This window comes from Zalophus californianus, chromosome 8 (genome assembly GCF_009762305.2).
Source record: "Zalophus californianus isolate mZalCal1 chromosome 8, mZalCal1.pri.v2, whole genome shotgun sequence".
In the NCBI taxonomy this organism is placed as follows: Eukaryota; Metazoa; Chordata; class Mammalia; order Carnivora; family Otariidae; genus Zalophus; species Zalophus californianus.
Window position 1 is genome coordinate 512724 of NC_045602.1, and position 144179 is coordinate 656902.

Below are 144179 nucleotides of genomic sequence, written 5' to 3' on the forward strand. Positions count from 1 at the left end.
GTCTCCGTTCACTCGGGTCAGATGCCAAGGCCACTGGCTCTCCGTGGTCCCTCTGCCTTCTTGGAGAAAAGAGTGCCGGCCTGGTGTTCTCAGAGCAGATCTGCCATGTGCTGAGCGATTACATGATTCACAGGCTTTTGCTGCATCTGGGTGACCCGCATGGAGTGGAGGCCAAATGTATTTTCATACCTTTAGAAATGGAAAACAGGGCTGGCTCACGATCATGTTCTTTGAGGCTGAAGACAACTGGATAAATTTCGGATAAATACTTAGGTGCTATGAATAATTCTGTAGACAAAATCAGCATAATTGAAAGCAGATATAGGCCGAGCACCGTGGCATTACCTTGCAGGCACCTCAACTTTTTCCCCTGAAGAGGGATGCCTTTGCCAAACCGTATGACAGCCGAAGCATGTTCCAACTCTCCCCCATGTTAGAAGCTCGTCCTTGTGTTCAGCAGTTTCCTGGCCCCACTGGACTTTTCTTCTGACTGTGGAATCACCTTGCTTAGAGCCCCCTCCACGGCAGATGTAGACTCCTTGCTGCGGACCGCAGAACGCTGCGGGCTTGGCTGGCTGGGGCAGTGCCGCCACAGACACCCCAGGTGTCTTGGGGGAACGTATCAGGACTCTGCCCGCGATGGCTAGCCGGCAGTTTGCCCACTTCTCACCCAGCGCACACAGCAAGCTGGGGGCAGATTGGGCCCCCTGTATACATGCTGGGCCACTCCATAATAGCCCTGTTCCTCCAACAACAGGAACACAAAAAAACATTGCTGTGTTTTCGCTGTAACCAAAACAAACAGTCTGTTGCTTCCAAAGTAGAGAAGAGCCTGTTTTGCACGAGAACAGCATGACACTTCATTTGGAACAGATAAAGGGGTCTGTGCTGCAGAGGAGGGGCTCACGTCGCGTTTTGCCGTTGCTGCCTCTTGCCCTTGGCCTCCTCCCTGCACAATGGCAACAGGACTGTGAGCCCCAGGGCGGTTTGAGCTCCTTATGAACAGGACGTGTTCACACATTCGTAACACGTTCGTAAAGCTTAATATTGTCTTCAAAAGGTTTTACCCTCGGGCACCTGGTCTCACAGAGAAGCAACTATCTTTTACTTCAAATTTCTGTCCCTTATTATCAGTTTGGTTCTGGGACCCTTATCTCCCTGCAGCCTGCCTGACGACTCCAGTCAGTGGATGGAGGCGAGCTCAGTGGGCCAAAGCCGTTCCTGACACAGCAGGCTTCTTCTTGTGACCAAGAACCATGGTGCAGACCTACCGTGCTTTTTATCCTGTGCGGGGTTCTAAGGAAGCCAAAGGACTCCAACCCACGGTCAACTGTGGATTTATGTCCACTTTTATGCCAAACTTCCATCTTTTGTGGACTTTGCCAACATCATATCGCTCAGCGAAATTTCAGTTTTCTCAGTGCTGAGGGGAAACGTGTGGTGTGTGGGAGTGGGCCCAGGAGGGAGCAGGAAGGTGTAAGTCTTACCAGAAATCTCTGCAGGCAGGTCTGGGGTGTGAGATCAAGCCAGAAACAGCCTGGATGCACTGGCCTTTTCAGGTCAAGCTGAGCCTTAGGGCTCTTGGGCCTCTGGACCTGGTCCCCAGGATCAGGCCAAGAACCATCTAATTGACCAGATTGTAATGAAGGAGGTCTTCAAGTTACAGCAGTTTGGAGCCTGTCTGTGATTTATTTTACAAAACAAATATCTCTTTCTCTCTGCAAGCCTGTGCCAAGAGTAAACAACTCTACTGTTTTAGAGACGGGACAACATATTTCAGAAAGCAGCTCATCAGCTTCCGAGACACAGGGACCCGACGTGCGGGTGTGGCCCTAGGGGACACCCTCTTTCCAGTTACTCAACACTGCTGATTATGACACAAAATCTTTTCTTGTTTGTTTTTGGTTGTGTGTTTTGTATTATTTGTATGTCTTTTTGCGAAGGATTCTCTTATTAAAATAGACATTCATTTTGAAGTGCAAACTCCTGATGTCTAAGTGCATCTTGAAGACAGTCTGGAAAGGCAGCAGGACTGATGGTCATGTCCTGAGAGCAAAATGCGCACCACGTGCTGGGTGCAGACTGCACAAGGAGGGGCGGCAGGAACCACCTGGCTGTCCAGGAGCTTAATTGATTGAGTGATCCAGTTAAGAAAAGAGGGCCTATGAGCACTGAGGACCCTCCAGGCATCCAGGATAAGAACATCCACAAATAGTGGCCCTGTGGGGTGTTCAGTGCTGGCAAGGCCCCAGGGGACTGAGCTCCTTGGGGAAGGCCCAGGCCTCACAGGTGGGCCCTTGAAGGTTGCTGGAACTCAGCAGGTGCAGGGGGAGGTAGGCTCTTCTGGACTAAGGGCAGTAGCCCCTGTCCTGGGGTTGCGGTGGCCGGGAGCTCCACACGAGAGTCTGGAGGGCGGCTGAAATCTGGTAGGCAATGTGGGTGTGTCCAAGGGAACTAGGGTCCAGGGTCAGGGTTTCTGTCCTGTGGGGGGACTGAAATGGCAATGGGTTCTTTTCAGAAAGAGCAGAGAGAACAGTTGCTTTTGGCTTGTTTGTTTTCACATTTTTGTTGGGGACTTGGCAGAAATACAGACAGAGCAATGAGCCTCACCAGGTCGGTGCCAGTGACCTGGGGGTGGGGGGCCAATTTTGTTTGTCTCAAAGAAGCATGTTGAGGCAGTGGGGCTGGTGACAGCAGGGCCCGCCATGGGTGTTGCGCATTCACAGTTCGCTGGAATGCAGAGCCGTCCGTGAGGCCCATTCCAGAAACGGCTCTGTATCAGACAGCCGGCCACCAGCGCCGTCGGCACCTACCGTGTTGACCAGGATGCGAGTGTGAAAATATCCCCGACGTTCTCCCCGGAAGCACCAGTGGGAAGAACACAGGCTGCAGCTGGAAGGTGTCGTCAGAGTGAAGACGGTGTAGGCGTGGACGCTTCAGGACCGGAGCGGGAGGCGGGGGCTGGCTAAACCGCCTGTGCAGCTGTGCCAGCTTCCATGCCTCGCTCCAAGGGAGGATGGAGTTGCCTTTGACGAGGGTTCGTGATGACCCACCTGGGCGCTGGCCCATGGGTCCCCCAGACGCCAGCAGGCTGCTCCTGGTGTTTCTGCCTTCATGTCTCTGATTTGGCTAATGGCCTGTGCTGGGAAAAAAAATGATAGGTTAAGAGCCTGAAAATGATCATTTGCTTTTACCTTAAAAAAATACGAGATACAGTGAAGTTGCTATTTATCTCAAGGTAAATATATGACACGTAGAAATCTGAGGCTCTCTTAAGTTCGACATTCATGAATTAGAGATGTCTATCTGACACATAGAGCCACACTTTCTGTTCTCCAAGTTTTCTCCAGTCAATAAATTTAAGGTTAAATAATATGACTTAGAGGTGTGAATATGCTTGCAATTTACTACCATCAACTCATTAATCACACAGTCTACAAAAAGCTTCCAGAAACGTCCAGAGGTAACATATTTGGCTACTCACAGGGAGTGTTGTTGGTACAACACTTTTTTTTTTTTTTAACTTTCTTTTAAATTCAAAATCAGTATTTCCAGGAATAAAAAGAGCTTAATTGATTGAGTGATCCAGTTAAGAAAAGAGGGCCTATGAGCACTGAGGACCCTCCAGGCATAAAAGATAGCGTGGGTGAGGGTCAGGAGGTGAGTTCCTCATGGGGGCAAAGAACAGAAGCAACCAGTAGTAATGACCTAAACAGCGAGGGGGCTGGCCCAGGACTGCTCACCTGCACTGGCCACTGAGCCACCCCTGCTATTCACTCAGCCATATCCCCACCACTGTCAGCTTCACAGAAGCAGCCCATGGGGCCATCTCACCCCTGAGGTCCTGGAGTTGCCCCGTAATTAATTGCTGTTCCAGTAAATGAAGTGCCAGGAAGAGGCACACAGGAACCACATTAGTCAGGATCTTGTAGGCCTTCATGAAGAAGTTTAGATTTTACCCTACAGGCAATGAGAAGCCAGTAGAGAAAGGGAACTCATAGCCAAATGAGACATAACAAAACCCTGAATGGGGGAATACACAGGTGTGCCAGAAGCCGAAGGAAGGGCCCTGCCAGGTGGCTGCCGCAAACCTCCTGACCAGGTGCTGGGGTCTAGACAGAAGCAGTGGGAATGAAATGAGAAAAGGCGTCAATTTGAGGTATGTTTCTTAGTATATAACTTTTGTTCAGTTACAGTTTACATAAGATGCAGAGATCCTGACTGTACCACCTTATGAGTTTTGACAATTATATTCACCTGTGCAGCAACTACCCAAAACAAGAGAAGAAACATCGTCACTTGCCTGCCCCTTTGCAAGATCACAAGAATTCTGGCCTCATAAATGAGTTGGGAAATATCCCTTCCTTCTCTATATTCTGAAAGTATTTGTGCAAGTTTGGATGATTGATACAATTCACCAGTAAGGCTATATGCCCTTGATGTTTTCTCCTGGGGAAGATTTTGAAGTATGTATTAAATTACTATACATATGCTTTCAGGTTATCCATGTCTCATCACATCAGTTTCGGTAAGCTATATTCTTCAACGAATTTGTCCGTTTCATTGAACTGGACAAATATATTTCCATAATGAAGTTCATAGCATTCCCATATCTTCCTTTGAATGTGTGTAGGGTCTGTAGTGATGTTCTGTCTTTCATTTCTGATATTGGTAATATGCATGTTCTCCTTTTTTGGGGGATTTGTATTAGTAGAGCATTATTAACTTTATGAAGTGTTTCAAAAAATTAACTTTTGACTGTTGATTTTCTCTGTTTTCAGTTCCACTGATTTTTTGCTTTTATTGTTACTATTTATTTTTTCTAATTATGCTAGTTTTAATTTGCTCTCCATTTAGTTTCTTAAAGCGGAAGCTTAGCTGATTGATTTTAAACCTTTTCTCTTATAATTATACATTTCCCTCCATTCACTGTTCTAGCTGAATCCCACATGCTTTCATATATTGGGTTTTTACAATAATTATCTTCCATATATTTCAAATTTCCTTTTCATTCATTAATTATTTAGAAGTATGTTTCAAGTTTCCAAATATTTTCAGATATCTTATTGTTAGTGATTTCTAATTTAATTCCACTTTAGTCAGAGTATATTCTCCTTATGTTTCAATTCTTTAAATTTACTGAAATTTCTTTATGGCTTAACATATGATCTATCTTGAAAAATGTTCATTTTCACTTGAAGACATATGTCTTTTGTAGTTAAGTGGAGTGTTCTACAAGTGAAAATTAAGTCAGATTTGTTAATAGTATCATTCAAGCCTTCTATGTTCTTACTGAATTTTTATCTATTTCTTCTATCAATAGCTGAGAAAAAATTGTCAAAATCTTTTAATACAGTTCGGGGAACTACCAATATCATCTTTTCATCTTTTTTAAAATAGATTTTCTTCTTCAGAACAGTTTTAGATTTACAGAAAAGTTGCAAAAATAGTACAGGCAGTTTCCATATATCCTGCACCCAGTTTCCTTCACTATTAATGTCTCCCATTAGGGTGGTACATTTGTTAAAATAATAAACCAATATTAATACATTCTTATTCACAAAAGCCCACAGTTTATTCAAATTACTTGGTTTTTACCTAATGTCCCTTTCCTGTCCAGGATCCCCATGTGGGACACCACATTCCATGTAGTCATCATGTCTCCTTGGGCTCCTCTTGAATGTGGCAACTTACCAGACTGTCCTGGTTTTTGATGATGTTGACAGTTTTGAGGAACACTGGTCAAGCAAGCATTGTGCGGGATACCCACAGCTGGAAATCATATGATTTTATGTTCATGATAAGACTGAGTTTGTGTGTTGGTGGGAAGAAGACCACAAAGGGAAAGGGAAAGGACCATTTTCAAAGGCATGTATTATCAACCCAACTTACCACCATTGATGCTGACCTGAGCACCTGACTAGGGAGAGTTGTCAGGTTTCTCCACCATAGATCCCCTTTCCAATCCATGCTCATTGGAAGGAAGTCACCATGCACATACTACACCTAAGGAAGGGTGTTATGCTCTCTTTCATTGAGATCATAGCATCTACATAAATTATTTAGAATTCTTCTGCATGGAAGATTTGTGCTCCTCACTATGTATTTATTCAGTCATTTACATAAGTATGAACTCATCAATATTTGCTTTATACTTTGTTATAATCCAATACTATAATCCAAAACTAATTTATTAATTTCTTACTCAAATTGTTCCAGCCTTGGCCATTGAACAGATGCCCACATACCCCTATCAATGTATTGCTGTTTTTTGCTTGTCACTGCTTTCCTTCTTGATACTACGTGATGGTCCAGGCTCATCTTGTACACTTCCTGATCTAGTCCTAGATCAGCCATTTCTTACCAGAGACCCCAAGTTTCATTTTGGAAAAAGGTGTTTGAAACAAGATCTGGGTGCTGGGTTTACAAGTTCCATCTAGGATGAAGATATGATGCTGATTTTATATTGAGCGGGTAAATACTAATCTGAAGATGAACTGATTACATTGGAGGAGTCATAAATAGTTATAAATTTCCAAGGAAGTTGAAAGAAATAAAATAAATTAATAAAAATAGAAAAACACCAAGTTAATGAGACCTGGAGAAACAGAAAACTAAGGAGGAGGGAAAGTGGCACTTTACTGAGCTTGCAAAATAAGATAGCACGAGTGGATAGGAGGTTGAGCCGAAGGTGAAGAGACAGGCACCCTAATTCTCTTTGGCTAAAGACCTTTGTCTTACAGTGTAAGTAATTAATATGCAATTTAACATCACGAGAATAGCCACATGCAGATGAGGTGGATCATGATGGAGGTGGAGGCTTGTCACACACCAGCTCGAGGGAGGTCCATGCAGGAGTCCGGGGCCCAACTCCACACCAACGCATGAAGCCATGAAGGTAAGGATGCGAGTTACCTGTCAACGGTGTGGCTGAGCTTTTCCACTTGGGAGCTTCTTGGGAGCTACTGACCAGCTGGATTGGTGGAGAGTTTTGTCATGGGCATGATAAGTAATAACTGCTTGTAGATCTGCAGAGCTTCCGGAGTTGCAAGCAAGCCCTGAGAAGCTGGTGATTGAATCAACAATTCATACTCCTACTTTTTTTTTTTTTGCAAAAAATATGTAATGAAAAAGGAATGATCTGAACCTTCATAGGGAATGAAGAAGCTAAGGTATTATTATATCTGATCATTTAAAATCTGTCACTGGGCCAAGAGAACTTTGGTGCTTCTTTTTGACATTGAGGTTCTGAATTTCTCACGTTCTTGAGAGAAGAAGCAGTGCTAGTAACACCAGATTGGCCAGGCTCTAAGAGCACCACACACACAAGCACTGTGTTTTTCATCTTATCTACACACAAGGTTATAAGACAGGTTGACAGTTTTAATAGTTCCACTTTACAAGTGAGAAAGTTGCAAGTTAAGGAGTTAAGAACAGAATCACAGAACGAGCTCAACACAGTCAACTCTGGAACCCCCACTTCCTGCTGCCACTCCACGTTCCCTCACACTGAGCGCGTGGTTGTATCCTGAACAGGCCAACAGGGACAGGGCACTTTGCCTCATCCTTTCCAGCACAAATCCATTGTTTATTTCCAGTTTCTAGCTTTTTCCATCACTCTAGCTCTGGGAGTAATTATAAAATTTAATTTTAAAAGAGACAGTCCTTGTCTCTCAGGTTCTAGGAAACTGATCATAAAAAAACAAACAAACAAAAAAAGCTGGCAGATAAGAAACATCTTCCTTTTTTTTTTTTACTTGACTATATAGCAATAATTTAAGAATACTGCACTTTGCAGTACTTTAATTTTCATTACTCTTGTTCTCTTTCCAAATTAAAAGGTAATTTTTCTGTAAATTCTTGACATGTGGTTTGTTGTGGACAAGACTCTGGGAGCTTCCGGGCTCACAATATCTGCTAATACTTCCCTTGGACACGTACTGTCCACATGCCTCAGCTGCGCTAACAAACTTTAGAAAGATGTCGCAAGTAGCCCCTCAGATCTTGAAGGGAATGCTGCTGGGGTCACGGGAGAACACGCATGAGGCCAAGTTGGAATCCCACTCCCCCCGAGCCCTGTGCCCTGCCCAACACAAATGCCTCATTGCAGCTGGTATCCATTGACGTGAATCTACTATGACATCAGCTGGAAGAGGAGTCCAGTTAGGTCTGACTTCCCCGTGGGAAGCCTGCAGCTCTGCCCACCTGCTGCTTAGTTAGAGCAGGGGAGGCTGTCAGGGCCCCCCGGGCCCACCAGCAGAAATGCAGAGCAGTCCCACCACGACCTGTCAGCGACCTGCAAAGGTTCAGAATAAATGAGAAGTCCCGTAGAAATACAATGTCAACAATTACCGAGCTTGAAATCTTCTCATGACACCGGATTCAACAATGGTTCCGCTCTGTTTCCTTGCTGTTCCCAGTCCAACACGGTCGCCTGCCCAAAAGGCGAGGGCCGGCTCTGGAGGGCAAAGCGGCAGCAAGTTCCACGCCCCACAGGCACTTCTCTTAAGGAAAGATTCCGTTCTCTTAATGAATGCAGAGATTTTCCTTATTTAAAATGTGACGAGACAGGAAACCAGCACTATAGGGCAGAGCAAATCTTGAGGACGGCAAAAAGTATCCCCTTTCCAGCAAGTGACACCTCCCCCTGACCCCGGCACATACGTCTCAGGGCTCGTTCCTGCCTTGTCTCCAAGACTGTTGCATCTTTTCAACGATTGATTCTTAAGCCTGAGAGGTAAGTGTTTTCCTGTTATTTTAGGGGGTACGCCAGGACGAGGCTCATGGAAGGCCCTGGGGCAGGAGGGCCCAGCTTAGGTAGGAAGGCTGCTGGTCTGGAAAGAGAAAGAAAGAAGGTCTTTTCAGACTGCCGTGGGGACTTGCACGTCTCATGATGGCCACAAGCCCAGCTGCTGGGCCGGAGGCACTTAGAGCATCGGGACACAGTGTTTCTCAGAATCTGGCTGTGGGCACTGCAGAATTCCAAGGACCGAGGGCATTTGCATGACCAGGATCAAGAAGAACAGAGAACTGGGAGGCAGGGGCCCAGCATCTGAGGGTAATTTGTCACTTGAGACAATTGCCAATAATGAGAAACTGGAAACCGTATTAGAGATTCCTAAAGTCTCAAAGGAGCAGAGGGGCAATAATTGGATTTCAGTTTCTGGAGCAGAGATACTGGTAAACAGCCAGAGCCTTTGGGAACCATCTTCAAATATCTGCACCTAGAAATGGAGAGAAAGCATAAGCAGCAGGAGGGGAATGGAGAGAGCCCCTAATTATTCAACCCCTGACTGTATGAAGGTGATCTATCATTAGACCAGGAGTATGTCAGAGGCAAATTTAAGTTATGAAAGAATTCTTCAGCCAGAACCTCACATTATGTCTAAGATTATTTATATAAAATGTCTGGCATTCATTCAAAAGCACCATGCACACAAGAAAAGTAAATGAAAACAAAAGTTGGACCCACAGGAGATGCAGGGATTGAGATTATCAGACACAGCTTTAACATGTGCAAAATTATACAAAAATGCAGGATTTTGGCACAAAAATTGGAATCTGTAAAATAAAATGAAAATCTTAGTGCTAAAAAGAAAATAACGTAAATTAAAAACTCAATGCATACATTTAACATACTGGTATTGTTGTTAATAATACCTATTATTAAGTATTTAATTTAATAGTTTAGACACAGTTAACAAGAGAGAATTCATGAGCATGACAACAGACAGAATAAAGGTGGATAAACAAACAAATGGTAGAAGTTAAATACGTGTGTAAATGGAATCAAAGAAGAGGAAGACACATAAAATGAGGAGGAAATGTTTAATGTAATGGCTTCGATTTTTTCTAAAACTTTTGAAATACACCGTCACCATGAGGCCCAGCGACCTCAAACAGGGTAAGGTGATGAAAACTACGTCTTAGCACAGCATGCTAAAAAAGCTGAAAACTGAACGAAAACCAACACCTTAAAAGTAGATAAATGAAAATACACATCACCTCCCAAGAAGCGAAAATATCGAGACCGGCAGAAGCAAGGGAAGGCAGAGGTCCACAGGAAGGCATCGTCAGAGTGCCAACGAGAAGTGGGGTTCTCTGCCCAGAGGAAGTGCCCTTCAAGAACACAAGTAAAATGGACTTCCAGGCAACAACAGGAAAAGCAGGAGAATGTGTCACAGCAAATTCACACTAAAATAAATACTAAAGAAAGTCCTTTATAAAAAGATTCTATTTATTTATTTGAGAGAGAGCGCAAACAGGGGGAGTGGCAGACAGAGGGAGAAGGAGGCTCCCGGCTGAGCAGGGAGCCCAACGCGGGGCTCAATCCCAGGTCCCTGAGAACATGACCTGAGCCGAAGGCAGATGCTTAACTGACTGAGCCACCCAGGTGCCCTGGATAATACACAATTCAAAATGTGTATCATGACAATAATATAATATCAAGAGATAAACAGCATAAATTTTCAGAATAACAAAAAGTAATGGGCACTCTTACAAAAAAAAAAAAACAACAAGAAATGACAGGTGTCCATGAGGATGTGGAGAAAGGGGACCCTCATGCACTGCTGGTGGGAATGCAAGCTGGTGAGGCCACACTGGAAAATAGTATGTAGGGTCCTCAAGAGTTAAAAATAAAACTACCACCTAATCCAGTGATCACCCTAGGAGGTATTTACCCAAAGGAATCAGTATCTCAGAGAGATCCCTGCATCCATATGTTCACTGCAGTGTCCTTCACAGCACCCAAGATAAAGAGACACCTGAGTGTCTATCAGTGGATACACGGATTTTAAAATTGTGGTCTATATGTTTGTGTATCTATAAAATGGATATATATAAATATAGATGTTAAATAGAAATATAGAAATATATTACATATAAATATATACAAATACACACACAATGGAATATTATTCAGCTATAAAAATGAAGGAACTCCTGCCATTTGCAACAACATGGATGAACCTTGAGTACATTATGCTCAGTGAAGTAAGTCAGACCCAGAAGCACAAGCACTATATGATTTCACTTATGTGTGGGATCTAAAACAGTTGAACTCATCGAACCCGAGAACAGATGCCTGGTACTGGGAGCGTGGTTGTAGACGGGGAGGGGTTGGCCAGAAGGCGTAAGGGTTCGGTTAGTACGAGAATAAGCTCTGGGGAGTTAACGGACAGCACGGTGTTACAGTCAGAGATAGCATATTACATCCTTGAAGTTTCCTGAGGGGTAGATTGTAAGCATTCACACCGCATCACAGCTGTTTTAAAAAGTTAACCGTGTGAGGAGAGCAGTGTGTATAGCTTGATTGCAGAGCCATTCCACAGCACAAATGTGGACCAAGCACCACATCACACACCTCAAATGCATACAATTTTTTCTCAGTTATACCTCAGTAAAACGGGGGGAAAAGCAAAAAATAGTAAAGGAACAGACAAATCCTCAGTTATACTGTTTGGTTTTTAAACGCAGCGCTCTCCGTGACTAATGGCAAAGGCAGAAAAGAAGTCAGCAAACCTGAGAGTCACACATCCTAAGAAAAACCCATGTACATCAGCACATTAACAGAATGAAGAAAATTATATCGACTGATGCAGGAAAAGTATTTGGCAAAATACAATGTGTATTCATCACTGATAACATCCACAAAGAAGATCTGCCAAACTGGGAATGAAAGGAAGCTTCCTCAGTCTGAAAAGGGTCATATGCGGAAAACCTACCATGAAGTCACAGTTCGCAAGAGAGTGTGAGCGTCTGAGGGTCTGCTACCACTCCTGGTATTTACAAGCCAGGGGAATAAACAAGATGACATAAAAGAGAAGACTAGGAAATCTACCTGTACACATAGACAACCTGGCTGTGTGAGTAGGAAGCCCCACAAACTGACCTCCTTGTCATATGGCTTATTTCCGACTGAAAGAAGCTCATTACTGCATCCTTGCGGAAGGGGGCGGACCTGGACTGCAGGTGTCGTCAGCCGTGGGACAAGGCCTGCAGGCCTCATGGGACGTGGAGGAGATGGGGCTGGTTCCTGGCTGCTGATGGGAGCCACCGAGCCTGGTCAGAGCCAGACCCTTGCTCTCCCTTGGATGGGAACGGGCTGCAGCCCCCTCAGCTACTAAGGGCAAAAATCATGCTTGACTTTAGAAGTTTGTGTGCCAAAATCATTGTGTTTATTACCATGATAATTCAAGCCCATAGAATTGAATTTCTGTGAGCAAATACAGTGTATATATTTTAGTCTGAAACAAAGGAACTTAGTTTTTGTAAATTGTTAGAGACTTCAAAAATTATAATCCATTTTTAACAGTATTATCAAGGGCAGTGACTCACTGCTCAGGCTGGGTCAGAAGCATTCTCTAAAGAAAAGCATATTTTTTTCTGCGTCTCATTTGCAAGGAGGCGGTGAGCTCTGCCCTCCAGCCCAGACGCCGCCAGCCTCCAAGGGCTGGGTTGAGGCGGCCCTGGAAGGGCAGTGTTACTCCTGGGGGAACAGGCCTGCCGTGTGCAGAGCAGACCAGCCGCATGCACACTGGTGTGCCCCAGCCTGTGACTGAGTCTCAGGCTCGTGCTTCGGCCTCCCTTCACGTTTTACCTAATGTTATCCCATTAAAATCAATAAAAAGTTCCCAACTTATGCCTGAAGTCGGTAAGTGAATCATGTCAGTGATTCACCGTGGCTCCTCACCCTGTTAATTCTGTTATGTCCGGCAGGAGTCATCCTTGAATATTGATGGAAACCCTTTCCAGGTCTGACACATTGTATTTGCTAAGATAAGGTCATTTATTTTTTCTAACACTTGACCTATGAAGTCTCTGCTCAGGGCTGTATTTGTGCTCAAGCTGATACACTAGGATTGATGGTTAGAGTTTCCTGCAGGTGTGGCTCACGTCCTGGGAAGTGGTGTTTGCCCATGAAAATATTGAAGACCCCGGCTTTGGAAAATCCGGGCCCCCAAACATCCCCGTGCCGTGGTGACAAGGGGATTAGTGTCCCCAAGCCTGTTGCCCTCTGTAATACAATGACAAAGCCACAGTGTCCAGAAACACTCTCGGAGGCTTTGATGTGAGGGAAGGGAGGGAGATCTAAGACTGTGGAGGTTACTATGTCAACCTGACTGGGCCGTGCTGCCCAGATATCGGGTCCAACATTATTGTGGGTGTGTCTGTGAAGGTGTTTGGGATAAGATTAACATTTAAATCAGTAGACTGAGAAAGCAGATTACCCTCCCCCATGTGGGCGGGCCTCATACAATCAGTCGAAGGCCTGACTAGAACAAAAGGCTAAGCCTTCCACAAGCCCGGAGGATTCCTCCTGGCAGATGGCCTTGAGCTGGGACATTGGCTTCTTTCCTGCCTTCAGTCTCAGACTGAAAAATGAGTTCTTCATGGGTCTCCAGTCAGCCAGCCTTTCGGCTTGAACTACACACTCAGCTCTCTCTGACCCAGCTCGCAGATCTGGGGACGCACCAGCCTCCATCACCACAGGAGCATTCCCTGTGATAACCCTCCCTCTCTCTCTGTACATATCCTACTGGTTCTGTGCACGTGGAGAGAAAAAGGGCGCTGTCAGGAGAGAGGGGAACAGTGGGGGTGGGGAGGATGCTGACCCTGGATGCACACAAGGCCTCACAGCTCTGGCCCGAACGCCCCTGGCACACTGAGAAAATGACGCTTACCAAGCACCCATGGTGTGGCCGTGCACCCTACAGGCTGAGGGGGCTTCAGAGACACCCACATAAGCCAGAAGTGTGCCACACTCAGAACAAGCAGCCTATAAACACATGTTTATTGTTAAAGAATCCTAGAAGCTTGTGGATTCCATAAGAGAAGTCTACATGAAATGATACCCAAATGACCGTTGGTGACAAAGAAACATGGTGTCACAGACGGAGCTTATCACTCAGTGTGGACAACTGCGGTCGAGGTGGCTGTGTGCCGAGTGTCGCTGTCGCATTCCAGAAGGTCACTCCAAAGCCCACGCAACTCAGCCTGTCCCAGCTGCAGCACCCACACTGTCTCAGTGCTGGGGAATGGAGCCCTCATTGAGATTATGGAAGCTGGGAACTGAATTCAAACCTATAGACAGGTGGGAAGTCGACATTGGCGCTTCCATTTGGATGCTTGATGGATTCAATTTGCAGAAAGGGTGAGTGTGGGGCAGAGGGAAATTTGGGGTTGATAAAAGCATTCTGGCTGTGGTTTGCGTCTCTTCACTCTGAGCCTCCCTGTGAGGCGGACCTGCAGGATGTAAGTGTGAGGAGGCGAGGGGGCGAGGGGGCGAGGAGCAGCTCAGGGTAGATGGTGATGAAGCATAAACACAAAGACCGGCACAAAGTCCCATCAGCTCTGCTTCACCGAGAGCATCGGTGGCCACGCGTGCAGAGAACAAGCGAGTTTGCAGACAGCCTGTTTGGGAATGGGGGGACAGCAGTACACACCATATTCCTCCCCAGGCCGTGGGGTCTTCCTGAGACCATGTGGGGGGCAGTGTCACACACTCCGGAGGGAACATGGGTTGATCCAGTGTCTTTCTTTTAAGATAGAGTAACATCTTCAACCTGAAAAAGTAATGGGAAGAGAGCTCATCAAACCACGTTGTGTGCTAACTTCATGTCTGAGTGGATCTTCAGCAGAAGAGACATGAGGTCCCATGCCTGCTTTAAAGAAAATGGTGAAGTTGTAAAATGTATTAATTTTGTCTTATTGGCTGAGAAATGAACAGATGCACTTTCTTTCCACTGTGGCTGCACTGAGCTCACAAAGAGTAAGAAATTGGATAATTTACATGATGCCCGGTGACCACATCCTCCCGGCCCGGTGACTGCAGCACATGCTTGTGAGTCAGTCTGATGTTCTGATCACACTGAGTCACCTGAGCCACGAGCATGCCGCCCTCCAGAGGCAATGCTCAGTAGACGTGACCCAAAAGGAAAGAAAGCTTGCCCAAGTTTCAATGAACGCAAGCGTTGCTAATGGCATGCTTCTGTCTACAGCTGCTGATGTCTGAGTTTGCAGAGATTTGTGGCTTTAATCCTGAGCCTAGAATGCTCTAACTTTCTCATCAAGACTGGTTAGTCATGAGCTACTGAGTAAGTTCAGTTACCAACTGTATGGCAGAGTATTTCCCCATCATTTTCTCCTAAGGTCATTTAGAAACCACCTCATTGAGGACAAAGACTCTCTGTGACGGCACTGTGCCCAAGTTTGTAGCACTGTTTAAGGGTTATGAATAAAGTAATGAGAGACTTGGGACAGGGTTCATGTTTTAATGGAGTGTCCAACTCAACCATTTATCAAAATTCTCTTCTCTAAGTTCTTATTCTGGTTAGGTAACCCACTTGTGACCAGTACATCTGATACAATTATTTACCGAGCACTTTACACGATCACATTTTATCAAACCCATGAAGTAGACATTATCGTCACAGTCAGTTGTAATTGATGAGCTGAGGGAGTACAGATGATTTTAATGCAACCAATGCAAACTACAATTTAGTAGAATGAAAGTTTTCTCTTTTTTCTTAATACTAATACATTTAATATTATGTTTAAATATGCTGTTAAAACAGCAATGAGATAACACTACATTCTTATCATAATGGCCAAAATCCAGCGCCCAGACAGCACTGATGCTGGCGAGGCCATGCAGCAGCAGGGAAGCTCTCTCGTCACTGGTGGGAATGCAAAGTGGTGCAGCCACCGTGGAAGAGAGTTTGGTGGTTTCTCACAAAAGTAAACATACTCTGACCAAGCAACCTAACCATCGCACTCCTTGGTATTCACGCAAGGGAGTTACAAAGTTATGTCCACACAAAAACCTGCACATGGATGTTTATACCAGCTTTATTTCTAATTGACAAAATTTGGAAGCAACCAACATGTCCTTCAGTAGGTGAATGAATATATCCAGACAACAGAATGTTATTTAGCACAAGAAAGAAATGACCTACCAAGCCATGCAAAGACATAGAAGGAATTTAAATGCATATGACTAAGTGAAAGAAATCAATGTGAAAAGGCTACATACTATGTGATTCCAACCATGTGATAGTCTGGAAAAAGCAAAACTAGGAAGACAGTAAAATGTTGGAGTAGCAGTGGTTGGGGAGGAGGAGAGAGATGAACAAGCGGGACACAGTTTTAGGCAATGAAAGTACTCATATGACACCATAAGGATAGACACTTTTCTTTTCACATTTGTCCGAAGTCATAGAATGTACAACACCAAGAGTGACGCCTAATGTAAACTATGGCCTTTGGTTGATTAAGATGTGTCCATGTAGGTCCATGGTGGGGGAGGCTGTGCATGTGTCAGGGATGGGGATTTTATAGGAAACCTCTGAACCTCCCCTTCAATTTTGCTGGGAACCTAAAACTGCTTTAAAAATTAAAATACTTTGGGGCGCCTGGGTGACTCAGCTGGTTAAGCGTCTGCCTTTGGCTCAGGTCATGATCCCAGGGTCCTGGGATCGAGCCCCGCATCAGGCTCCCTGCGTGGCTGGGAGTTCGCTTCTCCCTCTCCCTCTGCTGCTCCCCCCGCCCCCACTTGTAATCTCTCTCTCTCTCTCTCTGTCAAATAAATAAATAAATAAAATCTTTAAAAAAAATAAAATAAAATATTTCGAAAGTGGCTTGCTGTATGAGAAGAGATTATTTCACATAGGTACTACATGCTCATATTATATATATATATATATATACAGACACATACATACATATACATAGATGAATCAATCTGCAGGCTAAGAAGAGAACATTCCAGTATCCCTCATCCATGGTTGCCTGGGCCATACTCCTAACATCTGCTTAGAAAAAGAAAGAATGATCTATAGTTACTTTTTCCCTAAAAAATAAATCATAGCTCTCTTCAACTTTATTCCAGGGACTTGGATAAATGTTTTCAGATGCAAAAGTTAACCAAGTCCAGAACCATTGTTCTCGACTCTGTTGATTCATCATGGTGCCCATCACCCGCAACGCCCAGAGTGCATTTCTGTCACTCTCGTCAGTGTCACATCTGTTGATGTTGAGTCTCTAAATGGAGCTTCTCACATTGTCCTGACACCATTTTGTTCATTTACACATTGTTTGTACACATTGTTCGCATGCAGCTGGCCCCATTATTCATATGAGCCCAGCTGGCAAGGCAAAAATACACCAAAGCTATGTTGATAAGCTATTTATTCCCTACAGCCCTGGCTAGTGAGAAGCTAAAAAGAAATTAAAACATTACCTGAAGAGCCAACCATGGGCAAGAGGAGAGGTAGAAGGAAGTTGAGTCATGGCGGTCTGAGGACCCAAGGAAGACTTGTGCCTAAAGCACAGCAATTGAGGATGCAGAGCAATGTTCCTTCTTGATCTGATCCTCTAGACGTCACGATGCTGAGAAAGCTAAAATCCCAGAAGTTGCCAACACCTAGTGGAAGGCAGAAACCAGGGGGATTTGTGCCCACTCAGGAACTTCCCTCAGACCTCTCGCTCCTGAGGGCTTGGAGACACACCACCCTCTGGAAGATCTCAACAGAGTCAGTGACTCTCAGTTTCCCTTCTTTGGCTATTTGCCTATTTTGGCATCTTTGAAAAATGAACTTTCATGGTTGATACATTGATTGTTTTTGGTTTTGTTTTTTTTCACACTAACTTATTTCAATCAACAGGCACAATGCCAACTATAAAAGAGTCATCGCCAACGGGGACATCCCCTGCCATGGTCTTGCTGTCCTCCACAAGGCGCCACGCGGGTCTCATGGTTTCACAACCACAGTGGGACCTCAGTGGTCAGTTCTGATATCAGGAAGGAATTAAATTATGTGGGGTCTATCATATTTTTGCCTCAGGATGAGCGACATAAAGGGTTCCATTGAACAAGTAAGTCTCTGCTGCTAATAAGGCTTCTTTCTCTATTTCTTTCTTTTCCAATTTTTATTGTGAAAAAAATAAACGTAACATAAAATTGACTATCTTGATCATTTTTGGGTGTACGGTTCAGTTGTTGGGAACATGAACTGGTGCAGCCAGCATGGGAAACAATATGGAGTTTCCTCAAAAAACTAAAAATAGAACTATCCTATGATCCAGCAATTCTACTTCTGGGTTTACATCCAAAAGAAATAAAATTACTATCCTGAAGAGACACCTGTACCTTCACGTTCACTGCAGCGTTATTCATAGTCGCCAATTTATGATAACCACCTGCATGTGATGGATGAATGGATAAAGAAACTGTAAGATAGAGACATGTAGATACAATAAATATATACAATAGTCCATTATATATACAAATAATACAGTATACACTGGGATGTTATTCCCCTTTATATACATATGATTTTTTAAAAATTTTTTATTGTCATGTTAATCACCATACATTACATCATTAGTTTTTGATGTAGTGTTCCATGATTCATTGTTTGTGCATAAAACCCAGTGCTCCACGCAGAACGTGCCCTCTTTAATACCCATCACCAGGCCAACCCATCCCCCCACCCCCCCTCCCCTCTAGAACCCTCAGTTTGTTTTTCAGAGTCCATCGTCTTTCATGGTTCGTCTCCCCCTCTGATTTCCCCCGCTTCATTCTTCCCCTCCTGCTATCTTCTTTTTTTTTTCTTAACGTATATTGCATTATTTGTTTCAGAGGTACAGATCTGTGATTCAACAGTCTTGCACAATTCACAGCACTCACCATAGCACATACCCTCCCCAATGTCTATCACCCAGCCACCCCATCCCTGCCACACCCACCACTCCAGCAACCCTCAGTTTGTTTCCTGAGATTAAGAATTCCTCATATCAGTGAGGTCATATGATACATATACATATGATATTATTGGCCCTTAGAAATGAGGGCAATCATGCCATGTGCAACAACATAGTTGAGTCTGGAGGGCACTCTGTTCAGTGAGATGAAGTGGACACATGCGGACAAATGATGCATGATTCCACGTGCACGAGCCCATCTTTCCAATCTGCTCTTGGTGCAGTAAACACACCCCATGTTTGATGGGGACTGGAAAGAATGGATGTGCTGGATCTTTAAACTAAGTGTGCTTCTCCAGGTTTCTATCAAAGACAAGCACATGTTCAAATACATTAGTGTTCCAAAGCAGTGAGACCCCAGTGAGGTTTTTTCAAGCTGATCAATCCCCACCCGAATCCAGAGGATGCCTCCTTCCTGCCCTTCCTTCCCTTGGAGCCACGTCCCAGAACATGCTTCAGGGTGGTTTGTAGGTGAGCACATAGGTGAGTTTGGTCTCTCTTGCCACATCCATGAAGAGAGAGAACCGTGGGATTAAGATTATTTACTGACTGGCCTTTAATGTAAGACCCAAGGTCATTAGCTTAAAACCAAACAATTCCCCCTGGATTTTTTGGCAATCATAATGTAAACGCTGACCCTTCCTGGAGGAACCTCTCTCTCCCATTGGGAGGGGAAGGTAGATGCCTGTGCAGGCTGTGGGTGCCTTTTGGGAACCTCCATTCTCAGACAAGGTGTTGCACAGGCTTCAGTGCCTGGAAGGGTAGGTCCGGCTCCTTCCTGCTCTCTGCTCCACCCGTAGTCCAGAGCCCTGGAGCCTCAGCCTCACCTGACAACTGCCGCCATGAACAGCTGTGTCTGATTCCTCTGACCTTCAGCCTCTAGCAAATAACCTTCTCACCGCGGGGTGCCCTGGAAGGGTGGCTTTGCATGGCTGTGAAGTCTGCTCTGAAAGATGCTTACGCTGGCTACAAGCTGTCGAAGACTGCCGTCTCCCGTGAGCATGCGAGGGCCTTCTCCCACATGGAGCTGACCCTGCTCCGGGCCCCCGCGAGCTCTGGAAGAGGATCCAGGGCTGGGCTGGCCAATGGCCGGCCAACACCAGTGCTTGATACCCAGAACTTTTCTGTGTGGCGGGCTAGTTTCTCTGGCGGCTGTGACTGAGCTCACTATACTTCGTGTCCCCCCAGCTGAGAGACGAGTGATCTAGGGAGAAGCATCTGGATCTCAGGTGGGCACAGGCTGCTCCCGCCCAGCAGTCTCTGCAGCTGGGGCCTCGACCTTTTGCGCTGAGCCAGACCTTCATGGGCAGGGCTTGACCTTCATGCTCCTGTACTTGTTTTCCATCTTTCTTTTTGCCAGAATCGACCTACTTCACAGAAGGGGCTCCCTTGGAGCTGAGCGTCCCCAGCAGCATTTTGTTCTCAAACTCCTCCCTGACATTTGTCCCATCTACCTGCTTGCCGGTCTGCATTCCCATTTTTCCTTTAATTTTTCTGCAATAGATCTTCTACTTTCAACACATATATTTTTTTAAAGATTTTATTTATTTATTTGAAAGAGAGAGAATGAGAGAGAGAGAGAGAGCACATGAGGGGGGAGGGTCAGAGGGAGAAGTAGACTCCCCGCTGAGCAGGGACCCCCCCATGCGGGGCTCGATGCCAGGACCCTGAGATCATGACCTGAGCCGAAGGCAGTCGCTTAACCAACTGAGCCACCCAGGCGCCCCTCAACACATATATGTTTAAGTGTTATAGTCTTGTTTTTGTTTTTGTTGCTTTTTCTTTGCCTTGATATGTGTTCAAAAATGTAATATGCTAGTTTCTATGAATCTCTGGTGTTAACAAAAGTTCACCAAAGTGTCCCAAAGTGCACCATTCATCACATCACATCCTGTGGTTACCTAACAAACTGTCACACATTCAGAGGCTTAAAACAACACATATTACTCTCTCACAGGGTTAGGTGTCTAGATAAGACTGGGTCTTTTACCCTAGGGTTGTTATCAAGAAGTTGTGGAGGCCATGATGCAGAAGAATCCAGTCCCCTGCTCACACAGGGGCTGGCAGATCCATTCCTTGTGGCCCTATGCCCCAGGGCTGCAGCTGCTGGCTGCTTGCTCTATAGAAGAGCTTCTAGAAGTCAACTCGAGCTCCTGGCTAAGTGGGCATCACTTGTATGGTCCTCATTTCAGCAAGCCAACAAGGAGACTCTCTGGCTCCAGTCTGCTAAAATGGGGTCTCACAGAATGTCACCTAATCAAGGGGGTGACATCCATCTCCTTCACACCATTCTCTCTTGATTAGAAGCAAGTCCCAGCTTCTGCCCTCACTCGGGTATGGCCACTGGGAGGTAAAGATCTGGGGGTTCACCTTAGGATCTGTGATATTCATCAAAAGCTCCACAAACAACATTAAAATGAAAAATGTTTATACCATCTATTAAAATGTTTAGTACACTTAATGCACAAATTGCTTTAAAAAAATCAGTAACAACCAACACAATTACCAATAAAACATGCAGTGTTATATGGGTACTATTCTCATGAGAGGAAGGTGGGAGCATATTGGTGAAGAGCTCGTTCCAGCATCAGGATGCTCAGCTCAGCCTGCAGCAGCTGTAACCTGCAGGGAGTCATCTCATCCCTGGAAGAAGATCCGTGCCTGCATGTGTGAAAGGGCATAACAATCCGTCATTAAAGAGAAGTGAATTCATCTCTGTAGAGCAGATAGCACAATGCCTGGCCCATCGAGATCACTTGATGCATAATTAATTCTGTGGCTCCAAATGTCATGAAAGTCTAATAAGGTCATTTTTAGGCCCAGGGAGGACCAAAGCTCTCTCCCAAAATTCTAGGATTTCCTTGGGAGATTGTATATTTGTGTCATGTCTTACCAGCTTTCTGCTCCTTCTGAATTAGCTCAGATTTTGAGAATCTGGCTGAGGCGTACAGCTTATCTCCACTTTCTGGCACATCACCCACGCATGCACTCCCAAAGCATGGGACATGCTCCTGGACGATCCCATACCTGGGGATGCACCGGCCGGCCGCTTCTCCCCAGCCTCAAACCAGCACAGAGCCTCCCTCCCTGCTCAGAAACAAAAACAAATGCATCTCCTTGACTTAGGCTGAGCATTTTTCCTCCTGTTCTGAGTCCTGGCTCGAGCCAGATGATGGATGTCCTCCATTCCCAGAGGCTTGTGCGGTAATTTCTCCAACACAGGCACCACCACCATCATCATTATGTGAATACAATAACCATAGGAGTGTAAGAAAAGGCTTATTATCACTTGATGTTTAAAATTAAAAATTAAAACAATAGTATGTTCTTTCTTTTCCAGCCAAATTGGCAAAAATAAAAGAGAATGTCAGTCCCCTTGGCCAGTGAAGGGAAGGAAATGGGCACCATCCTGTGTGTCTATTGGTGGGATGTCCGAGATGAGGTTTTAGAAGGCCCATCTGAAAATGTGTACTAACAGTATTTAAAATATGTACAACACTCCCAGAAAATTTTTGCGAGGAAAAAAATATTTGAGAAGCAAGCAAATAGGTGTATTTAAGGATGATCTTTACAACAGTGTTTATAAAACTAAAAACAAAATACCTGGAAACAAAGAAACTCTCAGTAGAATAGCTAAATAATAAATTATGATAAATCCATACAGTAGAACTCTGTTAACGTCAAAAGTCATAACACATGGGCACGTAGGCTGCTGAGCACTGCATAGAGTGTGGTGGTGCTGGATCTCTCCAACACACACCTGAAACCGTGCAACACCACACTGGAATTAAAATAAAAATAATGATAATAATATAAAAAAAACCACAATACAGCCTGGCTTGGGAAATTGTGGGAAATATACTATTAAGTGAAAAATAAAGTTTGCAAAGGAGTAAATATAACTATATCTTACTTTTGAAAACTATAATGCATACAAATTGACAAAATCTGGAAGAACACACACCAAAATGTCAACAATTATTCCTGGTGATGAGATGTGGGTGATTTAAGTTTACTTTTGTTTCCTAAATTTTCTACACCGAACATAAATTGCTTTTACAAGAAGAAAAAGTATTTTTCCTTAAAAATATGAACACATGTTGCAGCATTGTGCACTAATTATAACATATTGTATCAATTTTTCTGACATTAGCACAAATATCAAAAAAATCTGAGTCTTCCCTGTAATGTCAGAGTTTTTTCCTCTTTTGTCTAAAAGAATAATAGAAAATACTTTTTAAGAGAGTCCCACATAATATTGACTTGCAACTTTCTTTCATATTTGAGTTTACGTTCAGAATATTCTATTTCTGCTGTGCCCCTAGGGACTTCAATTTATTTAACTGTTTTAATTGGAACTGGTTTGTAGTATCACCTCAACATCTCTGCCTACAATGCCCAGAGCTTGATGTTTGCAGGAAGCATCACTCCACCTGGCCTGGCTTTGCTCACTTGTGAGGGCTCTCTGCATGGGGATTCATTCATTTTCCTTCAATAACCATTTCTAGGACATTATCATGTCCAGATAATGTGGAAAGGGCTAATAGTGGTTCTCTCACTCAAGGATTTTAGACCCAGGAGAAGAAGATAAATAATCACACATTTTGTCATTGCAATTGATAGACAATTAGGAAGGGTAAAAGGGGTAAATCTGCCAGAAGCCGAGCCCGGGAAAGCAGGGAGTCCTGAGAGGTCCCTGGAACCCTAAGGCTGAGCAGGAGGCCCCAGGAGGGCCTCCAGCTCTGGAGACGAGAGGAGCAGCCCCTGGGGATGGGTGCTGGTTCCTCCTCATGACACTGTCCATCCCCTGTCCATCCCTCTGTGTGCAGAGACTCAGCCACCTGCCTTGGGGAGGCCACCACGAGCCGGTGATCTGGCTTGAGGCCCGCTGGGGTCCCACACACAGAAGACTGTGGCTCTCGCCCTCTCTCTGGCTCTGTCTCCTTTGTTAGAAATGGTCTTCTCTCCGTGCCAAGAAAACTAGAGTGTGTGGTTCTGGAAATAATCATCACCTCCGCTTTTAAGTCTGGCCTTTGTCAAGCCCAGTAAGGTTTGCTTTCATGAGAACTATTAGAGCTTTTGCGTTTGATGAATAATGGTTAGAAGAGTCACTTTTAAATGGAAGATGTTAAGGTTGCCTAATATTTACAAGTGGAGTTTTCCCTTAAGTTGTGGGTAGAATTTGTAAGGATTATGGATGTATTTTAGGGTTTTAGAATATTCTTCATTCTCCTAAAAGAAGGGGGGTTCAGCATCTCCTGTCCCCGCATGTCTGCGAGAGGCAGACAAGGCTGCATTGACCGCAGATGAACCCCGGAGGCTGGACGTCAATGTTGCAAAGGAAAGTGGACACTCCACCCTTTCACGTAACCTGCCAAATATTGATCCTAAATGTCTGCTTTTGCCCAGAATGCTGCTGACTTCAAAGGTTACTCGGGCCTGGTTCTGACACAGCGGGAGCTGACTAGGAACAGAAACTCCCTATAAATGCATCTAATCAGGTGCCTACATCAAAAAGTGTGCAAGAAACAAATGGATGCCACTCTCCTTTCTGTAACCTCAAGACTTCTCCTGATTCATGTTAAATTTTGCAATATATGCAGATCTGTAAAAAACTAAGTCTTCGTAAAACATTTGGTGAGATGTGGATTTCTTGCAAAATTACTTGAAAGGTTACCCAGATGAGGAAAGTCATTCAACTCCCTTGTGGGCTATTTTTGTTGTGTTTTGTTTATTTCCTTCTTGTGTATTTTCAAACTTATTTGGGGGAACTGATTGTATCTTGTATTCTCAGAATATTCCTGTGGGAAGTTCTTCACCCGCTAGCCTGGTCAATTGGGCATGAAGAAGCTTGGGTTTGTGTCATGATTATGACAGCAAACATCTCTAGCTGTGGTATCTGGTGGAAAGGGTATCGGTTGTGTCTAGTGGAGGGCCTGGCCACGTGGGTTCCGTGGCCAATAGAGCTGGTGGCTGGCACAACCCTGGGCATCCCGTGATTTCAGGGCTGGATGTCATGCCCCGTCGGCCCTCACCCTGCCATCAAGCCCAGTAAGGTTTGATTTTGGAAATTTATCAATTTCCAACAGCATCTTGACTGGAATAGTCCCGCTGAGAGCAACTGGGTCCATGGTTCCATGATAAGACTGATGAATAAGCTTACTTAGTAAACTGTTACTCCCACTATGGAGCTAGAAATAATAAAAAAATATAAAACCATAAATAAAAATATAAACAAATCCAATAGAGAAAAGAGAAACAAACTGCATTAGCTATGAGATAAAAATGATAAGCGTGCATTTTCAGTCTCCTGATACCATAAATTGTTTGAATAAAAAGCCCTAAGTTATAAACATGCCCGTTCCTGAAGTGTCATTCCTATATGATTTGCTTTAGTCCAAAGCAATTATGAAGAGGTTCAGCTGACCACCTCCAGATACAATTCCACCAAAGAAGACAGAGTTGGTCCTCTGAAGTTTTATAACTACGACTTCCTTCCTAAGTGCTCCTGGACACCCTTCCCAACACTGAGCGTCTTCCTCTGCACTCAAGGAACAGCTTCACTCACTCTGTTTTAGGATTTTGAATTTTGTTATAATTCAGCTTCCTGTCTCCATTTGTCTTTGAAATGGTGCAGAGGCCCCAAGTGAAAAAGGTAGGAAGTTAAGGACAAACCTAAACTCGGAGCCACCAGAGGGACATAACTAGTTCTTGGAGGATTGGGCTGGGGTCCACATGGTGAGACATAACCTCCCTCTGCATCCCTACCACTAGGAGTTCAGCTTCTCACCTGTTCTTCCCTAGTGAGGGACGTGTGTTCACCTAGCATCCCAGCCAAGTGAGTGTCCAGGGAGTGAGCTTGCTGGACTCAGAAAGAATTTGTCTGCAACGGCCCTCTCATTCACACAGCACCTTCCTAAGGACCCCGACTGTCTGACCGACATTTTCTTCCCTCAAAACCTCTGTTCTATTTAAAGTAAATGCTCATGCTTTCTGATGGCTGAGTAATATTCCATTGTATATATGGATCACATCTTTATCCATTCATCTGTTGAAGGACATCTCAGCTCCTTCCATGGTTTAGCTATTGTGGACATTGCTGCTATGAACACTGGGGTGCATATGGCCCTTCTTTTCACTACATTTGTGTCTTTGGGGTAAATACCCAGTAGTGCAATTGCTGGGTCATAGGGTAGCTCTATTTTTAACTTCCTGAGGAACCTCCACACTGTTTTCCAGCGTGACTGCCCCAGCTTGCATTCCCACCAACAGTGTAGGAGGGTTCCCCTTTCTCCACAAGCTCTCCAGCCATCAGAAAGGATGAATACCCACCATTTGCATCAACATGGATGGAACTGGAGGAGATGATGCTAAGTGAAGTAAGTCAAGCAGAGAAAGTCAATTATCATATGGTTTCACTTATCTGTGGAACATAAGGAATAGCAGGGAGGACATTAGGAGAAGGAAGGGAAAGATGAAGGGAGGGAAATCGGAGGGGGAGATGAACCATGAGACACTATGACTCCGAGAAACAAATTGAGGGTTCTAGAGGGAGGGGTGGGGGGATGGGTTAGCCCGGTGATGGGTATTAAAGAGGGCACGTACTGCATGGAGCACTGGGTGTTATATGAAACAATGAATCATGGAACACTACATCAAGAACTAATGATGTACTGTATGGTGACTAACATAACATAATGGTAAAAAATAAGAAAGTTAAAAAAATAAAGGTAAATGCTCTGGTTCTCTGGGAGGAAAATGAAGTATGAGCTCTATGAATTAACATAGTTGTTAGGGCTTGCTACCTCACAAGTCTATAAAGAAGCTATGACTATGTTCTATTGATTGGAGATCTATTTCACTGTTGCAAGTCCAGTGGCTACCTGCACAGTTGGGCGTGTGGCCTGGACAGACACAGAGTCTTCTCTTTACTAGGTTCGAGACTGTGCTAATGGAAAGCATTAAATGAAAATGCATATGAAATACATAAAGCAATGAAAATGCATAAAGCAAAAATGAGGATTGCCAAAATCAAGCTACTAATACTTCCAAACGAGGAGTTTTTGTCTTCCTCTTCCTTGAGGCCCAGGACAATCTTGCACCTGCAGAGTGTCAGAGCCCCACACCTTGGATCTCTGAGAGAGGCAGGGCCCCTCTCGTGCTGGAAACTTTGAGCATCACTGATCTGGAGGAAGCCAAAGGTGGGGCCGGTTCTGAGGAACTGCTGAGAGTGGTTAGCCTCTCTTTCTACACTTTCTAATTTGTGTGTTTTCTTTGAAAGATGCCAAGAATGACACAGCTGCATCCTCTTAACGCATTTATGTCCATGGAAATGAGAGGGCTTTCAAAGTTTAATTATGGAACTAGCTGCAGACACGTCTAAATAAGGGGAAATGAGTCTTCTAAAAAAGACCTTCATTAAAAGCTTGTACAAATGCAAAAATCATGTTCTTCAGACGCTGGAAGGCTTGGATCTGAGTCAGGCAGCAGCCTGGATGGTGCAGTCGGGACCCCAAGTATGGAGGTGGGCCTCGGCTCCTCAGCTTACTGGGCTCCCTAAGTTGGCGGCTAGCCTGGAGTCTGGGCTTCCACACAGACCAGCAGTGTGGACTCCTGGGTTCACCTCCCCGACCTGGTGCATAGTGTTGTAGGGCCCTCCTTCAAGCCTGAGTGGGAGGATTGAACAATAAGGTGGTTTCTAATGGCACTTGGTAGAGTTGCTATCACTCTAGGGGACATCAGTGTTTTTTTTTTTTTTTTTTTTTTAAGGGACGTCAGTGGTTTTGGTCCCTGGTTTCTCCCAGGAAAATGCTGCGCCCTGTCATCACTGCCCTGGGCAGAGGGGCCTGGCAGCTGTGCACACATGCCCCCCACCTCCCTCCTGACTGGAGGTTGCTCCAGGGGAACATAGGTCCTGTCACATATCCATAACCTGGGAACGTACTGCGAACACAAGGAAGTAAATTTTATCACAATAAAGGCAAATCAATAAACATGCATTTGCTCACCACGAAAGGTAACATCCTAAAATACTCTCTGCACATTGGGGAAAAGCTAACAGAACAACAGAAAGACAAACTTTCCCATGCACCAAAAGGTGTTCCTTCAGGGGAGGGAAAGGGGCAGATGGAGACACGGTCCCATAACCACCACATAGAGCAACACGGCCACACTGAGATTAAGGTATCATTATCAGTGGTAAGGGGCTCAATGTTCTCATTAAAAGAGGTTTAGATCAACTAACAGAGCAAAATCCAACACTATTTTCTATAAAAGAAACATGAGTAAAACAGAAGGTTTGAGAGGCGGTGAACTAAATGAAACACGGCAGGTGGCCTCACTACTTGGACCTTGGGTGTGGCAGGATTCTGAACCACAAGCATGAAGACACACAGACAGACACTTTCTGCTCTCATGGGTTCAGTCCTCAGGCCTCCAACGCAGTGATCCAGCTGAGCTACCCCACGCCAGACACTGCAGGGATGAGGGAAACACGCAGAAGCCACTTTCAGGGGATCCTTGAGACCAACGCTCTTTTCCAAATACTTAATTTTTCCCAGTGTTGATATTTGCACTGAGGATAAAGCTAAAGCAAAAGGAAAATCGGACTACAGGAAAAGGTGGGAGTGCAGGGCTGGCGCCTCCCTGCAAACGGGCAGCCTCACCCGGGGGCGGGGTGTCTTTCCTCTGTGGGGCCGGACTCTTAGGCAAACCCTCAGCCTCTTCGAGCAGTGAGCATGATCGGTTTTATACTGCAATCCCTGAGTGCGTGCTCTAGATAAAACATACAACAAAGGTACATTTTACATGCTCCCCTCCACCTGAGACCCAGCACGATGAGACCAACACCACGATGGAGCCCCCGCCAAACGCTCAGGGTTTATACTCTAAACACTTCTTTGCCGTCACTCTTGCTTGTCATTAACTTGTGTGATTTTAGCTTGATGCTGCTGAATCGGCTTACTTAGCACCACTTTGTCTTACTAAATGACAAATATCCCTAAGAGGACTGACATTTTTACGTAACCAAATGGCCCAAATTTAATCTTAATTTTGATTTAAACATTTGTGATTTATACTTCCCTCTACTTCCTGAGGTCAGAGATTTCATAGGGAATGAGTTTTGTTTTTGTTTAATTTTGGTAAGGTAGGATCCATGAAGGACCCTAGGTCACAACTGTGAACCTCTATAACATGTTGGTCCTTTTGGGGGAACTTCCACTCCAGCTACATGTCACAGCTTTATCGGAGGACTGTGATGAGAAGTAGGTGAGGGCAGACGCTGAGAACCCATCCTGTACTGCCCGCGATGGTCTCAGCAGGTGTCTCAGAGCAAGGGCAGTCCCAGCAGGAAAGCAGAGTGTCTGCTACCATGCCTTTAGCAAATTTTCTTCTCACCTAGGAATTTAAATAAATCAATCAATAAAGTCATGAGAAGCGAACAAGCTTAGGGGAACACAGAATTTCAGAAAATGTGAGCCAAGGGGACAGCGTGCGGAAGGGAAGACCGGGGCGGAGAGCTGTTAAGCAGGGATGCTCTGAATCCAAGAACGTCTCCCACAGGGCCCAGGAGCCAGTTTTAGGGAGTCTGTATTGTCTTCATCTGGTTATTAACTAGCTGAAAAGATGGTAATGAGCCCAGTGATGACGTTTCAGTAGGGTTGACATTCGGAGGGGATGACTAACCGCAGAAGGAACAGCAATGATATCAACGTTCAGGAAAAATATGAGCTAAATATAATTACTCAACTGTGAAATTACAAAGAACCTGGTAAAAAAGAACAGAGAAACTTGTTCTTAAGCAAATAGCTCTATTTAGCTTAAAATGAATTACTAATTTATCTTAAAAAGCTTGATCATCATCAAAGACTTGAGCATTTCTATTTGCAAAGGGAAACAAAACTAGCCCAATTTGCTTTCCATCCTGACCCAGAGGACACTGAGAACTGCAGTTGATTATCTTCTCTCAACGTCAGTGGTGTTGAGGCTGGACTGGCCCCTCTAGAGAGGCTCCCAGCATCTGGGTTTGAACATCGGCTGATGCAGGGCCTCCTGTGGGCCCGTCCCCAAGGACAGCACAGGATGCCGGAGCTGGGCTCTCCCCTGTGTGCGGCCGAGATCCACGGCATAGCTCTCTGCACTGACGAGCCCTGGGGTTCCAGCGTTGTTGCTAGTCGGGTCTCATTTTGCCCTCAGGGTTTCCTCATTTATGTGGTAAATTGACTGTATTATCATCATAGATCCATTTGCTAGGGTCAGAGCATGGGCCCTGGATGAAATCCCAGCTCCTCGGTGCGCAAGCCGGTCATCCCACCCACCTCTGTCATCTCCATCTCTGTAAAGGGGGCACAGTGGTGCCGGCCTGCAGGTTGCCGTGGGGATTATCGACCCTAAACCCCTGCAGTCCGCACCCCTGTACCACAAGTCCTGTGTAAATGTTTTCATCCCAAGAGCAGATGAGCCACACCTCGTCGTCCGAGTCTGCCCAGATCCCGGCGCCTCCTGTGGACACTGCCTGGCCCTGAGGGTCTGCTGGAGAATGCCAGGGCCGCCAGCACCCCGTCGGCTCTGACATGGAAGCAACAGGGGTGGCTGGTGCCAGGCTAATCAGCCTGCCCCTCGGTGGCATGACACATCAAGAGGGAAGCTCACTGTTCCCCAGGGAATGTTTGGTGACGGGATGTGTAGTTGTGCTGAGAGGAAGGGTCTCCCTGGGGACGCTGGTCAAGGCCAGGGAGGAGCAGCGTGAGATGGGTTTAACACCATAACACTCTTTCCTCTCCAGCAAATAAAACACGGTAACAATTATTCCGTCACTCATAACCAAAGAATCTTGACTTCAACACCCTATGGGACGGTATTTTCCAGGTTAGCAGAACAACACTCTCAGGATAATACAGTCTCCTAAGAATTGGTCGCTGGATAGCTTGGAAGTATTTGGGGACATTACTAGAAGCATTATAAGTTTTGTGGACACTCATTAAAGACTGGAGCAAGGATGTCGTAAATATTGTTCGCCAGGCCAGGCAAGACTTGGGCTTTCCAGTCATCCTCTGGCCGTGCTGCTTGAGAGAAGCCCGCCATGCATGGGGGTGGGAGGGCAGCGGGGACGGCCTCTTTGGGAAGCCAGACTTCCTCCCGAGTAGCAGACCGTGTTCTGCCGGCCGGGCCATGGGAGCCCCTGGACGCCATGGCTCTAGGGCTGTGGGTCCGGAGCACACAGTCCATTTCCCTTGTGTTCCCACTGCCCACTGCTTGTGCTTTGAGAAAGAACTGCTGTGTTTTACTGCAGAACATCCCAGACTTATGTAAACACACCACTGTGCATCCTCAACACACAACATACGCTCCGCTGATTATTTATGGTGTTTCCTCATATCCTTCCATACGCAGACATTTAGGTTCCCACGGCACAAACCAAAGGCCAGGAACAGGCACCCACACCAAGCACAGACTGCACAAATTTTTACAGTTGCAGGTCTTTTGTTTGGTGTCACAGTTAAGCAGGATCCTAAGTTATTCCGTCATTTCAGAGTGAGGAGTTGTACTGGGCACAAACAAAAGCTGTGTTTGATAAACAGTCAGCACAGCATACCACTGCTCGCTAAACGGCTCCAGCAAAATGTCTACAGAGCTCAGCAGGCTCGCTGGGAACATGGCGTCCATTCTCGGTTATTTTGATTTGTTAGGTAAGGCAGGCAGCAACTGCTTGGTCCTCGATGAATTGTTTCATCTTCCTGGAGCAGAGGGCAACGCGCTGGCTTTACATGGGAAGTGGGACTGCGACTGTAGCACGGTGGCTCTAGGAAGCCATGTCTGACTCATGAGTTGCCCTCAGGGGCCCTGCCGTGGCCGTGTGCCGAGCTGTGAGGGGCCTGGAGGCCCGTGGGCACTTGAGATGGACATGAATCAAGGCCTCTGTTCCTCCTGAGCGGCTCCCTTCTGAGTCATGTGTTTATTCGAGTGGTGAGCTGCGTTTACAAGGTCACCTTCTAATCCTGCCCTCACGGAGGCTCAGTCTCTGGGTTTCAGACAAAAGCGGGAAATAAGTTGAAGAGATCCATTAGGGTTGTGTAGCCATGTTACAGAATAAGGTAAATCTTGGGTTGTTGTATCTGATTCACTTATAGAAATGAGTCAACTCCTCTCTAAAGGTCATGTGATGTTAACTCAATAAAGAAGCACCATTAAATACACACAGGCATGTTTCTGATAACATAACACATTGTCAAATCAGTGCTGAGCCATAATTTAAAGTTAGAGATCACACTGTGTCCAGTTCTAGCAGCAAATGTTCAGATGTGGGAAGTACACCTTAGACATGACAAACGTATGTGCCATGTACCCATGCCACGCATGTGTGATGTACTCATGTCACATGTGTGCAATATACCCATGTCACACATGTGAGGTACCCATGTCACATGTGTGCAATATACTCATGTGTGATGTACTCATGTTATATATGTGCAATGTACACATGTCACACATGTGTGATGCACCCATGTCATGTATGTGTGAGGTACCCATGTCACGTGTGCGATGTACTCATGTGTGATGCACTCATGCCATGTATGTGCAATGTACACATGTCACATATGTGTGAGGTACCCATGTCACGTGTGTGCGATGTACTCATGTGGGATGTACTCAAGTCACATACATGTGATGTACCTGTGTCACATATGTGTGAGGTACTCATGTCACGTATGTGTGATGTACTCATGTCATGTGGTGGCATCACGGTCCTTTACACAGGAGGACCTGAGCTAGACATCTCATAGAGCTGCTGGGACACACGCCGCCCTGAAACCCACGTGTGTTCCCTCTGTGCCACTTCCAACAAGAAGTGGCCAGCTCTGGGGAAGACGTCTCCTTCCACAAGGGAGGGGATGAGGGGCTGCTGGTGTGGGACAAGCCTCCCGCCAACCACCCCCGTGGGCTCTCGCTGGAGCTGTTGTTGGTCAGCGTTCCAGCAACGCATTTCTCTTCCCAGGGGAAACCCTCCATGTCCTGGGACCCTAAGTGAGGCATCCTTCTCATGCTTCACGGCCCCAGAGTGATGAGTGGGCCATTGCTGGCGCAAGGCCACGCTGTGGGCTGGCAGGGCCGTGTCCTGACCTGGACCCCGCTGGGGGTGTGGTACCAGGAAGACAAGGCAACAGGCATGTCTGTGGCACCAAGGGTTGAGGCCTGTGGCGGAGAAGAAAGCCGCTGCAGGTGCACAATGGCAGCTTCCGGCTGTTTCTTCATTCACTTTTTAATTTTTTTAAAGATTTTATTACTTATTCATGAGAGACAGAGAGGCTGACGGAGAGGGAGAAGCAGGCTCCCCGCGGAGCAGGGAGTCCGATGCGGGGCTCGATCCCAGGACCCTGGGACCATGACCCGAGCCAAAGGCAGACGCTTAACCACTGAGACACCTGGGCGCCCCTCAGCTGTCTCTTCAGCCAAGAGGACTGTGGGCCCTGATGAGGAGCTTCTGAACAGCAGGAATCCCCAGTGATCAGGGCAAGGCGGAGTTCCACCGAGGACAGGGTTACCAGATCGCACCTGTCGCTGTTTGTCCCCTGCAGTGTCCCCAGGTGGGAGCAGCCCCCACTTTCCAGAAGAAAGAGGGCAGGTTCTGGTGCGTTCGGGCCTCACGTCCACAGACGGGCGGCCAGCGCGCTTTCTGCAATGCTCCAGGGCTCAGTCAACTCCTCACCGCTTGGATGGAAGAGTCAGCACCAAGGAGGTCCGAGGTCTGAGTTCTCAGAAAGACATGGATGCCTCCAGGGTTCTTGCCAATGGAGCAGCTGCAGCAGGGCCGCTGAGACTGCGATCGGCTGTGGCAGTTACCGCACCAGCGGTCTTCTCTTGGCCTGAGGAAAAAGGATGGGCTCTAGGATTAGGGCAACAGATCCACCACAAATCCGTAATAATTGGTTTTATTTGTTTATTTATTTTCATTTCATTTGGTGTCTTTACATATTATCACCACAAATCCCAAATAACACAGGAAATAGAATTGCATTTGTACAAAAGCACAGAGAACACTGGAAATTAAGTTTCCCCAGCACACTGGAGTATTAATTAAATTTAGTTATTTGCCAGCTAAATGTTGATTGTCTCTTGGTGATTAGAAAGACTAACGAGGGTGTCAGAGGACCCCGCCTCGGTGCAGCGGTAATGAGATCACAGCCTGGAGTCCCGAATGTGCTCCGAGACAGCAGAGGGGGCACTGCCGCTCGCCTTCAGCCCCCAACGAACCCATGTGTGCTCAGCGGGACCAGGAGGCCCTCGGGCACAGTGTGTCCACATTCTGTTCTTGCCTCCCACCTTCCCAGACTTCCCTTCCGGAAAGTTCCTCATTTCATTTTGACACCGGCACGCAGCAGACCCCTCAGACTAGGAGTGTGGAAAACCACTTCTTCCTGCTCTCACCCCACGCCCCGACATCCCCTTAGCATCCCTCTGCGGTCAGCTCAAGATCCCCCCACTGTCCTCCTGTCTCTGCGGCCGCTCAATACAGAGCCACTGTCCAGCCCGTGAGAGGTGCCACAGGTGCACCCTCTGCTCTGCACTGGGGGGCTCTCCCTCAATCAACAAAAGCGTAGTTAAGATCCTGCTGATTCCCGGTCTAAACGGCTCCGTTTGTTCTCCATGGTTCTTGTGGAAGAAAGCTGACGGTTTCCTCTTCCCACCTGACCCTGCAGGCCCTGTGCATCTGACCGTGTCCGCGTCCTCACCCATCTGGAGCCACCAGGCTGCCCACCGTGTGGGGCCACGCGGGCGCCCTCCCCCTGGGCACAGCGGTCTCTGCCCATGGGGTGGCTCACCCCATCCCGCCGTCCTCAGGCGGATGTCAGCTCATCAGAAGGGACTGTCTTGACCATCCCAGCCCGTGAGAGACCCTCGGGCATTTCTCGGGCTCACTGACCATTTTAGGTAGCTCTTGTCCCAACCAGCGGTGACCTTGTTCACACATGTGCTCCTTTATTGGAGTCCATGTGGCAATGCAGGCTTGTTTAGGAAAAAAGACAGTGAATTCTCATTCACCTCTGATTGCTTAGTGTGCAAGGAGGGCATTTATTTATTTAATACAAAATTACCCAAGCAAGAGGGCAGAGTGCAGGTGAGGACAGGGGACGCAGCCTGAGGCTGGTCTGACTGCTGCCGGAAGCATGTGGTCCAGGGGAGCTGAGCGAGGAAACGGGAAGAAACTGCTTCATTTTTCTTCATGGCTTTTATCGCCTGTATTTTCATCATGCACCATGTCATGTGTTCCCAGTGTCCATCTCCCCTTCTCCACTGGAATGAGGTCCATGCAGTGTGGACCTTCCTGGTTTGGGTCATCAATACTTACTAACTCAGAAAATACTGAATATTTGTCCAAAGAACACTGAGTAAGTTTTACCCTCTTCTATGCTTCCTTTTCTTCAAATGGAAACAGGTCCACGCTCCTATAAAGGTTATTTAATTCCAGTTGACTAACTTTGCTGGAGTTAAAACAAAAGGAGCTAGCAGTCTGCATTCTAGATATTCTATATATAGATACAGAGAGACATAATCATAGTGAACTTAACTCTAGTATTCTTCAATATAAAATTAACTAATCCTGATTAATGTAGAGGTATGGTTGTACGCGTTTCTTCATAGGTATCTACAAAACCTGGGTGTGTTTGAGCGTGGTACCTCTTCAGTACTGATTTTATGTTGCTGTAAATCACCTCACCCAGGCACAGCATTTAGGGTAATTATCAATTGCATTTTAAGTGACGTGATTAGGTGTAGGTGTAGGAGAGTAGGAGTGCTTTTTTTATGGGTGTGATTAACACAGACTTTTTTGCTTCCTTGAACCAATTTTTGTTTGTATGACCTGGAGCAAAGGATTTTAATAAAATATTACAGGAGAATCAGAATTTCAACATTGTCCAACCAAAATTCTATTTTTGTAAGTAAGGAAACTGAGGCTCACAAAGAAAAGTGACCTCCCAAGGAAAGAGTCATATAGAACATTTTAGACTTTAAGCAAGATATGCAGCCTTCCAATAAAATACCATTGAAACTGTCTCTAAAAATCTCATACCTGTGAGAATTAGAAATTATATATGTGAAAGCATTTCATAACTTGTCAACTGCTCTACCCTGACCACAGTGCATTGTTGGTTACGTTCTTCCCAACTCTGTCAGGAATGACAGGCATTGTACCTCTCTGAAGGCGTGCTTTTTCTGATCTTGCTATGATAAAGAATGTAATTTTTTTTGGCTTTCAGCCTGAAATGAGGGCAAGAGAACAGTGCTGGTGGGTGGTTGTCCTGTCCCTGATGCCTGTCACCACTTTGTCAGATTAGGAACCTTCTGACTTCAGCCAGGAAGCTGAATCAGCTGGCGGGCCCTGGAGAAATTAGAAGAGGAACCATCACCGTATATAGCACACCTTCCCCTTGGGGTTTCTCTTGGTGATATCTCATGTTTCAAAATTTGCCCATTTGTGTTAATTCTGCTTTCCTGACTCTCTGATAGGAAGTGCTGGTATCGAGCTCAGAAATAGAACACTGAAGATTGTGAAATGAAGCAAACGTTTTTGTATTTTCTATACAAAGCATGGAGTGTGGAAATGCTATGATTACAACTGGATTGTTAACTAAGATAACAGAGGTTTTATCCTTAAGTCGTCAATTCTTGATTGAAAGAATCTTGTGACATCTAACACTTCCTGTGAAGGCCGGGGAACATTTAGAAGGTAACCTCCACCAGCACCAAGTAAGAGAAGTTGTGGAGAGACCACACATGACCCCAGAGGAGTCCCGCATTGAGCTCTGAATCTGAAATACCAATGTGATGTACGCCTGTTTGAGGCATTGTTGTTTGTGAGTTTATCTCACTTACTTCCCACAGTCTCAGCTGATTTGCTGCAGTGAGAATGGGTGCTGCTCTGCTGACGATGGTCTGGGCTAGTCACATACTTTTTTCCTGAAAAGTAGAGTCTAGCAGAAAATGATATGCAGCACAGCCAATAATAATGCAGATCAAACATCCAAAACAGATACAGAATTCCAGATGGCAAGAGAAGAACACATAAAAGGGACAGATAACACTTGAATGTTCATCATCTGCTCTATTAGTTACCAGCACTTTCGTTGATGGGGCATTAAAAAGTAAATACCTAAAAGCTTCTTAAAGCCCTTCATTCACAAGCCCAGTGCAGTAAAGTTCATAAGCCCAGACTGTTCTCATGTGCACATCTGCAGAATGATCTGTGTCCAACTGAAAACTTTTCAAAGGAGTCTGTGTAGTATTTCTTTATAGCAGCGAAGACCAGAACAGTGAGTTATATTAACTCTGACTCGCTGGATGATTTAACCATACATTTTGTTTTGAATACTCATTGAAAGAATTTCATTATTGATCATGTTAATATTAATCATAGATTACCTTTGATGATCCTGTTAAATACAAGGATTTACTAAAAAATTCATGAACAAACAGAAAATTAGTATCTATAATATATAAAGATATTCTGCAAGTTAATAAGAAAAAGACAAAGTGGAAAAATGCAAAGTCTGATCTGGGAATTCTTAGGGGAAGAGTTGAATTATCGAAATAATGGTCAGCAAATGGCAGAGGGCTATGAGCCCAGGATACTCATTACCCACTGGGTCAGAGGAAGAATGCTCCACCTCCATCAAGGGGGCGGAGAGATGCTTTGTCTGTGAGTTCTGATGCAGTGAGTCTGGGAACTTGCATTTATGATGACCTCCATGGGTGATTCTAATGTGTGAACGGGATTGGGACTGGCTAACATACACCTGATAGAGCGCAACACTGATAATTTTGGAAATGTCAATAAAATGGATAATTTTGTGAAAAAATACAATTGGCCAAAATTCATTTAAATTTTAAGAAATCTTACTATATAAAGAGTCAATACAGAAAATTTTAAAATAATGAGCACTCTCAGTCATGGTTCTGGAATCAGAATGTTATGCCCATGAGTTCTTTCAAGATTTCGAGAATTTATATCGAGTCTATTCCAGTCTGTTCTGGCATAGAGAACTACCCAGTTCATCATAATAACCGACAAAAGCTTGTCAAAGAATCTTCACAGAGGACTCCATGGACCAGTCCCACCCTCCAACATACACGCAAGAATCCCAAACAGTGAAGCATTTTCTATGTCTAAGATGCATTTCTCAAATAAGGAGACTTAATATTAGGAAACTGAGTATCGTGCTTTATTGTTTCATTCAGTCAAGTGAGGGGATGTATTTGATTGAGTCCAAATAAAATAAAAATAAAGTCTTACACCCATTACTAACAAAAAGCTGTCTTAAACCAACTGTAGAAATGATATTAATGGGTGATCCCATTAATAAATATAAACAAGACCGTGATTCCAACAACCATAATTACCTTTAAAAAGGTGATTCTGGAAGTTCTGATCAATCTAATTAACACGAAATAGGTTTTTTTTGTTATATAACTCTTTCAAAATTATTTTTATGCAGTAGACATTCAATGAATATGCTAAATAAATGAACAACTGAAAAGATGAAAGAGTGCATATTTTAAATCAAGTTGCTCAGTGTCCAACCAGTGATCCAGCTGCACTTTGTGCTTCGAGTATGACAACGGCGAGGAGAGAGAGGGTGCTGGCTGTCCCCGAACGGGCTCTTCCTCCTGAGACTGACATGGCGGCCCAGGAAGCTCACTGGGGCCCTGCTGGGACTCCCGGCTGTTCTGTCTGGTGGAGGAGTCTGAGTCCCTGAAGTCAGAGAAAGCCGGGGCTTTACGTTGAGTTCCCACCAGGCTGCACCCACAGAGCCGTTCAGAAGGTCACAGACCCACATGCAGCTCTGAACCACCACCACTCTCCTCCGGGGCCCCGAGGGCCTGACCCCAAGGCTGTAGTGGGGGCGGGGGACGAGGGAACTGGGAAGGGGCCTCACCACGGCTACGCTTCAGAGCAGGTCACTGTCCTCTGTTGGACAGCAGGGCACCTTCTCTCTTGGGGCTGTTAGCAAGAGTTGCATCACTGGACCAAGTCAGCAGGAATAGAGAAAGAGATGATGGAGTATGTCATTTAAATTAGCCAACTTTGAAATGGTAAGATACAAATACATTCTTAACAAGTAATTTATGTGCAAATTAAAAAAATTCTAATCCCCCAAGTTTACAAAAACCATGTAATTTCAAAGCTGTTGGAATTTGTATATTGGGAACATTTTCACATATCAGAAAATATATATCCTATAGTCCACTTTTTTAATTACTGCAAAAGAGCGTAGGATAATTTGCAGTGTGACGTTCCTGGCAGGACTCCCAGGAAGAAGTGAAACATGAAGTTATAACTGAAGGGTGTCTTTTAGTGAAATATTTACCAATTATTTTATGCCTTAAAATAAAAGACTTTAAAACTTTAATAATGATTAATGCTTTAGTTTATAGCTAACTTGAAATTTCTATGAACTATGCCATATAGTGTATCCTTCATCTCTCACGTATATATTTCATATGTGTGTGTTTCATATATATGGTTATCTTGATCATATTTTGATATAGCTATGATCCAATGTCTCGATTCCCCTTGGCAATGAACTTCCCTAAGAAAAGTTTACCTCCCACTTATGCTTTTAAAACACTTTTATGAACAATTTACGACTTGCAGAATTGGTACAAAGTAATATTGCGATTCCTTTACACCAGTGGCGCTGTGTCACTTGACAAAAAACAGATGGTTTTCAACATACCCCCCTCTAGTTAAAAAAAAAAATTCCATAATAGTCAGGAAACAAATAATAATAATGATGAGCGGAAAAGAAAGCAACCAGTGAAAATTTCCTTTCACTGAATTTTGTATGTATAAGTAGGACACTAAATTCATTTTTTTCTTTTTTTTTAATTTTATTATGTTATGTTAGTCACCATACAATACGTCATTAGTTTTTGATGTGGTGATCCAGGATCCATTGTTTTCGTAAACACCCAGTGCTCCACGCAGTACGTGCCCTCTTTAATACCCAACACCGGGCTAAGCCATCCCCCACCTCCTCCCCTCTAAAAATTAAAAATAGAGCTACCCTATGACCCAGCAATTGCACTCCTGGGTATTTACCTCAAAGACACAGATGTAGTGAAAAGAAGGGCCATATGCACCCCGATGTTCATAGCAGCAATGTCCGCAATAGCCAAACTGTGGAAAGAGCCGAGATGCCCCTCAACAGATGAATGGATAAAGATGTGGTCCACATATACGATGGAATATTACTCAGCCATCAGAAAGGATGAATATCCAGTTTTTACATCAGCATGGATGGGACTGGAGGAGATTGTGCTAAGTAAATTCATTTTTAATTAAGAAATAATATGGAGCATAAGAGAACAAAGTAATGTGGGAAATGTTTCGTCCTGAGGTCGTGCTGGCCCTCCACAGTGGCAAGCCGCTACCCTGCAGGTGCGGTTCCGGAAGGCTGACCCGTGCGGACGACTGGGTCATGTCTACACTGTGGTTACAGCACCAGGCCATGTAGTCGAGGGCTGCCCGTCTTCCCACGGGGATGGAAAAGCACATTGCAGTCATTTTAATCTGGATTTTTTTTTAATGAAGCCACAGATATATGTGTCCATAGGAAACATCTTAAGCAGTAAGATGATTTTGGTCAAGATCTCTAAGCATCCCATTTCACAACAAATCCCAGAAATGGCAATGCTGTGTATGTCAACGTTTCTTGGAGATCAATTCAAGATGCTTTCCTGCATCTCCAGCGTTCATATACTTCTGCTAGTTCATCTTCGACAGAAAATACATCGACATTTCCTAATACAGACTGTGAAACTGCCTACATTGTTCGTCTCCTCATAAATTGGGGACAACAGCTGGGTGACTTTGCCTGAGCCAGTGCTTGGGAGCAGTGCCCATTTCCTGGAGGGTCTGCTGGAGGCACTGACCCGGCTGACCCATTTCCCGGACTCTTGTGCACTCACTCAGGACTGAACTCAGGGGTTTCCCTTGTCCGCCGTCACTGCCCGTTTCAGATCCACCGTGTAAATGCAATCACCCTGTAACTCAGGTGCTGGGGACACAAACCAGCTGCAGAAGGACCCCGAGCCCCAGAACACCGACGTGGTCTGGCGGGAGTTCTGTACCCGTACAGAGCTCTGTACCCGGGGGCAAGGGCTCGCCATGCTCCTGGAAGTTCTCTGACATAAATTCTTACTGTGTTCAAGGGCTATGAAAGTAGAAGTCCTACAAATGTGGGATTTGAAGCTACCCTGTAGGATCATTAAACCAAAGCAACTGTTCAGAACTGAGATCAATGAAGTATTTTTACTGGGTACAGTATATTGTCACTTAAATTATCTAGAATGCTTTAGAAAAGCAATTGCTTAGAGTGACTTTTATTATTGTTTGTATTTTTTAAGGTTTTATTTTTAAGTAATATCTACATCCAACGTGGGGCTACCCACGTGTGGGAACCCACAGCCCTGTAATCAAGAGGCGCAAGCTCCACCGACTAAGCCAGTCAGGCTCCCCTTACTACTGTTTTTAAATTCTCTACAGATGTCTCAGCCTTGTACCCACCACACAAGATAGAAGAGCGCATCAGAGATAACCGTGAACCCCAAAGTCAGCCCACCAGAGGCGACCACGGTTGCGGGCTGGCGCTTGCCTCTCTCATGCGTGGGGCTGTCCATGTTGTCACAGATGCATGAGCCCCGAAATAGCACCACAACTGACTGCACAGTGCGCAGAGCCTCTGGTGGTCTCATATTTGGTTCAGCGATGCCTACAAGATGGTCCCATGCTAACATGCAGTTGTAGGGGTTCATTCTGTTATAAACAAGTAGTTCCAGGAATGCTTATTTCCCTGCTATGTGCCAGCACAATTCAGGGGTAGGCAGGGTTGTGCACTCCTGAAATTACGATCTCCAGGAAGAGAAACCACCAATTATTAAACACAACATGTCCATTTATAACTGTACAAAAATATTTATACTGATATTTAAAGCCGCATTTATCATCAACCCATCTGAGATGCTTTCACTAAAAATAAATAACTAGCTCTGATTATTAGGAATGTAATTCCTATGATATCATAATTTTCAAATAAAATGCAGTAAAATTGCCTCACATATGAAGAAGTAGCAACTCCCGGACTCAGAAGTGACCAAAAAAAAGTTAGTCTAAAAGAGAGATGCCATGTATTGGAATAGCACTCCACTGAAATTAAGATGTACAGAAATACTAGTTAGAGAATAAACAAAAATAAAACGAGTACAAATTGGTAAAACTTGAAAAAGGAGAAAGCTATGTATTGCTTAGAAGAAAACTGCCGGCAAGGAACCACTTGCATATGAAAGCTGGTGAGCTGATTCAGGTCCATGGCTCACAGTGTTTACATGAAGAGTTTTTACATCTTTTGTTTTCTCAAAGAGTGGAGAACACATTTATTGTGGAAGAAGATGTAACCTATAAAGATGAGAAGGATCACACATTTTAACGTAGAGTAGGTGTCATTCGGATATCCAGTCTCCTTCCATGAAGAATTTATACCAGCAAATCTGTTGAAACAGTAGGTCCATGATCACTAAAACCAACTTAAAAAAAAAAAAATCCCTGATAATTTCTCCAAGTTAGGTAGCCTGTATTTTAAGGGGCTAGATTTTCTCACTTCTTCATTTTATAACTACAGAATGTGTGTGTGAGAGAGTGAGGGGTGAGTGGAGAGAGAGAGGGAGAGAGAACAAAAAAACACCCATTTGTTTAGGAGGAATGTGCTTGAAACAAATAGTTTTATTAGGAACAGAATTTGAAATTATAATAATTTGCTATCTTGAAATCTTGAAGAATTCAATTAAGATATCTTAGTTTCTTTAAGAAAGAATACTACCTAATAAGTAAGATATTATGACTCTCTGCAAAAGATATAATGCGATATATTTTTCCATTCTCCTGTAATGGTCACTGACATTTCCAGTGTTTCTCTTTTACAAATAATGTCGCCATAAAGATTATTGTATGTGACCTTGGGATGTGTGTGATGGACTCCTCAGGGTGCAGATGCAGGAGGAGAATTACTACATGTACACATCTTACACTGAATTGACGGTTTTTAAATGGCCACTGCAGGTGGTTGAGCCATTTACACTTCGCACATTCAGGCTTGAGATCTCATGTGACTTTAGATGTGGTATTTTGGGGCGTGTACATTTTTAATCACCTGATGAGTGCAAAATGGCATCTCATTGGATTTTCATTTGTACCACCTTGGTTACTGGTGTGGTTTCCCATATTTTTCAATATATTTATTGATCATTGGGGTTTTCTCTTCTGTGAACAGACTTTTTGTATGTTTTGCCCATTATATTGGGTTTTCAACATTTTTGTATTGTCGACTTTCTCCATTCTATAGAAGCTAATTCTTTATAGACCATATGAGTTCCCTACATCTTTCTAATATATACCCATAGTAGGAAAAGTTACCATACCATTTTTTTCCCAAAATTGTCTATTTACATAAATTTTTAAATAACATTTTCAAGGCCCATGTAAAGTCCTGTTGGGATTTTTTACTAGAACTACAGAGAACTTAGAGATTTATCAGGAAGCAGATGACATCTTTCTGATAATGAGTGTTCCTAACCATGAATATGGTATGTGGGTTAGTTGATTGTTCTTTAATTTTGTGGTAATTTTCCTCATCATATTCTCTTGGTTCTGCTGAGTAAACAATCATCTTCAAATAGTAAGAAAGTTTATTTTTTAGTCTTTATAGCTTTTTGTTATCTTTTGGTTTGCAGAATGCATTATCACTTGAAGTATGTTGTTGAGTAGAAGTGCTATTAGTGACCATCTCTGGCTGTCTTCTAAGTGTGACACTTATTCCATTTCCTGGTAAATAACCTTCATTAGTTTTATAAAATATTTAGTTCTTTTGGTTTCCTAAGAGTTATTTTTAAAAATCATAAATGGGTGCTTAATTTGCTCAAATGCTGGTTTTTTTTCTATATCTAGTAGGAAGATCATATGGCTTTTCTCTTTAGCTTGATAGCAATTTTCATTACATTAATATATTTGTAATATTTAAACCATCTACTCCTTTCTGGGATCTTCCTAAATTTGTCTTGATATGTTGTTTGTTTTGTTGTGTGTGTGTGTTGTGTCTACGTTTTGCTATAGATGATTTGAGTAACAGAATCAACAATCTTAATCTTACAGATATAAAAATCCACACCCAAGACTTGGGTATATTTTCCTCAAGCACATATGGAACATTCAAGAACTGACCATATATCAGGGTCATAAATGTACCAGATCATTTATGTACCAGGACATAAAACCAGTTGAGATCATTACAAAAAGTCGGTGTAAGACATAGAACTTTCCTGACTGGGGCGCCTGGGTAGCTCAGTCAGTTGAGGGTCTGCCTTCGGCTCAGGTCATGATCCTGGGGTCCTGGGATCAAGTCCCGCATCGGGCTCCTTGCTCAGCAGGGAGTCTGCCTCTCCCTCTCCCTCTGCCTCTGCTTCTCCCCCCACTTGTGCTGTCTCTCTCAAATAAATAAATAAAATCTTTTAACAAAGCATTAAAAAAAGAACTTTCCTGACCATGGCAACATTATTAGAAATAAAAAGTAAAATATTATTTTAACATACAATGGCATATGTTTATAAAGTAAATTAAATCCACATATCACTCACAAATGAAAAAAAAATACCAAAGAAAGTAGGAAATATGTACAGATGAATAACAAAAATACTACATATTAAAGTTTTTGAGATAGGTAAAGCAGTATATAGAGGACAATTTATGGCCATAGGTGCTCATAGTAGAGATAATTTTTTAAAGGCTGAGAAATAATAATTTAAGAATATAACTAAATGCTTATACCATTAAACTAATTAAAGGAATGGTTTAATCTACTTACAAAAATACTAACAGACTCAAAGATTTTATATGAATTACATCAATTCATCAAAGTAGGGATAATCCCAAACTTTTACAAACCACTTAGAGAATAAATGTTAAGAAATATTTTTTAAATGCCCTTTTTAAAATTTTTTGATGAGTCTCTTGTAAGTGAATTTGACTATCTGTATCATCTTTGTATTCAACTGAACAATCATTTGGATCTGGCCTTGCATGTTTCATCTGTGTGCACATGCTTTGATGAGAGACATATTTGCATGTACAACCAGGTTATCTCATGGTTTATATGACCCCAGGTATTGGTAGTATTTTATTTTCTACTTTTCTGACTGCTTTTGAATTGACTGATTCATTTCATATTTTTCCATTTTTGTAATTACAAAGTTATTTATTAACTTCCTATTTTTTTTTTTTTTTTAGTAACCATTACTGAAATGTTGACATGTGTCCAAACACTCTCTGAAAGTAGTAAGTCCTAAAGTGCTGTTTTGGTGGGAAATTGGTAAGTCCATTTTAGTAAGTTAGTACTAAGTACTAAGTACTAGTAAGTTTAGTAAGTTAGTAGTAAGAACTTACTAACTTATTGCAACAATTTGTTAATAGTATTATTTTATTATATTTTGTTTAATCTGCAGTTTACATAGTTAGACCTACTTTTTATTTTTGATATTGACAATTCTGAATTGGCATTTGTAGACCAGGCTCTGTAGAGATTTGTCAATATTAATAGTATTTTTATAGATCTATTCTTTGTCTTTAGGCTTTCTATTGTATGAGGTTTCTATTTCACTAATGACCCCTCTTACGTTGTTGATATTTTTCTAACTTCTTGAGATGATGACAATGTTCAGCCTTCCTTCTTTTCTAATATTTTACGTAACACTGCAATTGAGCCCGTATATGCCCCTGCTGGTCCCCCACGTTTGGCAGGTGGTGCTATCAGCACCGTGCACTGGCTGCAATGGGTCTCCCGTGCCCACAGTTCATTCTGATGCGGTGATAATTTGAAACACAGGTTGCCTTGTGCGGTCGTTGTCTCCCCCTAGTTCCCTTCCAATGCACTTAGATGTAGTCTACTTCCTGGGGTGCCTGGGCTACCCTTCACCCTCCTCTCCAACTTCACCTAAAGCCACACAGCCTCATGACTACAGCTCTGCCCTGGGATCCCCTGCTGGGAGTACCTCCTGCGTGGTCCTTCCCACGCTGGGCTTCCTTATTGTCACGGTTCCCACCCTGTCTCAAGGAACCTCCTTTCTTCTCAGCCTCTGCATCAAGACCGGTCTGTTTTCCACGGTGTTGTCACCATCAGAAGCTTCCTGTTTCATTGTTTGTTTCTTCCATTTAATTCTGCTCAGAGAGGAGGAAACCTTTTTTTTTTACTCATCTCTATTTCCAGCACTTAACTGCTTGAGAGGTGTTCAACCAGTGTTTGTTGACTGACTAAATGCATCAATGCAAAGGTGAGAACAGCGCAGGTGCGGAGAAATGTTCCTGAGCTGTCTGCTGGAGGCAGGGAGATGAGTGTCCTTGGACCACACCCTAATCCAGCCACAGTGCCCTTCAGAGCTTTCTTTTCCTACCCTGTGATCAGTGAGTTGGCTGATGGGACCTTTAAAAGGATGTTTGCCAGTCACATCACCACACGTGCAAAGTATCGCCAGAACTGGACATGTGCTCATTCCGCACCTGGGGTCTTCAGAGCACAGTGCAGGGCATTTCAGAGGCCTGTCTCTGAGCTGCAGGTGCTTTCATACTCACGTGCCCTGAGAATGTGGTGGAGGTGTGCCCCGAGGAAGCCACACGCAGTTCTGTGGGCACATCAGACCATGGGGATAGGTCTGGGAGGCCTGGGGGCATCGGGTGGGATGTAAGGCTGCCCGTCTCCAGGGACTGTTGGGGAACCATTTGGCTGGGTACACGGGGGCATGTCCATGCAGTTACTTATGTGTGTATGTATTTCTAACTTCTTCATTTTTTGCTTCAAAGACCAACTAGTTCACAAGTGAATCTTTCTCAGCCAAGATGCCCCACCAGCCTCCCTTACTGTATGACTCAAAGTTTGGGTCCTTGCTTGGCTGACTGCTATTCCTTTGACTGTAAATCAACTATAACTCTTCTAGGAGGGAGTGGAGAGAAAGTGAGGGGAGCTGTGGAGGAGGAGAGGGCAGGAAGGGATCCGGGGGGAGCAGGGTGCGAAAGCACGTGACCCCCCAACCCCTTCATCTGTGCTTCCTAGCCTGCAGTTAATTTTAAAGTCCAGTATTTTCCTGCTAAAATTGTCTCCCTCATTATAGTTCACACTGATATCCTCAAAGTATCTTAATTCTTTTCACTTATATTAATCCTTTTCTGTTGTATGTGATTTACCTCAAGACCGTGTTGCCCTACATGTTCCGAGTTTGGAGGCTTTCAGTTTGTTTGCACTGCGTTCTTAGAACTGAATCATATATTGAGCTACTTGCCTCTGGCTCAGTCAGTGTTATGTGAATGAGTCTGTTTTCTAGCAAATGAGCGTGTGAGGTTTGTACCAGCTTAATTCAGGACTAATGACAGCCTCTAGCCCGAGGGCCTGTGTTCACATCTGGGGCTGCAACCAGCTCGCCACCTCCTCCTGCGTTTCACCATCCTTCCTGGAATGGTCCGGTTCTGCTGGAATATATGAGATGGGAAGATAATAAGGTTTACCCTCCAGTTCACATTCATCACCACAAGAACACAATACACATTATACACCTCATTCTTTATAACAACTGCCAAGTACTGAGATTACCTGTTTAAATGTAAAGTACCATAAAACGTTAAAATTTTAAGTTGATTATGTCTGTATTACTAAGACTTTAAATCTGCTATCTTAAATATTTGTCATGGATGTAGTAAGGGTGCGATTGTAGGTAAACTGAACTTTAAAAACGCACTTTACAAACGTATATTATTGTATAATGACTAAAATTCTTTTTATACTATGAATTTGTTTTCTTTATTTTATGAACAGAAGGAGCTTTAACATCCTATTCTCAAATGAAATGTTTAGCTTACTACTTGAAGTGAGGATTTTAGCTGTAAGTGAATATATTAAGGAACTTAGAAATAATACCTCACATCTACCATTTGTGGCCTTCACACACTGTGTTACTTCTCTGTTGTGTTTTGCATAACGTGGGGTGCACTGTCATATGTACAAGTGTGTTTAACAATAGAAACAAAGAAAAATCACACTTTCTTTAACAGCCAGCACTAGTTTTAAAACTTCCAACTTTGTGGGTCATTTTCTAGTTAATGTTACGGCTGAGTTTCAAGGATCTCACTGATTTACAGACGAATTGTCTTCTCAGACTGGAGAGTCTGAGAAACACAGAAGGGCAGTCAAAGGAAATGTCACTGGTTTGGTAATGCTGGCAGCCTGGCTTTAACCTGGGGCACAACGTGATCCTGCTGCCCCTGGCCGCAGAGACACTTGGGTGCACACCCCCTTTCCTCTAGCTCATGATTTAGAAGCTAAGGAACAGGGCGAATGACCATTCCCATTGAGTGAGGACAAGGGGATGTTGGGGGACTTTGGGGAAACAAGGAGGACGGTGACCAAGGCAGACCGCCTGCGTGACCCTGGAGGCCTGGGCGGGTCTGGAAACTGGACTTTTCAAGGCTCCTGGGTGAGGGGAGTGCCGCCAGCAAGGACCACAGTGATGAGGGCTTCAGACCCAGGTCCCCATCCTCACGCTGATCTGTGGCAGCCGTGGCCCTTCCGGAAACACGGCCATGCTGTGGTCTCCTCTCTGAGGAGCTCGCGTCATGTCAGTCCTGCGGTGCCTGCAGGTTTGGCCTTCGTGGGGCCCCGCCACTTTGTGGGACCAGAAATCAAATCCAGCAGCTCTAACTGACCACTGGGTATTTCGTTCCTGTGTGGGAAGGTGGGCTCCAAAGTCTGGGAGCTCTCCCTTCCCAGTGGGAAGTTGCATCCTCTGGGAAGTCACGCACCAGGGGGCAGAGGAGGCTGCACTTCGCTGCTAAATGGGGCATGTCCAACGCAACCTCAGTCTCTTTCCATGAGAGACCCTGTTGGCTGCCATCTTTAGGAGACTTCTGACAGCAGGTGGGAAATTAGCTGAGCCTTGAGGCCACGCTAATTTTAGGTGCATCTAAGAGCAGGATATTTCATGTGGAGGAGGCTCTATGACCAAAATTTAAAGATGAGAAAGACCATGAAAGTGTTGTTTGGGATGTTGGCACCAACAAAAGTGGGAAGGTTGGGAATTGGCGACTTTGGGGAAGGAAGGAATAAACAGGCAGAGGAAGTGTGTGGTGGACTTGGAGCCAGCAGGGTAACGGAGTCACAGGGAACGGGATGGCCAGGGCACTGAGGGCATGGATGGGGAGAGGGTTTGCCCCGAACAGATGGAAGCTCAGGTCAGGCAGAATATCCAGAAAGAAAATAAAGGAGGGAATCAGGAAAGGCTTAAGCGTGCACCACAAGGAAATAAGGGAGTGCGGTTTGCATGGTGGGTTACACACAAGGGCAGGGACTGCCTTCGGTCACGGTCCCCTCTGGGGAGAAGTCACAAGGCCAGCCTTGCCAATTTTATCTGCAGAGAACCTACTTCCCGGGCGGCATGGCCCAGTGCCTAGAGCCGTTGTGCTCAGGTCCCTCTTCCACCAGGGTGGTCCCGCAGGTTTCCACTCTACAGACGTTCTCCCCATCTGGGGACTTCCCCAGCTCATCCGTGCTGGCTACAACTGGGGTCCCTTCACCTGCAGCAGACACAAGCCAAGGAGGACTCTGAAGTCACCAAATGTGGGAAGATACGCTAACGAACCACGCTACCAACTTCAAATTCCCCATGAGGGGATTTTAGGCAAACTTTGACACCTAAAGAAAAAGCAAATTTAAGATGAATAGAAAGAAATGCTGTTCTACATCATAGATGGTAAATCTATAGAATGCACCAATAGGAGCCCTTTGAAAAGCGAGTGTGTTCCCTTCAAGGGGTACATTTTAGAAACTTTCCAGATCTTTCAATTGAAGTAGTGACAGTGTCCACAAGTTTCTACAACGTGATCCCTGTGCTCTCATCAGGGTCACACTCTGGCCTGGAACACTTGCTAAGACCAGCAGTGGTGCAGACAACAAACATCTTTGTCAAGCAGCTTGAGACCCTGGTGAGCAGCAGCACCGGATTTGTGCCCAGAACCTGCAGACTCATCGAGGGTAATTTGTTAAAAGGAACCCTCTGGTGCCACCTGCTGCTCTAATTCGGCAGCGCTTTGTGGCTCTTGCTTCAGACGGAGGACGTGGCCTGCACAGGATGGACAAACGCTCAAGCACGTGCTGCATAATTACAGAGCGTGCTGCACGCATTAACTTGGTTCTTTCTTACACTCACCTGGAGGACAAATAGGAAACATAGAGTATTGTGGTGCCAAATAAGAAATCAAGTCCTGATTAGTAAGTAGGGAGAGACTTTACCCAAAAGTGTTCCTGCAGCAAGAGAAGACGGGCCCAATTACAAGGGGAGAGGGACCCAACCGTGAGGGGAGAGGGACCCAACCGTGAGCAGAGAGGGACCCAACCGTGAGCGGAGAGGGACCCAACCGTGAGCGGAGAGGGACCCAACCGTGAGGGGAGAGGGCCAACTATGACCATTTCCATCTGGGGCTCAGGAGGGCTCTTCCTTTCTGAGGAGGAGTAAACGGGTGTAAACAGGCTAGGAAGAGTGGTGCAGGTGGTGGTCCAACCTGATGGGCTGGAGGTTGGGTTTGAAAGAAATGTCTACTGTGGTAGCAGGCGTCAGGGAAAGGAAGCTTGCGTCAGAGCAGCCCCACACATCCTTAGTACTACTGTCTGAGCTATTAGAATGATCAGTACGTGTCAGAAAGCAAAACAGGCTCCATCATTCACCTAAGATTCACCCTTAATTCATTACAGAATGAGCGATTTCAGGAGATGATATCATGTTGTCTATCAGAGCTCCCAGGGGCAATCCTGGGATCTGCCTTTCATCTGCACCTCACTGGGCCCCAGGCATGAAAACCTCAGCAGCCTCCCGTGTGTCCCTGCAGTGGTGCCTCCCGATGGCCTCCATTCAACTCTGAGATTGCTCTTTCTCTACCTAACATGCAAGTATCTGCAATGTCCCTGGGGAAGTGTTCAGAAGCAAAAGGAAGCTCATTCCACTCCTCCTTCGGCTGTATTGTCTGAACCCACCTGCATCAAAAATAGTCATTTTTCAGGGAACTGGTTTCCTGGACTCTTTCACGTAGCCCTTTCCTCCCTCAACCACAGTGGGTCAGCCTTGAGATGAGGAGCCGCTTCTTGAGGCACAGGAGGGAAACCACAGGAAGTAGTGTGAGCACCAAAGAGTGTCTTGTGGGGGAGCAGATGAAACCACAAAGCATTTTCACATTCATTCCCTTATTTCTGCAGTTGGCACATGGGTACGGAGAGATGAGGAAGGAGAAGAGCCGTGTGCCCGGTGGCTGTAGACACAGTTCAGAATGTGGTCAAGGGCCCAAGACTGGCCACACCAGGAGACAGAAGCTAGAGCAGGGGGCAGCTTCTTCAAACCTGAGTAATGGATGCATACTTTATTTATTTATTTTAAAGATTTTATTTATTTATTTGTCAGAGAGAGAGAGAGCAAGCAGGGGGGGCAGCAGAGGGAGAAGCAGGCTCCCCGCTGAGCAATGACGTGGGCTTCAATTCCAGGACCCTGGGGTCATGACCTGAGCCAAAGGCAGACACTTAACCAATTGACTGAGCCACCCACGTGTCCCCAGATGCACACTTAAAATAGAAAGATCTCAGTTTGCCCAAATAAATGGACCCAAGTCCACTGAACTTAATTTGTGAACTATTGGCCTAAAAGACTAAAATTTTCTTTCACGCATTCTATCAATTACTAAGCCTTTCAAACTAGCACAGTGAAGTCAGAGATTATCGTGCAAATGGCATCACAGTTTGAAACATCTCACTGCAGACCTGGGCTTCTGCTACCCTTACACCCAACTTAACAGAGGCAGACCCAGATTTGGGGGGAGCGTTCCTAGCACACACTGCAGAGCTCTGAGGGGAAGAACAGGAGGCTGTGGACCGTAGGTGCCTCCAGGGCACTGTGAGGACCCCACACAGCAAGGGCCCCGAAGCCTCAGCAGTATCAACTCCAGGAAGAGCCGTCTCAGCCAGCGGGAGAGACGGCGCGGCCCGGCCACTAATACCCGCGACACTTCCACGCCAAATAGCTCGGTCTGGACTGAAGACATGTGAACCCGATCCAGAGGAGCGGGATGTGTACTCAGGGCTGGAGAATCAACACAGAGACACTTCCTGCTATTTGGGTCCAAACACAGAAACAACAGGCCCCTGCTGTCATGACTCCGACTTGCAAATTCTACACGCGGAGTGTCCACACATGCTGGGATTGCCCTGTTCCGTCAGCCCGCCGGGGACAGTCCATGTGGTCCCGGTCTTGCTCATCACGAGCCCCGGGATGACTCAGGTCCCGGAAACCTGCTGCCTCCTCTTACAAAGCACCACTTCTCCTGCGGTGTGGACAGAGGAAGCTCTGTTCCACCCCATGCAGAACAGGCAATTTCCTATTCGTGTCACCGAACTGACCCCCAAAATCTGCCCATTTGCCTTCATCTGGACTAAATTTCTTGCACCCCCTGCCCAGTCAGGTCTCACTTCGACTATGATGCTCTGGTTGACACTAGGAAGCAGAGTGAGCTTTAAAACGAGGCAGTGTTAACGGTTTTAAGGACCTGAGAGCACAGAGCAGTCAGCTTGGGAAATTGGGGTCCCACCAAGAGGCCGGTGGCCCCTGGCTCTGCCGCCCTGCAGAGTGGCCTCAGAGCAGTGCCGGGCAGGGTGGGGCAGCTCTGATGTTAAGTCACAGCAGGGGCAACTTACAGTTCTGCCTGTCACCGTCCCTTATCGAGCTAGGCTGGAGTTTATTTTTACATGAGTTTTGTAAAATGCACAAAAGTGCGTGTAAATATGTCATTTCCAAGCCTGACCCTGGGGAAAGAGGAATTGATATGTATCAATAGCCTGCAGTGAACACCGTGTTTGGATTCAGTGGATTGATCAGGTTTCAGTTACAGAGGCTCAGGTCTCCAAATCGTGGTTCCCTTGTTGTGGACAGTCAAAACCTAATTGACATGCATGTTATTTTAGGCAAGTTACCAAAAATGTGTGGATAGGAATTGATGTAGTTTCAATGGTGAAATGGGCAAAACAGTTCAATGCACTCCTTTCCCCCAACATCTTTTCTTTAAATTTCTCATACTCCGGCTCTCTTCTCTCCCCTGAAACTACAGACCCGGCTGTCTTCCTCCTCTCTCCCTCCAGTAAACTGCACGGCTGTGTAGGCCGCTCGCGCGGCAGACAGAGACGGCACCCCTGGTGCTCCCCTTCCTGGCCCAGCATGGTACTTCCTACAGCACCTAATCACAAAACGTGTGACGGTAGAGCGAATGACTAAATACATCTTAAATATATGAACAGACATTTAAAATAAAATAAATTTCATTTGTATTTCCTATTCTGACACCAAACTCCAGTGGGCCAGTGGGTGGGGCCTCCCTCCAGACCAAGCACGGCTGCAATACCAGCAAGACTCCGGCCCGACTCTGACACAGCCTCCCCAGAGCTTCAGATCCCAGGCTCAGTCCTGCAGGACCCCACACTTGGGCCATCAGCTGGCCATCCAGATCTCCACAGGTGCTTCTGACCGACCAGCCTTTGACCCTGTAGCCTCTGGTTCCCCCAACTCCCAATGTGGGTTGGGTTAATTTGCCAGGACACCTCAAAGAAGTCAGAGAGACATTTGACTTACTAGATTAACAGTGTGAGAAAATCACAGGCCCATAATGGCATCACTCGGGTAAAGGCTCCAAGTCAGTAAACTGGGCCTTCATACCTGACCTGACTGCAGTTCTAACCTCCCCTGAAAATGTGAGTCTTAACTGGTCAGTCAGCCACTTTCTGATCAGCACCAAAGAGGCCTCTGTCCCCCGGGCCTTCTCCAGCCCCCAGCGGAAGACGAAGCCCCCTGCCCTTCCCCCAAAGGGAAGGTGACCTTGCCTGAAACAATCCTTTCTTCACTTTTGCCGGTAACTTCCTTGCCCGCCCTCCTTCCAGTAAAAACCATCCTTTTTGCACAAGTCCTCTGAGCTCCCCTCTATTTGCTAGACAGGATGCTGCCCCATTCATGAATCCCTTCATAAAGCAAATTATCTTCAAATTTACTAGGTTGAATTTTGCTTTATCACAACAAGGCAGATGGAAAAGATGCAGAGGGCAGGTATGGGGAAAGGCATGGAGCATCCTCGCCCTCTGAGCACCCTTCCCAAGTGTCCTGTATTCACCAGCCCAGAAGCTCTCTAAACCTGGTCTTTGGTTGGGGTTTTATAGAGCCTTTATTCATCGGCACGGCTGAGTAAATCATTGGCTCTTGATTTAACCTCCAACCCCTTTCCCCTGCCCTGAGGTCAGGCAGGTGGACTGAACAGTTCTAACCCTCAAATCTCAAGACTGGTCGCCCTGGCACCCATCCCCCATCCGCAGGAGAGTCCCACAAGTCGCTTCATTAACAAAACACACCTTCAACTCTCTTATCACTTAGGAAATTCCAATACTTTTAGGAATTTTGTGCCAGAAACTAGATGAAGACCAAGTATGTATTTTTTATTGTAAATCATAATATCACAATATTAAACCAGGTTTCTTGCAGTTTCAAACCTAATTACAACTGAGAATTTTGACCACTACATATATATTTTTTCAATATATCATGTTTTTATAATATATTTATGATATATATTAACATATATATAAATGTTACAAAAAAGATTTTGCCAAGAGAAAAAACACAAGTATTTGCACATATTGTGTGCATTTCACTGTAAATATTTATAACAAGAGCACGCACTTACACAGTGTGCTCCAGAGCTGCATTTGTTGGGGAGCACCAACGCCTTGGCCCTTCTCCCTGATGGCGCACACCCCTGCACCTGGGGGGGGGCTCCCACGCTGATTCTGGCCAATGAACCATAAGCAGAAATGACAGGCACCACTTTCAGGCCCATCCCTCCCCTGTGCACAGCTGTGCATGCCCTGGCTCTCTCCCTCTTGGGCTCCCTCTTGGGCTTGGAAGATGGAGGCGAAGGACAGAGTCTCCTGTCCACTGTGCTCCCATTGGGGCCAGGCAACCAAAGGAGGGGTGAGTGCGTAAGAGCAGCTAGCTGGCCCTACCGGGCTGATGCCATCAGATATTCACTATAACAGAGGGACGTGGGATGAATGGCCTGACTTTACAATTAACTTCATAATTAAGAACAATGTGGCTGAGGAAGTTAGGGAGCCTTTCTCGGCCCCCGCAAAGCTCCCTGGCAGCGATGGGATGCTTTCTCACAATGAATGTGAACGATGTCAACAATCTGGAGTGTGTCAGATCCCAATAGTATTGTGCATCTTATTCGTTAATTCAAAAACATGAAGACATCTCTATTCCTGGGACAGAGCTGAGCTACCACCTGTTAAGTGTGGGAGATAATTTTGTCCAAAATATTTGGCAGACACGGCATTCTAACTTCTCTTCTTGCAAAGAAGTAACTGCCTCCTGAGCAATCTCCCCAGGTCATGCTAGTCACACAAAAAGAGTTAAGGTTGAAAAAAGGTGAAACTCTCCAGGTTGCCCAACAATTTACCAAATTGAAATATCAAATACCAAATAGAAATACCAAAACATAACTCAGACTTAAGTATTTATTTTTCTCTATATGAAAATTATAGCCAAGTAGAATAAGATACCTATGTGTTTATTCATACAGATTTGCTAACTAGAACTGTGGTTTTCTTTTCAAATATAGATTTAGCAAAAAGAATTTTTTTAAAAGGCAATCTGAGCTGACAGGGGGCCAGGGTCCTTCAGCAAATAGGTGGTCACAGATGAGCTAATAGATGTTCTTACACAAAATTCCAATCCACTCAAGTCTCAGGGGAAACCTCCAGAAACCACAGGTGATGCTAGAATTTTGCTGATCAGGTGGGTTCAGGTCTGTGCAATTCACACTTCCTGGCAACCTTTCGCCCACATCAATGAGGTAATATTTTCAAAACGACTCTGAAATGCATCTTTAATGAATTAAGTACAACACACCTGCAGATGATTGAAGTAACACATACCTTTAGGTGCAATCTTGAGCTCTCAAAAACCACACGATTGTTACGGCAATCAATACCGTTGTCATTTTGTTTTCCCGAAATACGGGCTTTGTGCCAAGCACATCTGTCTTGATAGAAAGAAAATCATTCTTTTCCAACCCTGCCACTCTGCTGGAATATACCCTTTTGAATTTATAGTTCAGAGCATACCTCTTAATTCTTTTTTTCTATAGACTTCATGCTTTTATAGATTTATCCAGAGAACAAATTGGAAGAGTCACTTCAATTCTCTAGTAAATATTTACTGGACATTATTCCAGGTACTTTGGGGAGGACACAGAAATAATGGTAAGCCATTAAAATAACTAGCAGTATTTTTGTAGTATTTTATTTTTTGTGTGATCTGATTCCTACCTTCATGGAAATCATTATCTGGTTAGATAGATGATAAAATAGCATTTAAAGAGATGCTTAAAACCACAATAACACACACGAAAGTTTGTTAAGTAAGGTCAACATGCCAGACTCCAAATAAAATGTGTGCTTTCTATGATTTTCTCTGATTTTTCCAGCAACACTGTGGGGAGGTATTAACCATCCCTTTTTCCAACAGAAACTTAGGGTCAGAGAGGTTGAGCATTTTACCCCAAAGTTCAAAAAAAGCAAACAGAGCCAAGATATAGTATTAGGTTAAGAATGAATGAAATTTCACTCGAATTCAAGGACAAGAAGTTCAAAAAAAAAAAAAATCGAAAGCACTGAGCCACTGGACAGCTGGTGTACTGAAAGCCCGTTTGGCATGAAGAAGGATGGGAAATGCGGGGGAAGATCTGGGAGGGGTGGGTCAGGGAGGGCCCAGGCCTCCGAGAACCCCAGGAGCATGCCCCCGGGACGGCTGTGTAGCCGGTGTGTCCTTCCTGAGGCTGACCCGAGGGGCTGAAATGCAGCCCCTCACTTGGCTTTCCCAGCCTGTGCCTGGCGTCTAGGCTGTGGGATCGCCATACAATCCAAACAAAGGAGACTTGTGAGCCGTGAAGACTCCGGACCAGTGTGTGTAGCTCTGGGGGACGACGGGAGAGGCTGGGACTCCCAGCAGTAAGCCAGGCTTCCAGCTTTAGACTCCTCTGAGAGTCACAGGGTTAAGGAGAACGGGCCATGCCGGCCCGTGTGCGGTGAGGAAGTGGACAGTTTCCCCCTGTCTGGGCCTGCTATGTGACCTTTCTTACAAATGCAAAGACCGGAGGCCTCCCAGTCTGTTTGGCTGCTCCAAAGCCTGCAACCTCCCAACGTCATTACGTTAGGGTGTGTGTCACTCGGGGATAAATACTTGTGTAGGGCCTGGTGCCGGCAGCAGGGGTACAGCAGGGAAGGGGAAGAGTGCAGATACCGAGGGAAAGCCGCTTTGAAGAAGGGACAGCTACCCGGACACGAATAAAGGTGTAGGTGAGGAGGGACATGACGATCCGGGGTCTCCCACGAGGCTGATTCCCAAGGAGTGGGCCTAGAAAGACCCTCTGGGCCAGCTTCCTCAGCTCAGGTGCAGTCAAAGAAGTGGCCGTCCCCCTGGGCTCTCCCCAGGGCCTGCTTTCCCAGACGGTGGAGAGCAGGAGAGAGAGGCCAGGTAGGGGACATGGGGCAGAGCAAGGCTGGCGAGAAGCCGGCCCGTAGGACTTGGCGGGTAGCCAGCTCTGGAAGGGCACAGATAGCAGGAGTGAGGCTTGATTCCAGTTTTTGGTTTAAGCAGTTGGCAGGAATTTGGGGCCACAGTTAAAGATTTAAAGCCCTGGGACAGCAGGACATTTGGAGAAGAGGTTGCGTGGGTCATGTTTTGCTCGTGCTGACAGCCAGTGGACGCGGGGAAGTGCGGGTATTCTGGCTGGCTTGGCCTGCCTCCTGGTAGGGGCCCGAGGACCCGTTCCAGAGAAAATGGCACGTGCACCGAGTCTCTGCTTTTGTGCCGTCCCTGTGTCTGCATCTTCACCAAAGCCGAGGAGACTGCAGAGCCCTGTCCCCAGAGCAGATGGACAGCACAGCCCCTCACGCAGACCCCCAGCTCCGCTGTGCTGATCACACCTACCACCCCAGTGACCGGCAGGAATGCCACCCAACGGGGGGCCAGGCACCGTGTTGAGCCTGGCTGGGCATTTCCTCCCGAATCCTGCTGCAGCCACGGATGGCAGGGTTGCGTTCATCGCCCCCATGTTGCAGAGTTGGAGGAAACTTGGAGGTTTCCCTACCACCATTTGCGAGACCGTCCACAGGGCAACAATGACCCTGCAGCCTGGGCTGTAGGCAGACTTGGCTGGACCTCTGCTCCACGGCCGTGAGAAGGAGCATCCCCGCTTGGGATTGATGACGCAGTTCCGGGCGCAAGCTCCAGGGAAATCTGTGCCTTCCGGGGACTGGTCTGTGGAGACAGTGCTGAGGACAATGCCCTGCACCCAGTCCCTTTCCTGTTACTGAGTCCCTTCTGCTCCAAACCTCCACTGTCAGGTTTATGTGGCACCAAATCCTGGGAAATTTAAGTATTCAAAATATTCCGCTTATTGGGGAGAAGCAATGAAATCAATACCAGTTGTACTCAGAAATCTGGGAAGTGATTTTCTGGAATTGATTCTAAAATATTTGCAACTCAGGGGGGGTGGGCGTTGTCAGACATTGCCAATAAAGTAGGGGTCAATTATAGAGCTGTAATAATCTAAATTCATGCCATATGACAGAACGTTCAGGCTACTTAACATGCAGCCGTTTTTAAAGGAACTTGACACATTGAACTTAAGGGTCTGTTTTCTTTTCCAGAGAGTACTGGGCAGAAACAGCTTTTCAGAGGCTGGGATGGAGTTCCCACCCTTGGCCGCCTTGGGAACAGGGCAAGAGATAAAAAGGTGATGCTGGTCAGTGCAGGCAATACCTGGCCCATGCTTCTCTCTGGGACGGGGGTAGGAGTCAACTTCCCAGTGTCTCCATCACCCGCTCATCTGCTGCCCGAGCGGTCCCCTCAGGTACGAGCTGGTCAGTGAGGCCAGCTCACCTGCCATGGCGCACCATGTGGCTCTGTCCTGGAGACCCCCCTTTCCCTCCCCCTGCTCCCTTCAGTCCTGCTCGCCACGAAGAACCAGGTGTTTAGCATTTACAGAAAACTGAAGAGTTGAACTAAATAGCAAACAGTTTGCCGACCCTGCGCCAGGCAAGCACAGCACCATTGTTGGGAGACGCCTGAGGCTTTGTGCTGCTGGGCTTGCGTGGGAGCAGAGTGAGAAGCGCAGGATACACCGTGGGCACCGCGTGGACCCTGGACCTCCTCCAGGCCTGATTTCCCAAGTTTCTCCAGGTGGCTGTTTGGTGGGATTTCTTTCCTGCGTGTGGAAGTAAAGGCTTTGTTTGCAGTCTGTTAAAGGGATTTCACACAGAATAATAAAACAGGTGAAGTGAGGAGATTCTGGTCAAAGACACACCATAGTGTCCTCGGGACAAAGAACGTGTCCAAACACAATAGGTAAAACTAGAGGGGTAAGGACTCCCACGTTAGGCCCACAAACTCGTGCTCGAGTAACCCTGGAGGGCAAGGAAGGGGGCAGATGCTCCTGGTGAGACCCTCTGGGACAGCGAGTTGGCTTCAGCCCTGCTGCTGCCTCCAGGGAGCAGGCCGACCCCAGGGCTCCACACGGTCCACTCAGCAGCGGCCTGGCCACACCTTCCACCTGGGTGGACCAGAGGCTCTCAAGGTATTATTTTTTAATGTGATTTCCTTGAGTTGTGCCAGTTTCCATGTGAAAAGAAATTCTTTATTGAGAGTTCACCAGCATTGGATGACGCTTTGTGCTTCCAAGCCTAATGTCCAAGCGGAGCTGGTGGGCAGCTAGAGTCTCTGCTGGGCCCACTCGGGTCCTCGTGAGCTGCCCGCTGTCCTGGAGGTCTCACCAGGAGCATCCACCCCCCTCCGGCCATCAGAGCGCCGCTTCTGCTGTGTCCTTCTGAAGGCCATGAGCAAAAGCGGCTCCGGTGGACTCGCATGGAGGCCACATGGCCTTGGGGGGACAGGAAGCAGTCTGTGGGGCCATGCTGGCCTCGAGGGAGCAGACTCATGCTGAGGAGTCAACCGCACAGCAGGGACTGAGCGTGGGTTGGCCCCTCGGAGCTGAGGGTGCAGTCCTTCCTCCATGGCCCGAGGGCCCTGAGGATGGCAGCCTGTCACACTGTCCCAGCCTCTGACCACAGAAACCCTGAGCTCATACACGGTGTGTGTCTTGCAGAACAGAAAACTAATACAGGTGCTAAGACAAAGTAGTCCCTGTAATTTCTGCAGCAAAATTCCGCACAACTGTTGCATCAGGATGGAAGTGATGTGTTCCGTGGCTGTGTCACCCGTAGTCGCTTCTGTGGCTCAGCGGTGGTGTGGGTAACTGTCCCGCCTCAGGAATAGCACCCTGTCTCCGAGGAAGACCTCCATCTGGGCCCCAGAGCTCTCGTGCTTCTGCTCCCACCAACAGACCGGCCCTCCTGGGTCTAACGCTTCATGCTCCAGTGTTAGACCTAGGTATTTTCCAGCTAGGGTTTTGAGAGAAAGGGAACTGGAAAACTGAGGCACATTTGCAACTCAGTTGAAGCAGGTTCGAATCTGCTGAGGTCGTGGGATCCGGCGTGTTACACGCGTGTGGCAGGAAGTACATGCCTGCGTGTCACGGACGTGGGGGAAATGCAGTGTTGGCTGGACACTGGAGTGAGGGCTCACGCCGGCTGTTCTGCGGGCAACTCTATAAAACTGTACAAGGTTTCGGTCCAGTCTCATCTTCCTGGTTCGGGTTATGAATCATTACCAACTCCATCTCCCGGGAAGGAAGAAGGTGTCGCTGGAGCGCTGGTGCCCCTGGCATGGGAGAGGCAGGCTCACCCTGCGTCTGAGCTAGTTGGGGGTTTGGATACACTGCCGCATCTCTGATCGGCAGCCGTCTCTCGTGAGAAAAATCAGCATACAGAGGGAATGGAAGGACAATGCTGGCCTTTACTGAACATTTCGTAGGAGAAACAATGAGGCGTTTCTCATAATGAAATTTACTATTGGGCTGGGCAATGAAATTTTAGCTACTATCAAGCATATCACTAAAAATCTGGTCTTTTTGTGAATTTTTGCAATTATTTCTCTTTTAAGGAGTGAACAGGCTTGAGTAGATGAAGTGATTTTCAGAAAAACCAAAACAAAATGGTGCAACCCAGGAACCACTCAGCTGCAGGGGAGCCGACAGGAGAAGACCTGGACCGAGGAGGAGACTGAGGGTCCCAGGGGCCTGCAGGTGAGGAGTGGGCGGCAGGGGCAGGGAGGAGGCCTGGCCCTGGCAAGGAGGGGCCTGGGGGCCTGAGTGGGACATATGTCTGTCCAGGGGAAAAGGACCCTTCACTGGACAAGGAGAAATGGGGCCACGACCCCCGAGGGGGTGGCCAGGGCAGTGAAGACAGAGATGAGAAGGACCCTGAGGGCACCAGCTGAGCCCCCCTCGCCCTCCTGCAGGGCACTCGGTTCAGAGTTTGGTAGATATTAACCCTTATGTGTCTGTCCCTGCTGCGGACCGAGCCCTGTAGCCAGCCGACCAGACAGCTTGCTGGACTGCCTACTTTCTTTTTTTCCTTCTTTCTTCTTCTTCCCCTCCCCACCCTCCTCGCCCTCCTCTTCTTCTTCTTCACTTTAATCTAGTAGATAATTTAATTGGACATAGTAGAAAATGTTCATCAGTGAGCATAAACATTATGAATATTAGATGCATTTAACCTTCGTAATTTCTAAAAGTTGTTTTATGATTATCATTTTACTTCTCATTAAAATATATTTTATTAATGAGTAAAAAACATAACGCAGGGGTGCCTGGGTGTCTCAGTCGTTAAGCGTCTGTCTTCGGCTCAGGTCATGGTCCCAGGGTCCTGGGATCGAGCCCCACATCGGGCTCCCTGCTCCGCGGGAAGCCTGCTTCTCCCTCTGCCCCTCCCCCCTGCTCAATCCCCCCCCTTACAAATAAACAAAAAATCTTTAAAAAATCTAAAAAATATGTTTTAAAAAAGCCTAGCACACTTACAATCATGGTAATAAATGAGTATCCATGAACTTAGCACCTGCTCTAAGAAAGAGAATGTTGTCAACACATTTGAACACCCCTCCAGCCCTGTGGTCTCATCCCCTTTGCCTGCACCCAGCAATGAGTAACATCCTGAACCTGAAATTTATTTTTACTTGCTTTTCTTCATGATTTTACTAGGCATGTGTGTGTCCCTGGGATACATTATGTCCCATATTCCCTGTGTTTTGGCTTTCTGTGAATGAAAACGTGTGCATGAAGTTTCTCTTTGACTTTTTTTCACTCACATTTTGGTTTTGAGATGCAACCATGTTGAAACTTACAGCTGAACAGTCCTGTGTTCTATAACCATAGAATTCATCCATTTTGTGTGGACGGACATTGGATCATTTGCAGCTGGGGACAGGAACAGAGCTCCTGGAGTCTCTCTATGTGTTCACCCAGAGAGGGGTCTGGCCTGCACCCCTTCCCTGTCCCCCTGGCGGGGACGCATCCAACATTCTCAAGGTCCTGCAAAGATATGCTCAGAGGCAGTGGATGGAATGTCCCCTCCTTGGTCTTTGTGGAGGTTTCCTGTTACTGGACTTGTTGCTCATCTGCATAGTTCATGATGCACCTAGTTGTGCTCATTTGAATTTCTCTAACGATAATGATTCATTTGGCCATGGACTCCTGTGTGCTGTCGTAACCACTGAGCCACCCTCAGGAAATGCCTCTCCAAGTACTTTGCCGATTTCTCTGCTGGGTTTGTCATTGACTTGTGGACCCGTGAAAATTCTGTGTACAGACCAACCAGGATTTCTCCCCGTGTTGCCTTTTCACACTCTTCAAGGCACCTTTTGGAAAGAAAAATTCCTAATATTAATGTAGTCAATGTTATAAATTTTCTCTTCATTGTTAGATTTTTTTTTTATCTTGTGTAGAAAATTTCTTTCTGCACCAAGACCAGAATGCTGTTCTGTGGCATTTTCTCTAAAATGTTCGGTGTTTCAAGTTTCACACCTGAGTCCTTGACCCACTAGGGTTAGCTGGTAGGTCTCCTGCTACGGGCTGAGTTGTGTCCCCAAGATTCCTATGTTGAGTCCTAACCCTCAGTATCTCAGAATGTGACGGTCCTTGGAGAGAGGGCCTTTGGAGAGGTGACTGAGCTAAGATAAGGTCATGAGGGTGGGCCCTACTTCAGGATGATGTGTCTTTACAAGAAGAGGGCATGAGGACACTGACTCACTGTGGGAATTCTGTAACACCCGCTGCCCCACCGCAGGCAGGATACTGGTCACCCTACCCGGGCTCTGTGGTGGCTCAAAGGCTTTGTTAAGAGCTACCTGGTTGAACACCCTCCTGGTATGCATAATAAATACTGAATAAATATCTGTTCTTAGTTCTGTATCAAAATAGCCTTAGCACAGTAACAGCACAGTAGCAATGCTAAAAATAGTAAATCTTTGTTCTATATATATGTCTTTAGTCTTCTGTTCATGCCCTCCCAAGCCCACATTGGCCTGGGCCATCTCGAAGACCCCAAGGAGAGGTGGTGGTAGAGGGACCATGTGCTCTGTGAGTGTGACAACACAACACTGGCAGGAGAAGTTTCTGGAAGTTACAGACTATCTTCTGAGGACAGGGAACAGGCTAGGCTCCTACATAATAATAAAGACCACAGAGTCTTCTTAAAAACAGAGATGTTTTCTTTTATTTGGAAGGGGAGCAAGATGGCAGAGGAGTAGGAGAACTGGATTTCGTCTGGTCTCAGGAATTCAGCTGGATAGGGATCAAACCATTCTGAACACCTACAAACTCAACAGGAGATTGAAGAAAAGAATAGCAACAACTCACTGAACAGAAAAGTGACCACTTTCTGGAAGGTCTTTTCTGATTTGTTTAGAGTATATTTTCTGGGGATGCTGTTACCCTGTTAGCATTTTGTTCTCTCATTCATCTATTCTCCTCTGGACAAAATGACAAGATGGAAAAAAATCAACTCAACAAAAAGAACAAGAGGTGTACTGACTGCCAGGAACCTACTCAATATGGACATTAGTATGATGTTGGACCTAGAGTTCAGAAACATGATTTTAAAGATACTAGCTGGGCTTGAAAGAAGCATGGAAGTTATTAGAGAAACCCTTTCTGGAGAAATAAAAGAACTAAAATCTAACCAAGTCGAAATCAAAAAGGCTATTAATGAGGTGCAATAAAAAATGGGCACACTAACTGCTAGGATAAATGAGGCAGAAGAGAGAAACAGCGATATAGAAGACCAAATGATGGAAAAAAAAAGAAGCTGAGAAAAAGAGAGATAAACAACTACTGGATCACAAGGGCAGAATTCGAGAGATAAGCAATACCATAAGATGAAACAACATTAGAATAATTGGGATCCCAGAAGAAGAAGAAAGAGAGAGAGGGGCAGAGGTATTTTGGAGCAAATTATAGCAGAGAATGTCCCTAATTTGGGGAAGGAAACAGGCATCAAAATCCAAGAGGCACAGAGAACCCCTCTCAAAATCAATACAAATAGGTCAACACCCCGACATTTAATAGTAAAACTTACGAGTCTCAGAGACAAGGAGAAAATCCTGAAAGCAACTCGGGAGAAGAGACATGTAACCTACAATGGTAGAGACATTAGACTGGCAACAGACCTATCCACAGAGACCTGGCAGGCCAGAAAGGACTGGCATGATATCTTCAGAGCATTAAATGAGAAAAATATGCAGCCAAGAATACTATATCCAGACAGGCTGTCATTGAAAATAGAAGGAGAGATAAAAAGCTTCCAGGACAAACAAAAACTAAAGGAATTTGCAAACATGAAAGCAGCCCTACAAGAAATATTGAAAGGGGTCCTCTAAGCAAAGAGAGAGCTAAAAGCAACATAGACCAGAAAGGAACACAGACAATATACAGTAACAGTCACCTTACAGGCAATACAATGGCACTAAATTCATATCTTTCAATAGTTACCCTGAATGTAAATGGGCTAAATGCCCCAATCAAAAGACAGGCTATTAGATTGGATTAAAAAACAAGACCCATCGATATGCTGTCTGCAAGAGACACATTTTAGACCCAAAGACACCCCCAGATTGAAAGTGAGGGGGTGGAACACCATTTACCATGCTAATGGACACCAAAAGAAAGATGGGGTGGCAATCCTTCTATCAAACAAATTAGATTTTAAACCAAAGACTGTAATAAGAGACGAGGAAAGACACTATATCCTACTTAAAGGGTCTATCCAACAAGAAGATCTAACAATTGTAAGTATCTGTGCCCCTAACAGGGGAGCAGCAATAATATAAAGCAATTAATAACAAAAGCAAAGAAACACATCGACAACAATACAATAATAGTGGGGGACTTTAACACCCCCTGACTGAAATGGACAGATCATCTAAGCAAAAGATCAACAAGGAAATAAAGACTTTAAATGACACACTGGACCAGATGGACTTCACAGACATATTCAGAACATTCCATCCCAAAGCAACGGAATACACATTCTTCTCTAGTGCCCATGGAACATTCTCCAGAATAGATCACATCCTAGGTCACAAATCAGGTCTCAACCGGTACCAAAAGATTGGGATGATTCCCTGCATATTTTCAGACCACAATGCTTTGAAACTAGAACTCAATCACAAGAGGAAAGTCGGAAAGAACTCAAATACATGGAGGCTAAAGAGCATCCTACTAAAGAATGAATGGGTCAACCAGGAAATTAAAGAAGAATTAAAAAAATTCATGGAAACCAATGAAAATGAAAACACAACTGTTCAAAATCTTTGGGATGCAGCAAAGCAGTCCTAAGAGGAAATTACATAGCAATACAAGCCTTTCTCAAGAAACAAGAAAGGTCTCAAATACACAACCTAAACTACACCTAAAGGAGCTAGAGAAAAAATAGCAAATAAAGCCTAAACCCAGCAGGAGAAGAGAAATAATAAAGATCAGAGCAGAAATCAATGAAATAGAAACCAAAAGAACAGTAGAACAGATCAACGAAACTAGGAGCTGGTTCTTTGAAGAATTAACAAGGTTGATAAACCCCTGGCCAGACTTATCAAAAAAAGAAAAAAAAGAGAAATGACCCAAATACACAAAGTCATGAATGAAAGAGGAGAGATCACAACCAACACCAAAGAGATACAAACAATTATAGGAACATATTATGAGCAACTCTATGCCAGCAAATTAGATAACCTGGAAGAAATGGATGCATTCCTGCATATGTATCAACTACCAAAACTGAACCAGGAAGAAATAGGAAACCTGAACAGACCTATAACCACTAAGGAAATTGAAGCAGTCATCAAAAATCTCACAACAAAAACAAAATCTCCCAGGGCCAGACAGCTTCCCAGGGGAGTTCTACCAAACATTTAAAGAAGAATTAATACCTATCCTTCTGAAACTGTTCCAAAAAATAGAAATGGAAGGAAAACTTCCAAACTCATTTTATGAGGCCACCATTACCTTGATCCCAAAACCAAAGACCCCATCAAAAAGGAGAATTACAGACCAATATCCCTGATGAACATGGATGCAAAAATTCTCACCAAAATACTAGGGAATAGTATCCAACACTACATTAAAAGGATTATTCACCACAACCAAGTGGGATTTATCCCTGGGCTACAAGCTTGGTTCAACATCCACAAATCAATCAATGTGATACAATACATTAACAAAAGAAAGAACAAGAATCATACGATCCTCTCAATAGATGCAGAAAAAGCATTTGACAAAGTACAGCATCCTTTCCTGATCAAAACTCTTCAGAGTATAGGGAGAGAGGGTACATACCTCAATATCATAAAACCATCTATGAAAAACCTACAGCGAACATCATTCTCAATGGGGAAAAGCTGAGAGCTTTTCCCCTAAGGTCAGGAACGCGGCAGGGATGTCCACTCTCACCACTGCTATTCAACATAGTACTAGAAGTCCTAGCCACAGCAATCAGACAACAAAAAGAAATCAAAGGCATCCAAATCAGCAAAGAAGAAGTCAAACTCCCACTCTTTGCAGATGATATGATACTTTATGTAGAAAACCCAAAAGACTTCACCCCAAAACTGCTAGAACTCATACAGGAATTCAGTAAAGTGGTAGGATATAAAATCAATGCACAGAAATCAGTGGCATTCCTATACACCAACAACAAGACAGAAGAAAGATAAATTAAGGATTCAATCCCATTTACAATTGTACCCAAAACCGTAAGATACCTAGGAATAAATCTAACCAAAGAGGCAAAGGATCTCTACTCAGAAAACTATAAAATACTCATGAAAGAAATTGAGGAAGACACAAAGAAATGGAAAAACGTTCCATGCTCATGGATTGGAAGAAAAAACATTGTGAAGATTTCAATGCTACCTAGAGCAATCTACACATTCAGTGCAATCCCCATCAAAATACCATCCGCTTTTTTCAAGGAAATGGAACAAATAATCCTAAAATTTGTATGGAACCAGAAAGGACCCTGAATAGCCAGAGGAATGTTGAAAAAGAAAAGCCAAGCTGGTGGCATCACAATTCCGGACTTCCAGCTCTATTACAAAGCTGTCATCATCAAGACAGTATGGTACTGGCACAAAAACAGACACATAGATCAATGGAACAGAATCGAGAGCGCAGAAATGGACCCTCAACTCTATGGTCAATTCATCTTTGACAAAGCAGGAAAGAATGTCCAGTGGAAAAAAGACAGTCTCTTCAGCAATGGTGTTGGGAAAATTGGACAGCCACATGCAGAAGAATGAAACTGGACCATTTCCTTACACCACACATAAAAATGGACTCAAAATTGTTGAAAGACCTAATTGTGAGACAGGAGTCCATCAAAATCCTAAAGGAGAACACAGGCAGCAACCTCTTCGACCTCAGCCGCAGCAACTTCTTCCTAGAAACATCACCAAAGGCAAGGGAAGCAAGGGCAAAAATGAACTATTGGGACTTCACCAAGATAAGAATCTTTTGCACAGCAAAAAAAAACAGTCAACAAAACCAAAAGACAACCGACAGAATGGGAGAAAATATTTGCAAATGACATATCAGATAAAGGGCTAGTATCCAAAATCTATAAAGAACTTATTAAACTCAACACCCAGAGAACAAGTGATCCAATCAAGAGATGGGCAGAAGACATGAACAGACATTTTTCCAAAGAAGACATCCAAATGGCCAACAGACACATGAGAAAGTGCTCAACATCGCTCGGCATCAGGGAAATCCAAATCAAAACCTCCATGAGATACCACCTCACACCCGTCAGAATGGCTAAAATTAACACATCAGGAAATGACAGATGTTGGCGGGGATGCGGAGAAAGGGGAACCCTCCTACACTGTTGGTGGGAATGCAAGCTGGTGCAAGCACTCTGGAAAACAGTATGGAGGTTCCTCAAAAAGTTGAAAATAGAGCTCCCATATGACCCAGCAATTGCACTACTGGGTATTTACCCCAAAGATACAAATGTAGGGATCCAAAGGGATATTTGCACCCCAATGTTTATAGCAGCAATGTCCACAATAGCCAAACTGTGGAAAGAACCAAGATGTCCATTGACAGATGAATGGATGAAAAGATGTGGTATATGCATACAATGGAATATTATGCAGCCATCAAAAGGAATGAGATCTTGCCATTTGCAACGACATGGATGGAACTGGAGGGTGTTAGGCTGAGCGAAATAAGCCAATCAGAGAAAGACATGTATCATATGACCTCACTGATAAGAGGAATTCTTAATCTCAGGAAACAAACTGAGGGTTGCTGGAGTGGTGGGGGGTGGGCGGGATGGGGTGGCTGGGTGATAGACATTGGGGAGGGTATGTGCTATGGTGAGCACTGTGAATTGTGCGAGACTGTTGAATCACAGATCTGTACCTCTGAAAGAAATAATGCAAGATATGTTAAGAAAAAAAAAGATAGCAGGAGGGGAAGAATGAAGGGGGAAAATTGGAGGGGAGATGAACCATGAGAGACGATGGACTCTGAAAAACAAACTGAGGGTTCTAGAGGGGAGGGGGTGGGGGGATGGGTTAGCCTGGTGATGGGTATTAAGGAGGGCATGTTCTGCGTGGAGCACTGGGTGTTATGCAGAAACAATGAATCATGGAACACTACATCAAAAACTAATGATGTAATGTATGGTGATTAACATAACAATAAAAAATTTAAAAAAGAGGTGTTTTCAACAAAGAGTCTGAAACATGAAAAAAAAAAAGCTAAGCCCCGATGTGCTATAATGGAAAAGCATTATTTTCTCTTGAAATTGCAGTCTGGATTTTTACCTACATTTTAGTTCACATGGAAACTCCACATATCTGGCTGTCAGTATTTCTTAGTGTAGTTATTGTGACAACAACAACCAAATCAAATTTTATTTTTTTAAGTTGAGTCTTGAAAAAATTCATATATATATGTATGTATATACATATATATACATACATATATATAATCTTTGGTCATTAATCACCTCACCTGTCACTGCTGTGAAACCGTGAACCTCTGGCATCTGGGAGGCTCCAAGGTGGGGATCTGCTGCCCCAGAGGTCCTGATTCATACACAGCCTTCTGTTTCTTTCATTCGGTGGGACTGGGAGATAGAGCTTTTTTGTCCTGGGATCTTTCTTGTCTGACTCCACTTAGTCATGACTCAGTCATTTGTAATGGATGGACCCTACAAATCACAAACTCTGTCCTCCCCTGTCACCCCTGCATTCACTGTCTTGCTTCAAATCCACCAGATTAAATTCTATTTATTACCCTTCTTCTGGTTTATTTTACATCAGAAAGTCTTCTGAGGGACTAGAAAAAATAATGACATCCCTAGAATGTGAGCTATGTTTTGAAATGCCAGCTTAAACATTGACCTTAGAAAGAAAAGCATCTATTTGCCATAACACACCTAGAAGAACTGCGTGGGATCTGGTAGTCAAGACAGGGCCATCCTGAGACCACCCGCCCCTGAGACTGCCCGCACATGGACACCCTCTCCTCTCCTCCCCTCCTCTTGTTTGCTTCACACCACCACCCAGCAGCCAAAATGGGGCCTCTTCTGAAGTTAATATGTTTTCAGATGCTCCATTCCTCATCACAATTTCACTCTGGACCCCAAGTTGTCCTCAGAGGTGAGAGGAGGCAGGCAACTCAGGGGTCGACTTCTTAGATACAATCCCAATAGTACAATCTGTGGAAGCAACAATTGATAAGTTGGACTCACAAGTGAAAGAAACTTTCAAGAGATAAGAAGACAAGCCAATGGTTTCTCCTAGAGAAGTTTTTAATAATAAGGGGCTATTATGCAAAATACACAAGAGTCTTAAAACAAATATAAGAAAGCAAATAATCCAATTTAAAAATGGGCAAAAGATCTGAACACACACCTCACCAGAGAAGGCACGAGGGTGGCAAAGCAGCACATGAAATGCCGCTCACATCACAAGCCCTCAGGGACATGCAGATTAAAACAATAATGTGATACCACTGCACACCTATGAGAATGGCCACCGTCTGGAACCCGGGCAACACCAGGCGCTGGCGAGGACGTGGGACAGCGGGAACACTCTCTCATCACCGTGGGAACGCAGAATGGTGTGGCCCTTATGTCCACACTCAAACCTGCCCACAGATGTTTACAGCAGCTTTATTCATAACGGCCCAAACCTGGAAGCAAGCAAGACGTCCTTCGGTAGGTGATGGATAAATACACTGAGGTCCATCCAGACAATGAATACTGTTCTGAACTAAAAATAAATGAGCTACAAGTCATGGAAAGACATGGAGGAATCTTAAATGCATATTACTGAGTGAAAGAAGCCAATGTGAAAAGGTCACACACTTGATGATTCCTACTATACAATAATCTGGAAAAAGCAAAACCTTCTAAAGACAGTAAAAAGATCAGTGGTTGCTGGGAGTTGCGGGGGGCTGGATGTCTGGAGCACAGATAATATTTAGGGCAATGAAAAAATATATATTTAATACATATATAATAATGATGCGTGCCATTATGTTTATGTGAAGCCAGGCAGTAAATGTGTCAGCAGCTGCTGAGTGGAAGCAGACCATAAGTCAAGAGGGTGATGCAGACATTCAAGAGCAAAATCTCTTGATTGCATTTGACCTTCTGGGATTTGGGGCCCAGTTGGAACCATTATTTATGTGTTGAACTGCTGTTTGCTGGCTCCCGATGATGCGCCCCAGATGGAGCAGGTGATTCAGGGGAGTGGGAAGAGGTCCGCAAGGCAAGCTCTCCCCACAGTCTTCTCCTCGGTGTCTCAGGAGTGCGCGGGCACTCTGAGCCCAGCTGTGAAGCCAGTGACCGCGATGCTCCCCGCAGCTTCCAGCTTAAATTAACCATTAAAACGCCTTCCTGAGACTGAACTCTGCAGGGCCAGGGCCGGACCTCTGATCTGCAACAGCCTCATTATCCCCTCCGTTTTCAATCGCCTTTACTTAAGCTTAATCTTTAAAACCTGTTCCAGAAACTAGCAAATACATTATAATTAAGTATGTTTATTAATTCACATGGCATCCAGAGCCTGGGCATGCATGCACACTGGGGTGGGTGTTTCCTAGGGTGATGGAAGGTAATCCAGATACTGTTTCCCTGTGTGTGCATGCGTCTGTTTATTCTGCTTCTGCAGAAGTAAAAATTAACTTTACAACATAATTTGGACATGGTTAGCTTAGTTCAGATGAAGACAGGAAATCAGGTAATTCTTGGTCTGTTCCCTTTAGATCAGGTGGTATGTCTCAATCAAAAGTATTAGACTTCTCTTTCTGGACAAGTGACAACACTTTCCCTCAGCGAGCCTCCGCGAGGCCTCGGCTGCCAACGTCTCTGGAGCACTTGACACAGTGCCTTCGCGCCCTCTGCAGGTTTCAGGGAAAATCACTTTTCCTCGACTGAGAACAGTCTTGCAGAACTGAGGAGAGATGGGGGCTCCACATTTTGGCATTTTTTTCACAGCTTGGAAACGGCCTGCCGAGTAAATGACCACTCAGGTTAGCTCTTCCCTCGCACACCTGTTCTTCTCTCCCGTTGGGCTCCTGGGCTGAGCTGACACTTGCTGCCTCCCGGGTCCTGGGTCTGAGGCTTACCAACCGATCCACATTATCTATCGCCAGCCCACCAGGAGCAGCTAATGGACATGCCCTTTAGGGAAACTGACTGCGTATCCTATCTTCTGATCCTTACCGTGATCTTATTAAATGAGTATGGCAGGCATTAATTCACACTTTTTTCTCAAGGGGAAACTGAAATTCAGAAAAAGAAAGAAAAGAAAGGAAAAGAAAAGAAAAGAAAAGAAAAGAAAAGAAAAGAAAGAAGAAAGAAAAAGAAAGAAAGAAAGAAAGAAAGAAAGAAAGAAAGAAAGAAAGAAAGAAAGAAAGAAAGAAAGAAAGAAAGAAAGAAAGAAAGAAAGAAAGAAAAAGGAAGGAAGGAAGGAAGGAAGGAAGGAAGGAAGGAAGGAAGGAAGGAAGGAAGAAAAAGAAAAAACAGCAATTCGGCTGATGCTGTCTCTCTAACAAGTTCTGAGAGCTAGAAGTCAAAACCACCCCCTCCCTCCCCCAAAGACACCCTCCATCCAGGTCTTATTTCCCATAAGATGCTACTTTAGGTCCTTGTTAATTTTGTAACCAAGTCTCTGAGAAGCAGCATTTAAACCCTTTCTCTTATGCAGGAGATGGAAGCCCTCACATAGGAGACAACTGAGGCAACACCCGCGTGGGTCAGAGCCAAAACCACGGCAAGATTCAGCGCAGGTGTCTTCACCCAGAATCTGCTGTTAGACGTGCAGATCATGCTCAAAAGTACATTTTTACAGTTGCCACGTGTGCAATTCCACAGCAACACTGTGCAGCAATTATCCCGGAATCTCAGCTAAGTGTGTAAGGGTTTTAACTTGCTGTCAACATGACCTCACCTCACGAGAACGGTGGGGTGTGTAAAAAACCCCAGGGCCTCCGGAAGTCTCTTCCGCAGGCAAGCATATCTGTGTTGCCACCTTCTGTTGTCCTCAGGGTCTCAGTGATTCTGCTCAGTCCGGATCCCAGGGAGTAAAAATCCCATACTGTTTGTCACGCACACCCCCACGGCCGGAGGAAGACCACCCCCTTCCTCACGCAGCTTGAGAACAGATGACCAGCTACAAAACCAAGTGAAGCAGGGATTCAGGCTGAAGGTCACGCTGAAAAAAGACAAATCCCACGTGTCCACTAAATATATTTTAAAAATGTAAATCTTTATAATATTATACACCAGTTATGTTTTTAGAGATCCTTGGATAAACTTTTATATGGCAAATATAAACTGTCTGAATTTACTATTTTTTTAACATTGCCATTTTTACTATTAAATACATGTAACCTCAATCAACATTGATTTAACATAAATTGGACTGACAACTTTGCTTTAATCATTCTGACATCAGCAACTACTTAACAGGGCAGAATGTAGAGTAAAGAGCTGGTCTTAGTAACTTTCGCGGGTAATGCAAGTTTGTGTAAGCAAATGAAACCGCAAAAACCCTTAACATTAGCCAAAATCTATGTAAAATAAATAAGTAAAATTGAAAATAAGTAACTGTTTTGAACTAACTTCATTATTATTGGTTGTCACCCTTCTGCCAGGATGCATGTGACAGCAGCAGTCTTGCTTGTTGGCTTGCAACGGGGGTGAAGTCTCAGCTCTTAGCGGCTTGGGCAGTAACTACATAAACACAAGAATTTCTCAAAGTTCTAAAGTCTTTTAACAAAGGCCAAAATCAAAATCCAAACTGGAAAGACATTTTTGCCTTACATGTGTTATTAATTTTAATATATAAAATTAGAAATACATTTTGAGGCAATATTGCAATAAAAAATAAAGTGTATGAATAGATTATTCACAAAAAAAACACAAAATGTCAATAATCATTTGAAAAACGTTAGCTTCACTGGTAACCTAAGAAATGTAAGTTAAAACAATGAGAGAAAATTTGTGCTTACTCATCAGAAAAGTATTTTTTTTAGTGTTGTCACCTAGAGTAGACGGCGTCAAGGAAACATGTTCAAAGATGCTTCCTGAAGCCTGATGTAGCAATATTTAACAACTTTGATATAGCAATATTTAACAACTTTGATAAAATATTTACATTTTGACTTAATTTCACTTGTAGGATTTATTCCATGTCAATAATTTTTTAATTCAATTAGCCAACATATAGAGCATCATTAGTTTTTGATGTAATGTTAAACGATCTATTAGTTGCATATAACACCCAGTGCTCATCACAACATGTGCTCTCCTTAATACCCATCACCCCCAGATACCCCATCTCCCCACCCCCCTCCTTTCTGTAACTCTCAGGTTCCCGGAGTCCAGAGTCTCTCGTGGTTTGTCTCCCTCTCTGATTTCTTCCCATTCAGTTTTCCTTCCCTTCCGCTGTGGTCCTCCACACTATCCCTTATGTTCCACATATGAGCGAAGCCATATGATAATTGACTTCCTCTGCTTGACTTACTTCACGTAGCATAATCTCTTCCAGTCTCATCCCTGTTGACGCCAATGGTAGGTTTTCATCCTTTCTGATGGCTGAGTAATCTTCGATTGTATATGTGGACCATGTCTTCTTTATCCATTCGTCTGTTGAAGGGCATCTCCGCTCCTTCTATGGTTTGGCTATTGTCCACGTTAACAATGAATGTGTAAAATATGCCTCTGAAGTCAGAGATTTTTGTGTTAAGTTAGGAAAACAAGTAGAAAAACTCTGAATCTCTAGTACCAGTAATTGCTTAAGGAAATTGAACTTATGCGGTTTGGCTACTATGTAGTCGTTGAAAATGATGCCATATATTGAAATATGACTGATAAAAGGAATTGAAAAAATTATGAGATTGACTTTCAGGGAAAATGTAGGAGAAGCACGTGGACATTTGATAATTTCCTTCTGTTCCAAATACACCGTAGATTACATAAGAAGAGCAAAGCAGACGTGGGCAGGCTGGGCCCGCACTGCCAAGGTTCAGGACCCAGCAACCCACTCAAGTGGTGGGCGGGGCTCAGGCCCAGGAGGACAGGCCCAGGCTCCCAGGGATGGGTTAAGTCCACAGGAGACCGCGGCCTGACCCAGCTGGGAGAGAGAACAGCCAAACCGGCTTACGGGGTCTGCCTGTTGCCTGGGCTGTCGTCACGCAGGGGCGCAGGTGGGAACGGCTAAGTCACCCTCTGTGCCTGGGGAGCCCCGAATGCCATCACCGGGGCATTTCGGAACCAGGTCTGGAGGCTGGAGGAGGCACGCAGGGCGCGAGGCTGAGGACCCAGAAAGGAAACTAAAAACAGAGGTAAGCCAAGCCCACGGACAAGAAGGCACCACCGTGGGCAGTGTCGACGGTTGGAGCATGAAGGTTCTCGGGTCCTGCGCCCCCGCGACCAGGGCTCGCTCGAGCCACTAGGAGGCGCCAGGAAGGGGGACATGAAGCACGGAGGGAAGCGCTGAGCCGGACGTAACGGCGGCCCGGACGCAGCCGGGCACTGGCACGGCGCGGAGCCGGCGGACGCAGCAGCAGCAGCGCAGAGCGCCGGGCGGGTCTGCGTCTCCGCCTGGCCAGCGCGCTCTGCCCGCGCTGCGCGCACGGGGCTGCCGGCCTGGGGCCTGGCCTGGGGGAAGTGCCGGAGCTCTCCCGGGATGCTCCCAAGGGAAGAGCGCTCGGCCGCCCGGGAGCTACGCGGGACACGTCAAGTCCACCCCAGGCGGGTCACGATGGAATCCCGGGCACCGGGGACACGCGGGGCCAGACGCTGGCCGGCCAGGCAGCCGCAAAGGGAGCGGCGGCGCGATCAACAGGCCCCGGCGGTGCTGACGAGGGCAAGGAAGAGCTCCTGCGTCCCGACCGGAGCATCGCGGAGCATCGCGCTGCCCACCGCCGTGCAGCACACGCCACGGTTTGCGGAGGTCTGCTACGATCGTTTGTCCTGGGGCCGCTGGGCGGCTGCCGGTTCCACGTGCAACTCCTGGTTTGGGCTCAGGTCATGATCTCAGGGTCGTGAGATCGAGCTCCACATCAGGCATGGAACCTGCCTGGGATCCTAATAAATAAATAAATCTTAAAAAATAAAAGACCATTTGTCCTGTTTTGAGGATTAATAAGGCTTATCACTGCTTCCCATTTTTTCAATACATAGTGATGCCCGAGACACTGAAAGCGTGTTCTCTAAAACGTGGTCACAGAAGGATGTTCCGGACAGGAAGTACTTTCCCAAAGGACAGAACAGCTGCAGGGCCAGCAGGTGGCTGGGATCACCAAAGCTCCTTGTCTGTGGCTAAGTCATTTCCACTGAAATTCTTATTCTAAATCCCTATTCAATAAATACTCCGAATTAAATTTTAACTTTGAATTTTTTTATAAAGGGTGAGAACATATCACCACGTCCTTGCCACTCTGTCAATAAATTAACGCAGGTTTGTATGTTGCTTTCTTACTTGACCCATATGTCTGTGCCTGCGCTGATTTCCTGACAAAACTGAATTTCTGGGTTTGTGAAACTCAACAGCAAGTGCAGGATGAAGCGGCCCCACCAGTGGAGCCAACATTCTGGGAGCTCCTGCGTTGTGTACACAAAAGTCAAGGCAAATGTACAATTTTGGGCAAAAATGAGAATACATATTTTATTTCACAGCAATCAAGAAATTGAAGGTGTCACAGATTTGGACTACTACAGTGTATTTTTAATCGTAAATCTCTTATCTTTCTGTAAATAGTTAAACGTCTGCTTCACTTGGACAGCAGGGGAGACACCCTCTGGACCTTTCCCTGCACACCCCCACCCTCCTCAACGTGGATCCAGTCACCATATGCTTCTCGCTGCTCAACTCTTTGCCGACCAGTTTGGTTCGAAATCTTCCTTAGCGTGAAAGACACTTGTTCACGCTGCAATTCAAGCCACTGAATATGAACTTACGAGACGGGTAAAAAATAAGCTGTTTCTGTGTGTGTGAAAACAAAGTACAACTGCCCCCCTCAAAATTATGCACATGCAAGTGGAAGACAAAAAGGCCCTGTCACATTTCCACAGTGTATAGGCCAAGTGAAGGATGCTATTACACTAGGAAATTCAGACGGCTCTGTACTGTGACCGTCCAAATAATGACGGATAGTGCAAAGTAACATGGCCTCCTTACGTCCACCACGGACCCTCCCGCCACAGGCCAGGGCAACAAGCTCATCCTGCACCTGCCCTCTGCCTCGCGTGTGCTCACATGGTTCCTCCCCTGGGCCTGGGGCCATGACGTGGGAGCTCTTCGGGAGCCACGGCACCAGTCCACACCTGACGGGGGGCTTCCAGACACAGGCTGCAGGCACAACAGATTGAAGATCGGACAGAACACAGAATGCTACTTTGAAGTCATTTCTTATGTTCAATAGAGAAGATAATGTATCAAGAAGGAACTGGAAAACACATCAGGGTAAAAACACTGGACCTATCTAGAAGATTCTATCAACTCACTTGTAAAACTGTCAGAATTCAGGAAATCATTTCTCTACTAAAAGTCCACGATTGTCCATGGAAACATTATATATCCGTATTTCAAGATTGAATTTCAGAATCTTTCGAAGTGTCACCTCTTAAGCTGCTAAATGTAAATGCTTTCATAAGGACATTTTTTTTTGAAATTTGAAGAATATGTTTCACTTGGAAATAACAATCTTAAAATTCAGACAACTCCTCACAAACTATTTTTTTTCAAGCCCACATCGAGAGCCAGCAGCATTCCCTTTATTGAACACTGCACTTTTAAACACCTGGGTCTCTATTCACCTGTGGTCCTCCAGCTAGGTCCACACTGGACAGAACCAGGAGCATGGGACAGCAGCCTGGAAAGTGGACACTACAAAGTGAGAGCAGACCTGTTCTAATAAAATTCATAACATGTTCCTGAGCACCCTATTTTTAAAAAAGTGAAATTTAGGAAGGAATATAATCTTGCTACTTGTTATAAAAATCTATTAGTTGCAACTATTTCTATTTGTAATCTTACATCCTGAAAAACTCGCTCAACGGGCTCACTCACGTACTTTCCATGGAATCCGGACTTCAAGGCCTTCGTACTGTAACACTTGTAACTACTGTGAGAACCCAAAGGAGCTGCAAGCTTCCTGTCTGAGGTCCGATTGGGTGGTGTTCCTCCTGGGTCTTGGCTTCCTGTGCTCACAAGTGCGTGTCTTCTCAGGACCTTGCTCCCGGGGTCTCATGTAAGGCGGCTCTGGCCCAGGCCTTCTCAACCTCGGCACTGCTAAGGTTCTGGGTCACATCGTCCCTAGCGCAGGTGCTGCCCTAGTCACTGCAGGAAGCCCAGCAGCATCCCTGGGCTGCAGCCCTCCAGAGGCAACCCAGAACGTCACCGACTTGGCCACATGCCACATGGAAGGCCACCGGTGGCCACGGCCCTGAAAGTAGAGTGTAGGGGGTGATGGTACCTACGCATGGACAGCATTGTTTATCACTTGGTTCCAAGTTTTCACATTGCTTGAACGCTTTCTAATTACCAGTAACCACACAGATGACATGAACAACTCAGCAAATTAGGGAGAACTCTGCACAGACACCACCGATTTATACACTTTCACCAGGAAGACACTAAACATCCTACACAGATCCAGGCTTAACAAACATTCACACGGACAGTAGCATTTATTTTGAAGAGCAATTGTAAAGTGTGCTCTATGGTGCAAATCCTCTGTACAGACATGAGTGGGCGCTAACAAGGAAGCCCACAAACAACGACGCGGAGGAAACCTGAATTCCACCAAGAAAACCACCACAACTGTTCCGGCTTCACTCTTCCTTCCTTTTCCTTTCTCTTCTCTTCTCCTGTAGGGTCTTCAGGTCAGCCATCACATCCAAAGTCTTTCGGACCCATATAATCTGAAAACAACCATTGTGAGATGTGTTTAGCAGTGGGAAGCACACACAGAAAGAGGACTAGAACCCGGAGGCTGTAACACACATACCACAATGATCATGGCGTTGAGCAGCAGTGGTGCCGAGAACACTATGGAAATGAACATCCCCCGTGAATCGAAATACTGGTATTTTGAAAATAACCTATTTTAGGAAAAAATTAAAAATTACTTGGCATAACAAAACAATGTTGTTAGTGCTATTCTCTAACATGAGGCCTCTGGACAGCTCTTAGGTCAACGAAGGCACCTCCATCTACCCCACGACCGAACCCACCCGCAGCTCGTTCAGCAGCCTGCCCACACCGCCCCCATCAGGAGCACACAGTCAGTCCCACAGCAAAGAAGGCCAGGACCCAGGGCCCAGGGCAGATGGGGGCGGGAGTAACAGCAATCAACCCGAGGATGTTCTGGGCCGAAGGAAACACTTGCGCACTCTGGTTAACAGCAATCGGACACCCACTGGAACGTGCTCCAACAGTAACAGCTCCCGGGCTTCTACGGGCCATCAGGTCCCGAGCTAGTCCGAGACAGGTACAGAGCCGGCACTCTGCCTGGGTGAACTCTCACCCGCCCGCTGCTCTCACACAAGGGGAGGCTCGGGGACACTGGGTCATTCAAGCTGCCCGAAGGCAGGCCAGTAAATGGCAGAGGATGGCTGATCCAGGCATCCCTCTGCGGCCAGCACTGGAACGTGCAGATCCAGCACTGATGAAGTACCCCACAATTCATCAGCTCAGTGACCTGGAGCCAGTGGTTGGCCCTGGAGTCGTGGCTGTGAACCGGCAAGACAAGCCATACTTAGAGCTTATGCTACGGGGGAAGGGGTTCAGATCATTAAGTCAAAACACACGTCGTGACTGATGTTCTGGAGAGAAACGAAGCAGGAGGGTGCAGATTTGGGCGTGGACTGAAGGAAGGCTCCCGACGCTCCGTGTGTGTGAAGCCAGGAGCAGCGGCTGAGACTGAGCTGTGGCCACGCTGAGGCCGCTCGCTGCCTGGTCGAGGACACGGAGGGGCTGGGACCCGGGGAAGCAGGGCCCAGCTCGGGAGGTGGCGCTGTCACCCGTGTGAGGGCAGGCACCGGCAGCGGTAGACAGAGCCACACTCATGGTGTGTTTCAAAGGCCAAGGACCTCCTGGGGAATCTCTGCTTGATGAGTGAGGTCTCCGGCCTAAGTCATCAGGAGGAGAAGCTGCCAATGCCGAGATGGGGCAGAGTGCCTTGGGGACAGCTCTGGAAGGGGGCCGGGGGAGAGGTACTGTCCTGGTGCTTGGACTGCCCGGTGGCGAGGCACAGGGAGGAAACCACAAAGAGCTGGACAAGGAAGCTGGCGGCATGGTGTCCTGGAAACCAGGGAGCTGGTGGTTTCAGTGGGGAGAGAGTCGAGGACAAGTAACCCACAGACGGAGACTAACTGTTGGCCGGGCCCCACGCAGACCACGTTGTCACGGACAAGAGCGTTCCTGTTCCGAGGTGGGGTGCAGGCCCCAGGGACAGTGACCCCCGTTCAAGACTCCTCGTGAAGGATCCTAATGGAGAGGCCACAGGGCGCTTCCCACGATGAGAAGTGGGTGCCTCGTCAGTGTGCCCAGCTGAGGGGCAGGTTCAGAAGGGAACAGCCAGGACGCAGGGGCGGAGGTGTTGGGGCCACAGCCGTACCCCAGAAGCGCAGAGCAGCGTGGCGGACAGGCAGAGCGAGGCAGGGCTCGTGCAGTCTGGCTCCTTCCGTGTCCTCAGTACCTAGCTGAGCAAGGAGGCCTGGGGGATGGAGCTCGAGCAGGTGTTGCCAGCCGGGGTGGGCCTGCACACCATCTCACGAAGCATTCAGCAGCCTCCTGGACACGGCCAGATATTAGGGCTCCGAGGGCAATGTCTTCAACTCCTTCCTGCTCAGAGACTAGAAGTTTTTCTTTTTTCTTCACATTAAAGAACAATAAACATTTCAGCGCTTAGAAATGTCAAAACCATTTTAAGCTCACAGGCCATATAAAAACAGTTAGTGGGCCAGATACTGGCTGTGGAGCATTGTTTGAAACCCGTGTCCAGACACACGTGCGAGGGTCCCAGCTGATGCACAAGGCTGAGGGTCACAGACAAAGCCCTCTCAGTGGGCACAGCATGTCCAGCGCACACGTGTGGATGTGGGTGCAGGGCTGTAACCAGGGGCAGGGCCGGACACTCGAGCAGGACAAAGTGAGAGCTGGAAACAGGGGCAGAGGACAAGCAGAGGGCAGGGATGCTGCTGGAGATGGTGGTGATGGTGCGCCAGGGCTGCCTGACCGAGCAAGGCCACAGGCATGGGGGTGAAGCTGCTATCGAAGAAGGGCGGCCCTGGGTTTCTGCGGGGATGATGCTCTGAGGCCTCAGGAGGACTCGGCAGCTCCACGGAGGGCCGAGGTCTCACAGCACACCACCCGCCGCCCTGATCACACGTGGACCGTGTTCTCTCTAAAATGCCACTTTCTTTACTCTGCAGCTAGAGCTACTTTACAGAGGCCCCCTGAACTCTCTCACGCTGTCATGAACTGTGTTAACTGATCTTCAAACCCTAAGAGAGCCGACAAGCCATTCCTCAAACCTAAAGCTATCAGTGCAGAGGCCCTAGGTCTCCAGCAACCGGTCTTCTCTCGCTTCCCTGACTCCCACAGTCTGCGTGCAATGCTCCCGTTGGACAAACCGCTCTGGAGTGTGGTTCCTAACTACGGTCAAAACGAGCAGAGCGCTGGCCTACCTCCAGTTCATTGCTGCTACTTCGTTGATATATTCAGCACAATACACTAAAATTACTGGAAAAGAGAGAAACCACATGTCAGGATTTGGATGACTGATTATTCATCATTACAGAATTATACATACTCTTTTTGCAATGACATGTTTAACATAAATATCACAGAATAGCAAAAATTTGATGAGAAATGTAACTTCTATTTTAGGAAAAGTGTGAGGTCAAAATTGGAGGGTTTTAAAATTACAGAACGCATTCCTCTAACGGAAAAAAAAAATGAGGAAGGTCAAGACACATGAAAGCCTCGATGGTCTCAGTCAAACAGTGCAAAGCTGCGGAGCATCCAGGTCCGGTGTCTGAAGACCCAGTGCCCACACGCATACTACTCTGCCTGAGCTCCTACCTGACCCAGTCACAGTTCCCCTGTTGGAGACGCCACACAGAACACGGCCAGAGCTGTGAGGCCGGGTGCTTGAAGCGACCTGCTTTCCTCCCTCATGCTTCCACCCACCAGGGACACTTGTGACACCCGCCCAGCGGTACTGGCGGCCACAGCCCTCCTGGAGCCCAGAGTCAGAAGCAGGCAGCTGTTCCAACCCTGACCTAGAGCCTGCTTAGTACTGCGTGCTGCATACACTGACCTGCAGGACAAATGGACACAGCGGAAAACAACAAAGTGCTGCCGTGAAAGCCCAATGCTTTCATTTCTCGGGGAAGTTAAAATGTGTGAACCTTCCTGTCCTTGACCCAAATCACAAAACAGATTACACCGGGCTTTGCAATCTCTTCACTCCTTCCTCCATAAAGGGCCCAAGGAGGCACATCAACAAAGCCAAAGAAGAGAGACAGAGAAGAGACGAAAAGACAGGCTGAGACACAGAAGGCGTGGAGCAGGAGAGCAGCACCATCTCTGCCAGGCGCTCCTCCTCAGTTGACAGCGTCATGAGTCTCGGCTGAGCCACCCAGGGGGCTGAGTGACCTGGGGGTTAGGGAACCTCTCCCTGTTTCATCCATAAAACTGTGGCAATGATGCTGCACTGAACAAAATCAATCGTGCTGGCGTGAGAGTTACATGAGTCATAGAATACAGGCACACATGTAGAACATCACCTACTTACTGTCCCCAAGTGTGCAAAGTCAGCCCTCTCTTCACCCTCGAAAATAACAAACCCACAGAGTTAAGTTTACAAGCTGTTTCTAACCTGTCAGCTCATCTGCTCAGGCCGTCGCCTTCCTCCAAGCACACACCATGCTCACTGCAGGGAGCGCTCACCCTGGCCCCCACCCTACACACGCGCTGCGTGGCTCACGCCCGCATGCCCTGCACACCCCAGTTTAAGTGTTCTTGCACAGCTTGAGCAGGGCCCCTACACAGTGCTTCCGGCTGCTCTTCTTTTTGCTGCCTTGTACTTACCACAGTTGAGAGCAACACAACTAGGTCTGAAATGACTTCACGAACACTGGTGTTGCCCAACTAAGCTCTTCGAGGCTAAAGCGAGGTGAACACCTCACGTTTCTTAGTACAAGCCTGATCACAGCCCTCGGGGCAGGAAGGAAGGGGCGACTCTCCCCATCACTTGCTGTACGGGAATACCTGGGCAACACAAACTCACTGCCTCACTCCCTCCTAAGACAACCTCTCACTGAGATGCCACCTGGCACCTGGCCATCTCACACAGCAACTGAAGTCAGAACGTTTGTTTATTCTACTCACCTAAGCACAGGAAATGTCCGACCTGTAGTTTATACCTCTGGGATGAGAGACATGTGAGCAGCAGGCACAGAATGTGGAAGACAGCCAGCCCTATGAGCCACGGCTCGGTCCAGTCTGTCTGCTGTAAGACACACCGCTTGAAACTCATCATCTCACGGTCGTCAGCTCAAATGGAGGCCAGGCTTCACGACTCCTGGGTCAGGGAGGGCAGTGGTCCCTCACTCCTGAGCATCCAGAGCCTTTCCCCAAGGCCTCACAGAAACAGGTGTTAGAGAAGGAAAGGGGGGGAGGGAAACAGGAACGCTCTACACTGCAACCGCGGTCCACGGATTTTAAAGAGGAACATCACTAGGTTGATGTTTGTGCACACGGAACTGACTGCACCATGGACTTGCCCCTTCTGTTTACCGAACAGAATTGTGTTTTTAAGGTTTCTAAGGATCATCACCCCATGACTTAGGAGGAAGTTAAGTGTCTCGTTCAGGGGATGCACCTCGTTACTCCAAGACTTAAAACACTTTAGACTAATACTTAAGGCCTTGGGAAATCGGAGGCATCCCAATTTGCCAGCTTTTATTTTCCCCAACCTTTCTAGCAACCTTCCAAATAGTACCAAGATGTTGTGTCTCCTGCACTTTACGGTGGGCATGTCTGCACCCCCAGATGCTCAGATCCCCCTAGAGATGCTCAAACCCGCCCCCAGATGCTCATACTCCCCGTCTTCAGATGCTCGGATTCCCATCCCCATAGGCTCAGATTCCACCCCCAGCCAGATGCTCAAATCTCCCCACAAAAATGCTCAGATTCCCCCCAGAATGCTCAGGTTCCCTCCACAAGCTCAGATTCCCGATGCAAACTCACACCCAAGCCCTGCCTTTCACTTCTCTCCAGCAGAGGAGGCGGGACGTGCCTCGGGGTCCCGCAGAGCCCTCTGGACTCTCTAAGCCGCTAAGTCCCCCGCCGCTCCCGCACGCCTCGGCACGGTAAACTGCCCACGACTACCTGTCCCCAACAACGTGCAGAGGGGACAAGAGAGAAGGGCGGAGGAGAGGACGTGGACAGCGCGAGGGCAGCACCAGGAGCTCACACGGCCCCACACCCCACCGACTCCAGCCGCGGTCGGTCCACACCGCCCAGACCCGCCCCAGCATCCCGACAAGCCCCGCCCAGGAACGTCCCGCCCCCCACCAAGCCCCGCCCCGTCGCGGCCCGCCCCCACCAAGCCCCGCCCCGTCGCGGCCCGCCCCCACCAAGCCCCGCCCCATCGCGGCCCGCCCCCACCAAGCCCCGCCCCGTCGCGGCCCGCCCCCCACCAAACCCCGCCCCGTCGCGGCCCACCCCCACCAAGCCCCGCCCCGTCGCGGCCCGCCCCCACCAAGCCCCGCCCCCACGCCCCATCCGGGGTAGTCGGGGTCAATAGCGGATGCGGGCAAACCCTGAGTGGCCCCAACTACCGTCGCCCGAACTGGGGGCCAAGAAGGCAGCAAGTTACCGTGATCACGGCAGGAATGCTGACAGGGAATGAGCTGACTGAGAAGGCGGACGGCATCGTCCCCGGAAGACCCACCCTCACCACCACCGTCTTGCCAGCCCCGCCCCGGTTGGATAACACAGGGAACGCCTCCGGCGTCCCCTCTCGCGGGATTTCCACTTGTCGCGAAACCCGCCTGGTCCCAGACATCTCGCGATATCTCCCTGTGGGCCCGGTATCAGGTCCGCATCTCGTGGTATTTTAAAAAATACGGCTAATAATGAAACTGAAAGTAGGTTTCGGATTGTTTTCCCATCCTGGCCGGGGGAGGGGGGAGGGTGAGAGTGTCTGTAGTTCTACCCTAACGGGGTGGCGCTCTGGAGGACCAGGGGCGGTTGGGCGTCCCTGCCTGCTCCCGACGCCAACCCCGGATGCCCGAGGGGGACAAGTCACCGCGCTCCCGGGGGACGGAGGGGGCAGTGACCGCGCTCCCGGCGGACGGAGGGGGACAAGTCACCGCGCTCCCGGCGGACGGAGGGGGCAGTGACCGCGCTCCCGGCGGACGGAGGGGGACAAGTGACCGCGCTCCCGGGGGACGGAGGGGGACAAGTCACCGCGCTCCCGGCGGACGGAGGGGGCAGTGACCGCGCTCCCGGCGGACGGAGGGGGACAAGTGACCGCGCTCCCGGCGGACGGAGGGGGACAAGTGACCGCGCTCCCGGGGGACGGAGGGGGACAAGTCACCGCGCTCCCGGGGGACGGAGGGGGCAGTGACCGCGCTCCCGGCGGACGGAGGGGGACAAGTGACCGCGCTCCCGGCGGACGGAGGGGGACAAGTGACCGCGCTCCCGGCGGACGGAGGGGGCAGTGACCGCGCTCCCGGCGGACGGAGGGGGACAAGTGACCGCGCTCCCGGCGGACGGAGGGGGACAAGTGACCGCGCTCCCGGGGGACGGAGGGGGCAGTGACCGCGCTCCCGGGGGACGGAGGGGGACAAGTGACCGCGCTCCCGGGGGACGGAGGGGGCAGTGACCGCGCTCCCGGGGGACGGAGGGGGACAAGTCACCGCGCTCCCGGGGGACGGAGGGGGCAGTGACCGCGCTCCCGGCGGACGGAGGGGGACAAGTCACCGCGCTCCCGGGGGACGGAGGGGGCAGTGACCGCGCTCCCGGGGGACGGAGGGGGCAGTGACCGCGCTCCCGGGGGACGGAGGGGGCAGTGACCGCGCTCCCGGGGGACGGAGGGGGCAGTGACCGCGCTCCCGGACTCCGAGGGAGCGGGGGGAGAGAGTGTCCGCTTTCCCAGGGCCACACAGGGTCTGGGAGGGACCCACTTTTTCTGGCAAATAACCTGTGGGTGCACGCCCATCACCTGGGGTAATACGTAAATGCGGTCTGAGTGCACCGGGGGCGGGGCCTGAGGTTGTGCCGAACAGGCACGGGGGTGAGGGTCCTGCCGGTGGGGCACCCCAGTCGAGACTAGGGTCTCAGGATGCTCTGCGTACCCTCAGCTTGGAGGTGCGTTCAGATCGCTGCTAGTCACTCGGTGTCCAGAAGCCTGTGCCTCAGGAAATGGCTCGGGACACGAAAATCAGCGCAGGGCATGCCCTACCAGGGGCAGGTGACAAAGCGTGTGTGTGCGGCCACCTGTGGGCTGTCACGGGAGGCCGACAGGTTCCCGCAGGGCCCGACAGCCGCGTGCAGAGACAGCCCCCGCCGTCTGGGTGGAGTGGCGGCGGGACGCGCGCTGAGGAGGGAACCCCGCCTCCGGGGCACTTGGCGCTGAGCAAAGCTGAGCAGAAAGGACGGAAGGAATGGCTTCTCGGCAGGTGGCATTCCTGAACTGCGGGATCAAACAAAAGTTCAGCCCTGCGGGGCTGCCCCAGGGTCCGAAACGGCGTCGGGTGATGGGGCGGGCCCCGCGGGTCCTGGCTTCAAAGGTGCCTCGTGTCTGCCTGTTCAGGGACCACCGCGCGGCCCCCTCCGCTCCCTGCCCCACGCCTTCTGCCCCGCCTGGGGACCTCGGAAAACACCTGCTAGGCCAAGTCCCGCCCTGCTTTGAACACTTCCTGATTATGCTTCTGGCGTCTCTTCCCCGCTCCCTACCTACCCACCCAACTCTGTGCCACTGCGATCATTTTGTCTCATTGCACGTTTCAGTTTAATCTTTGCCCATGGTCCCGCGCACAGAGCCTTCCCTGCACCGAGTCAAAATCCAATGCGCAACCAGATCCTGGAGGTGGGATCCGTAATAGTGTGTTTAACACAGAGCTGCTGTTCCTGGTCTGGGGCTACATCTCCCCAGGAGGTGACCTTGCCCCCAGCGGCCCCCGACCGCCAAGGGCTGGGGCGGGGCGGGGCTGGGTTGGCCGCGGTGTGGACCGGGTCCAATCGAGTTTCAATTAGGCGCCAGCAGGTGGCAGCACCCCGCCTGGTCTCAGGTCCTGCTTGTGGAGCCTTAGCACCTTTTTCAATGTTTGCAACAAAATGAATTTTCGAGTATTCTGTTGTTGAATTGAGAGGTTTTAATCTACACCATTTAATTTTAGATGGAGAAATAATTTTTTCTGAGCATCATGGGATAGTCCAATCTGTTATTTTTGACTCATAGATTGCTGTTGCAAAATTGCAGTCATTTGAAAAATGTGCTTGTGAAAACTCCATAATTATGGATAATAAAAGTTTTATAGATTAAATCAACAAATTTAGTATCTTATCTTCATTTTATATTTTCTATTTTAAAAAAAGTATTTATTTGAGAGAGCATGAGTAGGGGGAGGGGCAGAGAGAGAAAATCTCAAGCAGACCCCCAGCTGAGTGGGGGAGCCCAGTGATGCAACCAGATCTCAGGACGCTGAGATCAGGACCTAAGCCGAAACCAAGACTCCAATGTTCAACCCACTGACCACCAAGTGCCCCTTCACTTTATATTTTCCGTAATCCATGAATGTGTCCCTACCTCAGTGCTCACAGAAGTGGTGACTATGTGGGTTACACCTGGCATCGTGCTACTTGAGATGGTTTGTTTCTTTCTCTCTGACTGAGCCTCTCCAGGGCATTAACCCATCTTACGTGTCTGCCTATTCTACATTCTCAGCACATGGAGGACATAAAATACACATCAAGTGTATAATACTAGAACACAATGACTACACAAAGAAAAATTTCTAGACTCTGGGCAGGAAGGAGTTGAAGACATTGCCCACGGAGCCTAAATACCTCCTACAACAGTAGGAGTCTCTTCCCTCTTGGCTGTGGGGCTAGAAGTCCAAAATCAAGGTGCCACGGGGCCACGCTCCCTCTCCAGGCTCTGGCAGGGTCCTTCCTGCCCTCCTACAGCATCTGCTGCAGGACACCCATGGGGGTCCTTGGATCTCGGCGGCATCAGGCCAGTCTCTGGCCTGCAGTCCTGCCCCTCCTTGGTCGACCCCTTCTGTTCAGGGCACAGTCCTGGGCTAAGGCCCGCCCACTCTAGGATGACTTCATCCACCCTGTTTCCAGGGGGTCACATTCGCAGGAGTGGGGGTCACGGCTATCCTTTGGCGAACACCATCAATGCACAATGGTGGTGCAAGGGGAGACAGCGCTGTAACTAAGGGCACTTGCTCAGGAGTGTGGCATCACCTTAGGAGAGTGGGAAGGGGTTCTGCGCATGATGGTCGGGAAAGAGAGAGGCCTCAGTAGGGTCTCGACTATGTGGGTGTCAGTTGTCACTCAGGGAGGAGACACTGTGTGCAGGCATATGTCCTCCCTAAGATACAACACCTGTGTAATCACAAAACTACCTTCTTTCTGGGACCCTCTGCTAAGTCACTTCAGTCTTCTGTCAGGCCAGGGCCCCAGGGCCACTGCCGTGGCTGGCCCCTGTGGTGACACCCCGTCTCCACGTGCATTCCTTGCCCAGAGCCCATGAGTGTCTACACGATCCTTGCCAACACAGTGCAAAGCACTGGATTCTGCAACCATGAGTTTGCTCAGGATAATTGCTCCAAACATTCTTAATGGTTTATTCCCTAAGTGTTGTGGCTGTTTGCAGTAATAATACAGCTTTGTTTAAGTGGGGTAATACCCTATCACAACTTTGCTTCCAACTGTCCATTTGCATCCTGCTATATAATTATGTTTTTATGCATATCGTTTTTTAACTGCAGAAACCTTTGAGAATATTCCAAGCAGTTTGGATACTCGGATATGGCAGTGTGCGACTCACTGGTAACAGCTGTTCGCTCAAAACTGGTTGAGTGCAGGGCGTGGACCGCATGCTCCTCCTTTAGCACCAGTGTGCCTGGGGATGCTTTGCTTTTAACGTTAAAAAGGTAAGATTTAAAATACATATGTAATATATAATACTAGAACACAATGACATTGAAAGAAACAAAAGCCTATGTGACCCACTATCATGTAATTAACACAAATACAAGGATGGTGATTTTCCTTTGCCAATAGATATTTTTAGGTGGACTTTTATTTATTTATTTTAATTTAAATTCAATTAGCCAACATATAGTACATCATTAGTTTCAGATGCAGTGTTCAATGATTCATCTGTTGTACATAACACCCAGTGCTCATTACATCACGTGACTTTCTTATTGCCCATCACCCAGTTACCCCATCCCCCACCCCCTCCCCTCTAGCAACCCTTAGTTTGTTTCCCAGAGTCAAGAGTCCCTCGTGGTTTGTCTCCCTCTCTGATTTCTTCCCATCTAGTTTTCCCTCCCTTCCCCTTATGGTCCTCCCTGCTATTCCTTATGTTCCACAAGTGAGTGAAACCATATGATAATTGTCTTTCTCTGCTTGACTTATTTCACTTAGCATCATCTCCTCCAGTCCCATCCACGTTGATGTGAAAGTTGGGTATTCATCCTTTCTGGTGGCTGAGTAATGTTCCATTGTATATGTGGACCACATCTTTATCCATTCATCTGATGAAGGGCACCTCCGCTCTTTCCACAGTTTGGCTATTGTGGACATTGTTGCTATGAACGTTGGGGTGCATGTGCCCCATCATTTCACTACATCTGTATCTTTGGGGTAAAGACTCACTAGTGCAATCACTGGGTCATAGGGTAGCTCTATTTTTAACATCTTGAAGAACCTCCATACTGTTTTCCAGAGTGGCTGCACCAGCTTGCATTCCCACCAACAGTGTAGGAGGGTTCCCCTTTCTCCGCATCCCCGCCAACATCTGTCGTTTCCTGACTTGTTAATTTTAGCCATTCTGACTGGTGTGAGGTGGTATCTCATTGAGGTTTTGATTTTTATTTCCCTGACAAGTGATGTGGAGCATTTTTTCATGTGTCTATTGGCCATTTGTATGTCTTCTTTGGAGAATTGTCTTTTCATGTCTTCTGCCCATTTCTTGACTGGATTATTTGTTTTTTGGGTGTTGATTTTGATAACTTCTTTATAGATCTTGGACACCAGCCCTTTGTCTGTAATGTCATTTGCAAATATCTTCTCCCATTCTGTCAGTTGTCTTTTGGTTTTGTTGAACTGTTTCCTTTGCTGTGCAGAAGCTTTTTATCTTGACGAAGTTCCAAAAGTTCATTTTTGCCTTTGTTTCCCTTGCCCTTAGAGATGTGTCTTGCAAGAAGTTGCTGTGTCCGAGGTTGAAGTGGTTGCTGCCTGTGTTCTCCTCTATGATTTTGATGTGAGACAGGATTTCCTGTCTCACATTTAGATATTTCATCCATTTTGAGTCTATTTTTGTGTGTGGTGTAAGGTAATGGTCCAGTTTCATTCTTCTGCATGTGGCTGTCCAATTTTCCCAACACCATTTATTGAAGAGACTGTCTTTTTTCCACTGGATATTCTTTCCTGCTTTGTTGAAGATTAGGTGACCATAGAGTTGTGGGTCCACTTCTGGGCTGTCTATTTAGGTGGACTTTTAAATAATTTTCTCTATTTTGACTTTCAACAATGAATCTTTATTATTGTATAATAAAATGTAATGCATTTTATTAAAATTGTTGTTGTAAAATGGTGACAGGTTTACAATCACTGTATAAAAGAACTGTTTGAGATATGCACATTTGTTCATGAAATATTAGCATTATGCCCACTCTAAAATAATTGGCTTCCATTAGCTTTGAGAACAGGAACATGAGCAGCATAAGATTGTGTTGTAAATACTTAGGGCTCTTTTTATTCACCTCAAGGGAATTTGCAGGGGCTCATAGCTGAGTAAGTGATTTCTAATAACTTGAAGCAAAACCTTAAACACCTCTCTTTCTCTGCCCATCAACACCACTGATGACACTTAAATTTTCCTGAGCTGTGTGGTCCCAGAAAACCATGAAAGTTGACAGCCCACCCCCCAAAACATTTCCATTCCCACAAGGTGGAGAGATGGGGGCTAAAAGCCAAGGACTACCCTGGTCCTAAATATTCAGAGACAAGCCCCCCTCCATCCTCTTCTGTGCCTCCTTTCTCATAAGACCCCATGATTCTCCCTCTTACTTATGAATATTCAGATCTAATTCAGTTAAGTTATGAACTCATTTGGGAATAAACACGGCTTACTTTTCCTAAGAATTTAACTGCCTGCCAGAAACATGCATGTGCAGGCTTTGAGCTCCAGAACCCTGTGGGCCACAGCAAAATACAACAGAGGATTTGGAAAGACCACTAATTCAGTGAGTTAAATAAAGTATGACTTACAACATTGATCACTTTTAGGAGAAATATTCCTGCAAAAACAGAAGGTGTATAAAAAATAAAGAAAAAAAATGGACATAAAATGTTTTCCAGAATATCCTGAACATCTTAATCTTTTTTTAAGTTTTGTATCTTATGAAGCAGAGCCACCCTTAAAGCTTATCCTTCTTAACATGTTATTTAAAATACAATATGTTTAGAGAATTTTACAGCTTTGTGGAGCTTGGAGACCAGATCAGTTCACTCATTTTATAAATAATCGCTGTTACGTCCCATACAGCGGGTGGGGGAGTCCACTGAAAGCTTTCCCTTCGGATGCGCCAAGCTATCACGCTGTATCAGAGGACCCTGTGTGCAAATTTTATTTTATTTTATTCTCGTGTGTTTTTTCTACACAGGACTAATGAGCATCATCAATAAAGCAGATACGAGAACTTAATGCACCACCCTGGTGGAGTGTTATTTGGTATTGGCCCATCTCCTTTATGGTTTGGGTCTCTCAGCTGTGTCATCAGCTCTCCTGAGGAGACTACTAGCCACCATCCGTGTGATAGGATTCCACCCACGGCTCCTTGCCCTCCTGGTTGGATCTGCCAGCACCTGAAACAAAGCTGCACTTACAATTCTCAGATGCCTTTATCCAGAGTTACTTTCTTTCTTTCCTGCCCGATCTGCAGTGGAAACATGCCAAGGTTGTCCAAGGTTGCTTCAGGTCTGACTTAGAGCACCAGGGTAAACTGAGCACTAATAATATCATGCCGCATCCCTGCAGAGAAAATCAGCTTCGAGGACTTTACTTCTTAGGTGACGGTAGGAAGAAGAAAGAGAAAAGGGAAACAAGATTTCTATAGCATTTATACAGAGCTTGATCCATGGCATTCGAGTTAACCTAACGTTGATATGAAGAGAAGCACGTGCTTTCCTTTTGCACAATTATGAAATACTCACCAATATTCACAAACTGCTCTGTGAGTCTTCAAACATTTTTCCGGCTGAACCGTTTTCCTCATTTTTAGAGCAAGTCTTGAATGCCGTTCTCAGAAGGAAGAAAGGAACAAAATTTAAAAACACTGTTATATTTACAGAGTTTAACCCAAGAAAGAAAACAAGAAGTAATCAATTTAAGGGGAAACTCCATGTATACAAACCTTGAAAGAAGGTGGGACCGATCTCTGTGAAATGGAGAAAATCACTCATACCTTATATATCGATGTAAGACACTACAGTTAATGTGGGGAGGAGACACAAAGTAACCCTGATCTTTGCTTTGAGTGATCCAAGTAGCTGGGGAAACGTTCTGGTCATAACCATCCACACAGGGGGTAGAGAAACAAATATCACGGTAGAATGTGGAGAGCGGAGATACGAAGTCAGATAGTAGGAATGCAGATTGAAGAATAAGTAGATATCCATTTATTTCTTTAAATAGAAGCTTAGAAATATTGTATTCGAATTTGGAATTTTAAAGAGACTATTACATTTCTTATTTGGCTTTGACTTTGATATTTGAATATAGTTTGAATTTCATTTCCATATTTTTGTATTAAGATCTCCTTATTAAATATTCCACGATCATCTTAAAATCTTGCAGTGAGTATTTAGTACTTTTTTTAACTAAAGACAGAAGCTACAGGCAAGCAGGTCACAACCTGTGAGAACAGAAGGGCAGTTTTGTGGATTATTGGGTGTAGCAATGACGGGTCTGCCTCCCTCCTCAGGGAGCCCAGGCCCGTATGTTGTAGGGCTAGAAGAAGCAGCAACACCATAGTCGGCGGTAGAGGACAGGTGTCAGACAACAGTCCAATCTCCTGAGACATCAGCGCCCTTTAGGCATGATGGTGCAATCGGGCGTTTTCATCAATACGAGTTTCACCAGCCCAGAGTGCCAGGTGTTTGTGAGAAATAAATAGGACAGCCACATATCCTGGTCAGCACGGAACATGCTGGTTTACATATTTCTTCATAAATAATTACTAGTAGCAACCTCTTTTGTGTTCAAAACTGCCCTGTTTCGGATGATAGATTTCAGGGTCACTCAAGTAACAGGGTACATGGTAGGATCAGTGGGTTCAAGATTACTTTTTGGCTGTAAATGACTGGTTTTGTCAGGAATGATGTTTTACATGAAATTACAGTGATGGATACACAAGTCAAGACATCCACGGTGTGATTACTGGGAGCAGCCTAGTGGGCATGAGGCCTCCAGTTTCTGGCCATCCAACAGGAAGCAGTCCCTGCAGGGGGCCGGCCTCTAGGGGCTGCCTCCCTGAGCCCACTTGGAGGTCTGTGGCTCACAGGTGGAGGGCTCGGCCAGCACGATGGGCAGACGGTGGGGAAAGGAGAGCAGGGCTCACTGAGCAAAGGCATGGCTCCCCATCACCATGGTCACCAGCGATGCCTGGTGGGGAAGCTGGGTGCAGAGGGCCTTCTGTGCAAAGGGGACCATCAAGTGCACGTATATATGAGAAAAGAAAACTAAAAAATAAAATGATACCATTTACCATAGTCATTATATCAAAAGTCATCATATACCTGGAAAGCATGTGTAAGTATGCATAAGGCCTTTACACCAAAACTATTAAAACATTAATGAAAGAAGTGAATGGAGACCTAGCTGCATGGACGGATATGCTATTTTTTGGGACGGAGGAAGTGATATACTGAGAATAAGATTTCTCCCTAAATCAGAGCAGGTACTTTTTGTTTGTTTGGTGACAAGACCCTCAGTAACCTAAAATTTACATGGAAACAGAAAGGACCAAGAGGAGCAGGGAATCCCGACAAAGAGTGAAGATGAGTGTACACTTACCCAATATCAAGATTTGTACAGAGACCCGATTTAAGACAAAAGTGGTGTGATGTGACAATGGGAAAGTCTTTTTAGTGAGTGGTGCTGGATCGACTGGGAGCACTTGGTGCAACACTCAAATCTAGATGTACTGTGAATCTAGACATGAAGGCGAAACAACCCAGCTTCTAGAAGACAGCTTGTAGATATTCTCCTTTGTTACTGGGGTAGCAAAAAAATTCTTAAACAGGATTAAAGAAAAGCTCTGATGATAAAGGAAAAGGAATTTCTATTTATCACAGACCCTATTAAGAGTTTCACAGGGGATGAGAGAATATTTGCAACACACATAACTATCAGGGATCGTTACAGTGATAATAATACTAATGTCTACAAATAGGAAGACTTTCAAAAGATGCAAAATACATGAATGGGCAATTTACAACAGGGAGTCTCAAATGGCCAATAAGTATATGAAAAGTTGCTCAATCCCATTAGCCCTTGGGAAAATGAAAATGAAAACCACAATGACAGAAACAAGCAACCCAGTGAAAAGGCAACTTACAAAGTGGGACAGAATATTTGCAAACCACGTATTTGATAAGGGGCTGATCTCCAAAATATATAAGGAACACCTACAGCTTGACAGCAAAAACAAGTAGCCTGATTAAAAAGTGGGCAAAGACTTGAAAGGCGTTTCTCCAAAGAAGGCATATAAATGTCCAAGAAATATATTAAAAGATGCTCAACATCATTAATCATGAGGGTACTGGAAATCAAAAGCACAATGAGATATCACCTCACAGCAGTTAAGATGGCTATTATTTTTTAAAGTATGTGTTGTCGACAATGTGGAGAAATCAGACCCTTTGTGCACAGTTGATGGGAATATATCCATCAGCGTGCAAACGCTGTGAACAACAGTGTGGAGGGGCCTCAGGAAATTTGAGTAGACCCATCACATGATCCAGCAATCCCACCTCGGGGTGTTTATCAGAATTAAGTTCAGGATCTCAAAGAGGCACCCGCACTCCCATTTCCAGAGCAGCAATATTCACAGCGGCCAAGCTAATGTTCAGCGATGCATGGATGGACAAAGAGAATGCAGTGCATACTCTCCCAGTGGGTTAGAATTCAGCTGTAAACAGAAGGAAATCCTGCCATGTTTTTAATAACATGGATGAAATGTAAGGTCTTCTATAAGCCAGTCATGGGAGGGTAAACACTGAATGATTCCACCGGACAAGGTGTGTGAAGTAGTCAGACCCATAGAAGCAGGGAGCAGGATGGGGGCTGCCCTCATGCATTTTGTCTTGTTTGATTTTGAGAGTCTCTTCCTTACTGTTGTGATGTATTTATACAATAACCTAGTATGTGGCACAAACACCAACCTCGTACACAACACATACGAATATCACAGACATACTGCTACATAAGACAAGCCACACACACATGCACACAGAAGCACGCGTGCATGTAAAATACACACACATCACCTCTAAGAGGTGTGAACCGTAAGCTGTGGTGTTAAGTAAGGGCGGGTCTTACCTCCAGTGACGGGTGCAGCATTCAGGTGTTCTGAGCAGGACTGGACGGCATGGGTGTGTTCACTTTGGGCACTAAATCAAATTATAACGTATTTGTCAGTTTACTGAAGTGTGTTACACTTTGGTATAAATGCGAGTCAGAAAGGGTAAACTAAGCCTAAACATATCAGTAAGGAAAACAAGCCCTATCAGTCTGATCTAAAGGTCTCCGCACCATGGAAGCTGTCCTCACACCTCTGCTGTCCCTAGAGACCCTGCAGAGTGCTGACCGCTCTCTCGCTCCTGCAGGAGGGAGCCCATGAAGGCACTGGTGCCCTTGCCCCAGCCCCTGTGTGCTTGGCCATGATCAGCAACCTGTGCTCCTGCTGCTAATCCCTGACCCGCCGCAGGGACAATGCATACCACTTCTGCCATCTTGTCCCTCAGCAGCTGAAATCCGTGTTCTGTGCCAAAAATGAATTTTCTTACAAATTACTCTGTCATTATTGTTTTTAAATAGATCTTTCATGCAAGTGGGCTTGTTACTTCTTCCGTACATATTTAGAAGACCAGAGAGCTGAGGGGACAGGTACTTTCTGAACTCAATCATACCCAGTGGTTCTTCTCACCACATAGGGAAGAATTGTTGAATTTGACTCATTGTTTCAGTGGGCTAGCTGAGAAATTTATAAACTGATAGTGGGATTTCTTAAAGACAGTCCAGATGATGAGGTGGGAAACATTGTGTTTGATGTGGGAGGAATTCAGCCCCTGAGATATTATTTACAAAATCGCCCACTGAATCTTATCACGGGAAAACAGATTTCATTTTCAAACACTTAGGTTTGAAAATCGTCTAAAATTCAATACCTGTGGCCAAGCCTTCAAATGCTTTGAAGGCTTCAAATGCTTTGAATGCTAAAAAGCTAAATAGCATTGAACTTAAAAATGCCTTTCTTCCCAATGCTTAGTTGGGCTGTTGGCTGCTGGGTAGCCAGGATGAGGCTGGTCCTTCCCTTCGTTTTCGGTCTCTCAGCGAGGCGCAGAACCTCACTGACCTCCCTGCCTTGAGCTCCCTTGGAAGCCCCTGGTCCAGCCTCTTTTCAGCTGGTTTTCCAATAACTATGTCTTCGGTGTTGCTGAGCTGATTTGATAAGCTGTGAAAACAATGAACACTTTAAAAGGCTAGTTTCACATAATTTCCAACCACATAAACAATATAAAATAAAGTTTATAAAATGCTGATGAAAGCACATAATCTTAGTCTATTCCATGCCTGATACTCACCCAAATAATCATCAGATTAAATATGTGTGTATTTAAATATATATAGTAAATAGTAAATATACATGTGTAAGGATGAAGTCACCTTCAACAGGCCTGATATGACAAGCTCTTTGTTCTTGGATCACAAAACATTCGGTTATTGATAATGTGGAGGGAAGAACATCATATACTGCATGGTTTAGGGTGAGCGCAGAGGATTTGGACTCATTTTTACCTGGGCTTGAATTTTTGCAACTTGTGAGCTTATATTATTCCTGACAGAAGCAGGACTTCTCTGAGGATGAGCTTCCTCATCGTAGGGATCTACCACATGGTTTGTGTGAGTATTAAATAAATGTGCACACACAGCATGCACACACACAGCACACACACAAGCACATACCAGGGAGAAGGAAGACAAGCTCTGGGCTGAGCAGTGAGGTGAGCCCGTGAGCTGCTCCGGGGTCTCTCTGCAGGCCTCCTGCAGGGTGCATTTTGCAGGTTGGCTGGTGTCGTGGAGCCCATGTGGAAGCGGGTGGAGACCAGGTGCACACCACCTGGAGAAAGGAACAGGACCATCCCAGTCTGAATATGAGGTTCTGGGGCTTTGGACAAGAATTGCTGCTTCTCTCAGCATAGCCAGCCTCTGGCTCAGCATCGCCTCTTTTAACCAAAGCATAGACACACGAGTTGTGATCTTTGGGAGAGGATCTGAGGGAAAGACCCCGCAGAAGCACCAGTGTCAAGACTTTGTCCCTTTCTTGTTAGGAATGGTTCAGAAGAGGAGAAAAAAGCCTTGGGGTTGGCAGAGGATTGGTGTCTGTGCTCACCTAGCAATGCTGGGGACTATGTGCCGTGCATACTGACACCTCCTTCAGACTGGTTCCCAGGCCCAGATCCTGTCTTATCTCACAGAGTTGGGATCCCTGGTCCTGGCAGTGTTCTACCACAGGCCCTTGTGCATGTGATCACCAGCAGCAGTTTCTGTGCTGTATTTTTTACTGTAGAAAAATGTGCATCACATAAAGTATATCATTTAACCTTTCATGAGTACAGTATTGCATAAGTACATTCACATTGTTGTGCAACCATCTCCACCAGCCAGCCATCTCCAGAAATTTTATATTTTCCCAAACTGACACTCTACCCCCTTCCTCAGCCTCTGATGCCACCAGCTACTCTCTGTCTCTGAGTTTATTGACTTTATGTCTTTCATATAAATGAGATTATAGGGTGCTTGTCCTTCTCTGACGGGCTTATCTCACAGGCATAATGTCCTTAAGGCTCCTGTATGCTGTAGCGGGTGTTCCTTATGAAGGTTGAGTGATATTCCATTGTATGTATATTCCACTTTCTGCTGAATTTTTCCAAAATTTTTTCTTTATCGATTGAGCTGATTGTGTGCTCCCCCCCCACCTTTATTACTATAGTGCATTACATCTATTGGTTTTCCTATGTTGAACCATTGCTAGGATATATCCAATCTGCCCACTTGTATTTTAATGGATGGTTGGATTCTGGTTGCTGGTATTCTGTTGAGTTTATCTGAGCCCACATTCATAAGGGATACTGGTCAGTTGTTTCTTGTATTGTCTCTGTCTGGCTTTGGCATCAGGGTAGTGCTAGCCCCCTAGAAGGAGTTGGTAAGTGTCTCTCTTCATGCATATTTTGGAAGAAGTTTAACAAGGGTTGATTTTAATTCTCTTTAAATATTTGGTAGAATCAGCCAGTGAAGACATTGGGTCTCAGGTTTTCCTTCATTGGGAAATTTTGATTACTGAATTAATCTCTTTACTTGTTATAGGTTTGTTCAGATTTGTGTCTCTTCCTGATTCAGAGTCAATAATTTGTGTGTTTCTATGAATTTTCCACCACTTCATCAGGGTTATCTAATTTATTGGCATACAAATGTTCATAGTATTGTCTTATAATCATTTGAAATTCTGTAAGGTTGATAGTAATATACCCATTTGAATTTTTTAACTAAATATTAGAAGCAGGCAAGGACTATACAAGGAACCATGCTTCTTAAAATTTAGAAGAGTACATAAATCTTTGCAAGAAGACAGGTGGAAAAAATACAGACATTAAGGAACCCTGTGATCCCTTTGGAGGATTTATTTGCTCTGACATTTGTAAATAATTAACACATGCTCACAAATTTCTTGATGTCACTACTGGACTTTCCAAGCTACACTTCTAAAGGAGGTAGCCTCTTACACTCAAACTTGAACTTTAAATTATAAACCAAATCCCAGAGCTCAACTGTCCATGGGACAAAATGCAGTGAATGCAGGAATAGTAGTGACAGATAACAGAGTTGGACCTCATGGCCATGGTTATTCTACTTGGCCCATGGCGGCTGGTGCTGCTTGAAATCCAGCACGTGGCACTAGGCCAGCCTCTGGGGGACACTGCCAAGTCAGGACAGGGAAGCTCAGAAGGTTTTCTTTTTGTTTTCTTGTTCCTTTCCTACATGAACACAAATACATGTCCTTGTTTACTCGCACGGTGTTTGTCGTCTTAAAGCATCATGGTAATGCCTATGTTAGTTGTCTTTATTTGGGGGATAACTGAACTGGTTCCTTTATGGGAATGGGTCTATTGACTTAGTAGGGAGTTCTTGTTCCAACGTCTGGTTGGCATGTGAGGTAAACTGTTTACATTTTGTCTTCCCCCCAATAGCATCTTTATCTCTTTGTTTGGGAAAGCATGATTTGGGAGCACAATTGTTGCTCTTTCCCCTGGCACTCAGAGGCCCACGTGTCTGTGCTTGTGTGCACTCCTGCAGATGCTGGGCCTGTGGGTGCTCACAAAACTGCACTTTTCCTCTCCCTCCCTCTTCTCTCCCCAAGCGGTGTGCGTGCAGGGGGGTCACCGGTGTCAGAGTCAGACTGTTCAAACCTTAATCAATCACTTTTCTCCCCTGCCCTGAACCTCCACCTGTTAATCTTCACCCTCATCCTGTGTGTGCATCAGAAACATGGCAGCACAACAAAATCTAGCTGGCCATAAAACAAATTAAGTTACGTTATCTTTCATGGGTGAGATTTGTAATTTTCCATCTATAAAGTTATTAGATTCCTTTGAATTTTGAGACAAATAAGTAAAGGCTTGCTAAAATTTAACTGTTTGCTAACTCCAGAAAACTCTTTTAGATTGTTGTAGCAGATCTTGACTGAGTAAAATAGCTGGGGCCTGAAGTAGAACAACCATTGGTTCTGAACATTGACTTATTGGCAATTAGTTTCTAACTGGTTGACCATGTTCAGTTACTTAACTTTGACCTGACGTGTTTCTGTAGACTTTGCATAATGCATGTCTCAATTTCGTCTCTGTAAAACAATACATGATTTGCTTAAAAAGCTCTTTATCCTAATATCATTTTGGAAGCTCTAAATAATTACTACCTAATAAGTGTTTGGGACAAACATTTAAATCACAATAGTAAGTAATCTCCAAGAGCCCTTCCAAATGGATCAAGATCTTTATGACCTTCATTCTTCCATTCAGGGCCCCACAGCTGCTCCTGGTTACTTCCCAACCTGAGATCAATATTTTTTTCTCTGGCTTTCAGTTTTACCTTGTGTGCCTTGACTCTGGCCAAGGATCCAGCTTTTCAGCATTTCCCACCCTGTGTGCAAAAATCTTGACGTTACCCTGCTCCCCTGCCATCAAGGAGGATGGGTCTAAGTTTGTATTCCTACTAAGTGTGGAACTAAATTCCATAGTCTTGTCTCTCAACACACCCATGTGCCAGAGCTGGGTGTAACAGGTGCCTGCCCCTGGGTTCAGATCTAGCTCTGTCACTTTTTATTTGATCCTGGGTAAGTTCTATGAACTCTGAGCCTCAACTTTTTTAATATGGGAAATGGGATAATGAATTTCTACATGACAGCATGTGTAAAAAAGGGACACAGACATGGCAATTCCAAAGACAGTTGGCAGAAGGAGGTATGTATGTTATTCTGGACTAAGTAAGGGGGATAGGCATCTGAGACTTCAGAGGGAAGGGATACAATGCACAGGGAGATGAAATAGAGTTTTCATGGCCTCTCAGGAGCAATGGGGCACAGAGAGGACTGTGATCCCACAGCCCCTGCCAGGTTCCTCCCTGTCCACCACCCAGTTCACATCACAAGTCATGACCATGGTGACAGCTCCCATCTGGGACCTGGTCCACCATCTAAATTCATTTAGGCAGTTGAGGGGTAGGTGAAGAGGTTTTCCTGAATCTGCTGGGTCTAGATTGCTTAAAAAAAAGATTTTATTTATTTATTTGACGGAGAGAGAGATAGCAAGAGCAGGAACACAAGCAGGGAGTGGAAAAGCATGCTTCCCTCAGAGCAGGGATCCCAATTCGGGGCTCCATCCCAGGACCCTGGGATCATGACCCGAGCTGAAGGCAGACGCCCAGTGACTGAGCCACCCAGGCGCCACTTTAGATTGCTTTTTAACTGCACATAGTCTTCATGCAAAGTGTCCTGCCTGGGGGTGGCTGCCTGTGGCCACCAGAGTGGAGATCTTCAGAAGTTCTGGGTCTTGAAGAGACCCTGTTGCTCCAGTCAGCAACACAATGGCTATGCACAGTGCTGGACCTGCAGTTACCTGTGTGCTCTGTGACGTTAGGTGAGCACCTTCCCCTTCCTTAGTCTTGGTTGTCCATTTGTAAGCAGAGTGCGATACATTATAATTGACTAATCCACACGAAGCACTTGGCATTTTATGCAGGCGTTTATAGTTTCAAACAAAAGGAATACAACATAACTCATTATTTATACTACTTCCCTATAATCAGTTCATTGTTTTCTAAGTTACCTAGATTTGCAGTCTACAAACCAGATTTAAAGATTTTAGTACTTTTATTTCTCCAGAAAGTTTTCTCTATTAACTTCCATGCTTTTATCAAGCCCAGCTAGTATCTTTAAAATCATGGTTCTGATCTCTAGGTCTAACATCATCCGAATGTCTGTATTGAGTAGGTCCCTGTCAACCGGTACTACCTCTTGTTCTTTTTGTTGAGGTGATTTTTTCCATCTTGTGATTTTGGCCAGAGGAGAATAGATGAATGAGAGAACAAAATGCTAACAGGGTAACTCCTCCCTAGAAAATATACTCTAAGCAAATCAGAAAAGACCTGAAGCCAGTGGGGAAAAAGGGGAAAGATAGAAAAAAGAAAAAGAAAAAGATAAAAACAAACAAAAACAGAATATAATCAAATATGATCAGGCTGGTGCATAGATCATGCCACACACTAGATTTTGGGTGTATTTTGGTCTGTTAGAAGAGAGTGCCTCCCAAAATTTTAAAGAAAGAAAGACTTATATATGTACAAAATAAGGGTTGATACGATGAAAGGATGGAATATGACTGTAAAGATGAAAATTATAAAAAATTTAATAAAAGGATTTGATAAGATAAGAATTTGTTTGAAAAAAGAATGAAGAGGATTAAAAAAATATAAAGGGGGGAGAGAACGTGATCAGGCAGGAGATTAGAACAAAGCCATACACTAGAGATTTAGGGTATATTTTGATCTGTTAGAAGAAACTATATCTCAAAATTTTACAGAGAGAACAACTTATATATATATATATATATATATATATATATATATATATATATATGCCAAAAATAAGGGTAACTACTATGAATGGATAGAATATGACTCCAAAAATGAAAAATAAAAATGTTTTTTAAAAAGGGGATTAATAAGATGGCTGTAAAAGGGAAAAAGAAAAATTCAAAAAAAAAAAGAGTTAAAAAATTAACTTTGAAAGACTAAAGAATCATGGTATAAAAGCCATGAATTCTATGTGCAGTATTCCCCTAGCGCTGGAGTTCTCCCGTTCTCATTGATCGATAAAGTTGGTCTTGGCTGGCTGTTCTTGCCGATCTTCTGGGGGAGGGGCCTGTTGCCGTGGTTCCCAAATATCTTTGCGGGAGGCTGAATTGCCCCACCCTTGTCGGTCAGGGCTAAGCAATCTGCTTGGGTTTGCTCTCAGGAGCTTTTGTTCCCTGCAAGCTTTCCGTACAGCTTTGGAGGACGAGAGTGAAAATGGCGTCCTCCCAATCTCCACCCCGTAGGAGCTGAGAAATCGGGGCACCACTCCTCAGTGAGCCCCCAGAGAAAAGCAGTCAATCACTCCCATCTCCCCGGTCTCTGGCCACACTCCGTGCTCACCCGGCCCGTGACCACGTGTTTCTATCTCTGGCACCCAACTCAGTGTGGAGTCTCCAAACCCAGCAGATCCCTGTGGTGCGCTCCCGCACTGCTCCTCCTAGGGGAGGAAGGGGAGTCTCCCCGGCTCTGCCGCTTGTTGGGTCCCTGCTGGAGGAGCAGTGGCCCGACTGTGCTGCGGATCACGGTTTATGGCCACCCTGAGCTGAGAGCCCGCTCCTTGGCTCTGTCTCTGCAGCCAGCTTCCCCACTCTGAATACCTGGGAGCTCTGCCGCACTCAGGCACCCCTGGTCTTTCTGTGACCCCAAGGGTCCTAGGACCACACTGTCCCGCGAGGGTACCACCCCCCACTTAGCCACTGGAGCGATGCCCCTCAGCGGATCCAACTTCTAAAAGTTCCGATTTTGTGCTCCCTTGCTCTATCACTTGCAGAAGCGGCCAATGGAGGCCCCCTCCCCCGCCATCTATCCTCCCGAGTATCACCTCGGATTCACTTCTCCACACGTCCTACCTTCCAGAAGGTGGTTGCTTTTCTGTCAGAGAGTTGTTGCTATTCTTTTCTTCGATCTCCTGTTGAGTTTGTAGGTGTTCAGAATGGTTTGATCCCTATTCAGCTGAATTCCTGAGACCAGACGAAATCCAGGTCTTCTACTCCTCTGCCATCTTGCTCTGCCCCAACACCAAGACCACTTTAATTCTATCTCCAGGGTTAGAAAAATATCCCTCTGGTGCTGTTTTTAGCTGTCTTTCTTTAATGAAAGTCCAGCTAGGATTTAGCATCAGTTACTAGTCTCTGAGTTCTCCAGCTGTTTTTACTTCTTCCTTTGGGCTCCCACTGTATTCTGCTGATGTCTTTATTAGCCTATTTATTATTTGTATTTACTTACTTTTCCTCTTCTGTGTTTATATTGAGGCTCCCAGAGGCCAGAGCTGCACCTTATCCTCCTTTTTCTCTATACACTGGTGCATGGTATATGTTCAATCAACACTGAATGTATAACTAGCCTAGAGTAGGGCCCACCCAGGATGGTTCTCATGGTGGATGCTCCAGCATGGAGGTTGTTGGGAAACAGTGGATTATTTTCAGGGAGAACTGTAAAAGTGTGTTCTTCATCTTCATCCCAATCAAAAATGATTTGGCTGTATCAATGCTATTTTTCTTCCTTAGAAATGCTTCCCCTCTGAAGAGTAGCCTTGAGTCTCGTTGTGCCCTTTTTTTAAAAAAAGGTTGAAAAGTTTATTATTTACACGTATAAAGAATGTGAAAATAGAAACTGGGGTGAGGCACAGTCAGGAAGATGATTTCGGCTCAGTCAGTCATGATAAGCCCACCTACCCCACAGTCTTCAGACTTCCCCTCTGGTAGGTAGTTGCGAATGAGGATGTGGATTTTTTTGGCCTCGGGATCTTTCCTGGCAATGAGCAAGGGACCTGTCTCGCCCTCCAGCTCCACCGTCATGGGGGCACACATTGTGATCTGGACGCTCGGGTACCCAGCATGTGGGCTCACTTATACTTGGTCACATACAGTGTGGTGATTTGCTTCTGGTTTGTCTGTGGTTGCTGTCCAGAGCAGAGGATCTCAACGTTCTCTTGGCCTTTCTCCTCGGCATTTTCCAAGTCACCTGGTCCTTCATCCTCCTCCACATCTTCAAAGCCGTCACCATCAGTATTGTCCTCAATACTGTCTGACAGTATTGTCCTCATTGTCTGACATGATTCCCGCACAGAATTCAGATGCTGAATCTGAGTCAGCATCCTGGGGAGAGTGGCAACAACACCAATGTGGCTGGTTTACATCACTGGCTTTCCTTGCATGAAACATTCATGCTAAGAAAAAATTGAGAAATTGCTTTCAAAATAAAGAAATAAAGAACATCTACTGTAAAGATTGAATATTTTACAGAAGACAGTGAAATCTAGAAGAAATTTCAAATCTAACTTATTTTATCTTTACTATTCTCAGATATTGTTGAAGCTCTAAGTTGATTAATATCAATGTTTAGGAATAATTATTTTGAAGATCAATTCCCAGAAACTATATTCAAAGCAAAATGGAAGTGAGGATGAATTTTAATATATTCTATTTTGCTTAATTACTTACAAGACTTAAATATCCAGTGTATGAAATCCAAGTATGTAACAAACATGTGCATTTTGTGCCCATTGATTTCTCTTCCAGGTGTCCTGTTTCTCCAAATGACTGAGAGATTTTCCTCTCAGAAGAAAGTCTATTTCTGCTTTTCCCTAATATAACACAGGATACGGGGAACTGACAGGTAAATCTCTGCTTACTCTGATGTATTGCTTACTCTGTTGGTATGGACATGCCCTGTGACTCTCAGCTGGCTATTTTATGTAAGCATTAAAAGATTTTTATTTGGTTGGGGTTATTGATGGAGCCTCCTGAACCGTTTCCAGGCTGATGTAATGTTGGAAGAGGTCACCAAACAAATACTTTCCCGCCCCTTTCCATACTCTACCTTGTCAGGCATGGCTGGTCTGTGGTCATGCTCTGCCTGAGGATCCTTTCTGAATTCTGCACCAAAATATTTTTTGAAAACACTGCTTTAGTCACTTCAAGGAACTCACTAATTAGATATGGCCTATAAGAAAAAAAATAAACCTTTGTTTTCTATACAAAATCTTAGTGTATTCTATAGTTTAGAAGTTCATGGACTTGCCAGGATACTTATTCATAACTGGGGGTGCATTCAAGGGTATATTGTAAGAAGTGTTTCCCCAGAAAATATAACAATGTGACAGCTGCTGGAATTTTTCTTTTTTTAAAGACTTATTTATTCAATTGAGAGAGAGAGAGAGAGAGCAGGAGAGGGAGGGGCAGAAGGAGAGAGAGAGAGAATCACAAGCAGACTCCACACTGAGCGCAGAGCCCAATGTGGGGCTCGATCTCATGATCCCAGGATCACAACCTGAGCTGAGACCAAGAGTTGGATGCTTAACCGACTGTACCACCCAGGAGCCCCCAGCTGCTGGACTTTTGCAAAAATATATATATATATTTTTTCTCATTGATAAAAGTTATAAATGTTTGCTTGAAAAATATATATATTGGTCAGTCATAGCTTATGACTTATATTTCCCACCCTGTTTATTCACTAAAATGATTCCATATGAAAAGAATCTCTCACTCTGAAGTAGAACAGAGTGAGCGATCACACTGGTTACTTCTCAAAGTCGCAGTGCACTGGATGTTACTTTCTAGTGGCAATACAGGGCCAAGGGAAGAAGAGAAAATGGCGATGTCATGCCCACAGTTGGGGTGACAGCTGGAGAAACTATTCAGGTGATTGGATATCAACTAATAGCCTAGCGGGAAAAGTAGAGAACATTACTGATATCAACTTGGGTGGAGTGAATACATGACATTACTTGTGATATCTAAAACTCAAGAGAGGAAGTTGAGAGTAGGGACACAGGACAGAAACAGAGACAGAGATGAATGAATGGTGTCTCCATAATCAGAAGATGGCAAGGCTTATAGTGCTAGAGCATAAATTAGCACAAAGTTTCAAGAAGGACATTTAAAATGCATTAGAAAAGCTTTATTATGCTTCCTACCATTTACCCAGAAATTTCACTTATAGGAATTTTACCAAAAGAATAAGCACAAATACCAAAATTTCTTAACAAAAGTTAACAATTGATCAACTGTTTATTTAGACAAAATATGAAAACAAAATATTGGAAGTAGCCTAAATACCCAAGAATTATTAAAATAAGTTGTGGCATATACCTAAGATGAGATACTCTGAAGAAAAATGTATTATGATGTAGAGAAATATAAAAATATAATAAAGTGTAAGTATTGTGCTCCAATTGTCCTATATATATTTTACATCTCCATTTTATGGCAACTGAATAAAAGTGCATTTCCTTTTTAATTTTACTATTCACTTTATATTGAAGTTTGATTCACATAAAGTAATGACCACAAATCTCAAGTGTAGAGTTCAGTCATTTCCTTCCTGTGTGTACAACTGCGTGACACCACCCGTGATACAGAACATTTACAGCACCAGAGAAGACAGCTTAGGCCCCTTCACAGGTAGGCACCTGGGAGTAACCGCCAGTGTGACCAACTCTTAAGGGATGCAAGTGTGTGTGCATGCGTGTCTTTTGTAGATATGACCAAACACTTTTCCAAACCAGCTATACCAGTTTATACAGCCCCTGGCAACATGTGGCAGTTTCAGTGCTCCATGTCCTCCCCAACATGTGGTGTCATCTGTCCTTCATCCAACCATCCTGCTCTAACTGTACACAGGTAACACTGGGGTTATCATGTATGTTTCTGTGATAATTAACGGTAGTCAAAACTATTCTTATATTTATCAGATATGTGGGCATCTCTTGTTGCACACACACACACTATGCACACACACACATACACACACACATGCACAATCTGCCGTCTCCGTTCCTGTTACACCCTCATGCTGAGGCTTTGTGTTCTAACTACAGAGCACGGAGCTATGGTGCTGAGCTGACCATCACCTGGCTTCAGAGGCCATAGTTACTGTTTATTTCCCATCAGGCAAGTTGCTTCATCTCAACCTCAATGACCTTGTTTTTATCATAAAACTAACAATAAGTGTCTTTCCAGGATTCTGTGAGGATTAAGCCAGAAGTGCACCTTCCACAAACAGGTACTCAAAGGCTATGTCCATATTCCCGGTTGTCTGTAAATGATTCCTTCATTCAGCAAGCATTTACATAGCAACCACCAGCATGGAAGGTGCGGAAGAGCAGTGTGGCGTTCACCCATGAATGAAGCACTGGTTCTGAGTGCGCTGAGAATGGGCTTGGCGATGGGAAATAGGGATGGGGTCCAAGTGAGTGAGGGGACCTATATGTGGGAGGCCAGCTGTGTCAGGCCCAGGGGTTTTAACTCCTTCTCACAATTTCAAGAGGAACTGTTTGAAGTTAGCCACCCAGATAATGACAGATGTCACAGCATGAGGCCTAAGGAACCGGCCATTTTTGGTTGTGGCAGATGGCGCCTCTGGCTGGTCGAGGCTTGTAGTTTTCTGTTTCTGTTTTGCTCGCTTTTGTTCAATGTCTTCTTTCTGATGGACTTGGATTCTGTGTGTGTCCACTGCCCCTCTCACGCTTATCCACTTCCTGTGTCGATCAAGAGCTGCCTGGGGCCAATAAAGCCATCGTGGGTGTGTGCTTCTATCACATGAGCAGGAGAGTAGAAGTTGTCTTAACCACCCCTGCCCCCAAGGACTGAGAGAAATTTCTGAAGACACTGAGAATTTTCAGTTGCAGTTTTAAATAGAGGGAATTTGCCTCTGTAAATGATGGAGGACAGATTTCCGGATCAAGTTTAGAATTTCACAGGAATAAAAGATGAGATTATAATGATAAGGCTAATCTTACTGGTCGCAACAGAAACCATTTTTCTGAGTACATCTGTGACCATAAAATGGAATTCACAATGAAAATAAATATAACCATATATGTTTTTCAAGAACCAGGCCTAGACAAAACAAGTGGTAAGCGGTGGGGTCAAGGGAAATCTTTGGAGAACTTTAATATCATAATTTATGTGTTGATTTAATCTGGCTTCAATACCTATTTACATGTTTACCAACCTTAGTGTCATCCAAATTTAAAATTCTTTGCTTTTTATTATAAGCTATCATTTTTAGAAAGTGTCAAGAACATGGGTGTTGGGTTCATGAATTCACCTGCCTTGCCACATTATTAATTATATTCCTTTGGATAAGTCACTTTATCATCCTAAACCTCAGTTTTTTCCATTTAGAAAATGGGGATAAAAATGCATGTACCTCCTGAGGTGCCTGGAAGAGATGACATCATGCATATCAAGTGCTCAGCATGGGGCACCTGGGTGGCTCAGTCCATGAAGGGTCTGCCTTCCGCTCAGATCATGATCTTGGGGTCCTGGGATCGAGCCCCACGTTGGGCTCTCTGCTCAGAAGGGAGTCTGCTTCTCCCTCTACTCTGCCCCTCCTCCTGCTTGTGTTCTCTCTCTCTGTGTGTCTCAAATGAAACCTTTAAAAAAAGTGCTTAGCATGATTTGTTCACATTACAACTGCAGAATAAACATTAGCTCTCCTTCTTATGAATGAAAATGCTATACATTGATTTTAAGGAACACAAAAGTCTTGTTTAGTGCTTCACAGTGGTCCAGAGGTAGGCATTGTTCTGTCCCTGTTGGAGGCATGAAGACAGAGCGCCGAGGAGTCTCGTTCAGGTCTGCCCACTGGCCCCCTGCAGGGGTCAGATCAGGACAACCCGGCCCCACTCCACCCTGATTCTATGATACCAGAAACTTCCCCCCGACAGTCTGTATCTCCTATTCACCATCTTGTGTTAGTGGTGAAGGTGTAGCTTGGTCTGTACCACATTTGTTTCAAAATGCGAAAGAGAACATCTAAATTTGTCTAAGCACGGACCATGTTTTACTGTCGGCAAGCCCGCTTCTCTCAAGGTGTTTCTGTTCCTCTGAAAACCGAAAACAGAATGATCTCGCTAGTCGTATTTTTAAACAAACTTTTCCCTGTAACATCTCTGGGTCTCCCTCCCCCCCCGCCCCCCGCCCGCCACACACAGGCTTTGGACATTGACAGGCTTGGGTTCCCACATAGGCTGAGCCACAAACTGGCTGTGTGACCCTTCTGAGCCTCAGGTTCCCCCTGCTAGGGTGCACAGAGTTTGCAGCGGTATTTGATGAGCATTTGTTGAAAAAATGACTCTTCAAAGTGGAGGTGATATATCACAAACCTGACATGTCTTAGCATTTTGCATAGTTCTGGACCCTCAGCATGAATTCAGACATCAAGTAAGATTGAACAGAAAGATGGGGTGGGACTCGTCATCATAAGTCCACTGGTGCCTCAAGGATGGACACGGTCCTGTCTCTGTGGGTGCTGTCTGCTGTGCTGTGTGTGCATGTGTGTGTGTGTCCATTACCACCTGTAAAGCTTGCAGGCCAACCCTGTGTGAAGTTGTGGAGGGAATGGGGGTGGGGCCTTGTCTCAAAAAGCAAGTTATGAGAGCAAGGTAGCTGACAGGGCATGGCTCCTGGTCTCCCCATGAGGGAGTCTGTGTTTATCAGTGGTAGGCAAGAGGCAGAACTTCAAAGGGAGAAGCCAAGATAAATAACATAGACATTTCCTCTCTTGCACAGAAATTCAAGCCTCCTCCCAATTCCATCCACTATGTTTTTTTTTTTTTAATTTCTATTTAAAAATTTCTAAGGACTCATGATTTGAACTAAAATTTACACAGAAAACTGAAAATTTTAAAGATTGGAGAAATTCTGACTTTGTGTGCTGTGGTGTAAAGGAAGGGGCCGTTTTGAGGACATCGTGAAAGGCCCTGGGACTCAGGACATGCTGTGGGAGGAGCACATTGGTCTGATTCTGAGATAAAGCACGGTTTTCTGTCAATGAAGACAGTTTGCACCAGAATGAGTTATTTAAAGGCACTTGAGAGGGAATTAGTTAAAAGGCAAAACAGTCATAAATGAGGGTGTGAGAATGATAAATTTGAGGTATACTGTATCCACAAGAAAGAGATATAATTGGATTTTAAAATTTGGGTTGCTCTTGCGAACACGCATGAAGATAGGGGTAGGACCATGAGCCCAGGAAGGTGGGAAAATGTAGATCTGCTGTTTTGTGTCACCCAGTGTGTGGCAATTTATTACATAAGCTCTAGGTAATCAATAGCCCAACGACGGGAGCAAGCTGGTAAGGACTGCAACTCAGCCAGCGGGTACCTCACCCCTGTGCAACTGCTGCATGTGAACCCAGGCAGGAACTCCAAGTTACCAAAAAGGCAAGGAAAGGTGACATGTTGTCTCGTGTTAGGAATTTCATAGTGTTTAAATAAAAACTCTCCCAGGAACAATTATTGTATCTAATTCCTAGAAATACACTGTGCGTGCATGCACATATAACGTTCACACGTACGTCCCATACGGTACCTGTGTAGAGGTATTAGTGTGTGTGTGCAGGTGTGTGTATAACAAGAAAAGGGAGGTAGCTCACGGAAGCGGTCTTTGGTATCCGGAATTGTACAGGTTTCAATTCTTTTTCTGAATTGCCAAATGTTCTGGGAATTCTTACATCAAAAAGTGCCCAAAATTCTGTTAGAAATTCCCTATATTTAGTTCACAAAATGTGCTCACCATGTCTGTGAGAGATGTAAGTGCTGAAGGAAGTTCAGAATAGTCACTGACTAAAATAGCAATGTGAATGTTTTAAATCACACCCAAGGCCTGGAAAACCAAGCATGATTTCCCCAGAGCCCAGTATACATGAAACTGGATCTTCTGGGTTTTGTTTGCTAGCTGTCTCCACAAGGAGAAGAAGGAGCTAGCTGGCTGACAGTGTGAAGTTTTGTGGCATTTTGTATTCAAGTTCCTATCAGATTTGGCAAGTCATTGGCGAGCTAGAGGAAAATGGATTTATTGGAGGGGCTGAAATGATTGGAGGCACAAAGATGTACCTGGATGCAAACCCAAGGGGCCAAGGTCCGCCTGCGGTCCAGGCGGATCCCACGGTTATTCTGCTGAGCTAACATTTCAGTTAAACACCAAGGATTATTTGACAAGAGAGTATTCTAAACTGCCTCTGGCCAAGGGGGCCACTGAGGCCTGAGGGGCCTCCTGGGTTGGGGCGTGGCTCCCGGGGCAGGAGCAGAGGGGCCACAGCCTTCCGGGTGGGGAGGGGGCGCGCTGTCATTTCACAGCTCCCACACCTGGTCTGTAAGTCGGGCCAGCCCCCCACACGGCACGACCGTCCTGGGGGAGTCTGGACGAGGGACAGCCCCGCCGCTCTAGGCCCCCGCTCGCCTCGCACGCCCAGCACTGCCGCAGCATCGCAAACACTCCAGGCCGGCCCGCTACCAGCGAGCCTGACATCCCCCGGACCAGGGACAGGAGCACCCGGACAGGCCTCGCCTGCAAACGCCAGCACGGCTCACGGGTCTGCGGGGGAGCCGGGTGTGCGGCCGGGGGTGGGGAGGGCGCATGAGTTCGGGTCGGGGGGGTGCTAGGTGGGTTCTGGAAGGAGAACACGTGTGTTCTTGGCCCCCAGAGGTGGTGCTGGGGCCAGTGCTAGGTGGGTTCTGGAAAGAGCACATGTGCTTCTTGGCCCAGAGACGCAGTGCTTGGGGCGGTACTAGGTGGGTTCTGGAAGGAGAGCACGTGTGTTCTTGGCCCCGGGACACGGTGCTGGGGGGGTCGGTGCTAGGTGGGTTCTGGAAGAAGAGCACATGTGTTCTTGGCCCCAAGACGCGGTGCTGGGGGGGGGGGGGGTGCTAGGTGGGTTCTGAAAAGAGAGCACGTGTGCTTCTTGGCCCAGAGACGCAGTGCTTGGGGCGGTACTAGGTGGGTTCTGGAAGGAGAGCACGTGTGTTCTTGGCCCCGAGAGGTGGTGCTGGGGCCAGTGCTAGGTGGGTTCTGGAAGGAGAGCACGTGTGTTCTTGGCCCCGAGACACGGTGCTGGAGGGGGGCGGTGCTAGGTGGGTTCTAGAAGGAGAGCACTGTGTCCTTGGCCCCAAGATGCGGTGCTGGGGGGGGTGATAGGTGGGTTCTAGAAGGAGAGCACGTGTGTCCTTGGCCCCAAGATGCGGTGCTGGGGGGGGGGGTGTTAGGTGGGTTCTGGAAGTAGAGCATGTGTGCTCCTTGGCCCTGAGGTGGGGTGGCTGGTTCCAGGGGCTGAGCAGAGAGGAGGGTTTTCTCATCCTGTGATGAGACCTGCAGGATTGTCCAGAACCAGGAAACCAGAAAGAGAGGTGGGTGTATTGAAGGATTTTTGTGCAGTCTTGAGAATGATTATACTGGTTATAAATAAGCCTAGCATTAGGATAGTAGCCAAAGCCCAGGGGGGCAGCTACTCTCCCAATCTCCCAGTGAATTGACAGAAATAACTATAATAGAGGGAGTTCTATATCATGGCTGAAAGCCTTGTAGCCCTCTGTCTGAAATTTAGAATGACTTAGTTGGAAACAGGATAAGAGATTAAGAGTCCTATGCACAGGTTAAGCAATATTAATATAAACTCCAAAGAGAGTGGCTTATCACATTTTTCTCCAACTTTGAAGGGAGTTTTGATACTGAAAAAAATAAAACACATCAATGATTGAAATATCAATTAGAGAATTTACATAAGAATAAATGGGGAAAGGGCACTATTATAGTTAATATAAAAAGAAACAAGATATTCAAAATGCATTAGTTTCAGAAGTAAGAAATGAAGCAGACAGACAATAAGTAATAATGAAACAAATAACAAATGAAGTTCTGTAATCTGAAGAATTACCCCAATATTTTAAATTACGAGTTTATGAATAGCAGAATTTAATATTAAAACAAGGCTCATAATGCATATTCCAAAATATATAATATTTAAACATAAGAATATACTATGAGAATCTATATTTTTAGAAAGGACAAAAACTAAAAACCTCTGGAGGCAGAGGTAAGATTAAATAATGAAAATGGAATATCACATATAACTCTATTGTAGTGCATTTCAAAAAAATAACGAATTTTATAGCAAAACACAAATTACCAAAATTGACCCAGGAAGAAATAGAAAACTTGAAAAGGCAGGATTCATGAGGCAGTAGAACCAACTGGATTCACAGCCACATTGTAAATAATTTGAAGAACACTAGTTCCAGCGTTGTCTAGGAAAGTCCGTGAGAACACATCACATGTCTGCAATACAAAGACAAAAACATGAAATCACAGCCTACCATCAAATGTGGCCCTCTCCCCACTTTTGAAAATAAAGTTTTATTGGAACGCAGCCACACTCCTCTATTTGCTTGCTGTCTGTGGCTGATCCACTGCGGCAGCAGCAGATGGGAGTGGCCCCCAGAAGTCGCATATCCAGCAAAGCCTAAACATCTGTCCTTTGCAAAGAAAGCTTACCAATCCCTGTTGAAGAAATATGCTCAGATTTGAGTGAAAAGGGTACAGTGATGGATTGGATATGAGGTTAAGAGAAACACAAGAGTCAGAACAAGACTAGAAGCTTCTATCATGGCCACTGGATGGATGGCGTGCTGTTGACTAAGATGGAAAGGCCAGGTGAGCAGGTTTGGGGAATGGAAGGTCAGTTTTTGATCTTTAAATTGTCACATAGGGAACCGTGCCTCTGTCAGGGTCCAGTGTCCTTCGTGAGAAGGCTTGTTAGTTAAATGAGCCCATTTCTGGTAAGCTTGGCGTCTTTCAGAGATGAAACTACTCTTTACACTGATGAAATCAGGCTTTGGAAGCTTGAAGCTGATGCCCAGAAACTCCCCAGGACAAACGCCTCCTGCAAAGCATCCTCAGGGACTGATCATTACCTGGTGACAAATCCCCTAGCAGACTTCAGTGGGGTGGACAATGACGTGCAAAATCACTCCTCAATCACCAGGTGTGATTGCTTCCATAGTGGGAAGTGTGTTTCCGTGTGTTTACAGAGAAGACCATCTGGTCCGAAACGTGGGTATTTGTCATCCAAAGTATCTGGGAAGACAAATGGTCCTTGGACCAAGCAGTGCCGCTTCGCTCACTGTGCATGTGTCAGACCACAGGGAACCTCAGTGCAGAGCTCACTTCTACCAGTGACTTAGAAACTGGGGTCTGAAAAGGTCTCCTAGTAAGAGGCATCTAGAAAATATTCCATTTGAGCAGGACCAGGTATAAAATCACGCCTGTTTTGTTTTACTTGGAAAGTAAGAGGGAAAGGCTCTGGGGAGAAATTTAGCGGCTACAGTGTCTGAAGAAACACCTGGGGACGGAGTCTGAAAGGGCAATCAGAGACAGAAGCAGCCAGTGCACACACGCACCTCATGCTGTGCGTAGCTCCCAAGGTGAGGAGGGGTGGGGGGACCGCAGGAGCCGGGGCAGGACAGCAGGGGGGCTCACCTGGCCGAGCCATCAAGCCCAGAGCAGCCACCCCGCGTGGGCAGCTGGGTACACTTCAAGACAGCTTATCATTCAGGTTTGGAGGCTTCCCCACCCTTACGGTTCATGTGATCCATCCATCTGTTCATTCTTTATTCCCTTTATCCATTCATCCACACACTATTTATGGCACCAGCTCTGACCCAGTACCAACAGCTTCCTGTGTTGACATGGACCTATGTTCATCGAAGCTCTCTTGGGGGCAATGGCCCCTTGCCCATAGCTAGAGGGAACAGAGGTAAACACTGTACACCGTCTGGCAGATTTGGACATGAGGGACATGAACGTTCCTGCCAAAGTCACACCCAGGGCAAGTGCTCGGCGGGACCAGTGCCAGGCCTGTTTGGTAGGAGAAAGCCGAGGTATAGGGTGGAGAATAAGCCCGTGTCCCGCAACAGCATGAAAGGAAAGGAAAGGGGGAACTCAGAGGCACCTGGCCCGGGCAGCAGGAAGGCCTCAGGCGTCCCCTTCAGAGGCCACATCGCCCAGCATGGCCCAGGTTCGTTCAAGCTCACAGAATGTGAAGCATTATCTGCACATGGTCTGTAAGCACACAGAGGTAAAAGTTACTTATGGAAAGGCTACTCTCATCAACATAAACAGGTCAATGTCACCTTTGGGGTCCACCCATTTCCATAATTGTCTGCGGTTGCAAAAAAATTGGTGAGAAGGAAGCAGGATGTAATGCAGACTGAACTGATTTTTCAGGGCCCACTTTGCTGCGATATTTGTCTTTGTGGTGGGGCCGTGTACTCCCAGAGAACTCAGATGGGAGCCCATGCCCCGAGGCCCTGCAGATGTCCGTTGTTCCTGGGGACAGACTGACCTGCACCTCTCTCACTGCAGGGTGGAAACTGTTGGGGATCCTCCAGCAACCCGGTGCCCTCAGCTGGATTAGCTGTGTGGTGCAGGGACCTGTATGGCAGCCTCTCTGATGGGATCGGCACACCTACTGTACTCATCCCGTAACAGAATAAGATTAATCCCGATCATCTGAGCAGGTTGTAGAAGGAGCAAGGGTGGAACCAAATCCAAACACACACGCAGAGCATATACTCTGTGTCTCACACAAAACTGACCAGTTCACTGCCCATCCCTCCCCATCGAAGAGGGAACTAACTGGGTGCCTCTGGTCATGCTGGGTGGTGCTGATTGGGTCAACAGTGGATGGGAAGATGGACGGACAAAGTTGAGCTCAGCCTCCCTCAGTTTGCTCCCCGCACTGGTGCAGGGAGAGGTGCTGACACCTTGGTCACCACAGTCACTGAGGCTGTCACTCCATGCCCACGCGGAGAGCCGGGAGCGCGCGCTTCCCAGCTGGCGGCAGTCCTGGCTCTGCAGGAGCAGGGCAGGGGGGCAGGCCTGCACCTGAGACCCTCTCCTGCAGGTAACGAGGTTGTCCTCTGGTACTGTGATGTTGAAGCTGGGTTGACATTACTGATCTGAACGGCCTATGGTAATACAATCATCACACGACGCCTAATATGCATAAATACGACTGTACAAGCTTGTTTTGTGTTTTCAGGGTTGCTCTGTGTTATGGTGGAAGCAGGAGGCAGAACTGCTTCTTTTTATGAGAGAATTGCATATTTTGTATGTCAGAGAAAATCATGGAGAAAAACAGATGGACGGGAAATAGGTAAATAGAAGGTTCCCAACACAAACATGGGCTCACACTTCTCTGGTCACAATCGCCAAGCAGCTCTGGCCCGGGAAGCACAAGGTGGAGCTTACATTTAGGGCCAGAGGGTTGTGGTCCTTGCAGAGGGCAATGTGTGAGTTTAGCATCGAGTGTGGTATGGCATGGAGAGCATGGGCCCAGCCACGCGCGTCTCACGGACAGGCAGAGAATCGGCAGCAGGCAGGAGGGTGCCCCGGGAGGCACAGAGTGCCGGGGTGCCAACCCCACTCGCAGAGAAATACCCACCTCCTCTCTCCCCTTACGCTACTGTGTGGTCCCCAGGGTCATGTCCTGTGAACATCACCTCAGACGCAACCACACGCACCCTAGTGAGTGCCCGTCGTGGGGAGGTCCTTGGCACACGGGGACAGGGTGGTGTGACCAGTGAGGCAGAGGCTGGTGCCATGTGGCTGCAGGCCCAGGGGGGCCAAGCCATCATCAGAAGCTGGGGACACAGGAGAGCCCTCCCCTAGAGCCCCCGATGGAGTACAGCCCTGTCGGCCCCTCATGGTGGGACTTCCAGCCCCCAGACGAGGTGGGAACAACGTCCTGGGGTCTCTAACACCCAGGCTGTGACCTGTATTGTAACAACCTCAGGACACGCTTGCCCCTCCCAACAGCTGTTTCCTCTTTCAGGACAGAGCCGCCCGGGGATGGAGAGAGCAGCCGTCTGTAGGGGGTGTGTCCGTGTGTGCCCATGTTCTTGTGTGTGTGTCCGTGTGTGCCCATGTTCTTGTGTGTGTGTCCGTGTGTGTCCATGTTCTTGTGTGTGCATCTGTGTTCCCGCATGTTTGTGTGTGTCCGTGTGTGCCCATGTTCTTGTGTGTGTGTCCGTGTGTGCCCATGTTCTTGTGTGTGTGTCCGTGTGTGTCCATGTTCTTGTGTGTGTGTGTTGCCTGCACGTGTGTACATTTACTCCAGGAGGGTTTCTTCTGGATTAGCTAAAGGGATGGACAGTCAGAGACCACCCCCAGGGTGGGGATAGGAAGGAAGGGCTGGAAGGGGTCCCTGCTCTGTAATAGAGGAGACGTGTCCTGTGTCAATCCTCATTAACATGATATCTAACTTATAACCCTTTGCAAGATGCACGTGGATTTCAGATGAGTGGACCAGCATGCAGAACTGGCTGCATCCCGCCTGGCTGAGCTTGCACCAAGGCTTGCAAGCACGGGTCTCCCTGGGGTTCAGCTTCAGGGCCGTCCCCACACACACCTTCACTGCGGTGCAGCCACCCTGAGGGCGTGGGTGCTGCTATCGGCCACCAAGACCCAGGTGCACACCCATGGTAAAATCCCTAAAAGGAGATCCTGCCTCATTCTAGTACGTGACTGTGGGATCCTTCTCGGGAGGCTTTACTACAATGCAAGATTGAGCAGATAGATAAAAATAAGATAATATTGTCCAATCATTTGATTAATTTGTGTCAAATTGTTTCTTATCATCTGCAATTTGAGAGATTTTCAGGCCCCAACATTTGCACTCTCCAGAGTACTTACGTGTATACAGCAGCTCTGTCCACGCAGACCCCACCACACCAGCTGGTGCTGATTTCTCTCCCACATCAAGTGTTTCTTGCCTGGGCATCTGTTCTGTTTTTTGTTTTTTGAACAAAGTTTTAGAATTCTTTTAACACCTGGAACTTGGAATATGGGACTTTAATTTGCAAGTGGAGAATTAGGTATTTCTTCACCTATCCCACAAGATCATGTTGATTCATCTCTTTGAAAAGATTTTATTTACCGATCCCTCGGCTGTATTTTTAAGCAGTGTTTTAAATGACATATTCAAAAAGGATATTTATAGATATTTATTAAGGAACTTAATTTGGTAGGCTGGCCCCTCCTTCCTGAAAGAAAACTAGGTTTTGAAATGTGTCCTGGAAAACATTTATCTTTCATTCAGTTTTCAGTGTGGATTTTACCCCGGCTGTTCCCCGTGTAGGTGTCAGGTGCAGGGAGGTCCAACAGGTGAAAACAGCCAGATCTGTGTTTGGTGCGTTTTGCTGATGCTCTACTTTGATCATGCTTCTTGCATTTTCCCCACAAAGGATAGAAAACCTCTGTGATGCCCACAGTGCCCAGTACATCTTACGATGTCCTTGAACACACCTGCTCAGGTGCCTGTTGACGTAGACCGATGGGTAAGACCCCAACCTATGGGGACTGGGCAGAAGGTTGTGCAGAGTAGTGAAGGGTTTGGATGAGCAGGGCCATCCACACAAGATCCTGGGTCCTCAGAACTTTCATGCTGAAATCCACAGAAAGCCACTTAAAAAGCATCAGTAAGCCAGTTCCTCTACTACAGAACCTCTAGTCACCATGCAGTATGACAGTGTCCTCCCTGATGCGGCCAAACATCGGGGACAAGCATGAGGGCTGTCTCTGCTGCTGGGGTAGGGCCTTCCCCGGGGGAGTCTCATGCCATACCAGAGTCTCCAAGGACAAAGGCACAGACATTCAGTGATGCGGGCTGTGTGTTCCAAGGCTCTGGGACAATCAAACATTTTGGTTGAATCTTAATGCTGTTTTGTGCCCACGGTAAGCAGAGTCCTTCAGAGAACAGTGCCTGAACCCTCCTGACCCAGGTGAGGACAGTCCTGGGCAGAACTAGGCAGACCCCTGCTCCACCACATGCCCACTCTGCCCCTTTGGCTCACCTCCAATCTGTGCCTGCCTCCTCCAAGTCCCACCTGCTTATTCACCTCACCCACTGCACACCCCACTCACCCAGGGGTTTAGATAAATACATCTGCGAGCACTTGGCAAATTGTCAAGCTCTGCAGAAAGGGTACTTGACATGGTACAGATTCCCCCCAAGACCAACAGCCTTGAAAGAGGAAAAAACATATAAATGAACAAAACTAAATTGCAGCAAATCATAAAGTTCCTGGAGATGAATGTAGAAAACAAGTAGTTTAAAAGCACTTGGTCTCACCACATTGGCTACAATCTCCAAAATTGTGCCAGTGACATCTGTGGGGACCTCACCTGACAATGAAGCATTCTGGAAGCCAGGTACACCCGACACCTGTCTGCATGATAACGTTCTGCAGCCCATTATCAATGTAGATACCACAGTGGCGATAAACTCAATTAACCTTTATTAAAATTGATACGAGTTTGGTAGTAGAATTGTTCCATCACTTATTTTCCCAATCAACCGTTAACAAATATGTCATAAGGGCGCCTGGGTGGCTCAGATGGTTAAGTGTCTGCCTTCGGCTCAGGTCATGATCCCAGGGTCCTGGGATCGAGTCCCGCATCGGGCTCCCTGCTCCTTGGGAGCCTGCTTCTCCCTCTGCCTCTCTCTCTCTCTGTCTGCCTCTCATGAATAAATAAATAAAAAGTTTATAAAAAAACAAATATGTCATAAAATAAAGCAAATCTCCCATGTGGTGTGCAGGGGCATCTTGGATGTTAGAAAGATGTTCTTATATGTAAAAACCTAGAAACATCTGTGCATTTCATATCTAGATTTATAACGATGCATTCACTTTTCCAAAACCACACTCCAGGAAATACCTGCATTCTCTTTTTCCCCAAAATATCATGAGTCGATATGTACTTATGAGAGGGTTATTTTTTTTTTTCAATCTTCTGTTTCTGCCATGGAGGTTTGTGTACCTCTTACTATATTTTTCACACCATAGATATCGTGAATGTTTGAGTGAATACAGTTTAAAAATAAAATCTCAAGTGCTTGGAAAGTTCAGGGTTTTTTTAAATTTTATTTTATTATGTTATGTTAATCACCATACATTACATCATTAGTTTTTGATGTGGTGATCCACGATCCATTGTTTTCGTATAACACCCAGTGCTCCATGCAGTACGTGCCCTCCTTAATACCGGAAAGTTCAGTTTTAACTCTTTTGCCCACTTGTCCATTAATATATCTTTAATCTTTTAAATAACAGTAGCTCTTTTGGGGGGCTTTACTCACATCATAATGAGTTTTGGTTTCCAGGTAAACCTGTATCCATGTGGATGGAGCATTCTGGTTCATGGCAGCATCTGGCTGGCACTCAACTTATCAACAGTTTTCCCATAATGAAAAACAGATTGAATTATGGAAAAGCTAAGTCTGTTAGTTGCAAACTGGAATATGATCAACAGCAAGAAAAACGAATACAAGCACAAAGACCTCTCCCTTTTATCCTCAAAGGTAATGTTACCACTGTTTCTGGCTCTTCTTATCAGGATAGGTAACATCTCAAATATTTCTCAAGGAAACTGATTTTTCCAGGGCACGAGGGCAGTGTTCCTTCGGGGCACAAAAGCTAATAGTATCAGCCTGTACGTCTACCTTCTCTCTTTAAAATCAAAGGTGGTCCCTTGTGATAAGCACTTAGCCATAATTTAATGCTTACTCCTTTTACTAGAACACAAAACTTTCAAAACCATTTCCTTACGTATTTTACCTTTTCATTATAAATATTTCTCTCATCAAATTGTATTTTGGGGACAGCTTAGAGCTATACATTTATTGGGGGATTTTTCAAAGTAATTCTGTTTAATTATACTCTGTATTTCACCATTTGTTTTAGTGTCTGGGAGCGATTCTTCTCGGGAGACGGGCGCCTGGAATCCCAGCCAGTTTCCTGGGTCTCTGCTGCATAAAACTGGACTCCTGGGTCACGGGGTCCTTCCCCTCAGCCCAGAGCCTCACGTGTCACCTGTGACCGGAGACAGTGTTTGCGTCTGAGTTGTTGGGAGCAGCCCCAGCCCCACGGGCCTCCCGGGGCCCAGAGCTGGAGGGGCACAGTGGGAGCTTGGCCCAGGGGCCAGCCTATGCCGAGGAGCATCGGGGTCTTGCCAGAACGCTCCTGTGGGCCCGCAGGGCACAGCGTGGGCAGGATTCGGCATGGCTTCCCGCTCCTTCCGCTGGGGTGGGGAGAGCCTAGGAGTCCTGGGAGGGAAGCCGTGTTTTAATCGTCACTGACCTTTAACTGACATCTAGTATTTTCTCCCAGCACAAATACCAGCCACAAGACACAGCACTCTGAAGTCCCTCAGAGTCACAGGGGATTTTGTCACATACAGACTTTCCCCCCAACTAATTACGTCGTGATTGGACTTATTCCTCCTAATCTCCCTTACTTTAAATTGTCCCCCCAAGTGCGTCACTGTTGCCTCCCAGCACTTACAGCACCGAGGCCTGAAAGAGAGGATAAAATACATCAAATTTAACATTGTCCACATGCATCTTTAACATTTTTAATTAGCAGATGTTATTCTTATAAAATAACTTATTCTTCATAAACTTTGCTGTAAAATTTATTTTAATTTTTTTAATTTTAATTTTGTTTTATTATGTTATGTTAGTCACCATACAATAGTAAAATTTATTTTTAATCAAGTAGGTATAGGTTTTAACCTTGTTTTACTTTTTCTCTGATCTGTTTTCAAAGGGCCAAATTTGACAGTTTGCTGAGGGTCTAATCGTTTTCTAAGCTTCAGTGTCTTGTAATAAATTTGAACAAACCCAAAAAACCTGTAAATGAATCCTGGGGTGTTTCTATGTTTCCAGGTGATTCTGCAAATACACTCACAGCCTCATAGGCAAACACACCAGAATATCGAACGTGGGACCAAGCAAACATCACTTATTTTATAGAATCAGAAACTTTAGGAGTGAAAAGGGTACATTCTTACAAGATTCCAGAAACTTGTGCACAAAGATGCACCCCCTCTCCCTAGGCCAGAGTCCTCTCTAGTTACACGTCAGGAAGAGGCCGAGCGGGCAGCTCCCCAGGCTCCCCACACACGCAGGAGCAGATGCCTCTTCTTCGGGGGCATTGGTCCAGGGAGCTCTTTCCCGGGACACGCTGGCCCAGAATCCTAAGGCCGTTCCAGGCAAAGCTTAGTGACAGCTCTTCTTGTATTCAGTGTAATTTTATGAACGTCCACCCGCACTGCCTGGACAGCACAGTAATACAGCTTCTGCACTGAATTAACACCTGTCAAACCGTCTCAACATTCACTGTCACACCTTCTCAGAGCGGGACACCCAGGTGATTATACTGAGCATGATGTCATCTATCCACATGATAATATGTAGACACACTTTATATATTATTAAGTCAGGCTTCTGTAGAGCTTTATCTCCTGGAATTAACAGGCTTAACTTTCTATATGGACTTGTTTGTCAAGAAAAAAAAAAAGCATCTTTAAAAACATGTAGTCAACTTATGCTCTGTAGAGCAGGTGACATTTTCTGGGGATGTAGGCAGTTCTGCTCCTTAACGGCGTTTTTAGCCGAAGGCTTGAGGGACTTTCTCAGGGGGCCAGGGGACAGAGACCACCTCCCTCCCTTACCGGCTCAGCATTAACACCCTTGTGACATCTGGCAACCAAAGAGGGTGCATGACTACAGGGATTGGAGGTGGGAAGGGGTGCACTTCAGAAAGGTGTAAAACCTCCAACTTTTCTTCTGAACATGCCTCCACCTCCAAAGGGGGTCAGAGGCTGAATCACAGGGCTTGACACAGCCTTGCTCTGACTTCGTGCCAATATTTCCTGTGGGCTGGAAGGGTTCTGGACTTGTTGGCAACGAATGGATGAAGGTCTCTAAGGACACTGCCCTGAAGCGGCCTCACCTACTTGCCCTCAGTTCCTCATCCCAGCACATCCCGGCCCAGCTCTGCACCGGTGGGGCTCACACACATGCAGTGGGACTCCTGAGTGCCAAGCTTCCCATCCAATCTCAGCTGTTGCCCACCATGGACCTTCACTTCCCTCTTTCTTGCCTGAGAACAGATTCCTGTCTCCCATGGACTTGCTGGAAACAGCCATGGCCCTTGGAGTTTTCAGAAGAGGTAGCCCAGAGCAAGTGCACCTGTCCCAGAAAGGCCCTTCCCCTCCTACTCCTCTGCTATGTGTCTTCCATATCTCCCTTGCTTTCCTGGAGCTGCAGCCCCAAATGTCTACAGCCCCAATCCTGGTCCTGCATTCTGGCTTGTCTGAGGGGGGCAGAGTCAGGGCATGGAGCCTCACCCACCTGCCCTGGAGGCACAGGAGCTCACACAGGGTCTCAGCTCCAGCCAACAGTCCAGGGCCTCCCCAGGAATCCCTGCTGATCCTCCCTCCCTCCCTTCTGATCCAGAGCCTCTGTAGCACCGTCTGCCCCCTCTATTGCTGGGTAACCACCCCTCTCTCCTCTTTCCCAACCCATGTCCTGTTGGGATGGAACCAGATTTCAGATGGGGTTAAAAACTATGTCAAAATTAACCTAAAGGAAGAGAAATTCAAGATGGGTTATTTGTTTGGTTTATGGTTAGGTGGTTTTCTTTCATTTTTATTTCTATATTTAATATTAATGAATTAACTTTCAGATTGGCAAATTAATGTTTTTAATTTTCAGTAACACTTGGAAAAAATCTCCAACATTATATAATGCTTAAGCCATAATAACAGATCAGTGATTTTCTGTGTCTGGAGGTACCTTGTTTTCAATACTTCAATTATAATAAAAGTTAATTATTAAACACCAGATTGGTACCTCAAAACACTAGTATTTTATTTGAACTTGCTACAAAGAGTTGCCATTTTTCTACTACTCTTAGTGTATTTGAGATATTTCAAATTAGTACAATACCAGCTGTGACCTCTTTAAGATTACCAATGGCAAAGAGGTCATTTTTAAAAGTCACCTTTCCAATTAGGCTTCTTCCCCTAGAGATACAGTGTTAGAAGCTTCAGAAGTATTCTTACTACTAAGCTTTGAAAAAGATTTGATTTTTTTCTCATTCTCAGATATGTTCGATTAGGGCAACCATAACAGGGTCTCACAGCTAGAGGCCCTCCATGAAGCAGTTTTTTTCTAGTAAGGGAAGAAAATATAATTTGGCTAAAAAGAAAGAAAAACTTGGAATAATTTCAACTCTAGAGTAACAGTGGAGTGATTCTGGGGTTCTTTTTGTTCTTTGGGTGACTATACTGCATTTAAAAACAATGAAGATCTGGAGGAGCAAGATGGCAGAGGAGTAGGAGACCTAAATTTCATCTGGTCCCAGGAATTCAGCTAGATAGGGATCAAACCATTCTGAACACCTACGAACTCAACAGGAGATCAAAGAAAAGAAAAGCAGCAACTCTGAACAGAAAAGTGACCACTTTCTGGAAGGTCTCTTCTAATTTGTTTAGTGTATATTTTTCTGGGGTCATTGTTACCCTGTTAGCATTTCGTTCTCTCATTCATCTATTCTTCTCTGGACAAAATGACAAGACAGAAAAAATCACCTCAACAAAAAGAAAAAGAGGCAGTACTGACTGCCAGGGACTTAATCAATACAGGCATTAATAAGATGTTGGAAGAAGAGTTCAGAAAGATAATTTTAAAGATACTAGCTGGGCTTGATAAAAGCATGGAAGATATTAGAGAAACCCTTTCTGGGGAAATAAAAGAACTAAAATCTAACCAAGTCAAAATCAAAAAGGCTATTAATGAGGTGCAATAAAAAATGGAGGCTCTAACTGCTAGGATAAATGAGGCAGAAGAGAGAATCAGTGATATAGAAGACAAAATGATGGAAAATAAAGAAGCTGAGAAAAAGAGAGATAAACAACTACTGGATCATGAGGGCAGAATTCGAGATATAAGTGATACCATAAGATGAAACGATATTAGGATAATTGGGATCAGAGAAGAAGAAAGAAAGAGGGGGACAGAAGGTATATTGGAGCAAATTATAGCAGAGAACTTCCCTAATGTGGGGAAGGAAACAGGCATCAAAATCCAGGAGGCACAGAGAACCCCTCTCAAAATCAATAAAATAGGTCAACACCCTGACATCTAATAGTAAAACAAATGAGTGTCAGAGACAAAGAGAAAATCCTGAAAGCAGCTCAGGAGAACAGATCTGTAACTGACAATGGTAGAAAAATTAGATTGGCAACAGACCTAACCACAGAGATCTGGCAGGCCAGAAAGGACTGGCATGATATCGTCAGAGCACTAAAGGAGAAAAATATGCAGCCAAGAATACTATATCCAGCTAGGCTTTCATTGAAAATAGAAGGAGAGATAAAAGCTTTGAGGACAAATAAAAACTAAAGCAATTTGAAAACAGGAAACCAGCCCTCCAAGAAATATTGAAAGGGGTCCTCTAAGCAAAAAGAGAGCCTAAAAGTAACATAAACCAGAAAGGAACACAGACAATATACAGTACCAGTCACCTTACAGGCAATACAATGGCACTAAATTCATATCTTTCAATAGTTACCCTGAATGTAAATGGGCTAAATGCCCCAATCAAAAGACACAGGCTATCAGATTGGATAAAAAAAACAAGATTCATCGATATGTTGTCTGCAAGAAACTCATTTTAGACCCAAACACATCCCCAGATTGAAAGTGAGGGGGTGGAAAACCATTTACCATGCTAATGGACACCAAAAGAAAGCTGGGGTGGCAATCCTTCTATCAGACAAATTAGATTTCAAACCAAAGACTGTAATAAGAGATGAGGAAGGACACTATATCCTACTTAAAGGGTCTATCCAACAAGAAGATCTAACAATTGTAAATATCTGTGCCCCTAACATGGGAGCAGCAATTATATAAGGCAATTAATAACAAAAGCAAAAAAACACATCGACAACAATACAATAATAGTGGGGGACTTCAACACCCCCCTCACCAAAATGGACAGATCATCTAAGCAAAAAATCAACAAAGAAATAAAGACTTTAAATGACACACTGGAACAAATGGACTTCACAAATATATTCAGAACATTCCATCCCAAAGCAACAGAATACACATTCTTCTCTAGTGCCCATGGAACATTCTCCAGAATAGATCACATACTAGGTCACAAATCAGGTCTCAACTGGTGCCAAAAGACTGGCATCATTCCCTGCATATTTTCAGACCACAATGCTTTGAAACGATAACTCAATCAAAAGGAAAGTTGGAAAGAACTCAAATACATGGAGGCTAAAGAACATCCTACTAAAGAATGAATGGGTCAACCAGGAAATTAAAGAAGAATTAAAAAAATTCATGGAAACCAATGAAAATGAAAACACAACTGTCCAAAATCTTTGGGATACAGCAAAGGCAGTCTTGAGAGGTAAGTATATAGCAATACAAGCCTTTCTCAAGAAACAAGAGAGATCTCAAATACTCAACCTAACCCTAACCTTAAGGAGCTAGAGAAAAAAAGGCAAATAAAGCCTAACCCAGCAGGAGAAGAGAAATAATAAAGATCAGAGCAGAAACCAATGAAATAGAAACCAAAAGAACAGTAGAACAGATCAACGAAACTAGGAGTTGATTCTTTGAAAGAATTAACAAAATTGATAAACCCCTGGCCAGACTTATCAAAAAGAAAAGAGAAATGACCCAAATCAACAAAATCATGAGTGAAAGAGGAGTCATCACAACCAACATCAAATAAATAGGAACAATTATAAAAACATATTATGAGCAACTATATGCCAGAAAATTAGATAATCTGGAAGAAATGGATGCATTCCTAGAGACGTATCAACTACCAAAACTGAACCAGGAAGAAATAGAAAACCTGAACAGACCTATAACCACTAAGGAAACTGAAGCAGTCATCAAAAATCTCCCAACAAACAAAAGCCCATGGCCAGATGGCTTACCAGGGGAATTCAACCAAACATTTCAAGAAGAATTAATACCTATTCTTCTGAAACTATTCCAAAAAACAGAAATGGAAGGAAAACTTCCAAACTCATTTTATGAGGCCACCATTACTTTGATCCCCAAACCAAAGTCCCCATCAGAAAGGAGAATTACAGACCAATATTCTTGATGAACATGGATGCAAAAATTCTCACCAAAATACTAGCCAATAGGATCCAACAGTACATTAAAAGGATTATTCACCACGACCAGGTGGGATTTATCCCTGGGCTGCAAGGCTGGTTCAACATCCGCAAATCAATCAACGTGATACAATACATGAACAAAAGAAAGAAGAAGAACCATATGATCCTCTCAATAGATGCAGAAAAAGCATTTGACAAAGTACAGCATCCTTTCTTGATCAAAACTCTTCAGACTATAGGGATAGAGGGTACATACCTCAATATCATAAAAGCCATCTATGAAAAACCCACAGTGAATATCATTCTCAATGGGGAAAAACTGAGAGATTCCCCCTAAGGTTGGGAATGCGGCAGGGATGTCCACTCTCACCACTGCTCTTCAACATAGTATTAGAAGTCCTAGCCACAGCAATCAGACAACAAAAAGAAATCAAAGGCATCCAAATCGGCAAAGAGGAAGTCAAACTCTCACTCTTTGCAGATGATATGATACTGTATGTGGAAAACCCAAAAGACTCCACCCCAAAACTTCTAGAATTCATGCAGGAATTCAGGAAGTGGCAGGATATAAAATAAATGCAAAGAAATCAGTGGCATTCCTATACCCCAACAACAAGACAAAAGAAAGAGAAATTAAGGAGTCAATCCCATTTACAATTGCACCCAAAACCATAAGATACCTAGGAATAAATCTAACCAAAGAGGCAAAGAATCTGTACTCAGAAACTATAAAATACTCATGAAAGAAAATGAGGAAGACACAAAGAAATGGAAAAACGTTCCAAGCTAATGGATTGGTAGAACAAATATTGTGAAGAAGTCAATGCTACCTAGAGCAATCTACACATTCAATGCAATCCCTATCAAAACATCACCCACTTTTTTCAAAGAAATGGAACAAATAATCCTAAAATTTGTATGGAACCAGAAAAGACCCCTAATAGCCAGAGGAATGTTGGAAAAGAAAAGCCAAGCTGGTGGCATCACAATTCCGGACTTCAAGCTCTACTACAAAGCTGTCATCATCAAGACAGTGTGGTACTGGCACAAAAACAGACACATAGATCAATGGAACAGAATAGAGAGCCCAGAAATTGACCTCAACTCTATGGTCAACTCATCTTCAACAAAAGCAGGAAAGAATGTCCAATGGAAAAAAGACAGTCTCTTCAACAAATGGTGTTGGGAAAATTGGACAGCCACATGCAGAAGAATGAAACTGGACCATTTCCTTACACCACACACAAAAATAGACTCAAAATGGTTGAAAGGCCTAAATGTGAGACAGGAGTCCATCAAAATCCTAAAGGAGAACACAGGCAGCAACCTCTTCGACCTCAAATGCAGCAACTTCTTCCTAGGAACATAGCCAAAGGCAAGGGAAGCAAGGGCAAAAAAGAACTATTGGGACTTCATTAAGATAAGAAGCTTTTGCCAGCAAAAGAAACAGTGAACAAAACCAAAAGACACCTGACAGAATGGGAGAAGATATTTGCAAAAGATATATCAGATAAAGGGCTAGTATCCAAAATCTATAAAGAACTTATTAAACTCAACACCCAAATAACAAATGATCCAATCAAGAGATGGACAGAAGACATGAACAGAGATTTGTCCAAAGAAGACTTCCAAATGGCCAACAGACACATGAGAAAGTGCTCAACATCACTCGGCATCAGGGAAATCCAAATCAAAACCTCAGTGAGATACCATCTCACACCAGTCAGAATGGCTAAAATTAACAAGTCAGGAAACGACAGATGTTGGCGGGGATGCGGAGAAAGGGGAACCCTCCTACACTGTTGGTGGGAATGCAAGCTGGTGCAACCACTCTGGAAAACAGTATGGAGGTTCCTCAAAAAGTTGAAAATAGAGCTCTCATATGACCCAGCAATTGCACTACTGGGTATTTACCCCAAAGATACAAATGTAGGGATCCAAAGGGGTACATGCACCCCAATGTTAAAGCAGCAATGTCCACAATAGCCAAACTGTGGAAAGAGCCAAGATGTCCATCGACAGATGAATGGATAAAGAAGAGGTGGTATATATACACAATGGAATATTATGCAGCAATCAAAAGGAATGAAATCTTGCCTTCTGCAACGACATGGATGGAATTGGAGGATATTATGCTGAGCAAAATAAGTCAATCAGAGAAAGACATGTATCATATGACCTCACTGATATGAGGAATTCTTAATCTCAGGAAACAAACTGAGGGTTGCTGGAGTGGTGGGGGTGGGAGGGATGGGGTGGCTGGGTGATAGACAGTGGGGAGGGTATGTGCTATGGTGAGAGCTGTGAATTTTGCAAGACTGTTGAATCACAGATCTGTACCTCTAAAATAATAATACATTATACATTAAAGAAAAAAAAAGAAGAAGATAGCAGGAGGGGAAGAATGAAGGGGGGGAAATTGGAGGGGGAGATGAACCATGAGAGACGAAAGACTCTGTAAAACAAACTGAGGGTTCTAGAGGGGAGGGGGGTGGGAGGATGGGTTAGCCTGGTGATGGGTATTAAAGAGGGCACGTTCCACGTGTTATGCACACACAATGAATCATGGATCACTACATCAAAAACTAATGATGTAATGTATGATGATTAACATAACATAATAAAATAAAATAAATAAAAAAATAAAAACAATGAAGATTTAAGGGGTAGCACACAAGATAGTCAGGAAGGAAATGCATCCTTGTTAACCTGATCAATGTTGCCGTATAGCCTAGGAATTAATTAATGCACAGCTAGTGAATGACTTAGCTTTGTTTTGTTTTATTTGGTTAAAGCAGTTCTCTGAAGTCATCATAACCTACATTGCTCAAGGATATTTTCTAAATGCTTTCCTGTTTCTGCTTCTGTGTGATTCTATTAAGTACGCTTGTGCACGCGCAGATGTTTACATGAGCACCTGCGAAGCTCAGTACCTTTCCTTCTTTTTGCATAGGTGTGTTTAGTAAGAATTTATGCATGTTACCATGTGAATATTATTTCATGAATACATAATGATTTATAAACCTGGAATAGTATAATTTATGATTTTGCTCTATTTTTAATCTACATGATTATGAGGAGCAGGATGCCAATCTATTGATTACATTTGACCAGGAGTGAACTAGTTCTTGGACAACAAATCTCTAGGTAACTTATGTACTAGTCGCAAAGGGCGTACATTCCATCATTCCAAGCCTTTTCTCTGGCCCCCAGACCCTCTGTTTGAACTAAGGCGCTGTCATGAGGGGTCCGTGGTGAGCGCAGGGCCGCTAGCTGAGAGCTGGGCGGGAAGTGCCATGGCAGCTGCGTGGGAGTGGGCATCCGGTTGGCTGCCTCTCACCGGGTCCAGGGAAGCGTCCAAGACAGTCTTAATGTGCAAGGACGAGAGGCCTATCCAACCACTCCCGAGGGGAAAAGAAGCCTGTGTTACTGATACCTTGGCGAGGACGGTGTTTGGGGCCCAGGGAGGATGGAAGCATGCCCGCCTTGCAGAGCGAAGGGCTCAGGGATGCTCCCCAGGGCGAAGAGGAGATGCTCCCAGCTTCAGAGCTGGCTTGGGACGTCTGCTCACATCTGTCCTCCCTGGAGAGGGGGCTCTCTTGCTCTCATATTCAGGCCAACAACTGCTCTAAAATTCGACAGGGACCTTATCAGACTTATGTAATAGTTTGTAGGCATTTTCTTCAGGAGGCAATTCCTAAAATTTGATGGGAATTTAAAAATTCAAAGTGTTTTAGTACCAGAATTCATTATACCCCATGATATTTATGTTTTATTATGAAAAAGGTTGATGCTTTTCCTTGTGATAAATATTCATGGTTCTTCCTCAGAAATGTCACACCGGGGAGCCTACCCTTTTCCATGTACATTTTGGTTGTTTTGTCTCCTATCTCTTCGTCTCCCTTACTCTACCCTCTGCTTCACCCATGTGGCCACTTTGTGAAGCCCACATTCTTAAATTCTGTGCCATCAAAATGAGCTTGTTGTATATGTTAGTGGAGACAGAACATCAGAAGTAGAGGATATAAAGGCCTTCTGCCTCTCAGAGTTTATCCTCAGCCTCCACAGCGGGACACGCCTTGGAATACAGATGTTCTAACCTCCAGCTCGATTTTAAGCATAGAAGCAAACAGTGGTGGGCGCCTGGTTGGCTCAGTCGGTTAAACCACTGCCTTCAGCTCAGGTCATGATCCTGTTGTCCCGGGATCGAGTCCCGCATCGGGCTCCCTGCTCGGCAGGGAGTCTGCTTCTCCCTCTGACCCTCCCCCCTCTCATGTTCTCTCTCTCTATTTCATTCTCTCTCTCAAATAAATAAATAAATAAATCTTTAAAAAAAAAAAAGAAGCAAACAGTGGTCATGGAACACAAGACAGCGTGTGAACAGTCAGGCGCTGCTTTTGAATGGTACAGCTGGACTCGGCCGTCTCCTTTTACCAGAGACACGAGCCTTTGTGACGTGCTCACAGCTGGAGGGAAACAGCACTGGCTGATGTGGAGGCAGGTCAGTCCCCGTCCTGGGCCGGCAATGCTGTCATTGGCATGGCTGACATCAGGTCTGCCTCAGATGCACATCTTCTAGGATGATGCTGTCCACGTGGCACTTACTCCTTTAAAGTTCTACATGTCCACATCGGTTGTCATGAATCAGGTCACCCTGCAATGACGGATTGCAGGGTGAGGCTCTGCAGAGGCTCACCTGTACCCGGGCCAGCCACTGGCCACAAGGCTCTATCTGAGGCTCACGAGGTCCTTGCAGGAGCCTCTCTGTGGCCGTGATGGGTCAGAGGCCCCCGTGTGTGGCTGGGGAGAGCTGGGCTGGTAACAGCCGGGACCAGAGCTGAGGTTTATTATGTTCGACCCACAGTGGTCTTTGCACCTGCCTCCACTCATCAACTGCTTCCTCACCAAAGAAAGAGAAAATCCTCAGTAAGTACTCACCCAACAAGAAGAAGTAGGCTGGCGACGGGGACGCCTGGGGGCACAGACTGTAAGACTGAGCAAAGGCGGGGGGTGGGGAGGGGGGCGCCTGGGTGGCTCAGTCGTTAAGCGTCTGCCTTCGGCTCAGGTCATGATCCCGGGGTCCTGGGACCGAGCCCCGCATCGGGCTCCCTGCTCCGCGGGAAGGCTGCTTCTCCCTCTCCCTCTGCCCCTGCTTGTGTTCCCTCTCTCGCTGTGTCTCTGTCAAATAAATTAAATAAATAAATAAATAAATAAATAAATAAATAAATAAATAAAATCTTAAAAAAAAAAGACTGAGCAAAGGGGGAAGCAGAAACCTGTAAACAGAGGTTGGAGGATGATGGGGAATCTGCACTGCGGAGCTCAGCCGTGCTGCCCGGGGTCAGACGTGCAGCCGTGGGGATGCATAGCCAGGCTCCTCCAGAAGGACCACCTGCCACCAGCCCCGCTCAGGCCAAGGAGAGGAAATAAAACACAGCTGCCCTTTCCCTCTTCCCGCTAGATGGTGGCTCCTGGGCTTAGGCGGGAACAGTTACAGGCTTCAACTGTGGAGTCATTTCTGTGAAAATTATACAATTTTATGACTGGGGTGAAACTTTATGAATTCTAAGTATGCAATCTTTAGAGTACAACTTTCTCTTGTGTTATTTTTGCTATAAAATAAAATAAGTGGCCCTCCCATACTGATGAACTTTCAGAAGTAATTTTAACATAATAGCAAGAAAATTTTTAAATCTCAAATTGGCCAGTATTGAATTTAGAAACGTCATCCCCACACAGCCTAGTTATGGTTGAGGCTTGAAGAGACTTCTAAACATTCAAAGTATTCATCTCTATGAGTAAACATTTAAACTGTTTTACTTGCAAAAGAAAAATCTACACCTTTTAAAAAGAACAAAAAAACTTTACTATTTCATTAGACTTTTAAAAAGAATTTATTTTAAGCAGGCTCCATGCCCGACGTGAAGCTTGAACTCATGACCTTGACATTAAGAGTTGCATGCTCTGCTGACTGAGCTAGCCAGGTGCCCCTTATTTTATTAGATTTTTAAAGAGATTTTTTTTTCTTATCCTAAAATGAAAACACATATTCACAAAATATCTTGTACATGAATGTTTGGAATAACTTTATTCATAATGTCTCCAAACTGTCAAATAATAACGAAAACAAACAAACAAACATCCATTAAGGATGTTCAGAATGTGGACCATGCATCTGATGTGATACTAAGTCCACCTAATGATATGGAGTCTGAAAATCATGGTGAATGACAGAGGGCAGACACAAAGAGCACATTTAATAGGATTTCATTTACACGCCATCCTAGAGAAGGCACAGCTCCTCAGCACTAGCAAGGACTGAATGAGGGCATGTCACCTGGGATGACAGGTGCACGGGAAGCTTCTGGGGCCAAGGAGGTAGTCTCCATGGCGATTACTGCCGCGGTTACACAGACGTACACATTTATCAAAACTCAATGAAATGTCACAGAAAGTGCCTGTTGTATGTGAACTATGGCTCAATATGTTTTATTTAACAAGGGAAACAAAAATTTTAGATTACCCTGTTTAGAGCAGAATTCTGTAAGTCATGTGACTTGGTTTTCCTCCCACTTGGCGTCAGACCAGTGGTTATAAAGGGTGGACAGGGCTCAACAGTAATATTTAGAGGATTCCTTAGCTTAAAACTTCATGAAAGTGTGTTAATGGAGAATAAATAGCCCATCGCTATGCATCTGCTCACTGCTTCGTCCACCGGTCTGTTGAAGCCTTAACCAGACAGGTGGGGGTCCCTGCGCTGGGTCTGAGAGAGGAGGCGTTTGAGCACATCCACTGGCAGGGTGCACTTGTTGTGTCACCTGACAGGTGGGTGAGCAGGGGGTCCAGGAGCACACAGCTCAACTCCAAGACCGGGCTGCTGGAAGGTTCTGGTGAAGGTGGCTCAGCCTGCTCTGTGGCAGAGAGAGCCCCATGGGCCTGGTGCAGGCAGGCAGATGCGGAAACTGGCACCCGCCAGCAATCCAGGGACAGCTGCAGAAACCATCAGAAAGGGCCACGTTCATGCAGAGTATGGAAGGTGCCCTGAGATACTGGGTGTGAGAAACAGGAGGCATCACGACGGCCGAGACTGCACACCTGAGGTAGGGGCTGCAGGGGCAGGAGTTCTGGGGCATAAGAGGGTTGCCCTTGCACACGCACACCCCCAGCACCCTGCCAGGGCCGTCATGTCCAGCAAACAGCAGGTGCACCCTCACCGCGTGGGCTGCATGCTCCAGCAAGGGCGGCAGGCAACCAGCGAGTTGGTTGACAGTGGTGACAGACGGTGACAAATGAATGTGACCCTGAGTGGAGAGGACAGAGGGGAGCGTGTGGAGAGACCCCTACTCCTGCCAGAGGCGCCGCTTGAACTGGTGTCTGGTGTTTGGGCGGCAGTGTGGGATGTGGTGACCCGGGAGGCCTGGGGTGCAGGAGGGCAGGGCGCGGCCACGGTCGGTGTGGACCGCTCCTCATTCCCAGTCATCTCTGTCACTCTCCACAGGCTCCTGGGGCCAGCCGGGGCCCACCCTGAGCACACACGGCTGCACGGATGGTGGGGGGCTTGGAGGTGCCCCGGGGGCCGCAGGACCGGGAGTGATGCCCGCGCTCCGTCCCTGGCTGTGTGGTGCGGCAGCACCAGCCTTGCTCCTGGGCGCCCCGACCTCCCGCTGCACCTGCGGCTTAGCTCGGGTTCTCTTCCAGCCAGTGTCCACCAAGGGAGCATCCTTGCCCAGCACAGCTCATACTCAGAGACAGGAAAAAATTTTCAGTGGCTCAGCCATTAAATTAATTTGAAAAACATTTCAAATATTACTTATTTATTCTTACTTTAATTGTGCTATTAAATCTCTCATAGTTTTCATTCACATGAGGAAATCAAGGTGTTTGAAACAAGCTCACTTAGTCATGGGCAGAAAAACCCGCAACTGATTCTTTTAAGTTTAATTTGCAGATTCCACATTTACACCTGCTAACGTGTGTGACATTGCATAATTTAACATTACACTGTTAAAAAAGTCATATTTAATAAGTGGATCATGTTACCTAATAATTTGTATTATAGGAAACCTAAAAGAGATTCTATATGAGGCAATATGAAACAATATTTTTATAAATAATGCAAAAGCATCAATTATCATAATGACTTTTTTGAACTTGTGCATTCATTGTGTATTATCCTCACCTCAGTTTCAATATTGCATTTCATTAACTTGTTAAGTGGTTCCTTGGCATGTTTGTCTAATTGCAAAGTCATTACTAAATTTATTTTCTGATGTAGTACTGAATTTTAATGTACATTTTTCTTTTTTTTCCTTTAAATTTGTTAATCACCATACATTACATCATTAGTTTTTGATGTAGTGTTCCATGATTCATTGTTTGTGCATAACACCCAGTGCTCTTAATGTACATTTTTATTAATAAAAAAGTAAAACATTGGCCACAGCAATTTCTTTCAAGACACATCTACAGGCAAGGGAAAAAAAGCAAAAATGAACTTTTGGGACTTCAACAAGATAAAAAGTTTTTGCACAACAAAGGAAACATTCAACAAAACTAAGAGGCAATCCACGGAATAGGAGAGGATATTTGCAAATGACATTTCAGATAAAGGGCTGGCATCTAAGATCTATAAAGAACTTTTCAAACTCAACACCCAAAAAACAAATAATCCAGTCAAGAAATGGACAGAAGACATAAACAGACACTTCTCCAAAAAAGACATACAAATGACCAACAGAGATGAAAAAAATGTTCATCATCATTAGCCATCAGGGAAATTCAAATCAAAACCACATTGAGATACCACCTTACACCAGTTAGAATGGCAAAAATTGACAGGGCAAGAAACAACAAATGTTGGAGGGGATGTGGGGAAAGGGGAACCCTCTTACCCTGTTGGTGGGCGTGCAAGCTGGTGCAGCCACTTTAGAAAACAGTGTGGAGGTTCCTCAGAAAATTAAAAATAGAGATACCCTATGACCGAGCAATTGCACTCCTGGGTATTTACCCCAAAAACACAGATGCAGTGAAAAGAAGGGCCACCTGCACCCCAATGTTCACAGCAGCAATGTCCACAATAGCCAAACTGTGGAAAGAGCTGAGATGCCCTTCAACAGACGAATGGATAAAGAAGGTGTGGTCCATATATACAAGGGAAGATTACTCAGCCATCAGAAAGGATGAATACCCAACTTTTGCATCAACATGGATGGGACTGGAGGAGATGATGCCAAGTGAAATAAGTCAAGCAGAGAAAGTCAATTATCATATGGTTTCACTTATTTGTGGAACATAAGGAATAGTGTGGAGGACCACAGCGGAAGGGAAGGGAAAGTGAAGGGGAAGAAATCAGAGAAGGAGACAAACCAAGAGAGACTCTGGACTCGGGGAAACAAGCTGAGGGTTTCAGAGGGGAGGGGGTGGGGGGAGGGGGGCGATGGGTGATGGGTATTAAGGAGGGCGCGTGTTGTGATGAGCACTGGGTGTTATATGCAACTGATGAATCATTGAACATTACATCAAAAACTTAGGTTGTACTATATGTTGGCTAATTGAACATAATAATAATAATAATAAAAGCCTATAGAGGCATACCTCGGAGAGATTGCGGTTCGAGACCACCGCAATAAAGTGAATGTCACCATAAAAAAAAAAGTAAAACATTTACTAATGTGTTGATTTAGGAGTATTCACATTCACTCTTATGTGAGGAAAGCCTTGGGGCTGCCGGGAAGGGCGCGGCCTCAGGAACGCTGACCCGCCTTCTGGAGCCACTCTGCGGTGCAGCGGGTTCTCCGAGTCCGACTCTTGGAGAGACCTGTGACTCTGCAGGCAGTCTCAGGGTGGGGGCCAGAGGACGTTGCCAGTTTCCCCAGAGCCGCGGGTGGTCGTTGCAGTTGGCGTGGGGCCCCTGAGCCAGCACTCACAGCAGTGAGGGGGTGCTCCAGCAGCCTCCGCCTCTGCGCCCCAGTCACATGCGGGAACCTGTCAGTAAACCCCCAGTAACCAGCGCTGCTGTGGGAATTCCTCTCTCCTGCTTTACTCAGGACGCCGAAACTGCCCCTGCTTCTGTTCCACACCCTCCTGCATTCAGGACCGCCCTCGCTGCTCACCTGGGCGGCGGTGACCTGCTCCCTCCTGCAGGCGCCAGCCTTCTCTGCTCCGCCCGCTCGCTCTCTGGTGGCCCCGCAGCACCGCAGACCCGCACACTCGCAGGGAGGGCGCACCCGGGAAGCTGTCTGTCTCCAAGCAGGTGCCTGTGCACGGTGTGTGCACTTGTCGGTGTGTGCAGATTCAAATCCTGACATCACGCTAACATCAGATCACGGCGGATCAGGAACGCTGGTTAAGCAAGGCTCTGAAACACGCCCTGCGCCTGAGCTGCTGAGCCATCCTCAGGTCCGCTGTCACTTTTACACCTGTGATGTGTGCTCCTGGAGGCGAAGGGAGAAGGAGGCCGGGGCGGAGGACTGGCCGGCTCAGGGAGCAGCAGGGCCGCCCACGGGGGAGCAGAGAAACCCGAGGGAACGCAGACCTCACACAGCTACGTTTTCCTCACGAGCAATCTGAAGCTTGGACAACAGAGATGACCCGACATCAGCGGGGCTTGACGCGAGCACTCAGCACACATTTACCTTATGACTGAGGCAGTGGAGGGGGTAAGGGATGGAAGCTGGCGCTCATCCGCTGGGGGCACCTACCCGGCTCCGACTCGGGCACAGCGCGGGCAGTGGACACTGGGGGGACGGTTCAGCGGGCGCACGGGAGGTGCCGCGAGCACACGGGTGCTTTCACCAGCACCGGGGAGAGTAAAACACTCTGCACTGCAGCCGGCTCCTGGTGAAGGGGCTACCTACTCTCAGCCTGGTGGAAAGAGAACCACAGGGAAGGACCACTCACTCGGGGTGAAGCCTGCATCCTGGAATTTTTCTAAGATCTTGTTTCCTGACTTCTATTTTTTGCTTATTCAAACTCTCTTCTTTTCCTGCCTTCCTTTAGTTTGAGCTGTCTTGCATCTATTTTTTTCTCTATACCTATATGAAGGCTAAATCTTTTTTTCCTACTTTTAAGATTTATCTTTAAAATTTGAAAGCATATCTAGTTTAGAAAAGTCTGAAATTAAATACCTACTTCTACCCTCATCTCAGATCATACAAGGATCTTAGACTATTTTAGTTTTTAGCAGATCCTTCCCATAGTACATAGCATTGTTAGCCAATGTTCTATTTTTCTCTTGTTACCACTGTCTATTAAGTTAGTACAATTGCAATCAGAACATAATGGGAATAGCATTAAAATGCAGACCATGTGCAGCCACCAGAGTTCCGGTCCTAACGCAAAATAACTCTGACAATCGAGCCCCATGGTCTCCAACGTCTGCAACAGGGAAATGGAACAACTAGGTGGCCACTCTGATTAGTATTTGAATCTTTTATTGTTTCCTATATCACACTTTGGTATATACTGAATTCTATACATTTTTTCTTATAATAATTGTAATTTGCTAGAACTTTGGTCATGTGTTAGCCTTCTACTTTGGCAATATTCTCTAGATAAAATACCCTGAAGAGCCCACATTATAATCTGGGTAACAGGGTTCTAATCCTGCCCACACTGACAGAAGAACGAATTCAAGCATCAATGTTCCTCACACTTCCCACCTTCTTTTCAAAACAACAGAGCATTGCCTTGCTTAAAAATCCCCTTTATTTCCAAAGAGTGATGCTCTGCCATAGTCATTACCTCCTGTAGATGTCACTGAACATGCCCCCACCCACGGGCATCACAAAACACCACAGCAGAACAACTCCACTCCACGGCTTTCCTGCCTTCCTGCTCCCAGTAAGAGACACGGAGTAACAAAGCTCAACTGAAAAGGGATAAAGGGAATGAATGTGCGTGACTGTTCAGGTGTCCAAGTGTCCCAAGCTGCCACGGAATCACTAAGACCTCAATTCACATCTCTTCTTTGTCAATAATTGATGATCCGAGAAAATAGCACAACCTCTGAACATAAGGAAAAAAAAAACCCTAACTGCCAAATAGTTTAAATTTATCTCTAATCCATAGGTCTGAAGGAGATTATTTTTCAAAGTATTAACTAATAAGCTCTTTTCTGCCTGGAAAGTGTCAAACACCATCTCTCTGCTCATGGGCTCCAGCCATGCCAGGACCACCAATAGACAGCAAGAGGGAAGAGCACCCATGTCTGTGGGAGTGAGTTATAATTGCAAAAAGAAGAATATAGCCTGATTTCAAATCAGTATCCCTCTCCAAAAATGACTGTATGAAATATATAGACCAAGAAACCCTCCCTTATACCCACCCTGTGTTAATAAAGGAATGACTTTAAGCTAGGTTTGGGAGAGGGGTTGAGTTGTACAAGAGAGAAGTATAGAGATTTTATATTTCTTTTTCTGCTGACTGCATACCTAGTACTAATCACAGGGAGGGTGATGAAGTAAGTCTGTGAACGTCTGAGGTCATCCTGAGAAAAGTATGGTGCAGTTAGAGGAAAGGAGAGAATCATTTCCTAATTTCCATTTGATGATTAAAAACAGCAACCCCACAGAGGCATCAGCTTCCTGACTTTGGGGGAGCAAGAGTGACCTAGAGCTCCAGCTGACCCCTGAACTCACCATGTGCTGGTGTGAGCAAGGGGGAGTCCCTCGTGGCCAGTGTGCTCAGGATGAATGAGATGCATTCTCCTCCCCATCCACCTAAACACACATATTCTGCCTTCCTTCACCTCACCAGGCAGTGTCCATGCCTGCAGATCTCACACTAAAGTAAGACAGCGGTGCTTGGTCCCTGTTTCGGTCTAATTCTGACTTCCCTCCTAGGAGACAATAACCCATTTCAAAGAACTGATTATTAACAAAATTAAAAAGTGAACCAAAGTGGGTATATGTAGCAACTTTATCTTTTACCATACTTACCTCAAGATATTTTTGAATTATGCACTTACTTTAGTAAAGTATTAGGTTATATTTTTAATAAATATGGCTAGTTATTTATTACATGAATGTTTATCCAAATATAGTAAGTATGTTGTGAACATACATGGGAATTGGAAATAAAGAGAATATGATGGGAATAAACAAAAATCTTTTAAATGTCTTGATAACTATGTTCATAATGTCATAAAAAGGATTTCTAGGGACCATATGCTCAGGGGATGGACAAGAACCATATCTGGTACAGGACAAGTACCACACCAAATATAGGACAAGAACCACATCTGATACAGGGCAAGAACCACGTCTGATACAGGAAAAGTACCACATCTGATACAGGTCAAGTACCACACCCAATACAGGACAAGAACCATATCCAGTACAGGACAAGTACCACACCTGATACAAGAAAAGTACCACACCAGATATAGGACAAGAACCACACCTGATACAGGACAAGAATCACATCTGATACAGGACAGGAACCTCATCTGATACAGGACAAGTACCACACCTGATACAGGACAAGAACCACACCTGATACAGGACAAGAACCACACCTGATACGGAACAAGAACCATATCTGATACAGGACAAGTACCACATATGGTACGAGACAAGTACCACACCTGATACAGGACAAGAACCACATCTGATACAGGACAAGTACCACACCAGATATAGGACAAGAACCATGTCTGATACAGGGCAAGAACCACGTCTGATACAGGAAAAGTACCACATCTGATATAGGTCAAGTACCACACCCAATACAGGACAAGAACCATATCCAGTACAGGACAAGTACCACACCTGATAAAAGACAAGTACCACACCAGATATAGGACAAGAACCACACCTGATACAGGACAAAAATCACATCTGATAAAGGACAAGAACCACACCTGATACAGGACAAGTACCACACTTGATACAGGACAAGAACCACATCTGATACAGGACAAGAACCTTATCTGATACAGGACAAGTACCACACTTGGTACAGGACAAGTACCACATATGGTACAGGACAAGTACCACACCAGATACAGGACAAGAACCACACCAGATATAGGACAAGAACCACACCTGATACAGGACAAGAATCACATCTGATACAGGACAGGACCCACATCTGATATAGGACAAGAACCACACCTGATACAGGACAAGTACTACACCAGATACAGGACAAGAACAACACCTGATACAGGACAAGAACCACACCTGATACAGGACAAGAACAACACCTGATACAGGACAAGAATCACACCTGATACAGGACAAGAATCACACCTGATACAGGACAAGAACCACATCTGATACAGGACAAGTACCACATATGGTACAAGACAAGTACCACACCAGATACAGGACAAGAATCACACCTGATACAGGACAAGAATCACTCCTGATACAGGACAAAATCACATCTGATACAGGACAAGAACCACATCTGATACAGGACAAAAATCACATCTGATACAGGACAAGTACCACACCAGATACAGGACAAGTACCACACCAGATACAGGACAAGAACCACACCTGATACAGGACGAGTACCACATATGGTACAAGACAAGTACCACACCTCATACAGGACAAGAACCACACCTGATACAGGACAAGAACCACACCTGATACAGGACAAGAACCACATCTGATACAGGACAAGTACCACATATGGTACAAGACAAGTACCACACCAGATAATGGACAAGAATCACACCTGATACAGGACAAGAATCACTCCTGATACAGGACAAAAATCACATCTGATACAGGACAAGTACCACACCAGATACAGGACAAGTACCACACCAGATACAGGACAAGAACCACACCTGATACAGGACGAGTACCACATATGGTACAAAACAAGTACCACACCTCATACAGGACAAGTACCACACCAGATACAGGACAAGAACCACACCTGATACAGGACAAGAACCACACCTGATACAGGACAAGAACCACACCTGATACAGGACGAGTACCACATTGATACAGGACATAGGCTATATAATGGTGGCACTATTGATCTCTGTGAAGGACACATGTTGGATTAGAATCAGAATAAGTGAAAGTTGTAATTTTTAATTCCTGCACCCAAAGGGCCATCCTCTACTAATACCTCCCCCATCCATACATCTGCCATTTGGAGACATTTACCTTAGAAAACCATCGCCATAGCAACACTAGTCACTGCAAAAACTTTCAATCCTTCTAAAAAACCAGAAAAGCTAGTCTTAAGTGATTTCAATTCGAAGATTGCATGCACGTTCTGTTAGTGTATTTTTGTTTTATGTTTTAATCGCCATGCCCTAAGGAATGGTGAGACTCACACCTACTCACAGTAGGTAGCTGATAATTGTAGAACCGCTTATTTAATCATGCTCTTCAAACTGGCTCATCAATGTCACTGACTGGTCAGTGTAGCTGAGCTCGCGAGGTCTCGGGCTCGAGGGCCGAGCTGAAGGGTCAAGGCTTTCAAGGGCCTCACCATGCTGTCCTTCCTCCCTGTTAGGATTCCTTTCATACAATCGCTTCTGAAATATAAGTGCTTGTAAACTTCCTGTAAAACTGACTCTGGAAATCATAATTCACACACTCTTTGCTCTCTGGGTCTCAAAATAGCCTTTGGCAAGAGAGAGAACGCATTCTCCTTTCAAGCTCATCTCCAAGCGCGCCGCTCCTGGAGTCTCTCCCTTCCTCCCCTGCTGCACCTGGACCGTTTGCACTCAGCACCTCCAGAACTGACTCTCCTAGATTACAGTCTGGAGTGGCACAGACTTTGTCTGGCAAACTGCCTTTGTACAAGGTCACCACAGGGTTCATTAAAGCCTCACGGACAGTGATGCCTGGTGCGCACAGACATCCCACCATCAGCACCCTGGTGAGCGCTCGCCATTGGGAGGAACGCGGGCCCGGGCTCTAGTGGAAAGACCACCAATCCTCTCTAATGCTGGTCTGAGTTTGCCCACAATGACACTCTCTCCCTGAGACCGCTGAGCTGCTGCACCAAGGGGGGACATCTCCCAACCCACACCACCTTGGTGAGCAACACTGTGCTTCAAACAGGTGCCCCATGTGGCTCCCCACTGAACCCCACTGCAGTCCCCAGCCAGACCCAAGCAGCTACTCCAGGACCCCACTGCTGACTCTGTGTCTTCACACGGGCAGCAGAGACCTGTGAGCAGGTGCAGGTGTCCCAGGGGAAGAGGGTGCCCCCCGGCTGAGGTTGCATTAAGTCAGGGCCAGCTAGGCCCATGGTGCGTGGGCTGTCCCAGGTCTGCTGGAGCCCGCATGGAGTCCCAGGAGTGCTGGTGGGCCCACTCCAGAGGGGTAAAGTGTTGGCCATGGGGGGCCTGGGGCCCGAGGGCCCCCCCTGCTTCCTGCCCAGCCCTCCCCCAGCTCGTCAGATTCCGACCCCCGCACCCCTGCCCCGCCCCAGAGCCCCTCACCAGCCAGGCCCGAGCCCACACACCCCCACCTCAGCTCCCTCTCCAGGGAATTCAGTGCATACACGTGATTAAAAGTCAGTATTAAGCAAAACCTTAAAGAATAGGC

At 45.8% G+C, this 144179-nt stretch overlaps 1 protein-coding gene, 1 long non-coding RNA gene and 1 pseudogene across 5 annotated transcripts; 1 reads left to right on the top strand and 2 right to left on the bottom strand.

Moving 5' to 3' along the window:
- Nucleotides 1-76545: 76545 nt before the first annotated feature.
- Nucleotides 76546-85765, bottom strand: TMEM18 (transmembrane protein 18). 4 transcript variants are annotated; one of them, XR_003524792.2, is made up of 6 exons: nucleotides 84800-85765; nucleotides 83308-83428; nucleotides 81600-81654; nucleotides 78917-79010; nucleotides 77981-78830; nucleotides 76546-77256 (listed from the first exon to the last, which is right to left on the bottom strand). XR_003524792.2 is itself a non-coding variant. In XM_027623099.2 (5 exons), the coding sequence occupies exons 1-5, from the start codon at nucleotides 84986-84988 to the stop codon at nucleotides 78741-78743; spliced, it is 549 nt and encodes a 182-aa protein (XP_027478900.1). In that variant the 5' UTR covers nucleotides 84989-85765; the 3' UTR covers nucleotides 76546-78740. The 4 variants fall into 4 exon arrangements, 3 of the variants coding, with proteins under 3 accessions (XP_027478900.1, XP_027478901.1, XP_027478902.1); XM_027623099.2 differs by having other exon boundaries at nucleotides 76546-78830; XM_027623100.2 differs by having other exon boundaries at nucleotides 76546-78830; nucleotides 83308-83500; nucleotides 84800-84919.
- LOC113938026 lies at nucleotides 85002-91963 on the top strand. Its single transcript, XR_003524793.1, has 3 exons — nucleotides 85002-85070; nucleotides 88929-89093; nucleotides 91836-91963. It is a non-coding gene; the product is annotated as an uncharacterized LOC113938026 (long non-coding RNA).
- Nucleotides 91964-104508: 12545 nt separating this feature from the next.
- LOC113937467 lies at nucleotides 104509-104906 on the bottom strand (annotated as a pseudogene).
- Between the last annotated feature and the right edge of the window lie 39273 nt (nucleotides 104907-144179).

Bases quoted from the DNA above. Each gene is read 5' to 3' on its own strand.
- TMEM18 (XM_027623099.2), bottom strand. From the start codon at position 84,988: ATGTCTGGGACCAGGCGGGTTTCGCGACAAGTGGAAATCCCGCGAGAG. The intron at 83,429-84,799 runs GTAACTTGCTGC...TGTGTCTTACAG, and splicing joins GCATTCCTGCCGTGATCACG to CAGACAGACTGGACCGAGCC. The intron at 78,831-78,916 runs GTATGTGTGTTA...GGTTGTTTTCAG, and splicing joins TCAACGCCATGATCATTGTG to ATTATATGGGTCCGAAAGAC.